At 43.6% G+C, this 116,166-nt stretch overlaps 5 protein-coding genes across 7 annotated transcripts; 3 read left to right on the top strand and 2 right to left on the bottom strand.

Annotated features, from left to right (window-relative positions):
* The first annotated feature begins 2,123 nt into the window (after positions 1-2,123).
* On the top strand, positions 2,124-5,198 carry slc7a6 (solute carrier family 7 member 6). Its single transcript, XM_070912312.1, has 9 exons — positions 2,124-2,613; positions 2,691-2,816; positions 3,032-3,176; positions 3,272-3,395; positions 3,481-3,584; positions 3,691-3,787; positions 4,134-4,283; positions 4,854-5,037; positions 5,131-5,198. Exons 1-9 carry the CDS (start codon positions 2,124-2,126, stop codon positions 5,196-5,198), a joined length of 1,488 nt encoding a protein of 495 aa, XP_070768413.1.
* Positions 5,199-6,275: 1,077 nt separating this feature from the next.
* On the bottom strand, positions 6,276-9,820 carry slc7a6os (solute carrier family 7 member 6 opposite strand). The gene is made up of 5 exons (XM_070912431.1): positions 9,632-9,820; positions 8,529-8,858; positions 7,910-8,116; positions 7,379-7,511; positions 6,276-7,217 (listed from the first exon to the last, which is right to left on the bottom strand). Exons 1-5 carry the CDS (start codon positions 9,818-9,820, stop codon positions 7,081-7,083), a joined length of 996 nt encoding a protein of 331 aa, XP_070768532.1. The 3' UTR covers positions 6,276-7,080.
* Positions 9,821-11,419: 1,599 nt separating this feature from the next.
* LOC139286058 (nuclear factor 7, ovary-like) lies at positions 11,420-13,045 on the top strand. 2 transcript variants are annotated; one of them, XM_070906844.1, is made up of 2 exons: positions 11,420-12,090; positions 12,217-13,045. In XM_070906844.1, exons 1-2 carry the CDS (start codon positions 11,420-11,422, stop codon positions 13,043-13,045), a joined length of 1,500 nt encoding a protein of 499 aa, XP_070762945.1. The 2 variants fall into 2 exon arrangements, with proteins under 2 accessions (XP_070762945.1, XP_070762862.1); XM_070906761.1 differs by having other exon boundaries at positions 11,420-13,045.
* A 1,685-nt stretch (positions 13,046-14,730) lies between these two features.
* On the bottom strand, positions 14,731-21,028 carry LOC139288837 (adhesion G-protein coupled receptor G1-like). The gene is made up of 12 exons (XM_070910273.1): positions 20,974-21,028; positions 20,576-20,630; positions 20,070-20,157; positions 19,670-19,798; positions 19,036-19,209; positions 18,893-18,947; positions 18,709-18,800; positions 18,322-18,440; positions 16,576-16,856; positions 15,661-15,751; positions 15,205-15,530; positions 14,731-15,109 (listed from the first exon to the last, which is right to left on the bottom strand). The coding sequence occupies exons 1-12, from the start codon at positions 21,026-21,028 to the stop codon at positions 14,994-14,996; spliced, it is 1,581 nt and encodes a 526-aa protein (XP_070766374.1). The 3' UTR covers positions 14,731-14,993.
* Positions 21,029-45,326: 24,298 nt separating this feature from the next.
* On the top strand, positions 45,327-67,737 carry LOC139284766 (matrix metalloproteinase-15-like). Of its 2 annotated transcripts, none has more exons than XM_070905178.1 (10): positions 45,327-45,446; positions 52,797-52,945; positions 53,421-53,543; positions 53,747-54,054; positions 57,433-57,594; positions 58,446-58,642; positions 61,614-61,752; positions 65,190-65,340; positions 66,415-66,533; positions 67,223-67,737. In XM_070905178.1, exons 1-10 carry the CDS (start codon positions 45,327-45,329, stop codon positions 67,735-67,737), a joined length of 1,983 nt encoding a protein of 660 aa, XP_070761279.1. The 2 variants fall into 2 exon arrangements, with proteins under 2 accessions (XP_070761279.1, XP_070761317.1); XM_070905216.1 differs by lacking the exon at positions 45,327-45,446 and adding an exon at positions 51,872-51,904.
* Positions 67,738-116,166: the final 48,429 nt, after the last annotated feature.

Here is a 116,166-nt window from a genome sequence, read left to right on the forward strand (position 1 = left end):
TGCAGCCACAGGTGATAATGATCTAGCGCTCTCAGACACAAACAACAGAGAAAACAGAGAAGAGCGGCAAATCCTCACATTAGAGAACCTGGAGCCACAGAATGTTATATAGGCACATGTTCTCGATAAACAGCTTTGATTGTCAACATCGCTGCTGATTTAAAGTTCTGTCAGTCGTTGCACCACTGCTGACCTCTTCTCAGCATTGGAAGATGATTCCCCTCTGCATTGTACTCAGCCCTCAGTGTTTGTCATTTAAGGCTATTTTGGCTGTCCTTTAAGCCTTTATTAGGAAAACGGAGAAAACCTGAGAGGGAGGGAGAGGAGGGGTGGCAAAGGTCCTGGGCCACATTCAAACCCAATGACATCACAATCCCATGAAAAAGCATCTTAGACCTTTGAGACCTTTTACAGCCCCCAGGCAGTGAACACGGCTGGCTGATCTTCTCTTTTCTTGTAAGCGCATTAAGGATTGTGTGATCCTAAAGAAGCACATGTCAAATTATTGTCACAACAACTGTGTTGAGTGCCGATGCTTCATGCATTTTCAGTATTTCTGGCTATAACGCTGGATGAAGTATCAGAAGCTTTACAGTACATCACACCTATGTTATGTCTTCTTTGGGGTTGTTAACTGAGTTGCATAATGCTTGACACATTTCACACACACACACACACACACACACACACACACACACGCACACATATGAATACTCACACCACCAGCGCCTTTAGCTTCTTGCTTGAATGAAGCACGAGCCGTGCTTTGACTCAGATAAAAAAAAAAAACCCAGCAGTGTCCTCCTGTGACACTGTTTGCCAGAATCCTGTGTGTGGGAAAGCGTCTGTTGCTGAGTAATGAGGTTACAAGTTAGCAGCAGAGGAGCTGTCTGAGTCATTGATTGGTCTGCTATCATCAGAAAAACAGGTGGTGGTGAGTTTGCGCATGAGGAACAGATGCCTAATGATTGAACCGAAGCGTGCGCCTCACATGCACACAGACACAACACACAAGCACCAGCCCATAGTGACAACTGGCCCTTTCACATAGTTATGTTATTGTCCTGTAAATTGTGCATTCCACACCTGCGTTACATACAGCACTACCTCTGTGTGATCATTCTCTGAAATGGTACCATCTTCACACCGATTTCACTATATTTGTCCCTTTATAACACAAGTTATAATGTGATTACCGGGCAAATGTGAAATTATAAGGGAGGAAACATTTGACTGACAAAACAACAGTCCAATGATGATGTTTTAAATATTTCCCTGGCATTCTGTCTCAATGTCTTGTTTTTGTCTGACAACTGTTGTGTTATGGCACTCCTTTTTAGTGATTTTTTGTGGACATACAGTCATTACATTTGTACCTAATGTCTATTAAAGGTCCCATATTGTAGAAAGTGAGCTCTCCATGTCTTGTTTGATTATAAAGCAGGTCTAGGTGCTGTATAAATACTGCGAAAGGATCAAAACGCTCAGTCCACAGAGAAATGCTACACAACCAGTGTTCAGAAACTGTGCCTTTAAACGAGCCGTCAGGAATTCTGTAAGGTTGTGATGTCACAACTATACAGTCACCGCCCTCAGCCACGCCCCCCAGCAGGTCATCTGCTCCAGGTACAGCAGTTTTTGGAGGTTGGAGGTTGTTTAGTTTCAGCAGAAGATGAATAAGGACTTTTTTGAACTGTCAATCATGCAAAGCCACTCTAGTGGAGTCGCAGAATAAAAAAATATAGAGCTTTTAATAATTCCATCAGCTTCCAAACTCACATGTTCACATTTTTAGCTGAATTATTTTTTTGTCATTTAGTTGATGTTGATGCATTTTCACATGAAATCACCGTAAAGAAAAGTCTCCCAGGCAATTATGTTGTGTTTCTCCTCTGCACTTAATGTTTCCACGTCCTGTTATCTGTTATCCACGCGCTCAAGTCATGACCTTTCTTTTACCGGTGTTCGATACATTAGAGATTAAATACCAGTCACAGGACACTCTCCTGACATATGAATCTGTCAGACAGGTTGTTCCAGAGGTTGCCAGAAAGGGACAAGGGCCTGTAGCGTCCACAGTCGGTCCACGGTTCCCGCTGGTCCAGCCCTGAGACGGCGGCGCCATGGCCGACCACGAAGAATCCAAGAAGGCGAACGGCAGCGCAGGCCACTCTCCCCACCTTTTGGAGCCACCCAAAGAGAGCATGCAGCTGAAGAAGGAGATCTCGCTGCTCAACGGGGTCAGCCTGATCGTGGGGAACATGATCGGCTCGGGCATCTTCGTCTCCCCCAAGGGTGTGCTGATCTACAGCGCCTCTTACGGGCTGTCGCTAGTCATCTGGGTCATCGGGGGCCTGTTCTCGGTGGTGGGCGCCCTCTGCTACGCTGAGCTGGGCACCACCATCACCAAATCGGGGGCGTCTTATGCGTACATCCTGGAGTCATTCGGCGGCTTCATCGCGTTCATTCGCCTGTGGACGTCTTTGCTGATCATTGAGCCCACCAGCCAGGCGGTCATCGCCATCACGTTCGCAAACTACCTGGTGCAGCCGCTCTTTCCAACATGTGAACCGCCATATGTAGGATCCAGGCTCATCGCTGCAGCGTGTATATGTGAGTACCTCTGATCTGCTCTGTTCCCACAGGAGTAGAGACACAAGAACATTTATGAAACCGTCCTCTCTCCCCAGGCTTACTGACGTTCATCAACTCCGCCTACGTAAAGTGGGGCACCCGCGTGCAGGACATCTTCACCTACGCCAAGGTGGCAGCCCTCATCGTCATCATCGTCACTGGCATCGTCAAGCTGTGCCAGGGTGAGTGGGGTCGCTACAGACATTGTTCTTCCTTGCCGCAACTGCTGAAGGTGGCACAGGCTCAAACTTCTGCCATGGCTGAAAACCAGTTGCCGAAACAGTACAGACTAGACTGATTTTAAGGAAAGGTTGAAATCCACCATCGACAGTGGAATGACAAGGACTGATCGGCTACAGTTGTGACCGCTCCTTTAACTGTCTTGTCTCTGTCTTAGGTTACACAACCAACTTTGAATCGTCCTTTCAGGGATCGTCCACAGATCCCGGTGACATTGCGCTGGCGCTCTACTCTGCCCTCTTCTCCTATTCCGGCTGGGACACCCTCAACTTCGTCACTGAGGAGATCAAAAACCCTGAAAGGTAACTAACATGTTCCCACTCCGGTAGAAACCATGAGCGTCAGAATGCTCGAGTCGGTAATGATTTATAATGATCCAGTGTTCCTGTTGTTCCAGGAACCTGCCTCTGGCCATCGCCGTCTCCATGCCCATTGTCACCATCATCTACATCCTCACCAATGTGGCCTACTATGCTGTTCTGGATGTTAGCGCTATACTGGCCAGTGATGCAGTGGCAGTGGTGGGTAGACTAAACTGTAAAGCGCTGACAAGATGGCGCGAGGTGAGAGTGCGTCCGCTAAAACCACTTTCTGTCTCCGGTTCAGACGTTCGCAGATCACACTCTCGGCGTGATGAGCTGGATCATCCCCATCGCTGTGGCTCTGTCGTGCTACGGAGGTCTCAACGCCTCAATTATAGCCGCATCCAGGTAGAACACACACACACACACACACACACACACACACGTTCACACAAAAGACCACACTTTGCATGGCGCCACGTTGTCCGTCTCAATTCGTGTCTGTTGTTACCAGGTTGTTCTTCGTGGGCTCCCGTGAGGGTCACCTTCCAGACGCTCTGTCCATGATCCACATACAGAGATTCACTCCGATCCCGGCTCTGATCTTCAATGTACGGAAATAGAACAATTACATGTCACTCATAGTGCAGGAAGTACAGGAAGCTTCCACTTAGCGGTAGTCACAGGGACCGTAAGGTGGAGCCCGTTCATTTACTTGCTTCCTTCATTGTATCAAAGCACTTAAACTACTTTTCTTATTGTATGCTAAACTTATTTTCCACTCTAAAGAAATAGAATAAGTTATGCTTTGGTGTTAATGGAAACTAAAATGATCACGACTATACTTCTTTATTTCGACCACTTATCCGCCTAAGATAAATTAAAAAATGTTGATCATTTAAGAGGTGAAAATTGACTGTTTTCATCCTGCCCTTTCCTCCTCCGTCCGCTGTCCAGTGTGTCATGTCTCTGATCTACCTGACAGTGGAGGACGTCTTCCAGCTCATCAACTACTACAGCTTCAGCTACTGGTTCTTCATGGGTCTGTCCATCGCCGGGCAGATCTACCTCCGCTGGAAGGAGCCTGACAGACCCAGACCTCTCAAGGTAAGGGCCAAATAAACAAATAACCCCATGCGTCCATCCGTTCCTTCGTTCCTTCGTCCCGTTAGCAGTGGCAGACTGTGATCAATAATCATTACATTGATTATGATGCTCTGGAATATGTACCATTAACAAAAGCATTTCCCATAGACGCTGTTTATTCCACAGCAGATCCTGGATCTTTGTTGATGTCAACTGTGTGTTTTGTTTTGTTTGTTTGTTGCTGAAGAAGATGGGAGTGTTAATTATATATTGTTTTTTTTTAAATAAATAAGTGTCCTGCTGCAAACCTCCATCCATTAATTCATTCATTTAATTCTTTTCAAAAACATTAAAAATCTAGATAAGCTGAAAGCTAAAATGTGATAAGCTAAAAATATAAAGAGAGAGGTAAATAGACAACAAGTTTAACGTCGTTATTAATCTTGCTACAGCAATACCGTGCATGCTGTATTTTATGTAATGCCGATAACTTTTAATGAATGAATTCCAGAACTTCCTGTTGTCAAAGATATTACCAAAGTGACCACCACTGGACTGACTGAATGTTCCTCCTGATCTCTCTCTCTGCAGTTTACTCTGTTGTACCCGGTGGTGTTCTGTCTCTGTGCGCTCTTCCTGGTGGCGGTTCCTCTCTACAGCGACACCGTCAACTCCCTGATTGGCATTGCCATTGCCCTGTCAGGGGTGCCTGTCTACTTCCTGGGTGTCCATCTGCCAGTGTCCAAACGACCGCCTGTCGTCACCAAGCTACTGGGTGAGTTCGCCACAAGGCGCCCTTGTCACTTTGTTACCTTACCCTCTCTTGACAACGTGGAGCGGCTAACGTGTCGCTGTCTTCTCACTGCAGGTTCTCTGACTCACGTCACCCAGTACACCTGCTACTGTGTGCTGACAGAGATGGACAAAAGCGAATAGCATCCAAAACGCTTCACAACTCGACCCAGCGGTCACCGGGGGACCAGAGAAGGGATTTGTGACTCTCTTATTGTATTTTCTCTACGTAGAAGCGCTCAGACCTCACTGACTCGTTTACAACACTTGAAAATGCTGCCACGTGATGCACACGTTCACTTGCAGATGTATCCCGGAATTCAAGGACGTTGAAAAGGACTTCAAGCGTAAAGATAGATACGGTTATACTGCATATTGTGGATATTGTTGATGTCATTTCTTCATCACACTTATTTAATGACCTCTGTTACAAAGGATTCGCCTGGTTGGCTCTACAGGTGATTGTATGTGTGCCTGTGAGATTTCACGTTGAACTGACAATGATGCAAGCCGGTTTTATTACACGGATTTAACCAATTTTAACTGAAAGATGTTGTGTGCAGTATGTGTGTGAATGTGCCTAATCTCCCCTGAGTATTAAAGTATCATAGTCACGTTCACTTCCTGTATGAAAAAAGGAGAAGACAAGGTTTTGTCTGCTGCTATCTGAAGATTTTGAGTCAGCATTGTCTTTGTGTACTTTTGGTGTCTCATTTTTTTTTTTTTTTTTTGCATTTTAACTCTTTTTGCTATATGTTGAAATACAACTTTTGAGTCTTTGTGAATGTTTTAAGATTTTCGGCTGAGGTGGGTTAACGGTCTAACATTGTATGAAGCTGTAGCCTTCCCCTGTTCTACATCGACAGCTGTTCAGACTCAGACAGAGTGAAGGAAATCTCATTTTGTAAAAATAAAATGACACACAAGTTGGACGTCTCTGCCAGTAGTCACTATCTAAATCCATGACTCCAACACGTTCCAAAGGGGACGGGATGATTTAGATACAACTTGATGTTGAAAAAAGTAAATGCAATATGTCGTTTGTATGACAAATCAAATGTGCACAGGATTGAAGATTCACGTTTTTCAAGAAAAATATCATCTTAAATGGCTCCTCTTGGTTTCAATCTAGCACTTCATCTTATGCCATGAATGAGATCATACTTTGGCATTGGTTTTTCTAACTAAACAGTAAACACGCAGAGATGTTTGAAGTTTATTTTGAAAGCTTTCTTTTTATACACATCTACATATTTACAAAAAGTTTAATTCAACAAGCATCCGAGAGAAACAATCTGAACTTCAAAAAAAAAGGGGGAATTTTCTGAACCAAACTCGCACACCCACAACAAACATGATGCACCACGCTTTTAACAATTTGCAAAAAAAAAAACCTTAACACGCAACAATTATACCTACACACGCTACCATGCACAAAATGCAAACACCCTATGCAAACTGCAACCACGCGCGGCCCAAGACGTCTCACTAACAGAAGTGTTAACAGCACAAAGCATACCAGGCATATAACACTAATATGCAACATTTCTAAACACACACACACACACACGCACACACATATCCACTTTGAACAAACACCCACACACAAATTCACTCCACCATAGTTTAAAAAAAAGAAAAGAAAAAGGAAAAAAAAAAAGACACTCTGGATCTGGAAATAATGCCATCATCATCTTCATCTGTGTAGTAGAGAGAGGGATGATCTCACCCTAAAAAGATCCCAATTTGAGCCATTACGGGTCAACAAATTGTGACTCAAGACACATTTTTTATACTTTCTGCACTGGTTTCTGGTGTTAAGAGCATGTCGTTCTGTAAAAATCTGATGAGTGCTACACATAAATAGCTACACTTTGAGATGGGATTTTCTTGAAGTATATATTTATATTTCATATATTATGTGCCATTCTTGTTTAGCTCCACTCTCACCTACACAGAGCTCTACGGTGTTATTTGTGAAAAGGCATTGGGAGGATCCACTGACGGGTGTGGGTTAAGGGACAGATCAATCAGAACCATATTTGTCTCCATCGTCGTCATCCTCAGCGTCACCTTCACCACGGAAGTCCAGCTCGTGCAGCACTTCGGTCTGGTAGCGCTGCCAGCTCCTCCGGCTGTATGAGTGCTCCTCCTCCCAGTAACCTGCATGTGTGAGACAGGCATTAGCCAATGAATGACCGGAAGGACCGTGATCAGCAATAACACTTTCAGTCAGCTCTCAATATGGCTGCCAATGGCAACGACCTAAATAAAATAAGAAAATGGACTTACGAATAAGATCTAAATACGACATCAATACGTACCGCCATAACGCTCCTCTCTGTCACTGTCTGCATCGCTGTCCTCATCGGGGTAGTCATTTCTCCAGTTACCTTCCTCGTTTTCATCGTCCTCGTCTTCATACACCTCCTCTTCATGAACCACGAGGTCAGGCACCTGGGAGAAACAACAACCCACTGATCTGAAAGCCTAATTTTGGTTGATTCATTATTGGTTTTAGTGTCCTCAAGAGAATTTGTTTATATTAACAATAAAGATTAAATAAAGTCAGCTGTATGACGTGTGGAGAAACAAGTTTATATATGGTAGTGATTGGCCTAAAGTAGCGTTTGATCCAGGGCCACTACTTTGAGTTAAGAAAGCAAATGTAAGCTAGACAGCAGGGGCGACATTTACAGCTAGTCCTGTAATATAGTCAAGACCAGCTGCGTGTCAGCTGACCCCGGCTGATCTATCCAAAATACAAAATTTACCCATGTCTACTCTCTACTTATTCATTCACTCACTCAGATTTCAGCACTCATTCATCTGTCCGTCCAACCATCCAAACACACCAGTTCTCCCTCGTCGGCATAGGCCCTGACAGACAGGATGTCCTGGATCCACCCCGGCGTGACCGTTTCCTGGTAGTACAGATCGTAGACGTAGGCGGCGTCCTGCTCCCGGTGCTCTTCCCCCAGTCTCTCTCCGGATATGCTCAGACGCTCCCGCAGCAGCTTGGTGTTGTTACACAGGATCACTGCTGGGTCTGAGGACAGCGTCTTTACAAGAAACAGAGCGGGAGAATAAATGAATCCCTACTGAGGATGTCCACGTTAGAGGTTAGAGGGCCAGGCATGAGTCAACAGTTTAACGCACTATACAATGAGAAGGTAAACAACTGAAGCATGTGCGAGCCTTACCTCCTTGACCTTGTACCTTGTATTCAAAACAGCATTTAGACAGTTAATTAATGAGCTATTAAGTATTTACTGTTTATTCTGTTGAAAGCCTTTCGTGACACAAGTAAAGAAAATGTTCAGCAAATGTACTGCGATTACCTCTAATTTAAGAGTGAGGCATAATGCATTACTGATAGAATCTATTTCAATACGCAGTATGGTAATTGATGCCATTGCAGACAAAACACTACTAATACTCAATTGTAACCATCTACAATAATGCTCAACTCACCTTGCCAGAAGACTTGCCCTGGTCCTCTTCATCCTCATGTATGAGATCAACCACCTGGATTTCTCCAAGACCCCAACATTTGTCCTGCCCTTTCCCAGCTTCCTCTACGCCCTCAGGAGCATCTGTCTGGGGGTTTTGCTGCTCAGCTGGACTTGACAGCCCGGTACGGTGGCTAGACAGTATTCTGTAGCGTTCCTCCCTCCGGGTGCTCCACTTTGTGCTCCGTAGGTCCCCAATGATCCGTTGGGAGCTGGCAGCGGAGGGGCGCAGTGCGTGGGTCGTGCGAGGCCGCGCCAAAGCCTGCCGAACCTGCGTCTGAACGGGAGCATCCTGGCGGGGACATGACAGACAAGAGAGTCTAATGGGACCCTTACACTGATATGAGAAGATATCCGGCGTTTATTCGAGACACCTGCAAGCTGAAGAAGATTAAGCACGCAGCAGACCACCCTTCACAACATCTCACCGCCCCAACGTCAACTTTCAAACCCAAATCCTCACTGCATCCCTGAAGTAAACACGCAAAATGTCACAGCCAAACACACACACGCGTTAACAGCACACGACTATTTATATAAAAAGGCAGAACAGTACAATCCGCTTGAAATAACGCTAAACCAAAAAAGTGAAAGTTGTATACTGTTACGTTATACCGGAATATGTTTACCAGCTAGCCTCATAACGTTATGACTGAGCTGTTTGGCATTGTGTGACTAAACTACTTAAATAACGTTAAAAGCTACGACGACTTAGATTATAGATGAAGTCAAATCATTTGCGAGGCCTGCAAACACGTCACAACTACGTTCAACATCAACAAAACGAGCTAACGATCGCACAGGCTAATGACATTTGGGGCTGATGTACGGCTAATGACTAGCCTGAGTGCTATGCTAACAACAACAGCGCAGAAAGCGCGTTGTTTTCCCAACGACTACCATTACTTAAAGTGGTTCATTTCAGCACGCGACCAGCCAGTCGACCGTATAAAATCGTTACGTTTGTACCGAGACGCAAACTTAACGTGTATATTTGCCGTTTCCCACCGTTAGCCTGCAGCGCTTGGTTAGCTAACACCGCGGCTGTACCAGCGGGCCTCTCACCTGTGTCGCCACAGTCGCCACGAGTTTGAAGACAGAGTTTTCCACCTCGGCTTCATTGGGCTCCGGTACCGGTTCGCCAGAGCTCTGGGACGTCTCTGGGCGGATACGTTTGCACGCCAGCAACAACGCATCTGCGGGGTCGGTCCCCCTTTTCCTCTTGACTCGCAGAATCGTCGTGTTCGGATCCATGTCGTCTCTCTCTGTCTGAGTTAGTCTGGTTTGTCTGGCAGATAGAGAGGAGGAAAACTGGAGAGCGCTCACTCCGCCTTTATTTCCGGGTACCAGAAACGTCACCGCGCTCGGGTTGTAGGGCGCGGAAATGTCAACAAATACTGTAGTTTCCTCTGATGAATTACTCGTCGTATTTCCTATCCTCTAACGTTATTTATTTAATGCGTTCCGTCAAAATATACTTTTCTAGCCCTCATATTCCCTTAATATAATATGTGCACGAAGCTCATTCTTTGGAGCGTGCCACATTAATAATACACGTTTAAGTAGTTAATTATAACCAATGAAATTGTTGCATGACACAGAAAAAATCTAAATTGTGACGAATTAAATGCACAATGAAATGCTGATATTGAAAAGCTAAAAACTTGTAGGCCTAATTGTTTGTTTTTTTTTCCCCCCTGTTTGTCCAGTTGTGTTTTTCTATCATATTCAATCTCACACCATTTGTCTAAGAAACAAAGAAACATTAGTATGTGTGGAATGATAAAAAAAAAAAAAGAAAAAGAAAATGCTCTTCGCAAAACAATATTTTAAGAGCATAACATTTAAATTAAGTGTATATTATTTTTTTTTTCTCTTTTTCTCTTGACACTAAACTGACAGTGCAGTGTAGCTGTTGGCTGCTGTGGTAATACTGGTTCATCATCTAGCAGAGAACTGTTAACATTGGACAATTGCATTCACGGTATTTTCTTTAAATACTTAATTTCAATGTTTCCTTCGTCATCTTCCAAAGAATTGTTTTACTTCAAAGTCCACTGCACATTTTTGTACTTTTCATACAAGTTAAATCAAATTAAGAAATAACCGAAACTGCAGTGACAGTATGACACATATGGAAATTATTAGCTCAAATTTTCGAACAACTTTCGAATCCATTTTGTGAACTTGTGTATCTTCGCTTGCATCTTCTGCTGAAACTCAGCCATCTCTCCTTCATATGTAATGTGGTTAACTGACATACACACATCAGGTCGGTCTTGCTGAGCAGCTCCGGCGTTCTTCTCCTGCTTTGTGCACATTGTGTGTATGCCAGGAGGGGCCAAAGTGACTGGTCACTCTAAAGGCAGAAGAAAACAAAAACAATTGGCTGCTTGCTCTGGGTGGGGGGGGGGGGGGGGGGGGTAGTCACACGACCGGTTTTAAATGTATGAGGAGGTGGAGCCACACTGAAAAGAGGAACCACACCACCCCACCCCAGTGTAGTTAGAGGTTTCCTAGAGTGACAGGCGGGCTGCAGTCAATGCAAGTCCTTTTTCTATGAGGAAAAAAACAGCTTAGTTCCTCTGGCACTTTTCAAGAATAGTGTATAACAGTCCTACCCATACAGAGGTGAGTCCACATTTTACTCTCTATAAATAACCAGCTTTACCATTTTTACATGCTGTATTTAGACAGACATAACCCTTGACAAATGGACATTTCTCAAAGACAATCATTCCAAATAACTTCAGCTAATATTGTAATAATCCAAGCGTTGTTTTATTTTCCCAAACGAATTCAGCACTGACGTTGCTCTTTCTCATCTTTACTGTTGGTCTCAGTGTGTTCAACATGTCAGCTGCCATCTGTCTGCTGTCTGAAGAGCACTTTCTGTGCTCCATCTGCCTGGATGTGTTCACCACCCCTGTCACCATACCGTGTGGACACAACTTCTGCAAAAGCTGCATCACTGAAAACTGGAGGATCAACAGAAAAGGCCAGTGCCCCGTGTGTAAAAAGCTTTTTGGCACAAGACCTGAGCTGCATGTCAATACTTTCATATCTGAACTGGCTGCTCAGTTCAGACAGTCAGCTGCAAAGAAAGCCTCGGAGGTCGCCAAACCTGGAGAGGTCCCCTGTGACGTCTGCACCGGGATCAAGCTGAAGGCCCGGAAGTCCTGCCTGGTGTGCCTGGCCTCGTACTGCGAGGCTCACCTGGAGCGACATTGGACAGTGTCAGGCCTGAAAACACATGAGCTCACTGAGCCTCTGGGTAACCTCGAAGACAGGATGTGTGCACAGCATAATGAACTCCTTGAGCTGTTCTGCAAGACTGACCAGATGTGCGTTTGTCAGTGTTGCACTGAGTCAGACCATAAGTCACATGACGTTGTTCCTCTGAAAGCAGAATGCGAAGGAAAGAAGAGTGAGCTGGGGAAGACCGAGGCAGAATTGCAGCGGATGATCCAGGAGAGACAGCTGAAGACGCAGGAGCTCAGGCAGTCAGCAAAGCTCCACAAAGAAGCTGCAGACAGAGAGGCAGCAGATGGCGTAGGGGTCTTCACTGCTCTGACACAGTGTGTTGAGACAGGCCTGACTGAGCTCACTGAACAGATCACAAAGGCGCAAGAGGCCACAGCGAAACGAGCCGAAGACTTCATCAAAGAGCTGGATCAGGAGATCGCCGAGCTGATGAGGAGAAACGCTGAGGTGAAGCAGCTCGCACGCTCTGATGATCACCTCCACTTCCTCCAAAGATTCTCATCCCTGAACGTCTCTCTACCCGGTATAGACTGGTCGAGGATCAGCCTCCGACCGCCGTCGTATGAGGGGACTGTGGCAAGAGCTGTCGCTCAGCTTAAGGGGACACTCGGCAAAGGGACGGAGAAGCTGCTCGGAGCTGAGCTGGAGAGGGTGCAGCGATATGCAGAGGATGTGGCCTTTGATCCCGATACAGCGCACCCTAAACTCATCCTGTCAGATGATGGGAGACAAGTAAATCACAGTGACGTAGAGAGGAGCCTCCCAGACAGTCCGGAGAGATTTTCATATTGTGTCATTGTCTTGGGAAAGCAGAGTTTCTCCTCTGGCAGATTCTACTACGAGGTCGAGGTCAAAGGGAAAACTAAATGGGATTTAGGAGTGGTCAGCGAGTCGGCCAACAGGAAAGGAAAAATCACATCAAGCCCGGAGGCTGGTTACTGGACTCTGCAGCTGAGGAACGGAAATGAGTACGTAGCCCTCACCGACCCGGATGTCGTCCTCTCTCTGAAGTCGCAGCCTCAGAAGGTGGGAGTGTTTGTGGATTATGAGGAGGGTCTGGTCTCCTTCTATAATGTTGATGCTGCAGATATTATTTACTCCTTCACCGGCTGCTCTTTCACAGAAAAACTCCACCCGTTCTTCAGTCCCTGTTTTAATGATGGTGGTTGCAACTCTGCTCCTCTCAGGATCTCTGTCGTCCATAAAACTGATTGAACCGGCCACTTTTTCCAGAAATGATTACTTGTCACCTGCGTCACCTAACCCTAACCCCCCCCCCCCGCCCTATCAGATAAACTCAGGTATACCCTCATCAACACCACCCATTATGTTCCAGGCGTGGTTAGCTAAACATATTGGATAAAATAGTCAGGTAAGGAGTGGTAATGCACTGTACATACTTCACAGTTTTTTTTACAAGTTCAAATTTCTAAAAGTTACAACTTTAAAACATGTTTTTTGTCATTTGAATAGGAGAAAATCTGTGTACTGTTATCCCGTATGTTATCCCAGGACAGACACAACAATACAATCAGAAATCTGGAAGTAGACATGAGACATTCATTTATTTTAACCTTGGTTTTTGGATGGTTCTTTTCATTATGGAATGTAGTTTTGTGGGGTTTTATTTATATATCTATGGTTTTATTTTGTGAGTATTTATTTCTCGTGTTTTGGTAATCAGTGTTGGTTGATTAGAATGTAATTTCCATGTTGTTACTGGATGAAGAAATTGAACCTTGGACCTTGGATAGCCAACAGATGGCACTCATCTGCCAATGTTACATCCAGTAGCACATACAACCTATGAATTGCATTTGTTTGGATTTCTTCTTTTTTTTTTAAGTTTCTACAAGATATGCCAGAGGTGGTTACATTTTCTTTCTTTTTTGTACATAAATACTATAAATACTTGTTATATACTTGTTTCTAAGGTATCTGGATCTGGTGGTTTTAGTGAAAGTGCAAGCAGAACAGGTTTAGCTGCAGTGCAAATCGGCATTTACAATACAAGAAAGCAAAAAATCTCAATATATCACTTAACAAAAAGACAAAAGCAAAAACACAGACAAACACTGACGTTTCACAAAACAGAGTGTCCACGCAACAAAGAACCAAAGCAGGATTTGTACCACAAAGCACTGGCCAAACAGGCAACAGTTCAAACTGACAGAAGGAATGGATGCATTACTGGGAACAGGCCCAGGACTCAAGGGAACGGCTGAGCCGGAGACTCTGTCATGTGACCTTTGACATTTGTCGTTGGAGATTCAAAGGAAACCGTCGCGTTTTCAACTTTGGTGAACTTTGACACGTGAATTTGCATCATTGACCAGCAACAGGCTATCTTAACTGTGCGAACCTTTCAGGAAACAGAGAGAGAACTTCTGAGCGAACAAACTAACAAGCCACATACGGTGTCCATTTTGTCACACTGCTTTCTGAAAGCGAGTGTTTCGGGCTTCAGGCCCACAGCAATGTTTCTGTGAGGGGTGTTTCTCAAACGCAACAAACACGTGTTAAGCCTTAAAAGCAAACCAGGGGGCAACCAAAATCCCCGGAAAGCACTGTGTCTGGGTTTATTTAACCCATAAGAACCCATGGTGACACCGGTGTAACACACACTTCAAAGGCCCCAGAATCTTCCTTATACAGCTTTGTGCTTGATCTTAACTCATTAAGTCACTGAGCGACATATACGTAACATCCTGGTGTGGCGGTCATGTCACAGTCATGTTACTGTGACAGGTCGGGACCTTTTCAAAATGGTGGTGGTGACATGTAAACACAAGTGAAGGAAGCAACTCATTTCAAAAAGCCTGTATTTTGATACTGAAGGTAAGTTAAAACCCATTTAACGATTCTAATGCTTTAATAGTGTCTCCTGTATACAGTCAACCATGTTTCTTGAACAAATTAATATAAAACAATAAAACAAGTAAATTTACCATAAACGCCCAATGTAACGTCACAGATCTTTGACAGTATAAAAAAAAAACCCTATCAGAAATGTCTTCAATGTGGCCCACTTGGTCTGTGGTGTATTCCCCATAATTGTCCTTTGAGGGGAAATGGGTCTGGGTTCTTATGGGTTAAAGAAGTTGCAAGTCCTGTAAACACCTAATATAGGCAGCGGATAACACGTTTGTTTTAGCGGTGAGTATCAGTTATTGAAGCTGGTGGTCATCATTTTCTGAGAGGAGGGGTCCCTGACTGAGGAGTTATTGTCAGATCGAGACTTGCAGGTCAAAGCCACGGACCACAGGAACATAAATACACCTGAGAAGAAGAAAAAAAGAAAGGCCGTGTGAATTCTTCCGGCAAATCATAAAAACACTGTGCGTACTTTATACGAAGATCACGCGCATACTGACCCTGCAGGGAGTTCAGTATCGTGAATACATAGATCCCAGGGAGGGAGATGTAGGTGGTGCTCGCAAACCCCCAAGATAAGCCCAGCACACAGCTGAGGCCCAGCACTGTGGCACAGTCCTTCCATAACTGGGTCCCTTTCTCTTTGTTCATCTTCTTCCAGCTGCTGGTGCTTTCACTGCCTCCACTACCTGCCCTTAGCCGCCAGAGCTTAAACACCACCAGCCCCAGCATGCAGGAATTACACAGTACCACCAGGCACGGGAAGGCCACAGTGGTGATGTAGCTGACTAAAAGCCTGTGTGGGAAATTGCTGCTCATCCAGCATCTGCAGGTTGTTAAGAAACAAAGCCAACATTTTAAAAGATTGATCAACATTTGATTTGGATCTGCTGAGAATTCAAACCTCCTGTGTGGCTGAATATTTCACATCACAACACTGAATCTTGGTTTCTTACATCTGTGCTGTGGAATTGTCCCTCTGTCCCAGGCTGTGTTTGCCATAAACGCCGGAAATCCCACAAACCACTGCAGTCAGTGTAGGAAGACCTGCACAAAGAACAAAAATAACCCCCCAAAAAAAACAATTTACTTCCAACCGACCCCGCATACACCTGCCTGCTGCTGTTAATGTTCACTAAAGCACCCAATCCATGGCTCCAACAGACACACTCCTTCCTCCTGTTGTAATGTAATGTCCTGCCCAGCTGTTTTGGGAAGTTGTTTGCTTCTTCATGAGGGAACCAGTGGGTTTGGGGCTGAGCGCCTCTGAGATGTGTAAATAAGCAACTGTTTGCTGACAGGTTTGCCACATCAACCCAAAAGGGAAAAATATGTGGGTTTACAGCTTGTTCCTGCTGCCCCCAAGTGGCCAAAAGGTCTATCTCCGCTTTAGAGCCCTTAAGACTTCAGGCGATATTGTGCTTTCGAGGTGCATATGCCCAAACAAATTTACAGCAAATAAAATCAACACAAACCAACTGACACACAATGAATGTAGGGCCTCCTGGTGCCTGCTTCGCCCAGTTGGTAATCCTGACTTCATCATGATACCCCTGCCCTTGAGCACATGCTTCAACATGAGATACAAATACTGGAACTAGTACTGCATCGCTAGTAGTAAAAAACTCCAGTGGGTACATGTAACTTGTTGATGTAGCTCTAGATGGGGGAAAAAAACTGAATATGGGACTATATATATCAATCAGACGGTTTAGTTCAAGCATTTCCATGGCTGTTAGCCACTAATGGTCTCACATTTAAAAATGAATTTCTAATAACATCATAAATAGTCTTTTTCCACAGGGGATTTTGATTTGGCTATTTCCCTGACGTATTAACTGTATATTGGAAGAGAGCAAATCCATACTCACCCCATCCCACCAAGCTGAGCTTGAGCAGGTATCTCCTGACGTAGATGTTGAAGACTCGGACTAGGAGGAGGTAGAGGTGGAACCCTTCCAGAGCCGTCCAGCTGAAGGCGGCCAGCAGGGACCAGTGCAAAAGGAGACCCAGACCCCGGCAAACCCAGCCCTCCTCGTTCTCATTCACCTGCCACACCCAGAAGCAGCACAGCAGGAAGCTGAGGTGGAGGCAGAGCAGCGCCCCCGTTAGTTGCATATGCACGCCGATGGCCTTCTCGGGACGCCGCCGTCTGAAAGAGAGACAGTATGCAGTATGTTGTGATCATTTTTGTATTGCCTGTTTAGCAGATACAGTGCTACATCTGGCCATCTATGACCTGAGTTCTTCAGGTATATTCACCTCAACACAGTCCTATGCACAAAACAACAGTTTTGATGTTACCTTAGCTTCTGATTTAGCATTTTCTTGGCTACTGTACCACAAGGACCTGAGACTTTTTGTCTTAATTCTGCTTTCTGGCATACAGCATTACTATATGATAACGAGGGGCTGCATCCTTACTTTATGCTCAACACGAACTAGTTTGCGTCACATGTCTTTTATCATGTAGTCACAGGAAATGCATCGTGCTAGTCAGTGAGATTAGCACCGACCGCTGTCATCAAACGTGCATCTACCGGTCATCTAATGTTCACTTTCAACATTCTTATAAACAGAAGATCAGTTTGAAATACTGCAGGGAGTAATGGAACAAGACGGATCGGAGCTTTTGGATGAAGAGCTGCAGGCGACACGCTGCACACCTCCAACTTCTCAGCAAGATAACCAACTCTTTTCACTGTGCCCTGCACCGCACTTGCTGTTAGGCCTATCACCAGTAACCACAGGCATCGCCAAGTCAACCAGGACGTTGAAATCTTAAGGATTTTTTTATTTTATTTGATGGCCTTGCCGCCCTGGCATTTGGCCTTGGTGCCCTCAAAAAAAGCCACCAACGGCCAAGTGGCATTGCCCCTAAAATGATGACATTCTAGGCCTGCTGCTGCGTAAAGAAAGCTGAAACATTCCTCTCGTGGGCTGCCTGTAAGAGAACATGTATTGGTGCCATGTATGGAGAGACAGCTCAACCGCTGAGCTTGTTTGACCCAAAACGTCTCCTGACAAACCTCGGTGACCTATAACACATGTTATCAGAACAACACATACCAACCATCAACGCTTTCTTCCATGCTCTATTACTAACTTGTCTTATATCAGTAGATGCACATGCAATCATGCCCTGACTGTAGGAATTTCAACTGCCACAAAGCCTCTACTTTTTTTGTGTGTGTGTGTGAGTGAGTGAGTTAGAGCTGCTGCTGAGTTGCTGCTGTGGTTTTTGTCAGTCTCACACGCATCAGACCAAATGCAATACATGAACCTTTTACCCACATGACTGTGGGGTGCCACCTTTGAACAAGAAAGATGTACCAGATTTACGACGTGAAACAGTGTGGTCAAAGTACCTCAGTAGGCCAAAAAACGCATACGTCTGTGGGTGGACTTCTACAGGAAGAAAGCCCTGTTGTTCTGTGAAATGAATCCATAAATAACACACACACACACACACACACACACTCCACGCATTGCTTCAGTCCCTTGTCAAAAAGGGACTGAGGATGTCATCTCTGTTAAACGCAACACGATAGATATTTTATGATATATGATTGATCACCTGAGACTCGTGGGTATAATTCTATTCAAGTCAAACTCACTGTAGACATATATAGATGATCAAGCTGAGAGCTGAGAAGAAGACGGAGAGAGCTGACCCGATGTAGGTGATATAGCTCAGGTTCACAGCGTTCCTCTTATCCACTGATAAGACGGGGTTCTGGAATAGAAAAGGATGCAATCAAAACGCAACTTCAGATGTGTTTTAAGTTCAGAAGTCAGATGGAAGCCTTTTCAGTAGACTCTACTCTGTAAGTGCAGCTGTTATTTATGCACATTTTCAATCTGTGCATAAAAAAAAGGCACTTTTGCTCTTGTGTTTTTGGTTTTGGAAAGGAAACACATCACCCTCCAAACTACTTCAATGCTGAGTATTGCTCTTAGTACAGCCCATGCACGCGATAACGCGTTATCTGTCATCATCTTACCACGAGCACGGCAAAGAAGCTCAGGTGGTTGCAGCTGCAAATGAATTCAGCTCCGTTGTCGCTGGTATCACAGCCGTCTGTGGCCCAACGACCTGAAAACACACACGAATATGACGGATGAACCTGAGCTCATCTTCTTTTTACTTAAGGGCAAAGATGCTGCAGGCCGGCATGTGTCGCCCACCTGTGCCATCCTCCTGCTCTGACTCCTGCCAAAACACACACGTCGCATCTTCCACCTGAAACACATTCCAAAAGCGCGTTCAAAATGAGAGGGAAGCCGGGGTGTTTACATCCAAGTGTAATGCTAAGCACAGGTGGCTTTACCTGTATGCTGTGTTTGAAGGTTAATTTGATGGGTTGTGAAAGGTTTCTGACAGGACTGTTCCCTGCCCTCACCGCCAGGACAAACTCACCCATAACAGAGCCTTGCCTGTGTCTAGGTCTGTCCTGGTCCGGTATGAGTGCTCTCCCCTTTCCTTTTCCCAGAGGAGGACTCAGCTGCAGACATGGACAGAGGTGATATGACATTAATGCTGGGGTGAGTCTAATCAGAGTAATCAGTGAAACGGCTCCCAAAGCGTGTTGAAGGACCGCATCAACACTGGCGACAGTATCAACCTGTCCTTGATTTTCATAGTACACAGTGGCTGACTGCGAGCATACAGAGCTCATGGAAATCAATGCAAATCAGCGTGAGGGGAAATCTTACTTTGTATAATGATGCCGAGGGAGCTAACTTAGAGTAGAAGCCGGTGTCAATGTTCAAACGCATTAAGGTCCTCGTCCTTCCTCTTGAATTGCAGCCACTTTTGCAGATTTCCCAAATAAAAAGAACGCCCTTAATTCACCTACTTGTCTTTACTTGCATGTCCACATTAATCAATAAGGCCAGTCAAGAAGGGATTACCTGGTCTCGCCTGGGAGGTCGCACATTTTAGTACCTTCCAGAGCTACTGACCTTGAAGAAGGTGCTGTTGATCACGGTGGCCACCAGAAGTACCTCCTCCTCGGACGCAGCGCCTCTGCTTCGTTGGAGAGCCGAGGATGGGATGTGAACCCTGTGCTGAGGAGTGGGACTCACTTCAGCCTAAAAACCACACAAGAAGACAACAGTTCACTCACCACACACCAAGGGAAATATTTATTTAATACGATAAATAACTAAAAAAACAATTGAAAAAAGAGGAAAGACAATACATCCCGACCTCAACTGTGTGTGTGTGTATGATGTTTTGCGAGTGCATTTCATACACATACACGTTCATACATAACACCTCCGGTTGTTTTACCTCGAAAGACCAATTGAGAACCGGATGAGACAAGGACTGCGAGCCAGTCAAACCAAAACATGGCCTCACCTCTTGAGACGAGTTCACCTTCCGATGAATGAAGCCGGGTGAAAAGCGGAGTCTGGGCCTGCACGATGCAATTCTGTCCTCATAACACCTACCAACACACATTTCACATACTTCAGCATTTCAGCGATCTAGACACAAGTTCTACAACATTACAACTACGCTATTATACCATTATAAGTACTAAATACTACTCAAGGTATTGATTTTAGGTGAACACGGCTAAGTTGTCTTTAGGTTATATGCAATAGCACTGCTGAGTGACAACCTTTGACATTATTGTACATTATGTTGTATTGCTGGTGAAGCCATTTCAAAACACTGTTGTATAAACAGAGAAATGCGCAGTCATGCGCTTTTGGTTCCTGAAAAGCAGAATCTGGAGATGAGAAAACTTCCTCCAGCAACAACACAGTAAGCTGCAATGACTTATTTGCTCGGCCATTGTTCACATGCTTATTTTGTCCCTGGGTCTCACACTCATGTCAAAGATCCACTGCGTGACTCACCTGGTCCAGGGGACATCACCTAGTTGACACTCACTGAAGACATCTTCACAGAAGTCTGTCAGAGACAGAGGGCGAAAGAGAGTCGGAGATAGCACAAGATAGGGATGGACACACTGTGTACCAGGCTGACAGTTCAAATTCTCACTCCAGAGAAACATGACAGGCAAGACTTTCTGTTGCGACTGTTTGGTCACCACTTACTCTGCGAGACTGTGGGATTTAGTGTTGCACGACTGGTTGGGTAAGAGTCCCTAACGTCGGGCAGCAGAGGACCATGAGTGACTTTATTTTTCTCTCTGCTTGATGATCCACGACCTTGATGTATCAACAGTCAAAATTACATTCACCTCACGAGCACACAACCGCAAACACACAATAAACAAATGTGAACAACTCACCGCCTGCTTGGGTCTGGGAAAAAAAACAGACGAGATAAAGGGTAATAATCCACATGGTGCCTCACTGTTGTTCAAACAGAAGATGTTACAACTTCCACTCACAGCATTTCTCTGCTTGTTGGACGTTTGCTTGATGAGGTGGGCTGGGGGAGTTTCACATCTACATACATTACAAGGTGGTGGCGGAGCAGGGGTGACGAGCTCATGCGAACAGGAAGTGATTCATATCAGATGAGCTTAAAATGGTACAAAATGATCCAATTCTTTTAAGCTGCTGATGTCCGTTTTTTTTTTTTTTAATTGGAAATCTCTGTGACAATCTCTGTGACATCTGCTCACGAGAGTAAGATGTCACACTGTGGATTTATATATAAATCCCCACCTCTTACAATGGGACATAGAAACAAATGATATGGATATTTGACCATGTCTAAATCTCCAACGTCACACAAAGGAGCCTAGAGAAAAAGAGGAAGTTTCCAAATGTTACCGTTTTCCGACAGACGCAAGAAAAAAAAAAAAAAATAGGAGAAATAGTCAAGTCACAATGGTCAACTGACACAGTTGGAAGCGAAACTCAGACATGCACAAACCACTGTTTTCAAAAGAAAAAAACGTTCTTTCCAATATCATCTGAATGATTCAAAGCTGTGCGTGTGATTTCAAGGATTGGTGGAGTAAACCACTTGCACTTGTTCTGTACTGATATATTCAGTAACTATAAAAACACAATACAGTAGGTTATTGAAAGAAACTGCTTTATTTCAATGACAGAATTGACTCAAACAAAAGAGTTATGTTTGTGTGAGGACAGTTTTAAAGTTACAGAGAGTTTACAGTTAAGGGAATTTCCAGGAGGGTCACATGGGTTTACATCCGGACTTCATCACTAATGGCAGGGGGGGGGGGGGTTCTAATTAGATTTGATTCCTGTCTTCACAGGGTTTGAAGTCATCCTGTCCTCTGTGTCTCTCTTCCTCTGCTTCTTGACTGACAGGCAGATCCACAGGAAGATAAAGAAACCTTGACAAAGAGACACACACAGATTATAAAAACACGAGTGGAGTCACAAAAGCTGATGAAACGGAACCTGAACAGACACGTTTGATAAAGACACTCTTGTTCATATGGACAGGTTAAAAACTTTTTCAACACGACTCAGAACTGACAGCTGACCTTGTGTGGAGTTGAGGATGCAGAAAAGGTAGAGGATGGGGTAGTTGACATATCCCGAGCCGAGGAAGGCCAGGCCCCAGGTGGTTCCCATCAGGCAGGTGATGCCTAACACAGTGAGGCCACTCCTGCAGGAATCACCGAACCTCTCTGGGTGTCTCCAAGTCTTTCCCCGGGCCTCTGCTCCGAGCTTTGAGTCGCTCCTGCACGCTTGTTTCCTCTTACAGATACCGGAGGCCACTGCCATCAATATGCCAGAGTTGAAGATGAATATGAGGGTGAAATACACCAGGTTCAAGGCGTAGAAAAAGGAATCATCTGTGATCCAGCAGCTGTGGGACAGGCAGGACACCCAAACGACTGTGAGAATATAGTTTAGAGGGTACATTCAGTCGGGTACAGTATATGAAAATAATAGAAACAAATATTACAACAGTTAAAAGTTACAATTCTTAAGATTTGCATGAAATCAAACCCTGTTTTTGATGCTATTTTACGGTTTATGAATTTACATCCCGCCACTCCCTTGCACGATTCAAATTGCCTTCACCCACACGGTTTTTCATTACTGTAAACCGCACTTGACGATTAAAACAAAAAAAATATAAGCATTGGATTCATATTGATAAAATGGATTATTTCTGTTGTCTTGCTTAAAACAGTCAGGATTTACTTACATGGCGTTACTTTGGTTAGTATCGGCCATGGTCATTTGTGTAACTCCGTAAAGCTGTTTGAAGTCCTTCAATCCCAAAGAGGCTGCCACGATTACACCAGGTATCCCTGACAATCACACACGTACCCAGGTGGAAGATGTTAATTCACGAGACAACCTGCTCCTGATGCACTTTTCATATACCAAGCATTCACAATATCAAGACATTTCTTGTGATGCTACAATGGAGTTTTAATGGCAGAAAACATACCGAAACATCGGTAGTAGACATCAGGTCAGTTTCTTTTATAACCCTGCACCAGTGTCCAACAATCATGTATGAAGAAAAGGCAGATACCCATGCTATCCACATACAATACAGATGCCACAGTCATGGTCTAGCCAGCCTCTGGTTCAGTAGCTTTCTGTGGACCAGAGGCTCAAACTGGTTTACACCACTTTACACCACGCCGGCATGCCGTAAATATGGTAGGAGCTCACCCCATCCGGCGAGAGACAGTTTGACCAGGTAGTGCGTGTAGTAGGTGTTGAACACCTTTATCAGCAGCAGATAGAGGTGGAGTGCCTCTATGGCCATCCAGGTGAAACAGCAGAGCAAGGAGTAATGCATGAGAGCCGCGACAAACACACACACCCAGTGCGGCCCCACCGTGGCCCCCCACTCGGTCATGAGGAAGGTGGAATTGAGCAGAAACAAGGCCCCGCTCAGAGACACATGGATGGAGATAGAGTAATCCATCCTGTGGTTTCTGAGGAGGAAGAAAGAAGGAGAACGAGATAAAAGGCTTTTGGATCGTCAGACAGGATTTGGTGGTGGCATTTCTTAAATGCGGAACTGCAGCATTGTGATCTAAGAAAGCGGAGTCCTCGTTGAATGCAACTCTTTTTTTCCACTTTAGCTTTTTTTTTTTTTTTTTTTTTTAAATCTTCTATTATCTTCTAAAATAGCTCAGAGAAAAAAGGAATACAGAAATCCCTAATGTGAAATAAACAAAAGCGTGTTCGTAGGATCCCAGCACTCATAGTAAGAAGCTAATTGAAAAAAACGATATACGATATATATATATATATATATATATACACACAGACACAGACACAGACACAGTATACATATTCTTTTATTTTCCCTTGTGTCTCTGCCTCTGTGTGTAGTTTCAATACATAGGTTTTCCTGCAGCAGCCCAGTATGATTGTTTCATTGAGTTGGATGTCAGTGCCACCAGCTGGTAGGATACCAGATATCACCAGATATCGAGTGCATAGGATGCGTGTATACCTACCGACTGAAGACATATATAACAAGGGACAAAGCAGTGAAGAAGGCAGACAGGCCGCAGCCCAAGTAACTGATGTACGACAGTATTTTCCAGTGGATTCCTGCGATTGGTTCTCTCATCTGCAGAAAAAAAATTATACTGTTGGCAATTTGTTAGCTTTCACCAAAATCTAGGTACAAGTGAGAGAGAGATGTCTTATACTGGAGTAATACTGTGCCAGTACTGACTAAAGATGACTATCCTCTGTTGTATTTTTTACTTCCTGTATGAATGGTGCTAAATGAGCAAAGGCTTGACGAACTGGTTAACGTATCATCAGAGACAAAACAGTCAAATCCAGTGTGTCATCTTACCAGCAGGACGGCAAAGGGCGTTGCGTGGTCACAGTTGCAAATGACATGGTGATGTTGGGTTCTGTTGTGAGTCTCGCATCCATCTGTTTTCCAGAGCCAGTCTGGGAATGTGAACATTACACAGCTTGGTTAGCTTGATCAGGTTTAACTCTGCTGGTCGTCTAAATAGTAAGATCAACTTAAAAGGCATATAAAACATTGCACTGTATACATTCTCACGTGAATCCTTTCCCACATCTAGCGCAACGCTGACACATGTTTTCATTAAAAACCTCCCGTCATTGCGTGCTCTCGTGCGTTTATGCACAATATATGTGTTATTTCACACATTTCACAGACGCAGCTATGATTGTTGTTATACAGACGTACACACGTGCACCAGACTACATCAAGTAAGAAAGCCCTTTGGCTGTAAAATGAATAATAGGTTAATATAGATCAATATAGACACTATGAGACTAAGCAGTATCAAAATGCTTTTAAACATGCAAACACGTGATACTTAGATGGACTATCACGAATGAATTACATAACTGACATACACCTACCGTGCTCATCAAAGTAGTGACACTGCAACCATGAGTCATTCTGTACAAATACAAAAATACAGAGCTCACATTGAAGTTAACAGTGGTACATGCTGCCCATTCAAAGAAGCTCAGCCAATAGATTAAAAGTAGGTTTAACAAAATACACAAAAAAAAAAAGAAAAAACCCAGTGGCACTCTACTGCGATCACAATGAATTCTTTTCATTCCCTTTAAAAGTGTTCAAAAGTGTTGGTGAATTAGAGCAGTTCAGTGTGATTATGCCACCAAAAGGACAATATATAGTGAATACGTGGCACTTTGGTTGACACGTTCTGATTCGGGGAGTTTGGCGGAGTCTACTTGGCGGACTTGTCTGTTCCCACTGAGGCGTGACAACATTTAAACCAAGTTACTTAAACACAAAAGGAATACGCATGTCGCACCAACACACTTACGTCCACATGTGTGTGTGTATCAGTCCTGAAGCTCATCCTGATTGACGTGCTCAGATCGCGAAGGCGGTGCTCTCCCAGGAGCTCGATCCTGATGACCGTTGATGAGATATCTTCCTGTTCAAACTGATGAGGAGACAGTTTCAGTGCGGTCATGAAAGGGAACACAGAGGGCTATAACGCAGTGTATATACGACGCCATGCATGACTACATTTTAAATGTAAAATACATTAAATAAGGATAAGTAGGGTAGTGGATAGGATGTACTTGGAACTGGCTGCGGCCCATGTAGCTGACCAAACCAACGATCCTCCTCTCCTGTGGGATGGCACGCAGGGCATTCACAGGCAGCCAAGTGTCAGGGACCAACGACTCGTTCTGAGGCAGCAGCTGACAGTGGGCATGAGAAGAAGATGATGGCAAGCTGTAGGGGAGTGTGTGGAACACATTCACCACCGAAATTCATCAGCGCCGTCTTCCTCACAGCTTGTGTACCTGTGGAGCTTCGATCTTGATCCTGGAGTTGTTTCCCGTCAGGTCAGCCTCGCCGATGGTGACCACGTTCAGAGACAGGACCTTCAGGCTGTAGGTCGTGGAGCCTCCGGTCTTGGGCTGGGAGGACGACGCCATGATGTTATGGATTATCTGTCTTTCCGCGCTGCAGAAAGACAACGGGAGTGAGTACATTCGGACACACGTATCTGTCAGCATGGCCTGCCAGTTTACAGAGAGGTTCGTCAGATTCAGTTCTTTTTATTGGCATATTTTCCTCACTCTGACAGCTGCCTAGGGGTTTTCATGCAGATCGCTGTCCAGTATCAACCTCTGATGCACCCAGTGTCACATCACATACAGGCCATAATATTCTCATGCCTAATATCTCTGATTTGTTTTAGGAGGCAATTTCTTTAGCATCTAACCTCATTACTATTCCCTCTTTATGTCTGTGACTGTCACAGTGGCTGCTTTCCATCCTGCTTAGTGTCCTTCCTCCCCTTCCTCGTCCCTCCGTCCTCCAGACCCCGATCCGGAAACTGATCAAGGTCCGCCATCATCGACGATGCTCCTATCCCTTAAATTGGGAGGTTTTATCCCTGTAATGTCATCGTGAGGCTGAGAAGGACTTCAGACTGATGAGGCCATAGATTTTATTTTGAACATTTGTGGCCTGTTTTGATTGCTCCCTGACATCCGTTCTGTTCTCGCAGATATTTGATAACATGCTTGTGTTCCTTCTGTCGGTCACATTCGGTGACGCCCCGACGTCCTCATCATATCAATCTATAATCAGTATTCGGGTGTCAGGTGTTTATCTTTCAAACTGTCGCTGTTAATCATTTCCACACATCTGACTGTTAGTTCTTTCTACACAAAGACACCTGTTTGTTTCTGTCCCACAAGCGCAGCTGTGTGTCTACCTCTCTCTCTCTTCTCTCTCTCCCTGGTTTCTCATCCTTGTCCCTTGTGTGCATGTTGTCCTCGCCTCTCTCCTAAATTTGTCATTCGTGATATTGGGCCATATAAGGAACATTGAAGGAGGTGAGAAATGGAAAGCACCCAGTATAGCATACTAATTGTTGGGAAAGTATTGTAAACGACAAGTCTTCTAATACCTCAACTGAAATGGCTTAATTTGTCATGTTTTTGTCAGCTTGCTCTTTTCATCCTCTGGGAACCATGAATGTCTCTACTGAATGCTGTGCCAATCCAACCAATTGTCATTGAGATACTTCAGTCTGGACCAAAGTGGCCATCATTGCCACCTGCAGCAGATCTGACAACTTACTTTATAAAGGATTTCTTGACTTCCTGGTTGCTGCTGAAGAGCTGTGCGCACGAATCCCTTATGTAGAAGAGTTTCATCATTTCCTTCTGGTCAGAGCTGTTGCTATCCAGTGAATTCATCAGGGGCAAGATGGCGGCGTCGCTGCACAAGTACACAGTGCAAGTTGTGTCTGAGAAGAGAGAGAGGATTCAGACTTCAGATGCAGACGTGTACCGTTGTTGGAGACAGAGCAGCTGGGGATGGATACCAACCAGCCTCAGCTGAGTCCACCTGAGAGACAGCGCACTTACATGGTTCCATGCTGTACACAACCTTGGCGGGAGAGCTCGTCACGTTGGCCTCCAGGCAAACAGACGAGCCACTGAACCACGTGGTGTTGCTGAACATGCACTGGAGGACGCAGGGCGATCCGTCGCCCGCCGCACATCTCACCTCGCCAGACCGCTCGTCGACGACGTGAGCACGCGCCATGCTGATGGCGATGTCGCCGTTTGAAATGTTGAGACAAACTGGCCGCAGAAACAGAGCAAGAAAGGTTTAGCAGATGTTACCATTGTCCGGAACAGTTTGAATTCCAAGCAGGAAAGCATATTTAAGCATTTTCAGATTTTTAGATTCAGATTTTTATTGACTCTGGACCATGACTGCATGGTGTGGAGCACAAACAACAGCACGCTGAATAAACACCTCATTTACTACCTTAGCCTATCAGACTGTTAACGTAAACACAGATGGGTGGTTTAAATAGTACTTCTGCAAGTTCTTATTATTCACTATACTTGCGTTCTTATATTTAGAATGCTACACACCCTCCAAATCCTCTCTAGGCTTGTTGATTTCCACATACAGATCACCCTGACATACTCTGGAGCGCACGACGCTCGGCTGCTTGGGGTCTAATGTAGGCCTGCTCGCTACAAACATTATAAATATTCTGATGATTCTCAGCTTCAGAGGAGTTTATGAAGCACAAGGAAGCAAAATGGCTAAGACTTTCGTCACTGTAGACCCGACAGTGTATGGTGACTGCATTGATGGGGGGGGGGAGTCGAAGAGATGCTGTGGTACCTTGGAACTTTAGACCACAGTCATTTGGCTTTCAGTATTTGTCATTGAACACAAGTTACTAGCTCTTCATTTTTTTTTTTTTCTAATTTCCTGTTTGAGCTCCACAGAACCAGCTAGGTTACCCACAGTGTGCTCTTTTACTGCTGTTTTGACTGACATAGGCTGGTTAGATCAGTCAGTCAGATTTTCATTTTCAGAAACAGTATATAAATAGCAAAGTAGCTAGAAATGAATAAATAACGAATCTATTTCCGCATATTTTGAATAGTTGCATTACCCTTTCTTTGGTGAACAAAACCTGAACTGATAAAACTGACGTCCGCACCTTGGTCAGCCAGCAGCTCGTGCAGCAGCAGTGGCAGCAGTAAGGGAACCATTGTACGTCCTCTGAATGTGTGACTGATGGAATGAATGAAAAGAAAGAAATAAAGCTACATTTTAGTGCAGATAGTGCCGCCGTAAGTCAGTTTACGTCCAAAAGAAAATACTTTTGTAAAGTCAGGCAGACAATAATAACAATGAAATGCTTGTTATTTCCCATTCTCTTTTCTTATTCTTTTTAGTCCAGTCCCGAATAACAAAGACAAATATGGGCTCAATCCTCCGAATGGTAACACGGCAGAAATGGATCTGAATCTAAAATTCAAAAACCAAAAACACCTAAAAAAGAAAAGTAGATAAATCTGACCGTTGTCCAAAAATCTTTCACACGGCTCATTTTAAAGGGAAACATTTGAAGTCCATCACGGAGATTTCTTCCAAATCTGCATCTATAAAACGTATTCAAATGTCAGACTCCTCTGGCAGATCAAATTCCTAAAAATGACTGAATGTCATCTTTGTACTTGGACAAGTAATTCTACAATACTATCATAGCAATACCCAATAAAGGATAACAAATACTTACATGAATACTCGGTGGGCATGGAGCAGTTCTCTTCTCACCTCTGAAGTGAGCGGGATGCACCAGACCAGTGAGCTGTGCTGGTTGAGTTATCTCATGATTGGAAGCTTCAAGTAAAACAATCAAACAGTGCTTGTGTTCCGATCTGCTGGAGGTTTTTCTTTTATGCAAACGTCTGGCTTTTTTTTTCTTTCTTTGTATCAGTGCAGCTAAATGAATGCAGGTGAGTCTGTTTCATCTCTATGTGCCGAGAAGTGACGTCACAGTCTAAACTCCACTGAGTTTAAACCAGGTCTGTCAACAGCAACACGATCTCATGAACAATAACCTCATGCTTTGGGAAATACACTGGAGACTGTAAAGTTTATTGTTTATAGAAAAACTGCACTACATTAAAACAATGCATGCTGATACACACACACACACACACATTCTCACCTCTGGATAACTCCAGTGGGAGTGGATGCATTTGCACATGCGTCATTGCCAGAATACATAGTTGACGCTCTCTCCCTTTCTCTCTCTAAGGAGTCTGCATGCTCTTCTCACGGAATGGGTAAAAGTAGAAGAATAGCTAGGCATAGAGCAGTGGTTCTCAACCTTTTTAACTTGTGATCCCTTAAAATGACGCAATGTCTGCTTGAGGAACCCCTCTTCACAGGTTGCATTTGTGTACTGGTCGTCACTAGTTGAACCAAAGAGTGGCTTTTTTTCTTTGTTTAACTGAATAATCATTCAAAGCAAAATTATCTAGTAATTCGCGAAGCAAAGATTACAGGAAAGCACGTGTTTCTCTGCCGCCCTATCTTCTCTATCATCTGGTGAACCCTCAGATTTGTCTTAAAACCCTTTGTTGAGGGTTTTTACTAAGCGCACTGTTGAGTGTTCCACCTATGTTGTGTCCGAGTCATGCCCTCACCCCCCTTTTTTTGTTTTCTGAGTGATACTTCAAACTCAGTTGAAAAGTTCAAACTAAGTTCAGCTTTAAGGACAGGAAGTACGTTAAACCCGCCTATTCTCCAAAAAGGGAACAGACGTCCTGTGACAGGTCAGCCTGTTCTTATACATTCTGCTAAACCGACGTCTAGGTGGCGTGAAGACCAGTTTAGGTTTATGCATCTGCCTGACACCCTACAAAGTGTGAAATCACACTCTTGCAAAGCAGGGAAGATGAGGTATTCGCAAAATGTGGTTTATGGTCATATGGTGTTTAGCGATATGTTTCTCAGAAAATAAACGTTTTGAACCCCTGACCCCTTGGAGGGGGGGAAAGGGTACAAAAAGGGAAGACAGAGGAGGTCGGGGGCGCGTGTGCGACTCTGACTGACTGCTTAGGTTTTTGCCTTGGTTGTTCGTGAGACTTTGTTACCAAATTGTTATATTTTCTTCCTTTTTGAACATTTTTGTATCCATTTATTCTTTTTGTTAAAACTCCAATAAAATCGGGTTGTACTTTGTACACTCTGACCAAAGTCCTGTGTTGCTCCTCTCTGAGATCATCTAGGTAGCCCCCCCTCAGGTAAGAAGACTCCTCTCCTTGAGATATGCTGACAGTAGATAATAATTTGGCTTTGATTGATGAATTCTAAGAAAGCTGCTATGTATATATTATGATGTTTAACATGGAAGGACATGTTAAATAGGTTCAACTCAGTTGTCTGATGTTTTGCTGCTGCTTTGGATTGTTTGGAGATTACTGTTAAAGTTTCTAAATAGTTGGGACACAGGGAGGGATTTCCTAAATTTATCTCTAAATTGTGAATTAGGGATTTGGGCATTTGAGGCGGCCCAGTGTGAAACCAGGCGAGTGTCTGCCACCCTTCCGTGTGGACCTCCCTCAGTATCGATCTTTTCCTTCAGGGTCTTACTGGGGTACCGCCAATCTTCAAACTCCTATCACACACGGATATTCCTGCTAATATCCGGTCGTTGGCACATAGTCAACTATATAGGCCTCATTGTTATGATATTCCGGGAACGTAACCAGGCTCCCTCAGCAGGCTAAGGAAGTCTTGCGTGTAGATTTTGGGAGTCCGTTCGAAAACCTAAAGATTAGGTCGTAGGACAGCCGTCACTCAATGTGATATCCGCGTTGGGTGGGGGTATCGGTTGTAACACCTAAGAACCTCTTCAGCACCAGGGTGTGCGATTCACATCAAAACTTAGAACAAAAAACAGCACTGAAACTGTGGGGTGCTCATATAAGTCACATTTAATATTAGAGTAACCTCTGACGAGCGTATTTGCTTCTCTGCTAAATCGTTCGTACATGGAAACGTCATGATTTAGGCAGAAATAATAATGGCAGACTTTACTGCATTTCTGTATAAATCACACACACGAAAGAAAAATGTCAGTTGCTGGTGTGTTGGGTTTAGCTTTGGCTGTTGGTGCTGCGTGTTTCACTACTCGTCTTGGGAGCCGAGTTTCCAGTCTTCCTCAGAGACATCACAAACCACAGGAAGACGAAGAAACCTGAGTCGAGGGAGAGAAAGAGACGAGATGAGTGTCAGAGGGAGTACAGGAGGATCACGCCAATTATGCAAATGCAACTGATAAACGATCTGGCTGCGTCAGGACACTGTTCAATATACAAATAGTCAGACTGATATACACTGTACATAAAAGCACGTGTGTTAATATTATGCACCATTTATTCTTGGCAATGTAAGTCTCTTACAATATTTTTTTCCCCTTCCATGCGGATGGATAAATTTGTGTTTCCATTACACATTCACAGTGGGAGATTCCCAAGTTGGCCTATGTGTAGTCTGGCATGGACAAAGCATTGCAGTTCCTGGTCTTAACCAAGTTAGATTGGGCACAAACATGTGTAGCAATGTAAAGGCTTGCTATGGTCAGCTTTCAGTAGTTACACACTTATTGTGCCCCATCCAGAATGTACTCTGGTCAAGCACCAACCTCTGGTCTGGGTCCGAAAAGTGAGTGCCATAAACCTTTCTAACGGCCTGCGGGGGGCGACTCCACTGATCTGATCTGTCAGATTGTAGTCTAGAGTCAATGGGAAAATGACCCAACTTCTCACTTGATTCATTACCTCAGTAGACATTTTCCTAATGAGTTTATGGTCTCAGTCACGGTGGCTACGTCCACTTCTTTCATACAGCCTATGACCCTGATACATTTCTCACCATTATAAGTGTCAAACCAAGAGAATCAACTTTGCTTCTACAACTGCCACAGCTGTCATTGAAATATGCAACCTTTCTGTCATATTCGCTGAAACATCACCACTGGATAGAGCTGAACATGTGGAAGCAGGCTGTGCAGACCTTGCAGTGAGTTCAGGATGCAGAAGAGGTAGAGGCCAGGAGTGGTCAGGTTGCCGAATGAGAAGAAGACCAGGCCCCAGGTAATGCCGAGCAGAGTGCTGACTCCCAGCAGGGTACAGATGTCTCGCTTGGCTCTGTCACAGTCACTCTGTCCACACTGACTTGCAAAAATATAGTGTAAAATGACACAGTAGCAGGTCATTGACAGAACAATAGTCAGAAACTACCAGTTAGAGACCATGAAATATTGTCTGGTAGCGTGAACAGCCAAAACTGCCACAGTTTAAAACTGTGGTCTCAGGAATCATACGTATTATGTCATTGCCATTTTGAGTGCTTTCTATGAGAGACTGTAGTTCACCGACGGTACGTGCAACTATCTTTTATCTTTTGCAACTGTAAAGATAAAGATTAAGGCCGGTGATGAAATGTATGAAAAGACCAAAACAACACTTGTCGGGAACATGTCACCCCAGTGCAAAAGTGAGGCTCAATGGTTTGTTGACAGCAAGAAATACATAGAATATCACCAGACTAGTCGTTTGAAGATCCTTCTTTTTAAAGACAAAAAGACTAGAACGCAGATGGACTCGAACCTCTTTGCTCTTGCGGAGACTCAAAAGGCGTTGGACTGTCACCCCTAACATGATCACGTTGAAGACGAACACCAAGCTGAACACTCCCACAGTGGTCATCATCTTCACTATGTCATTGCTTATGTAGCATCTACAAAGAGAGAGTGTACAGGTAAGGATTTAATTTCATACGCTGCAAAGTCAAATATGAAGTCTGTAATAACAATGTCAATGTAAGAATGTAGGTGACTAAAGATTCATCTATATGCAGTAAAAGTATCCCTGGAGCTAGTAGGGATTTAACCAATCAGATGCTTGATGACATGGGTTTTACTGTGAATGGGGTTTGTGCACCAAAACCAAAACAATACAACCCAATACACAGAAACCCTAATGCACTTGTTCATTATTAGATTACTAGATTGTACATGCTTGCGAATGTGTTCCTGCTTCTTCCTTACATTGCAGTGCTGGGGTTAGACAAGTCCAGAGGGACACGTCCATATGTGTCTCTGTCTATGAGGATCACCAGGGACACAATGACTGCAGGGACACCTGAAACACAACGATTTAGTAAGGGCTTGATTCTTTCAGGTAAGGCTTCAATCAATGCTGACAACGTGTAGTTTCCCTGGCCTTGGCCACTCTACTCACCCCATCCCACCAAGCTGAGTTTGAGCAAGTATCTCCTGACATAGATGTTGAAGACCTTTACTAAGAGAAGGTAGAGGTGGAATCCCTCCAGGGCCATCCAGCTGAAAGAGGCCAGCAGGGAATAGTGAAGAGAAAGGGCCATGTAAAGGCAAAGCCCAGCAGAGGACTGTGCTGCCACCGCCTGACTAGGGAGGAAGTGCAGGTTGAGGAGGATCAGGGCTATGGTGAGGCTGATGTGGACCTTCATGGAGACATCTGCTCTGACTTTTCTGTCAGACGGATGAGAATTGGTCCGTGGTGAGCGTTGAATTACATGCAGATTTATTGGTCACATCATGGTGGCAATGAAATTAGAGAGTGGAGGAGAGATTGAATGTAAGGAGGGATGAAGGACAATGAAAGATGAGAGGAGAGTCATCACCACTAGTCCACCAGGGAAGAATAAATAAAATCACCTATTTGTGATGAAGAGCAGAACAGTGACAACCAGGGCTAAAAGAGAAAGGCTACAGCCAATCAGAGTGATGTAAGTCAGAATCTTCTGGTCTGTAGGTGAGGGGGAAGCAGACACCTGTGGAGAAAGATCACATTTTACAGAGAGGTGTTGTCCCTTTACTTCGTTACTTTTATTTGATAGAGTAGATATACTTACTGGTGAAGCAGATTAGGACTCACATTTACAAAATATACAAGTATGACCAATTATGGTGCATAGTTATAAATGAAATTATGTGCATAGCATGTAGTTTGAATTAGCTCCACTCTGAAATACCTTATGTTAATTAACCACTATGTTAATGCATCAGTAATATTATAATTAAAAACCACCCTTGTACATAATGACTACTTCTACTTACAATATAAAATTTCAGGATATTTTGGAATTTTTTTAATTTTTCGTGTATATTGACATTGTGGTATTGCCATTCTTACCTAAAGTCACTATGTGTAGAATAAGACTATTTTTTAAACTTTTGTGCCATTTAGTGATAGCACTCAGCCTTTGTATATGGGACGCCCGCTCTACCAGGTGAGCTACCAGGGGGCCCATATCTACACCTATTTTTAAAAAAGATTTTATGCAACACAGTGGATTCATTGTGAGGCCCAGTTGTCGCTGTTGTGCTGTATGTATTTTATGGGTATCAAGTGAATTCATCTGCTCACCCTAGTAGTTTGCATTTAATATCAATTTAATAGGCAGTTTTTTTAACACAGAAGACTTTGTCATGAAAAGCACACGTGTAAGTAAAATGAACGATGGCTGAATTCCAATAAGCTGCTGTGTTTAAACGTCTGCCGTGACGAAAAAGGCCTATTGTAGGAAATTTGTACTGTGTTTTATGATATAAATATCAGATTTTATTTTTTTCCATGGATCACTACCGTAAACAAAGCATCACACATGTGAAAACAGTTTCAGATGCTCTTCTACTGAATGTGCAGCCTCAATAAACGGGTCACTTCGTCGTGACCGTCTCTCCATGGTTCTACTTTGCATGATGAAAAAGGGCCGGGCCTACCATGAGAACGCCGAAGTAGGTGAGGTGGTCACAGGAGCAGGTGATGTGACTCTGACCACGCTCCCACAGGGTCTGGCAGCCATTGCTGCTATATGCTGCCGAGTCAAATACACAGACAGACGGATCCATGACACTATTGATTTTGTCACATTTTAACTTATCATCAATCACCAATCCAACGTATCATCCTCAAAACCTATTGTTATTATTGTGACAGACGTGATGCCTTGATACTCACCCTTGGTTGAAAAATCTAGGAACACACACATGGGTTTTTGGGTCTCCTGTGACACAGCCATATACCAGGTTAACATCAGGTTTTATAATGCATATAATGCAAGGTTACAGAGGTTCGTGTTATGGTAAATGATCTGTGGAATAAAGTTGTAGTTACATTTATGCCCATAGTAAGATTCATTGTGATGTTGACACGCTCCTGTAGTCCCGAAATGTTCTTGCCTCGCACACTCAGGCCGACCAGTCTGCTCTCATATAACACATCGGAGGTCTAGAGTACGACATACAGTCAATCAATTATGCCAATGCCACATTATAAATAAATAAAAAGCCAATAAAAAAAAAACTCAACACCAAAGAGAGAGTGTCCCCAGAAATGCAATGTATAGTTGCTTTTAGTAGCTCTACTAGTTTAGTATCACTCCATTAAATTCAATCAATGAAATACAACAATGCAGGTCGTAGCATGAATGAACCTATACATGCCCTATTTATCTCACTCAGCTTGACACTGTTTGTCCTCCTGTGGTTGAAATGAGTAGCTGGTGGTCAGTTGGAGAAGAAACTATGTGGTCATTCCAAGATCTGTGAGCTTGAACATATTCATTCAGTTTCAAAAATGATCACGACAGGTACCAAGGCAGATTTGTGGCATTTCACGCAGTGTTCCCCTTTTTACCAACCCAGCCCAAACCTTGTTCACTTCCCCATGAGGCACACCCACTCCATTAACGAAATAATGCAGCCAGAAGAAAGAAGCTCATAACTGGCAACACAATTAATCCTGAAGGTGCAACAGGGTGAATTTGAAGTTAAAATGTGATGGCAAAACCGCAACGATTTGCATCATTTCCAAAAATGCTTTTAACGCAAATACACAAAGCGCAGTAAAGGACCACTCTGCTTCCAAAACTTCCCCTGCTCAAAACTGAAATAACATGACACCACTCGAATGTTACTGACAAAAGACAAGGACATGTTGACTGTGAATGACCTGCAGTCTCTGTTGACATGAATAAAATGGTTTCATAACTGAATGGAGTCATAACCAATGGGAAAAACTAAACGAGGCTGGGCCCATTAAAAAAAAACCAATAACATTTTTAGAAGATTCTTTTCTACAAAATTTGACATGAAAAAGTGTGGTCTCTGACCCCGTTTGTTTCAGGCCAGGTGAGCATGCAGAACACAATCGTGTTGTTTGATCCAGCATCCAGCTCTCTCGGCAGTCGGACGCTCACTTTGCTGTTGGTGACGGCCTTGTCTGTCATGGCCTATATCAGAGGCACAGAGCCAGAAACAGGAAGAGAAGCATTGCATTTAAATACCTGTAACAGAATAGCGCAACTCTCACAGCTACATTTGTATCGTACATCAACTGCTGAGAAAGAATTTTAATTTGCAAACAAGGCTGACTCGACACAGTGTAATGGTCAGTCAGGGGGGCCCAGTCGCTAACAATCTGGGGTCATGTTCTGCAGCTGACACTGGGCCCTGACCTTCCTGTGGAGGGGTCGAAGCAAAGAAGAGCTTTTTTTTATTTGGGTGATCTAGTAATTAACATAAAAAAAAACCACACTGCATAATATAATGTCATCCTTTTGGATGGGTAATGCAGACATACCCAACACAACAAAAAAGAATAATTGAAGAAGATTTCATGTAAGCAGCGTTGCCCTGCCAGCCTGGATTTTACTACAGACTCCTCATAGGCATGCAGGATGGATAAACATATAAATGCATGTACATATTAAACAAGACTAGTGGTCTACAAACATGCTAGCGGCTCATTGAGACTGCACTGCGATGCATTGAGGTAATGTTGTGTGTTCAGCATCTTAGTTTAGGGTGTTAGCGTGCTAACATTTGCAAATTTTGAAGGTATTTGCAGGACTAAATTTTGACCTGATGGTGGCACTAGAGGAAAAGTCAGGGGCTCACCAAAGTCATTAGCACACATCGTCAGGGAAGCATGAATGTTCGTACAAAATTCCATGGCAACCCGTTATTATTGAGATACTTCAGTCTGGACCAAAGTACCAATCATTGCAGACATTGCCATCCCTAGAGCCATGCTGCTAGTACATTAAAAATGCCATTGTGATTCTGACTATGACTTAGTCTCCAATTCAGATTAAATATAGCCATACCTCATCCTCACTAGCATAAATTTCAAGGCCTGTGAAGGGGCCTTTGGGTTTGTGCAGGACGGCCACCAAGCCTCTGACAGACATGGACGTAGTCTCATTCACCTCTGTTTCCTCTAGAAGTTGTTCTAGGCTCTCGATGGCTCTTGTGGAAAAGGACAACAAAATTTAAGGATATGTCATTCTGACATACAATTGTCTTCAATCATTAATTCTGGAGCACAGAATGCCTTGACTTTAACTCTGATTTCAACCTCAACCCTCTGCAAATTCTTCACATTGCTGTGGTTTATAGTCTCATATAAACATCAGGTGAGAGACTATACTAAGTACTATATACTAATAAGATGCTTACACAAGCATAAAAATCGAATAAATTCTTTGGTATAGAATTAAAATGTTTACTCGATAGTGTCTTGGTGGGTTCCATTTTTCAAAATGCTGTTTATGTCATCCATACAACATCTGGCATCTGAAATCACTGTAGGGTAAATCAATGATTTTATTGATATTCAAGATATACACACATAGTATATTTCAATAATAATAAAGCATCTCACCTGGTTTACTTGTCATGAACCTTTTACACTTTCGACCCTGATTTTGACACACATATGAACCTTGACGTTGACCATGACCTGAACCTGGATTTTCACCCTGATCTGATCCTTGATTTTTACCCTGATCTGAACCTTGATTTTTACCCTGACCTGATCCTTGATTTTTACCCTGATCTGAACCTTGATTTTTACCCTTACCTGAACCTTGATTTTTACCCTGACCTGAACCTTGAGTTTTACCCTGATCTGAACCTTGATTTTTACCCTGACCGGATCCTTGATTTTTACCATAACCTGAACCTGGATTTTCACCCTGACCTGATCCTTGATTTTTACCCTGACCTGAAGCTTGATTTTTATCCTGATCTGAACCTTGATTTTTACCCTTACCTGAACCTTGATTTTCACCCTGATCTGATCCTTGATTTTTACCATGACTTGAACCTTGATTTTTACCCTGACCTGAACCTTGATTTTCACCCTGATCTGATCCTTGATTTTTACCATGACCTGAACCTTGATTTTCACCCTGATCTGATCCTTGATTTTTACCCTGATCTGATCCTTGATTTTCACCCTGATCTGATCCTTGATTTTTACCATGACTTGAACCTTGATTTTTACCCTGATCTGATCCTTGATTTTTACCCTGATCTGAACCTTGATTTTTACCCTGACCTGATCCTTGATTTTTACCCTGATCTGAACCTTGATTTTTACCCTTACCTGAACCTTGATTTTTACCCTGACCTGAACCTTGAGTTTTACCCTGATCTGAACCTTGATTTTTACCCTGACCTGATCCTTGATTTTTACCATAACCTGAACCTGGATTTTCACCCTGACCTGAACCTTGATTTTTACCCTGATCTGAACCTTGATTTTTACCCTTACCTGAACCTTGATTTTCACCCTGATCTGATCCTTGATTTTTACCATGACCTGAACCTTGATTTTCACCCTGATCTGATCCTTGATTTTTACCCTGATCTGATCCTTGATTTTCACCCTGATCTGATCCTTGATTTTTACCATGACTTGAACCTTGATTTTTACCCTGATCTGATCCTTGATTTTTACTCTGATCTGAACCTTGATTTTTACCCTGACCTGATCCTTGATTTTTACCCTGATCTGAACCTTGATTTTTACCCTTACCTGAACCTTGATTTTTACCCTGACCTGAACCTTGAGTTTTACCCTGATCTGAACCTTGATTTTTACCCTGACTTGATCCTTGATTTTTACCATAACCTGAACCTGGATTTTCACCCTGACCTGAACCTTGATTTTTACCCTGATCTGAACCTTGATTTTTACCCTTACCTGAACCTTGATTTTCACCCTGATCTGATCCTTGATTTTTACCATGACTTGAACCTTGATTTTTACCCTGACCTGAACCTTGATTTTCACCCTGATCTGATCCTTGATTTTTACCATGACCTGAACCTTGATTTTCACCCTGATCTGATCCTTGATTTTTACCCTGATCTGATCCTTGATTTTCACCCTGATCTGATCCTTGATTTTTACCATGACTTGAACCTTGATTTTTACCCTGACCTGAACCTTGATTTTCACCCTGATCTGATCCTTGATTTTTACCCTGATCTGAACCTCGTTTTTGATCAGGTTTTTTACAGGTGACGTTATGAGACACCAAAGACAGGGCAAGCCAACAGAGGAGCAACCACTTCATCCTGTGAAGTGAAGAGGATTCATTTAAAACAAAAACCTGTCTGTGTTTGACATATGTAATGAAAAAATGAAGGTTATGTATATCAACCTTACACACACAGAGAACAGTACATACACGATCAACCAAACACATTTATTGATCTTAACTGGGATTACAACAGCAAGTATGTTTACACAACTTATTTCCATACACTTAAATAACCAAGCGTTTTTCCTCAGGCCTAATATCAGCATCAGTATAGTTAGCTAAATTAGGTGGTTCTGACCTAAAGAGGACCAGAAGATAGCCTACCTTTTCATGTTGCTGAGTCCCCTGTAGAAATGCATTTGTCTGAAAAGAAGAGAGAGTACAGCTGATGTGACAGCAACACAAAGGGAAGTTGCTTCATGGGAAGTTAAAAAAAAACAAAACATACAAACAACATTGTGAGATAAAAAGAGGAAGCAGTAACAGACAAAAGGCTAAACATTTGCATCTATTGTATCTATTGTATCTATTGCATCTCTTGCCTCTGCCACCACTGATTCTGCAGTGAGCGTGGGCTCACCTTATATAATTATACTGGACACTGCACATACATTCTGTACACACTAAATCATGGTTTTGTTCAGAAGTTAGTTTTAGTCCTGAACTTCATAGCAGTTAATTGGTCAATACATTGCACATCACTTGGTTTATGCCTGCATGTCACTACTCCCACCAACAGGGGGGAGTAGCACATCAAATATCAAGAGAAATTTGTATATGTTGTGATTTTTTCCCCCGCTGTTATTACAAGGATGAAAGTCAAAACCACAGGCTGGAGGAATAAGTAATTGCAAAAATGTATTACTGTAATTACTGTATTTGTATTCCACATGAAAACCTGTACATGTACATTAGCTCATTTCATTTTTTCCACACTATTAAGAATAGACACAAAATGCCTAAGTCCACTGTCTATGGAACCCCTCAATATTAAATGAATAAAGAAGACATCATGAAATGAATAATCGTATGAGTAAATTGTGTAAAATATATAAATGAACCAACTATTTTATTTGGATTTAATTTTCATTTTACTGTGGGGACATTTTATCTCATAATGCACTTTTCAAAAGTCTGTTTTTATTTCATGATGGCATTTTTCATGACAGCCGTGCTCTCACCACCCTCTCACCTTTGAGCCAATCACGTACCCCTTGCATCTCTTAAGCTCACAAGCTCAGCAACTGCTACCAAATTTAGCCAGTTAGCTCCTGTTAGCTAGAGCAACAACAATGCCTAATGTTATTCTGAATCAATCAACTGGGGGTTGCTGCTGCAAATAAACGCATTACACAGACACAGTAAAATTCTGTAGCTTTTAAGCCTCAGCTTAATAAAGTCGCTCATGCTATTTAGCTATATGGGCCACCTTGTGAGCTTATTTCTCAGCATCAAGGTGAGGCGTGTGTCTTTCTCACTGTCCACAGAGGCGTGTGTCTTTCTCACTGTCATGAAAAGTGACATTTTGAAAAGACAAATTATGAAATACAAAGTGGCGTGAAATTCAAGTGTTATTGGGAAAAATGCCATATGAAATAAACTCAAACTTTTTAAATTAAAATGTCTATTATGACATCTTAGTCCTATTAAACTCTGTAATTATCAACATAAGAAGGATGAAATAATATTTCATAATAATTACTTGGGTTTTAATAATTTCTTAAATTCTTACACATATTAGTTTCATTCATATATTTATATATACATATATATGTATTAATGTGATAATTTATTTCACATGTATTCACTTAAGCTGTCAGGCCCACTGACTTGAAGAAGAGGAAGAAGAAGTGATGGTGATGGGGTTTGGTGTTTGGAGCGGGTCATCATTAGAACCTGAGTTCAAGCCACCTGTTCAATTCTAAGACAGACCCATACGTGTTTATGGGCCCACCTGTAGCTTGTGACACTGTGCATGCATTCCATGCCTGTGTGTGTGTTACACATTATGCTTTATCCATCAGCACGTTTACTGGCTGGGCATGCAGGTGGCCTTCCTGCCAGGTGGCCAGCACAACAGCATAGAGACAGAATAGAATAGAGCAGAGCAGAGCAGAGCAGAACAGAACAGAATAGAATGTAATAGAATAGCATAGAACAGAACTAAATAGAATCAAATAGAACATAATATAATACAATAACTTAGAATGTAATAGAATAGAAAAGAACAAAATAGAATAGAATAGATAAAACAGAACAGAACAGACGGAATAGAACAGAGTTCAATTTAGACTATTTGAAAATTAATCAGGTATGATACTTAACCCAGTAAGGCTGTTCTTGACTGGTTGTTCTCTCTGAATCAATAATTACGTTTAAATTAGTTCTTTTTTTTTTGTTGGTAACACGCATTTCTCAAAGTTCACGTTTTCAAAACTCTTCACACAGTCAGCACAACAGTGAATAACTTTCCATTGCTTTGACACATGCATCCATGACCACATCATGTCTGATTCATACCTGTAACATATACTGTAAGGTGGCATAATCCATGCAGTAAAGAGGTGCCACTCTTTTGATTATAATGGAATCTTTGTTATGCCAAGGAAAAGGGGAGATGTTGTTGTTGTCAGGGTTTTACGAATTACGGAAAACAATGAAATACAGTTTGAAAAAGTCTGATCAGGACGGGGTCTGTTAGCAGGGGATTTCCCTGTGCTTGGTCGGTTGATGCCAAGACAGTTGAGATCACTGGGGTGGGAGGGCAGGGGTTGACTGATGTTAGCCTCTGGGGCTTGATCCTACCTGTGACAAACCATCATGGACTTCTCACCTGGATAAAAAAAAAAAAAAAGACACCAGTGAAGCAGGATGACTCACACAGAGCAGGTGTTCTTCCTCATCATGACGAACTGGAAAAACCTAGGTGACAAAACACACTCTCTGTTTGCACATAAATATTGCCTTTTTTAACTGTCAGCAAAAGTGGCTACACATTCTACAATAGGGAAGGGGAATTTCTAAGGTGTCAAAACTCTTACTTTTAGCTAAATGTTTGCCGATCTACTGCTGCTTTCTGCACCCTTTCTGCAATTGCTTAACTACAGTTCAAGCCTCGTTTTGTTTTCATTTGTACAAACTTACATCCAAAACACAAGCCGAGAAACATTAGAATGTACTACATGCACCGAGGCTAAAATATTGTGGAGAAGTGCTTTAGGGAGCTTTACCATCAACCATTGTGTGTATTCGGTAGACTATGGCGCCTCTTCCCCTGTAATGTCCTCAGGCCACGAAGATCAGTGAATGGTTTGAACACGCTGCCCTGCAATACCGAGCAACAGTAGGTGCATAAATGGTGAACTGCCAAAAAATTCAGCTCTTTAACTCTTTTTTTTCACTCCTCCATGAATGAAAAATTCCAAAATACATGAACTGCAGACCTAGATATTGATTATTTCGTAGCTGTCATGAGTATGGTAACCATTAACATACCCATTCAGCAAGTAGCTACTTCCTTTTGCCTCAGATCTTGTCCACTGATTACATAGACATGTCTCTCCACAGTCTCCATCACACAGAGAGGAAGCAAATGACAGGGCCTGCCTGAGGAACTGGGATCATTCTCTGCTGTCCTATTAACCCATCTGCAGTGATGACAGGTGCTTCCTTCTCACCTGGGCACATGTTGACGACCAAACGTGGCAAAGAATGGAACAGACATAGAATAGATGCTATTGCAAATAACCACGGTGTGTGCTGCTGTGTATTTGTGCACGTGTGAACTTACAGTAACAACAGTCGCATATTGGTTATTGAATTGTGAGTTACAATGTACATAATGGAGGTTTTAAATCTCATGTCTTATCAGTACTTTCCTGTTATATTCAGATTGTGTGTGTGTATGTGTGTGTGTGTGTGTGTGATGTGGTCTATCACCTTGCTGTGGTGGAGCTGTAAAACACTGGGGGGAGGGTCGCGCTTGCTGGCGTCTGCCACGGGCTCTTTCTCTGCTCCCTCCCCTCTTCCACCTACATCCGTCCCGTTGATGGGAGCATTGTAGTGGTCAGCTCTGTCAAGTCAGCCACAGAAAGACAAGACAATGCCGGATATACCTTGCCTTCAATATAAAAGACAAAAAGTAATCGCATCCGAGAACATTTCTTTTTAGATTATTTGTTATCTTTCAATTAAAAACAAAGACATGCAATTTGCAGTTATATCATCTATTGATACCTACGTCAAATGTTATCACACTGATCAAAAAAGCTAATATATCTGTTCCATGAGCTCCCATGAACATTTCAAAGTTTTTAACTTTTATTATTTGCTGTTACTAGGACAATATTTGAGAGGGGAAAGAAATGCGCGAATCAACTTTCTGTATTAGTTTAGCATAGATCCCTGTTCAGCCTACGTCTAGTCTTCATTTTCAGCACACCCAGAGCCGTCACAACTGACTACTTACCTTTTATTTTGAAAGTCATGACAGGGCCACCTCGTCCCCGCGGTGTCAAACTTGACGCTGGCATCTCCACGTTAAGGTGCCGAAACGCAGCGACCGGCGGACCACTGTCCGTCCTACCCCGGTAGGGAGACAACACAGACTCAGGACATGACTGATAGCGACTAGTCAAGTGCTTCCAAGAAGATTTTCTGTGGGTATTAGGGAAAACTGGACATAGAGGGCAAAGAAACCGTCAAATACCTTTTTGTTTTTTTTTTACAACGAGAGGTCGCGATATAGAACAGCCGTGTCCGCTTACAGATCCGACACTGCGGGACGCCACACTGCTGGAGGAGTCGGGCAAGTGCGGTGAACTTTGGGCTCATCATCCGGCTGTTGTTTTTGTAGTCTGCAACTTTCTCAGGCTGAATGTAACCGCACGTCATCGGAGGACGTCGTTGACCCGGCTGGATTTGAACCATGTTGGCAGTGAATGATTTACCGAAGCGTTTCTGCGGTGGACCCGCTTTGCTGATAGTGGGCATTGCCGGAGACGCGGCGCACTTTGAAGGTTACTAATTAGGCAACGACTTTGATGGTGATTCAATGAGACGCGCGCTCTCGTGGGTACGTCCCGCCGCAGAGAACAGGGCACCGCACACACCGTCAGCGGCGTTGGAACTGCAAAACTTCAAGGGGAAAGCCGTGTGGACTCACTCAGGAGTGAAGACAACTCACAGAGGTTTGTGAAGGGGTCCGCTTACCAACGCGGCTGCGACTGTAAATCCGGAATGGAGCTCTTCTACCAGAACACAAGTGCACTGTTGAAGACAGTTGCTAGGGAATAGTTTACTACCGTTTTTTTTTTTTTTTTAATTTTTATTGGGACTTTTACGGCATAAACTAACAACACACTGCGAGTGGAAAAAAAAAACAAACAAACTCGTCAAAGACATCGTATTACAACGTTGAAATCGAACCACCTACGACGAACGCCGACTGTCGACTTGCCCTCGCGCCACAGCACCATGGCCTCCACCTCGCGGAGCCGCTGCTTCTGGGTGTTCTGGAGACGGGCCGTCCTCGCGCTGTCCATGTGTGCGCTCGGGGCGCGTGGAGTGGAGGATGACGGCGCCTTCAACGCGGAGGTAAAAAAAACAACAACACACCAGCCCGCGAGCTTCCGCGAGACCAGAAGCAGTCGAGGTCGTAGACGACTTTATGACATGCGACTATTTAGCGCTGCACCCGTCGGAAATGACCAGAAAGGCTGTTACATCAGAAAGAATTCAAATAGCCATAAAACCATGCCATTCAAATGGTAAGAAATATACTGTGACGCTTCTTTATATACAGTTCTTTATATTTTAATGGTTCTTTTTTTGTGCTCGCCTCGTTTTAGTCAAGTGATATGAAGGCATGGCATTTACCTGTCAGACTCACCCAGCCAATCAGACTTGATGCAGGGCCATCCAGTGCACAGCAGCTGGTTACTAATAGTGAAAACAGTATTATTATTATTATTATACACTCTTATTTTCCCACGTGGATCATTTGGGTAGCAGAGTGCCTTGACTGGCGGGTTGTACAAAAATAAAACCCTACCCTCTGCAACGATGCTGTAGCAGGCACAACAGGAGCTTGTGTGAACTTAAATGCCTCTACATGGCAGTCACTTACATTGCAAGGGTCTCAAAAATCTTCTCGTACAGGTGTCAGACTTGTTTCTTTCAGTAATCGTCACAACACAGGGCAGAGTTAACCCATGACCCAGCTCAGTTCTCCGACAAGACATCCAGAGTGGTCTCTCCTCTCGGCCAGTTCTTTTTTTTTTTCATAATGCTCATGAAGTTCCTTTCTCTGACCTCTTATCCACCTTGGGCTACATTTTGTTTTTGTGTGTGTCATTAGACGCCAAAGTGTCAAGTTGGAAGTTGGAATTAGTGGTGGAGTGTGTGTTGTTTGACAGACAGAGAGAGAGACAGACTGACAGACGGAGAGGCCGTCCGGTCATTAGAGGTGAGCTTGCATTACCAAACTCAGTGACCAGGGGGTCTGGTTGTCAGTCTGGATTATTAGCATAGCTGTGGTCTGTGTGTGTGTGTGTGTGTGTGTGCATGCAGGTGTGTGCTAATGTGTCTTACTGAGACAAGCGTTGGAGGGTTTACGCAATGCAGTAGTAACAATTGCGTTAGCCATGTTTTCTAGTTAACATTTGGAATGCTCTGTTCAAGCGGAGGCTTGTATCTGTTTGCTGTAAGTACTTGAGGACTTGCAGAAGTCATGCTGTTGGTTTGTTGATGGGCCTGCTAATCTCCATGACCCGCCCACTAATCTTTATGATATGGGAGACCCTGGTGCTGATGGCTATACTGTGTCTTTGTGGCTGATGGATGCTTCTCTGGAAAAACATGTGTTTTCATTCACATGAGCCCTAACAGGGGTTACAGAATTTCTTTTCAAAAAATAGGCTGGAATTTCAGCGGTGAGGAGGCGGTAGAGCATATACTCTATGCTTTTTACTGCCTAAGATAAAGGACAGGTAAGGGAGGACATGATCAGCATAATCAACATATTCAGTTACACAACATGTAAAAATGATACCTTCTCTGGTTTGTTTCTAAGCCTATATCAGTGAAACAAACCCAGATGACTGTTGATTGTGTTGAAACTACATTATACACCTACACCGCAGTTTATTCACATACTGAAATATGTCACCTGGAGTTCAATCTGATCCTCACTCTTCAGGTGTAGTTCAGTCCATGTGTTTAGCGGTTCATCCGAGACCTCAACTCCTACTCTGTCTGGACAACAGGGATGAAGTGGGAGGGTAGAAGAAAGAAGGGAAAGAGAGGGATTGGGAGTGTGACAAGAAAAAAAAAAGAAGACATTTTCATTGAAAAAGGGAAACGTCACAACGGCCAAGAGAAATCTTTGGTGGAGTTATTTATCAAAGTGGGAAAGAGACAAAGACGGAGAGAGAAAGTTGACGGTGGCGGTCAGTCTCAGCTGTGCAGCATGTGATGGCTGAATGTGACAGCTGTTCTCTTAACAGGGACACACACACACACACACACACACACACACACACACACACACACACACACTGTGCACAGGCATGCTGGGCTTGGGACTCCGAGGCATCTTAGGAAGTACAATGGACCCTCTTGTCTGAAGAGAGAGAGCTGTGAGAGAAAACTTGTGAATAGGAAGAGAAAGGGGATGAGAGAGCACAGAAAGAAACATGAACATGATAAGACTTCTAGCAATTTCTAGCTAAAGCAGAGTAGCAGTAGTGAGGAGAGGGATAATCAGTGACTTATTGCAGCACATAACTACACCACTTCCTCAATCCGTATCCTCCTGGTATCCATGTAATCTGCAGCGTGCCGTCTCCTCACATTCCAACTGCTCCCCCCCCGCTCCCCTGTGATTGGCTATCACGATGTCCACAAAGACCCACGTTGCTACAGGCAGGGGAACTATCTCTGAGCGGTGTGTTAGGGTGATTGCTCATTTATTTATTTGTTTTTCGGGTGTGTCCTTCCATGCTGTATGCTGTCCATTGTGGATTCTTGTCCTGCATGCAGGAAAGGAGCCGTGTCTGTTTGCCTCTCTAACTCTAACGTGCACTTCATGAAATTTTCAAGTTGAACAAATTAAATTCCTCCTCCTTCTGTCTGTTTGTGTCTCTGTCTTTCTCACTACTGCATTTACTTACCCATCGTCTCGGTAGGACTTCGGGGGGTATGAGATGGCAGCAGACCAAGCCTCGGAATAAAAGCTCTGTTAGTATCTTGGCTGACATTGTGGTGGACACACACACACACACACACATACGCACACGCATACGCACACTCCTGGCAGGTTTTACAACTCCTTGTATATTGCTGGGTCTGGTTTTGGCAGGTAAGCTCAAGGACTCTTTGAAAGACCATTTAATAGACGAGGCCTAGCGTACTTGCACACCCACCCATACACATACACACACACACACACACACACACACACACGCACACAAGCACTCCCCTATTTCTCCTGTTGTCGAAGACTTGCTTGTACTGATAGGGAAGGGAAGGTGAGCGGCCAGACTGAAGTGCTGTTTTAGACGGTGGGGGTGAGGGGCGGCAGGGGTTCATACGCCGCCATACATCTTCCCAACAGCACCGCAGCTCTGCCCTTGTACCTGACTGCAGTCCGTAGTAAATAGTTGCTGGGAAGGGGCAGAGAAAGAGTGTGTAGGGACAACATCAGACGCCTGGATATACACAAAGACACACACCACAAAGACACAAACATCAACAAACGCAAAGGCATTTACCTTTTTTTTTTCCTGAAGTACTGTCAGGGATGCTGATCACAGAGGAGGGGGGAGGAAGTGGAGATTACACAGGACAATAGCTTGGGTTTTTTATAGTTTAGACTACTTTTATTGGAATTCTACTCCACTGTTTCTCCCACAGTGTCTTTTTGTGGTTGGATGAGCGTTAGTGGGTGCATTACAGCAAGTGCTTTGTTTTTATCTTCAGGCAACATGAAATATGAACAGCATTAGCCGACAGTCAATACTGCTCATTACTAATACGCTCTTGAAAGATTTTCTGTCTTTTGTCGACATGTTTTTTTGTCATTTAGGAAATTCAATTATTTTCTTCAATCCGTCTAGTGGAATCTAACCTAAACGAAATGAGCATTTTGCTTAAAAGATACCCCAAGAAATCATATTGTTTGACTGTTGCACATGCAGCTGTTGTGATGACACCAAACTCTTTCGTGTTATATTTGACACCGAACAATCGGCCATTTACTAACTGGTGTCTTCGTATTTATTGTGTTACAGCGAAAACATCTGTACTGAAGTTATTTGTGAATCCTGCCACCTCCCTCGTCTCAACTGTGTGTTTGTGTGTGTGTGTGTGTGTGTGTGCGTGTGTGAGAGAGACAGAGAGAAAGATTTAGATAGTCTTTCAGGAAGTGTATGTTTGTGTTTGAGTGTGTGTGTGTTTGTGTGTGTGTGTGTGTGTGTCAGCCTGTTTGAAGCTTCCTTATCCAAAGGCAGAGGTGGGTCAGGGTCATGTCCAGTTCAGCCTTCTCTACGTCTCCTCCTGCTCCTACACACATACCCAGTGAGCTGATACAACCAGCACATCCATTGCTAGAAAGACAAAGACGAGACAGAGAGGGAAAAATGGTAAAACAATATTCTGAGTTCTTTTACAGCTCTACAACTACAAAAGAAAATAATAAGAGAGGTGTAAATAACAGGCAATTAAGGTAAGATAACACTTTATTGATCCCCGAGGGGGGAAATTAAGTGTTACAGCCGCACAAGATGAAACTCTACAGCAAGCATAGGAATAAAAAAATATTAAAATGGGGAAAACTACCCTACCACAGGCTGAAGGATCTGCATCCAACAACGGAAGAGTCATTGGAGAAACTTCGGGGGTGGCAGGTTTCTGAGTTGTTGAGGAAGTTGGAGGTATACAGTGTGAAGAAGAATGGTGCCAGTGCTTTACAAATGTGTTTGGAGATGTGACACAGATGAAACAGGTTTTGAAGGTTTGAGCTCCTCAGGCCAAGCGCTCCAAAGCCTGAGGACTCAAACTCAAACACTTTAAGCTGCGCTTCCACTGCAGGAACCTTCCCCAGGGACTGGGAACCTTTGGAGGAACTCTGTGCGTTTCCACCACAGGGACCAGGGTCTAACTTAAGTTCCGGTACACTATTTTACAGCCAAAAAGTCCCCGCTCGGTGGGGAGCACTTTCCAAATGTACAGGAACTTTGGGGGTGGGGCTTGTAGTGCTGAATATTTCTGTTTCAGATGTTTTTATTGGTTTCGTCATCATCGCACATGACATCCAGATAAGCAAACAGACATAGCCCAAATAACTAAACATCCCAATATACATCCGTGAAGCGTACTACTTATCGATTATTAGCAGAAGAAATAGTCTTCACATCACAGAGCAACAAAACAAAATGCGAAATATCCCCATCCAGAAGTTCTGTAAATTTGGACATAAGGCATAACTGTAATAAGGTAGCTTCTGATGAGTAATATTGGAAATATTCGATGTAATTTTGTCTTCTACGCAATACCTTAAATTGCATTAAACAGTGTCGTGCATTAATCGAACATGTATGTATATATTTTAGACTCTTGTCCCAGATATCCTCTGATAGCTGTTCACCCAATTCTGCCTCCCACTGCAATGTACTGTACAGACAAGAAATTTATATTTTCACACCCAATGGAGTGTTTTAAACAGTCATCCAATCGCTGACTATTTCTGATTGGTGGAGTACTCGCAGCATTTTATTTCAGCCACCATTTTTTAACTTTAAGAGAAAGCAATCAGATCAAGCATAACAAAGCCGAGACTTGTTCACCTACTGTTACTTTTAACATTTGCTATTATTAATTTAGCTCACTGAATGAGCATACTGAACGACTTTGACTGTTTTACTGCCGTCAGAGGAGCTTAATGCACGTTTATGATATAAAACCTGAACCTTCATGGAAAAAGAAAAGGCCATACATGTAATGGGTGACAGTAGTCATCTACTACCTTAATTGATCACGATGAGATGCTGTCAGGATCCTGTCAGACTCAGCTCAGCAACTGACCGTGATTGATCGATCAAGCATTATGTGTTCACTTCACGATAAGCAGCACTGTAAGGACTGGTCTAGTGGTGGGGGAAGGACACATGCTGACAAATAATTGTTTTGGTTCAGCTGGCAATGTTGGAGGCAAAGTGCTTGGGTTGAACTTACATTGAGGTTTGAGATCACCAGCTGGGCTGGCATTTTTAATGTCAGTAGCTCTGTGCTGATAACAACACTGCTTCTCGTCAGTGGATGATTTCAAAGAGGGGGCACAGGTCCACGCCATTGCCATTTGGCCTTTTTATCACATCCAGTCTCATTGTGGTTGTGTAGTCAGTGCAGGGCACTCAGGCAGAGGGTTAACTGTGAAAATCAAGAAAGGTCTGAGGCCCTGTTTCACCTTTCATTAACATGCGTCTTGTGTGGACAGCTCCAAGTACGCCAGTTCACACCTGGTACCACAGAGTTTAAACAGATAGCTTTACTTGTTGCTAAAGTAACCGCTAACTGTAGCTGCCATTAGCTAATTAGCTCAGTTAGCTGCGCAGCAAAGGCTTTATTAAACCTCCTCCTCCCGGCGGTCCAAAGCCCCTGTGCTAACGGTGCTCTGAGCTCCCAGTCCGGGCAGAGTCGGATCTCAATGCATCCCCAATGCTTCCTGGGTGCATACACACATGTACTTGGAGCTGTCCACTTATGATTGAATCACCCGAGATGCATGTTAATGCCAAGTGTAAACAGGGCCTCAGAGACCCTTTTTAATTTGTTTTCCTTGGGCTGTTGGGACATTTTGTTTGTGTAGGACACACATACAGCAAATAAACCCTTTGTCTGGGCGGGGAGTTACCACCTCCACTAACCAATCTGGGGGGCAGTACATGATGTGACCAGAGCACTTCTATGGTATACATAGCATTTTATATTTATGATAAGATGTACTGTGTGCGAGTGAAAGAGGTGAGTTTGTTTTCATGGCTTTAAAGGAGTGGGTTAGTAAATACAGATTACCAAGCAGTGTTTTGCATTGTGAAAGATGGGCGTAAACCTGAGACCTGCACACACAGACGCTCACACAGCTACATGCATGAGCGCACATGCACACCCTTTTACATTCCCAGCACCACCATGGGGAGTGTGTCCATGTGTGGGCGTATCCAGTATCTCAGACTACCCAATGTGCAAGTGCTCGCCTGTGTATGAGCGTGTGTGTGCGTGTGATATTAGGTTTCTACATAACAGGTGGGCTTAGACTTTGCTTTATCTGTGATTGGGTCAAGTATCACGTTTTCTCCCTCAAGTCTGTCATTAACCCCCCTAGAATACAGTCAGATACAGACGGCCTCACAGTGTTCTCATTCAGGCCTGAAACGGACTTCTCCCTTTTATATACAAAGCACCGAATGCAACCCAATGCACAATAGAATACATTGTACAAAAATACTAATATATTTACTTTTCTTCAAAAACTAAAAACTGCTCTCTATTCTCAATTCTCTATGTAGGCTGTATCTGTCAATATCAAATAAACGTGAAATGGATGAGATTCCTCTCATTCAAGGTCAAATAACACCTGTGAGTACCAACGCAAATCTCTGTCATGGCATCATGTTACAGAAGCTGAAGCTGCGGAGGAGACAAACTCTCTCTAGCGCTTCAGGTCATGGCTCTCAGGTGTAAGCACCACAAATTGCTCATATGCTTATTTCCTTCTATGTCATAATTCACCTGCTGGTTATATAAATATGGTGTCTTGTTTCTGAGATTGTGTCATGTCTGTGTAGAGTAAGCTGCAGAGGATGAGAGGCTTATTGTGAACATTTGTCTACATAAATATATTTATGACACAGTTTCCTTTATGTTGCTCTTCCTGTGCGTCTCCAGTCATGGCTGAGGATGTACGGTTACCTGCCCCAGGCCAGCAGACAGATGTCAACCATGCGATCGACTCAGATCCTGTCCAATGCCATCAGCGACATGCAGCAGTTCTACAGCCTGGAGGTCACGGGACAGATGGACCCTCAAACCATCAGGTCAGCAGGGCTTAACTTTGATGTTTTTGTACATTTGGACTTACACACACACACACACACACACACACACACAATAACATGGACAAGCCCCCGAAAAACACCGTCTTGCAAACCATTTTGGGTCCCAAACTTTAGAGTTACTTTTAAGTTTTGCAAAGCCCCTGGAATGTTTTTTAAAAGATGATGTGACAAATATTGATTTTTAACCAGGACAGGATTAGCTGGTCAAATCCTCAGTCATTCTCCTCAGCTGCTTCAGAGGAACTGCTCGATAGCCTGGCTGCACTAGGCAGCTCTCAGGCAAACTTTAAATTAAACAACAAAAAAAGTACACAGACATCAAGAGGAGAAAGTAGGGGTTTTAACGTCCACATCTCCTTCATCTCCTCTCTTGGGTGCTCCTTCCTTTCAACACACACACACACACACACACACACATCTCTGGCCTGCTCCTGACTTCTTTCAACTCCTTCAGTGCCATGAAGAGACCCCGTTGCGGTGTGCCTGACAAGTTTGGAGGCCAGATCAAAACCAACGTGCGGCGGAAACGCTATGCCCTCACCGGACATAAATGGAACAAGAGCCACCTCACTTACAGGTACCAAAAAAAGACGTTCTGTTCGTAAAGAAAATCTAACCTGCCACAAATGCACAGTGCAGGCACAAAGTCGTTCTTTGTTTGCTACTGTAAAACATTATGTTGCTTAGGAATCCTCAAAGGGATATGTTTTACTTGAAACTCATATGGGACACAAGCCTTTGTAAGATCTTTTTTCCTCTTCCCCCCCTTTGTTCCCACAGTATCCAGAACTACACTCCCAAGATTGGAGAGTATAACTCATACGAGGCCATCCGACGGGCGTTTAAAGTCTGGGAGGGGGTGACCCCATTGACCTTTGACGAAATCCCCTACCAGGAGATCAAATATGGACGCCGCAAGGAGCCCGACATCATGATCTTCTTCGCTTCGGGTTTTCATGGAGACAGCTCTCCTTTTGATGGGGAGGGAGGCTTCCTAGCTCATGCCTACTTCCCTGGACCTGGAATGGGTGGGGACACACACTTTGACTCAGATGAACCGTGGACCATAGGAAACCAGAACGTACAAGGTAAATGGTTACTGTCAGTCTAATTTGTGATGTCTGTTGTATTGTGGAATTTACGGACAGTGGTAATTTCGCTTAGCGACAACCAAATGCCATAAAGAAAAGAAGAGAATGTTCCAAGCATGCTAATCTACAACGAACACCTTTCTAGGACTTAGAAACACAGTCTTATGTGGCTTCGGGTGGGTGGATGTTTTGCTGCACACGTTGAGTTGGTGTGTTAGTATGTTTATGTGTGTGCAGCCACACACACAGACAGCTTGCTGTGTTATGAAGCTTTTCCCTGAGTGGCCTGGATTTTGCAAGGGAGACATTGCATACCTTTTAGGTAGAAATGGAGGATTGAGGGGTTATTAGGTCCTTGATCATCTCTGCGAGTGTTCAGCTGATGAGCGGCATGCAGCACTATAGTCATGTTGTGTAGGTTGTAATGGATCTATATAATAGACAGCAAACAGCTGTCCCCATCGCTTTCCTCCACACCTAACTAGAGTCGGCATGGCTCAGCTAGCTACATCATCTGTCATTTGTCAGGCTTCGCTACTCCATTTACCTCTGTAGCTCAAAGTTCAAATCCTTATAGCTCTCAAATTTACCCCCAATTGTGTTGCTAAGAACTTGTTGATCCGTGCACCATGGTCTGTACAAGCTGCACTAATCACACACACACACACACTCACACACACACACACACACACACACACAATGTTTGTACTTTTGATGGCTTCACTAAACTCATTGCCTAAACCTCGTCCCTCAATCCTTGATGATTAACCTCCTCAAGATGAACCCTAAACCCAATTACAACTCTTAACACCAATGTCTAGCACTAAACGAATCATATGCAGGAGTGAAGTTTGAGATTTTTAAGAATCTGTAAGAGGTCTACAGGGTTCCTCTTCCTGCTGTGCACCCATTAACCCTGCTGACGAGAGAGGGATTTTTTTTTTGCCACAATGGGCTTTCCTGCCCCGTTATCTACATACACACAGCAGACGCAGACAGCTAAACTGTGTGTGTGTGTGTGTGTGTGTGTGTGTACATGTACGGCCGTGTGTGTGTGTGTGTGTGTGTGTATCTGTATCTGTGTCATCAGCTGTGTGTGGGATGTGTCGCAGGACAGATCACAGGGACGGTGGAATGCCACAGTAAGTGGGAGTGTGTTCCACTCGGGGAGATCTGTAGACTGGACCCTTTGTTGCACCACGGTACTTACACAGCTTAAAAGCAAAGTACAAACAAATTACAATCTTGTCCGACTTTAGTTAGACACATGTCCAATTAGTTGAACTTTTCACAGATGTAGCCTTCATTTAACTCCGGCATTTTTACTGCCTTCCAATTTCACAGTTGCTGAAACCTCTTTGTAAAAGGTTAATTTTGCATTTTTTTCAGCCAGCAAACTCATCAATTGGCTGTTGTACAAAACAATCATGCTGGTGCCGGCTTTTCAAATATAAAGATTTGCTGATTTTCTCTGTTTTATATAATTGGAAATTATATGAATCAGAGATGAATTGGAAAAAAAACCCCAAACCAGTTAGTTCCTGCCCTAATAGCGTATTTTTTTTCGGTACTGATGCAGAATAGGGATATTATAGAGGCATTCCTCCAGAATGGGCACGATTCACATGCCGGGGAAAACAAAAAGTAAAGGAGGTTGTACCTTAATCTCACATGAAGCAGTAGTATTGTATAAAGTAAGAAGTGAGACTTCAGGCCTCAGTTAGCATGTCGACGTGTCCTTGAGCACGAAGCAAAGGCAAAAACAGACTGTAGCTAAGGGATCAGTAATTACACATGAAAAATGACAGTAAATTGACAGTAAAAGCACATTTTTTTCCCTTTCCCTTTCCTCGACCTCACTGTCATTTGTCAGTGAATAACCATTCTATTGGGCTAAACATTTTTGGTGTAAACCTTGTGACGCACAATGTTATTAATCAGCCGATTTGGCACCGATGCTCGAACAAAAAAGCATCTTTTAGGCTGTATCCAAACAACTTACTGACATGCACACTCAAACACACCTCACGCAGATGAAACACTGTAGGCCAACAGCGGTAAAAGGTCAGAAGCTTTTGTGGGTCTTTGTGGTCTGGTGAGACTAATGTGAGTAAGTCACTGGCAAGCGGCAGAGCAGACTTGGAGAGCACATTCTGGTTGTCAGGGTGCTGCTTTCTTCCCTGGGAGTCCCCTTCACTGCTGATGAGCGAGGTGAGAGACGTGGTAAACAAGTGAACAAAGCCTCAGAGAGTTGGAATAAGACTTGAATGACAAACTATGTGTGTGTGTGTGTGTGTGTGTGTGTGTGTGTGTGTGTGTGTGCAGGGTAGTCAAAATTAGCAATAGATGCATCGGCTGAACTTTGCTAAGACTTTTGAAGTTTACTTTTGCTTTTCTCTGTCGAACTGAATGGTTGTCACAGTTACCTCACAAAGGCCTCTTTATCTGCGCTCAGTGCTCTCTCTCCCTCAGCTATCTCCAGCACTCTGCTGTTTTCTCTCCTTGAGTGTTAGCTGCAGCTTAGTATGCCATGAGGACATTCATGTGACTCTGAAATTATGGATTGTAGGGGAGATGAACTGTGTGTATCCTTGTGTGTGTGTGTGTGTGTGTGTTTGTGTGTTTAGCAAAGAGGAAATGAAGAGATGCGCAAGGACAGGCATCCAGAGCATCTCCCCCTTTCCCTTTGCATGCACAGCAGTGACATCACCAAGTCCCAATCCCCACAACAGCATGATCTCACAAATGAGCAGGGGCCATCAGGCCAGACAAAGTTCAAAGTTCACTGAGAGTAGGGCCGGGGCAACAAAGAGGTATTGACTGAGGGGAAGTACCCCAATGTGTGCTGGCTTCACTTCAGAGACAAACTTATAGAAATATGTTGATCAATTCTAAGTCTGGTTTTTCTTGGGTTTTACTTTTCTAAAGAAACTTGTAAGAAGTCTTTTGTGTAGAGAGGAAGTTGATGCAGTGGTCAGTGTGTCACAGCTGTGTTGCGGCCTTGTCAGTGTGGCAGTGGCCAGCATCCCTTGATTGGTTAGAAATGTTGGAAATTAGCGTGCCTGTCTGTGATTTTACTGTCAGATCTGTGGAGATTCTTATTGACATCATCACTTGGAGAGAACAAGCCATTCTTATACATTGACTGCATGAATTTATCAGGACTTTCTGCCCTCTGTGGCTCGCAGCTTACGCAGTTCTTTTGTGTTATGACACACATGTGTAGATGCAGAGGGACCCCTGCATTCTCTCTTGTCCCTTCTGTACAAACGCAAACAATCCCTTTCTAGCGATTAAGTATAAAAGATTCAGTGCGTATTATCTAACTTTCCCCCCTCCCCCGTCTTCTCGCTTTGCTTCATCACATCCATTCAGGTAATGACCTCTTCCTGGTGGCAGTCCACGAGCTGGGCCACGCTCTGGGTTTAGAGCACTCCAACAACCCACTGGCCATCATGGCTCCCTTTTACCAATGGATGGAGACGGACAATTTCCAGTTGCCTGATGATGACCGGCGGGGCATGCAGCAGATCTACGGTAGGATGTGTTTTGTATAGACTCTCCTGGTGTCCAGTGTATAGCCTAATCCTTACAGTGGGTTAAATCATTGATTCATTTTTAAGCATTTTTTGGCAAAGAACACAATTTTCTTTTCATTTTTATCCTAAAACCCAATCCCAATAGGTTGCCTGAATTGATCTGAATTGAATACTATGTTGCACCTTAAAATGAATGAATCAATGTTAAATATGAAGCTACAGCTGGGAGATCATTAGCTTAGCTTAGCATAAAGACTAGAAGCAGGGGGAAACTAGCTAGACTGGCCTCTAAAGCTCACCAATGCACACATTATATCTCGTTTGTTTCATCCGTACCAATACATAAAGTGAAAAACACGGCATGTTTTGCTTTACGGGCAGTTGTGTGCTGTTTCTAGGCTACCAGGCAACCAGAGGAGACTCAGAGATATAATGTGTTCATTAGTGAGTTTTAGAGGTGCTTCTAAGAAGATTTTCTTTACCTTTGCTTGCTGTTTTGTCATGCTGTATGCTAAGCTAAGCTTAGTATTTAGCATATTGTGTATGAGAGTACAGTGGTATCAATCTTCTCATCTAACTTTCGGCAATGAAGCGAATAAGCATATTTCCAGAAATGTTCTATTCCTTTGACGCTTTTCAAATGTTGTACCCTCAAAATAAGCAGTTTTGGCCATTAACTTTGATACTAACCACACCTTAAGTTTATACCCCTGTTTAATTTAATAGGTTTTTCCCATTCATTTGGATTAGGCAGTTTTAAGCTTTCTTCAGTCAGCCAGTCCCATGTTTTGTCATCACGAGTAATGTGTTAAAATAGGTTCAACCCGCCCTGTTCGTTTCTCCCTGAAGGTCAACCAGACGGCGGCCCCACCCAGGCCCTGCCCACTGTGACACCCCGTCGTCCGGAGCCCAGGCCACCTCAAACACCTCCTCGGCATCCTGACCGCCCCAGGACCACTGAAAGACCTGATCACTATGGACCCAATATCTGTGAAGGGAACTTTGACACGGTCGCTATGCTCCGAGGAGAGATGTTTGTTTTCAAGGTAAAAGGGTTGCGCTTTCATGGCAGTTTGCATTTAATGCATTTAAGTGAAACTATCGAACATTCAATCGAACTTCTTTCTTATTGCTATTGATGAAGTTTTATCTCCCAGGCCTACCTTCACAATAGTTTATTATATGTCCTTGCTTGGAGATTCAGTCGGCTTCCAGCAGAGGAGCTGCGCTGACAAGTTAACTATGTCAATAAATTAGTTCTTTTCTGTAGAATCAGTTTGAGACAAACGGCGTGTGCACTGCCAACAAGGGGTCTGTTTTCAATCAGGTCCTTGTGGATTGTAAACCAACAGGGCCAATGTTTTTTATGAGACTGTTAAAAGGGTGGGGTGTGGTCAGGTGTTTGCCTTAAAGAGCCTCTGGACCCACACAAAACATCCATACTAGCTGAAGCAGCAGAAAGCTATTAGCTGGGATTTTACCTTAGTAAAAATAAAAAAAAAATAGTAAAAACGTGTTTTTCGCCTATCGTGGAGGTAATGGTTAAGAAATGTATGTGGTCATTCTCAAAGTTGAATTCATTGAAATTTCAGCAGCAAATGGGACTCCATTTCTTCCTCTTAAGGATTGGCTCAGTGGCGCTCTATACATAGTGCAGCTCTACAAAGATAAGTAATGATGTGTTTCAGTGGGAGAGGTCAGAGGAGGTGTCCAGTGCTGGCAGCGTTGAACACTGAAGAGGTTTGCAGATATTAGACAGGGCTGGACAGAGAACACCCGTACTTCACTGTGAAGGAGCCTCTGCTTCACTTCCAGAAATGTCGTCATGATATGTGAAATGTTGACATTTAACAGAACCTCAGTGATTCAAACAGCTACAGATATCCAACAGTGTCAAACTATAACCAAATCTTCGATCCCAGTGAAATATAAAACTACTCTGAGCTGAGAAAATAGCTGGTTGGGTGGGCTTTTTCATTTTCATTATTATTGTCAGATAGTAGAATATGACAGAGCCCTGTCCCTCCAACCAAACACACACAGATCCATGAATATCTCCTATGTTGGACTGTTTCTGATGCTCGTTATAAGATTCGGCGTACAGCTGCTGCACATGGTCAAACAGTTATATCTGTGCTCTTGGGTTTCATCTCAGCCAGTAATGTCTTATGTTCTTGGGTTTCATTCACAGTCATGAAGCTCGTCTGGACAGCATTAATCAGCGTCCAAAATTAACTTTTTCCTTGCCTACCAGTGGTTCTTAAACTAATACGAATGACTTGATCAGAGTGAATGCCGACCAGCTAGCGCCGTGGCTCTATGGATGGACTTTTCCTCTAGTGCCACCAGCAGGTTTATATTTTGTTCTCTTAGAGAAAGAGTCTCAACAACTGTTGGATGGACTGCCTCATGGCTACCTGTGTGTTTAGGTCTAATAAGCAAATGTAAGCATGCTAACGCGCGAAACTAAGACGGTGAACAGCAAATGTACAGTGACATTAAAGTTGGCTTTTTAAACATCATGCAAAGAGGATAAAAACAAGACAAAGGCTGCAGCTTTGTGACTACTTTTTGTGTCATCTGTCACTTCTGGATAGTCCCATACATGCTGTCCCAGACGGAGTGAGTGAGAGAGCGTCTCAGAAAGGACAAAGATCGACAAGTGTCATACACACTTCAGATGTGTTATCAGCTAGCATTGATGTGTGCGTTTTATTATAATTTAGCGCTTGGCTTGGGACTCATTTCCGACCGCTCTGTTCATATTCAGATTGTCCTCCTGTCACTTTGGAAGTGACGCCTCCACTGTTCAGAAAGTGCTGTTATTAATGGTAGACATTGTTCTTCTGTGCATAGGCAAAATGACTTACTTTATGTACTGTGTGAGTGGGAGTAATGTGTAGCACGTCAGCACCACTCTCTCTTCTTCACAAGAGTCTTGTCCATTAGAAGAAGAAAGGGGCTGTCATTCGGGAGTGAAGTGTCTCCTTTCTTTTATTCACTTGTAGTGTTTCTTCACAGCAGAAGGCTGGGCCATAAGACAGCCAGCAGAGCACACTGAGCCTGAGGCTTTCAATATTGAAACCCCCACACTGAGATCTGGCCTGTTCTGCCGAGGACTAATATGGTCAATACAGTCTTAATCTGGTCAACGCGAGGAGCTGTCAGACCACACAAATCGAAGAGCTCGCAGTCTGTTCAGTTCCAACCCATCTCCATTCTGTTCCACTCCATACCGTGCCACGCCGTCCTTCCTGCCAGTGTGTCCTGCGTGAAGGACAAAACTAGGTGTGCTTGCCAGAGAGAAGCAGCACTGAGCGTTTTACTGTTACACTATCCAGGACAAGCAGGGCTACTGACTCACCACTAATGAATGAGTCTGAGGGCCTCTGGTGTAAATTTGTCTGCTGGCTCGTGTGCGCAGCATATACAGTAGATATGAGTGTTCACAAGCATAACTGTTTTTCTGTGCTTGGATGAAAACATGCTATTGATTCCCCTTGTTTTGTGCTGCTGACTTGACGATGAAATCAAACAGTTCTTTATAGAAGATCTTGTAGCAGGCTGTGGTCAACAGAGAGAGTGCAATAAGGGGACGTGATAAAGCCACCGGAGCGGAGACTGACTATTATTAGCCTGCTAGTGTTCCGCTGTTGTTAGTTTATTGTACGTTCTGGTCTAGTTATCCTGCAGAGCTCAGTTTGCTTGACATAATGACCGTCAAGCATTACGACAGTGCCATCTGACCTCAAAGGGACGAATAGTTTCAGTCGACTAATGAAAAGTGAATATCTTTCTTGCTGTGCGTGCTTCCCGTCCTGCATGTGCACTTAGTGTTCTTGTGCATAGGGATGTTTTGAAAGGGCAGAGGGATACAGTTAGAATGAGATGTGCAGCCATATGTTTTGAACCTATATGGGCGTTGGTTTGTGTTGGATCTATCTATTGGCTTCGAGTCTCAGCCAGGAATTTAGGGGCTCTTCAACTCAAAGGCACTTCTTGATTTTGTCCCCTCAGGGCCGTTGGTTCTGGCGGGTGCGTAAGAACAGGGTTCTGGATAACTACCCCATGCCCATCAGTCACTTCTGGAGGGGTCTGCCCGGAGACATAGATGCTGCCTATGAGAGACACGACGGCAGGTTCGTCTTCTTTAAAGGTAAGCAGCGATAGAACAGAGTTCCTTTATTGTCAATGCACAGTGTACAGCGAAATAGCTTAATTGACACACATGAACACATGCCCGCACACACACACACACACACGCACACACACACACACACACACATTTACGTGCACCTGCCCATACAAACAAGTTGTAAAAAGAAGTGGCATATCAGAAGCTACTCTTGTACATTGTATCGAATGCTATTGCACCTTATAAAGATATTATTGCACGTTATATACTGATATTCACAGATGTTATTACACATTTCCTCATTGTAAGGAAATACTATTCCACTTGTTAGTCCTGTGGTGTGGAGTGTTGTGATGACACGTCTCACAACTCTTCCATAAAGAAGAGAAGTGTGTACATTCTCAAAGTTGAAATCGTTGATTTTGTATTTCACAATTGTATAAATCATAAAATGCTTCTAAATTATAATGTGTTCTTGCAATATTTTTGAACGTGAGGAGACTTTTCACAAACGTGGTCATTCGTTTTGGGAAGATCATCAAACTGACGTCTTCATCCGTACCCCTTTTTCTCTTAGCGAGCAGCAATCTCCCCCACATCATCTACGTTTCTGGTTATTGTTGCTGTAAAAACAGGCCTGGACTTGTTCTTAATAATCTTCTTCTGGAAGTATTAGCTGTCACTTAGAGCATGACAGACTCCCAGTAGCCACGGTGGCCTTTGAGAATATGCCCAATTTTGAAATAAAGGGTACTAGCTGCCTTACAGCTTGCAGGAAAGTAACACAGAAACTTTGTGTCACAGCACTGCTGTGCTTAAGTAGCAACAATGACAAACGACAGCAGTGTTTGCATTCAGTTTCCAGTGAGGCAGCGCTGTTTACTCTGCCGTGCCAAAACAAAATCATAGTCGGATTCACAGGTATAACACAAGATCCAGCTTTTATCACGAGTCAGTCTGTCTTACATATGTAGCAGCATGTTAGCTCTCTAAGGTAACATAAATATTTTGTTTTCATCTATCTAGATAAGATGAAGAGTGCAGGGTTCGTATCACAAGCAGATGGAACATAAGTATACCCTTATACCCATAAGTAGACTCTCCTGCATAGAAAGCCATCCACCATATGGTTTCTTCTTTACAACCCAAATACAATTATAATGCTCCATGGCAATTTCAAACCATCATGTCGTAATGCTTTCATATTTCAACGGTAAAACAGATTCTGGACCTTTTTTCATCTTCTGTAGATAATGTTGAAGATATACATCCCCCCACCGCCGCAAGAAAGCAGCAGAACATAATGTATTCTACTTGCACAGTATAAATCTCTTTTAGCACAGGTCATTACTTATGCTGTGAGTCACTGAGAGCAGCTTGTCTTTTATAACGGTGGATAAAGTTGTTGAACGAAAAATAAAAAGGACTCAGTGTTTAAGGCAGCTCCTACTTTCAGAGCTACGGGCTTTGGGGCAGCTGCTGATGATGAGGAGGATGATGTCACCAGCAAGCCTCTCAGTGTGACACTTGGCTGAAAGCCATTAGCAAAGAAAGAGCCAGAGAAAGGAAGAGGAAGGAAAGAAAAAAGGAAAGAGGGAAGGAGGGGCAGACCTGAGAGCACAAACACAGCCGTGGGATGTCTGATCGACCAGTGGTGGTGGTCCTTTCTCAAGCTGCAGCTTTGTCTGTACTGGTGTTCTCGTGGACTTGAGAAACGTCATCAGTCATGGCCAAACTTTTGCGTCACTTTTAGGTAGACAAATATACCAGCTTACATTTCGCATGGAATCAGTGGTAATGGCAGTGGACAACAAAACCCACAACTATCACAGCGTACGTTCCCCTTTGGGCGGGGGGGGGGGGTTAATATCAGCACTCCCTGTTGTGCTGCCCCAAGTGTTTGCTTGTGGATAAGGCCAAAGTTTAGACGCCACTGTACATATCTTGCATTGACAACATAATCCATAATCATGTTGGCTGACTGAGCTATTTAATTTGGGGATTCTTAAATTGAGAATTTATTTTTTTCTGTGGGCCAAATAGCAAGGCAATCTAGCTCTAGCTAAAAGGCCTCTCCATATCCCCATATGACCATCTGGTCTACATCCATAGTCTCAGTAAGCTTCAATAAAAAATGAATAATTATATATAAAGGAAAGCAGTGGCAGTGTAGTGTCTGATACTGTCTTTTGTTTTGTTGTAAATATGCAGTACATAGCAGTGAGGATAACGTTGTTGTGAGGTGTAATTACCTGAGCCTTACGGATGGACTGAGCTGAAACTTGTACCAGTTGTAGATTGAGCGTACTGCATCCTTCTGTCCTTTGGACTCCCGAGTTCAACTTACCAGCTACCAAGAAAGCAAGTTCAAACTTGTGTTGTCAATGTATCGTCTCGGGGGAAATATATTTAAAAAGCATGAATGGATGGATTGAAGGTTTGACAGATTTTGGGCATATTGGATATCAAATATTGGGAATATTTAGATTGTGAAAGGTGTATTGGTCAGCATGGGAACCTCAGAGACTTTAACGAATTCTCAGCAAAAGATTAATCATCCACTTGTCTAACACAGCTGTTGTATTACCCAGAGGTTTCACAGCTGTTTTTATCCCAAACAAGCCCAACTGTAATCGAAGCCGCGCCGTTTATCCCTTCAGAAAAACAACAGTTACACAGCAGGAAAGAATCAAATCTTTAGGTCACTGAAGCACTCTGGCGTAGTTCTGGAAAGTCATGGAATAAGTCATGGGATTTTACATCAGGGCTGTGCACTGCAGGAACCCTGGGAAGCATTGCGTCAACCACTTGTTCTCTCCAGATGCTGAGTGTAGAGCAAAAGGCCAGAGGTGGGTGGGTGGATGGATGGGTGGATGAGTGGGGTGGTGGGGGGGTGGATGTGAGAAGAGGGAGGGAAAAGTGGATTGAAGCCAAGAAGAGAGATGTAACGGTGCCAGGAGGAACGGAGTCCCCCTCTCTGACACAGTGAAAACAATAAAACCTTCCCTTCAGCGAGAAATCTGCTTTAGCCTGACATGAGACAAGCCGCTCCTAATTGATAATTACAAGCTAAACCCAAACTCCTTAGTCATTGATGTCGGACTCGCGTCTGCTGCTTTTTTGATTGCTTGCCAACAAATCATTATTGCATTCACATAATTTACAAGTATGTGTAAATGCTGGTTTGGTTTCTCTGATTGTTCTTATTATTCTCTTTTTATACCTTTATACCATATTATTGAACATATTCTGTGCCAGCAAATGAAATGTATATGCATGAGCAGAATGTGTATGGGCACATGTGTTCTTTCATGTGTATGTACCCTTGTGTGTGTGTGTGTGTGTGTGTTGTTAACATTTTCCAGAGTCCATACGGGTTACGAGTGGGAGTGGAATGGCAATGTACCGATGTATGCACCACAAAGGATCATTAAGCAGTTTTTCTCCCCTCTTCTCAGGAAACAGATTCTGGCTTTTCAGGGAGGCTAACCTGGAACCGGGCTATCCACTGGAGCTGGTTGATTATGGTCGGGATATTCCCTATGACCGAATAGACACAGCCATCTGGTGGGAGCCATCCGGCTACACTTACATCTTTCAAGGAGACTGGTAACGTAGCCTACAACCTGTCAGCATCACAGCCATTCATCTGCTACTACTCAGTATATTAGTGTATTTTATATCAACATATCGATAGGTTGATGTGTTCTGAGAGTTATAACAGCCTTTTACAGGCTGAGCTTGAACTCAACCCGTGTCCTCCCATGAAACAACCGATAAAAAGCATTTGTATATTCTCAAATACGTGGTTGCACTATGTTAGCATGCCAACTAAAATAAGAGGGTGAACATGGTTAACATTATACCTGCTAAACGCCTGCATGATCAGTGTGAGCATGTCAGCTTGGTGAAGTTAGCGTTTAGCTCAAAGCACTACTGTACAGCTAAAGCACAGCCTCACCCAGCAGCCGGTGTGGCTGTAGACTCTTAGTCTTTGTATAACATGTACAGTTTATGGAGGGGCAAGCACAGGTGCAACAGTAGCCACCGTCTGGTTCCTATCTTTGCACCCATCTTTGCATGCTACGACAAAACACAGCTCAAGCTACTCCTGCAGTAACAAATTGGATTGGATCTGTCGTCGGTTTCTTTTCTTTTATTCTCGTGCTACCAAACAGAGGCAGAAAACAAGTTGACATGATGAAGTCAATGCAGTACCAAGGTTTTACGTCAGTCCACCTGGAGTTTTTTCGTTAACCCCTTTTCCATATATAGATTAAAATGAATGAGATCACATGAATCACTTATGTTGGAAATTCCCAGCATTGCCCTCTTAAGTATGAAGCTATACAAGAGGGATAGCAGCAGCTGTATTTGTACATTTGTCACCAAAGTTAGAGTTAACAATAGAAACAATAGAAATATGAACATGCTTTGTACTGCTGTAGAACAGAAATAACAAGCCTGTGCAATACAAATCGCTAAGCACAGCATGACTGACTTGCTTGTGGTTGACTAGTGCACTTACACTCACAGAAGAGATTTGCATGTTCTCTGGAAACCGTTCTGTTATACACACACCATGTAGGCCCACCATGTACTGTACTGTGTAAGAAGTCTGTTCTTTTCTTATTTAGACAGTTGATAAACAGTAACAACCATCTTCTCCGCTGATGTCTGCAGGTACTGGCGCTTTAATGAGCAGTCGCGCTTGGCTGACAGAGGCTACCCGAAACCAATCAGTGTCTGGGGATCGTCAGTGCCCTCTACCCCCAAGGGGGCCTTCCTCAGCGATGACGGAGGTGAGCTGAGACAAGAAGAGTGCTTTCTGTGTGTGTGCGGTGGGGGGGGGGGGTGAAAAAGGGAAAGGAGGGGCTGGGGCAGACAGAGACACTCCTGAAACAAAGAATCAGGGTGTGGTCATACAATCATCAGGAGAGAGAGGGGGTGGTGTATGTGTGTGTGTAAGTGAATTTGAACCTACATGTGAAGTGTTTATTGATCTGCTTGGTTGGAGTGAAAATAGAGAGGAGTGACCTAATCTCCAAGCAGAGTCGTCATTGAAGACGGCAGACATTTTTTTCAAACTAGTTATTTATTTATTATAAATAAACAATTAAAGTAAAAGTTTCAAGTTATTTAACAGCTACAGCCAGCAGTCGATTAGCTTGGCTTAGCATGAAGAGGACTATTTCTTGGCCTGGAGCAGTGACTTGCAGTCTTGTTGTCACTGTGAGGTTAGCAGGCAACATGCGGAGCCAGACTAGCTGTTTCCCCCCCTGTTTCCTGTCTTTATGCTAAGCTAGGCTAACCAGCTGCTAGTTCTAGCTACATATTGAACAGACAGATAATGAGAGTGGCATCAGTCTTCTCATCTAACTCTTGGCAAGAGAGCATAAGAAGCGTATTTCCCAAAATGTCAGCTATTCCTTTACTATTTGTCTTCAGATTGTTCTGTTGGCTGACATCTTCTTCTCCTTACCTTCTCCAGCGTACACCTTCTTCTACAAGGGTTCCAAGTACTGGAAGTTTGACAACCATCGCATGAAGAGTGAACCAGGCTACCCTAAGTCCATTCTGAGAGACTTCATGGGCTGCAGCGTGGACCTGGACCCAGACAGAGACACGGACACAGACTCAGGACGCAAACACCCAGACGTGAACCGCCCGCCGTTCAGCCCAGACGGAGGACGTGACGGCGACAAGGGCGTAGACCGGGATGGAACGGACCACGGCGGAACAGACAAAGACGCGGGCAAAGGGTCCGACAGCGACAAGGACGAAGACTACCGCGAGGGTCGCGAGGAAGACACCAACGAGGTGGACGTGGTGCTGAAGGTGGACGACAGCGAGGAACGGACCATGAACATCCTGATGGTAACCATCCCGCTGGTCCTGGTGCTGTGCATCCTGGGACTGATCTACGCCATCATCAACACGCTGCAGAGCAAAGGGGCGCCGCGGCTGCTGGTGCACTGCAAGCGCTCGCTGCAGGACTGGGTCTGACCCTTGACGTTAGGGGACACTGAACTTTGAACTTGAAATGGGCCCTTAGACACCACCCTCCTCTAATCCAACCCATCTGTCTCACGTCTCTGTGCTCAGTGGCTCCTGCAACTCTTAGTACATGTGGTAGTAGATCCAATACTGTACTGATGCACACACACACACACACACACACACACACACACACACACACACACACACACCCCTAACACCCTCCTGTCTCCCATGGTGCTCTACATTGCGTTGACTGTAGTCTATTTATATGAGAGAAGTTTGCACATTGTTTTTTTTTTTTTGTTTGTTTTTGTTTTGGTTCATTTTGTGTGACTGTGTGTTGGTATTATTATTATTTCTAAACCAGGAAGGCCGTTCTATTCTCTCTCCCGTCTCTGCACCCCCCCCCCCACCCACCCATACCCCCCCACCCATCCTCCTTCCCTTAATCTCAGTAGGAGCTTTTTCCTCTCCGATAACTTGCTATCTGCCTATGCTATCACAGTTGCCACAAACAAAAGAAATGCAAAGGGCTAGAAAAGACGGTTTGTAGACGGACAGGTAGGGTTCCTTCCTCCTCTCATCATCTTCTTCGTCATCTCGCTCTCCTGTCACGAGGAGGGAAGGTGAGTTAGAAAGAAACGGGGCAGATATTTGACTGTAGTTTACATTAACAGGTGCCTGCCTTGAGCCCAGAGATCATCCTCCCTTTGTTGTAAAGTTGGATCAGAGCTCAGTTCGTAAGTCGCACAGGCGCTGGTTTGGTTTTAAAGAATAATTCCAGTTTATTACGACTGAGATCTTATTTTTTAATGCTAACTTTAATAGTAATAATAACACTGTACTCATCGAGGTAGTTGCTGAGATCTGGGAAAGATTGTTTTTTCCTGCACGCTTTAAACAAACCCCCAGGTTAGCCAAACTTATTTGGAAGAGAAAGTGAAGGCAGACGGTTAAATTATTACCTGAACTGTGTAAACATAAATCAGTTTACAGACCAGCTTCCTGGTTCTACTTGCCGCAGTTGAGCAAACACAGCTTTCGTGTGTAATGAAAGATAACCTTACGTTTTGGGTGTGCTCACTTTGGGCTTACCTCCAAATAAAGTGGTTTAGATTATCTGTCTAACGGGGGGTGGTGGGGTGGGGGGGGGGCTCTGTTTAAAGGAATGTTCTGACAGTTTGAGAAATACGCCTTGCTTTTTTGTGGACAGTTAGATGACAGGATCTTAGCATAAAGACTGGAAGCAGGGGGAATCAGCTAGCCCGGCTCCACCACCTCTAAATGTTATTAATTAACACGTTAGACTTTGTTTGTATAAGCCGTAAAAAAAAATACAGTAAAAGCAAAACCTTTGAGGTGTCATTTTCCCTGATATCAGCATTTACTTTGATGAGTACAATGTTATCATAACAGATAGAAATGATGAGACCCAAATTGTAATAAATAGTAATTATCCTTTAAAATCAGACTACTACTGCCTTGTTTTCCTTCTTCTTGCTGTGCTCACATAGTTGGACGACCTGTCTACCTTCTTTCTTTCCCTTATTTGGAAACCATTTAAAGACCTCTTTGGCTGAAAGGGTAAACAGACTTTAAAGGGGGGACCTCTTCCCTTAACTTTCATTTATGTGGCTAATTCTCAGAGACCCCATCCCCCTTCCTGTCAACAAAAAGACCTTTTCTTTGTGCTACAAAGGAGACAGGCTAATGGTTCATTTAAAAAGTCAGCTCACTGTGAAATAACACAAGAGAGGGAGCATTCATTGCATCTGTGTGTGTGTGTGTGACATAAAACAAGGGAGAAACAAAGCAAAGCCACTTCAGAACAGGATGTAAGACCACAAATGCAGCACAGCAGTCGCAGGGTGCAGCTAATGTGCCGTGCAGTTTGTAATGGACTTTTTACTGCTAGTGGGTTTTTTTTTTTTTTTTTTTGTTGTTGAAAGGACAATTTAAGGAACTTCACTGATGACCTGTTGTAAATATAGTGTAGCTGTAAGCGCCGGGGTGGGCTCAGGCAGTGCAGGCTCATGTGAACACACACTAATCCTCTTCATTAAAAAAACAGCAGGTGTGTGCAAATGCTGTTAACCCCTGTGACCCTTAAACTAAACCTTGAACTCCCAGAACCAGAACACTCTCCTCTTCTTTTCATCTCGCAAGAACAGAGACGGGACGAAGGCGAGTGTGGGAACAGAAAAAAATGTCCGCGTGGTTTGCAAAGTGGTTGGTCACTACATTGTTAAAATAGTGCAAAACGAATGGTGCTGTCCTTTTAAAAGAAGACGAACAGTATTCATCAAGGACAAGATCATTTCTCTTAATGTGAATACAACTTCTAGAATTTCTTGGGTCAGGTGACATCACCCATATACTTGCGGAATGAGCAGCCCTATTTCAAGATATTCAAAAAGTGTAGTTTCTTTTCTTTCTTTTTTTTTTTTTTTAAATAAAACTAAGGCTTTGAGTCTAAAAACCAGGCTAAAATTAGAGAGAGTGGAGGACTTTAGACTGTGACTTCCAATATGAATGGGAGGAAGGCTTATCTGAGGTACCATTAACAAGTAAGCTGCCGGTCTGACCAGAGGGGGCTCAGCTCACCCGGCTCAGGTTACACAGATGTGAAAGGGGAGTGTGAGGAGAGACTGAATTTTCTGTAGCTGAGACAAGGGAAGTCGGGGGGGTGGGGGGGGCTGACCTCGTCTCAGCATGCAAAGTTTGGATCTCAGGAATAAGGAGGGGTGAGAAGAGGGGGGGGTGGACTTTGATGCTTCTATCCCACTGCCAACAGCTCTTGTGACCCAAATTCTTGCACTAGCTCAACAACAGTGCTCGCCAAAGAGGAAACTTTAGCTTACAATAGGTGACAGACCCTTTTCTTTCTTTCTTTTTTTTTTTTAGGAATGCAAGTGCTTTGCTTGTAGTTTTCGAATGTAACCCCCCTGACGTGTTTTAAGGCCTGCGCGTTGATTCCAGTTGTGCCTCACAAGCAGTGGCAGCTCCGCTTCACCTGTCTTTCTTCTGTGCCAGTCAGACGTTCCGTTTTGTTGACGGACGACGAAGACATGTAACACCGCCGTTGCGTTCGCTCCTTCGGCTAGGCGAAGACAGGTTGAGGTGAGACACAGGCGCAAAGGCGCCCGGGGTGAAGTTGTGCATGTGACACTTGTACTGAAAGGAGGAAAAGGAAGTGCATAATCAGGCCGTCACCAGAAGTCTGGAGATTGATCTGTGGCCAGTCGATGGCGGTTGCCAGGAAACGGTGTCCTGTGTCCATCGCTCACCTCCGCACCATCAGGATTGAGGGGGTGGGGGTGGGGGGGGCGAAGCTAATCAGCGTTAAAAGCACCCCCACCCCCCCTCTCTCCCCTCTCCCCTCTCCTGTCTTGCTCCTCCACTGGTCCTACAGGCACATCAATGAGCTGCTTAAACAGCCCAGTGTCTGGACCGGCTCAGAAAATGCCGACTCATTGCACTAGACACAACGTTGTGTTTTAGTTTTTTTTAAATCAACCCTCCTTTTCTCCTCTGCAACCTCCGCACAGAGGTCCCCGCAGGGAGTTAACCGCCTCAGAGCTGAGCGAGCCGCTTCAAAGTTGGAGAACAGTTTGGGGTGGATTGGGCAGTTCGAGGGACTCTCCGTAAGGTGACGCCTGTTCACCGAGCGGAATACGGAAAGGTTAGAGAGAGAAATCTGCCAAGGCTGATGGATGCGCGTTTGCGTTTGTTTGTGCCGAGGTGTTTCAGTTAATCAGCTCTGCTCTCCATAAGCGAGGCCTGTTTTCTGACTGTAAATCTCCCACCCTCTCTCTCTGTCTCTCCCTCCCTCCCTCCCTCCATCCCCACCCCTCCTCACGCTCAGCCCGGCCCTCTAAGCCCGAGGGGATCATAATAACAACAATGGCCTTCTCTCTCTCTCTCTCTCTCTCTCACTCTCTTTCTCCTCCCCCTATTTTCTCTCTCCCTAATACACACACACACACACACACACAAACACATTATTGTCTTCTCCAACCTCACCTTCCTCCCCTCCTTCCTGCTCCCCCACCCGCCCTGTAAGGAAACCAGTCCAGGCCAAGGTCCAGCCTCACACGGCAGAGCCTGTTTTTGAGATCCACCGCCTTGCTCAGCGACATTTAACACTGTAGAAGGCTTCGCTTAACAAACACTGTACCTGTCAGGTTTTGAGCTCGGTGAACGCCGACTAGGCAGCAGGATGTCACATTCAGATTTCAAGCCGCAAAGGCTGAGCTTCTTTTATGTTGACGCCTCGTTCGTTTTTTTTGAAGTGCAGGCCCTTGATGCAAAGTTTAGGTAAGGTTAGGACATCGCTGAGCTTGTCTGAGCTTTCATCTCTCTCAGGATGTTTCTGTAAACACTGCATGTCGAGCGCTCCTCATTCACAGCCCTGCTGTTTTGGTTCTGAGCGCAGGCTTTATACCTTTCTCTTTTTTTTTTTGTTTGACTTATTTGAATGAACATCTCTGTTAAAATCTCCACAATCATTGAGAAGGCAAGTATTCTCCTAGCTGTGTCTCCACTATGTGCACTTTTGATGTTTCAGCTTCCTGCGGTCACTTCCTAATAACCACAAAGCTTCTAAAAGTCATTGCATCAGCCCCTGTGAAAAAAAACAGATCAATAAAAAAAGAAAAAAGAATCTGTCCAATGTGACACACAGTAAGACTGTGATCTGTTTTTAGCTTCACTCGGGGTCAACTTCGTGGCTTGTGATGGCTCGAAAACCCAAAAGGATCGTGGGTTGTCAAGATGCTTTTCTCTTTTCCCAGAGTGCATCTCACCTCGCCCTTCGAGCCTGTCCACTCTGAAACCACTCGTTGCAAATCGCCACTCGGCCAACTCGCCTACCCGCCGCGGGATGAAACGTGAAAAAGACTTTCGGCGGAGCAGCTCCCACCGTGCCTCAGACGGGCCAAACTGAAAACTGTTTTCATCCGCTCACTGCAGCTTCAGTAGAGAGTAGATTTTGATGCATTCAGTCAATTCTGCACTGGCCATCGACAGTGGAGCTTGACATCTCACCCTAGGCCCTATTGAACTTCTCTCTTCAATACCACGGTTCACTGACTTTCTGAAAAAAAAAAAACCTTACCATAATCCCTGACTGGGATGAGGTGGAAGGAAATCAAAACAGATGATTATTATTTGTCTCTGATAATTTGTCTTATTTTGATTTTATTTTGTGCATTTTTCTTTTTGTTCTCTCAGAACTTGATATGACATTTTTTTTTTTTTGTTAATAACATTCCAATTAGTGTTTTTTGATTGGTTGTTAGTGGGTTTTATTCTGTAGAAAATGTAAGATTTTATACATTTGTGTTGTTGTGTGTTCACCTCTAGTTGAGTGTGTTAACAAGCCATGCTGGACATGTACACATTAAAAATTGCTCTGAAAATATTGAAAGTAGTGTTTGTCTGTTTTTTTTTGTAAGCTGTGTATACAGCGACTGGTGCAGTGCGTTGCTTTGCTGGACTATCTGAAGAGAAGAGAGAATCACATGCGTATACGGTGCACACACCCTCTACTCTCTTCCTGCGGTGAGGTCACTGTCCATAGGGCCTTGCTTCCTGTCTCACACGGGACGGGAGCAGCGGAGCGGCTTTATGGGCCGTGGGAGATGGGGAGAGAGGGGGTCTGGCTGGCTGCCAGGAAGCCACATGAGCAGGGAGGAAGTCAGCAAGAAGCAGCTTGTGGAGCCCGTAAGAAATCGACGAGGCAATGGTGTCATCACACTGAGAGGAAATCCATTGTTCACGGCACCACCGAGGCTTTTTTTTTTTTTTTTTTTTTTTGGTGATGGATGTTATCCAAACACCAAAATTACAGAACAGAGACCGACGGCAGACTTTTAATGAGATGTTTTTGTGACCGAAAATGAAATGACACCTACTCACATCCCGTCGCAGGCGTAATTGGCCAGAATTGACACCACCAAAATGTAGTCCTCACAATCAATTAATGGAGGAGCCAAGCTTTCAATAGAAAGACAGTTTCTGTCCGTCTGACACATCGGTCCAGAGTGAAATATCTCGCCTACTATGGGATGGATAGTTGGAATTCAGTACAGATAACAATGGTCCTATATTAAAGGATTTGAAGACATAAATAAAACACGTCACAAATAAATAACTTCATAAAAAGACTAAGAAGTTGCTTTAGTCAGTCTAAGTACATATGTTTACAGATCAGTATGCACTGGTGAGCATTTACTGCAGCAGCAAAGTGTATGTGGGACTGACTCAAAATAAGCTGTGGAATAAGTTATACGGTGATTTGATGACGCAGACAATACAACAATCATTTCATTGCTGGTTTTGGTGTTTTAATGGGATTTGTTGAATAAGAAGAACACAGGATGTGACTTCCCTCATTCTTCAACTCTGCCTTTGATGATTCTCTGAGCGGCTCGGTCGGATGTTCCACCTGTCCTAGTCTCATTACTCCACTGAAAACCTGTTTCGATTGTCTAATGTTGTCCGCCTGTTGGCCTGAAAGGTGGCTCTGAAAAGTCTGTAGCTCAAAAGCCACAGCTAGTGGCTACAAACAACAATAGATTCCAACAATAATGCAGACTCACGAATCAATGTCAATATTCTCAAACCACTCCTGCAGCGTAATCCACTTCTCCAAGTCCATCCGTGTGATCAGTAAGTCCCAAACACAATACAAGTCGAATGCAGGAATTTGACAAAAAAGCGGAGAAAAAGCCACAGTTCTTTGCTCCGCTTGTGGCCACAAACCCGAGAATAGCAAAGCTGTCTCTTCGATGAACGGTGCAGTTTGCCTGTTTGTTGGTAACAAGGTCATTTGGAACTAAAATCACATCTGATTTATGAAATGATCGCTCCATTCTCCCTGAAACGTCCAGATTTTTTGCTCAGTTTTATGGTCGTACTGTATCCCGTAATAGTGATAGAATTGGTACCCAGCAGTTAAAAGATAACTACAGCACGTTCTATGTTCTAAAATCCCAAATTGTTACCCCCTTATTCCACACCGTCATGTTCCCCAGTAGATGCTAAAATGCTCGAATGGCCGTTACCTGTCCTCAAGGGTTGCCACAGAGTTTAGCTTATCTGAGAAAAGTACTATTTGCACTGTGTTCTTAGAATAATTGGTAACTATCAACATCTAGAGTCAGGCCTGTTATAATAGTGGAGTAGGAAGGATGCACAAACAGTGCCCAAACTTTCCGACTGCATAATGACCTACTTTTAGATGCGCTGTCACCTATTAAGTTTACTTTTTAAAGTCGGACATACCTCTGCGCGCTTTGTAAACAAACAACTTTAATGGTGCGTGCTGTGTGTGTACACGGTGTTTGAGCATGTTGGCCTGCTTTGCGCTGTGTTTACATGCTTTTAATGCTTTCCTGCTCTGCGCGTGTGTGTGTGTGTGTGTGTATGTGTGTGTACATGAACACGGAGTCTGGCCAGGATCATTGCTTGTTAAATCTATCTGCTACAGTTATCACCAGGTACGCCCTGTGGAGCACCGTAATTACTTGCAGTCATCTCGTTTCTCTGGGTAGAAAATTAACTCAGTTTTAGCCCCACAACACACACACACACACACACACACACACACACACAGAGGAAGTCAGAGGAAATCACTAGCAGCTACAGCTAATGACTCAGCTCCAAATGTCTGAATGTGGTGAAGTTGAACCAGCTGAATACACCTGTTGGGCATCCTGAGTGCTGTATAGAAACAAGGCAGGGATTGAAATGTAAACGGCTGGGGTTTAATATAGATTTTACATTTAGTTTGTTATCATTCCAACGAAAATGACGAGGTCCAGAGAAACCAGGACGTTATGTCTAGTAAGAAGACTTTGATGCACATTTTGAAATATTGCATCAGAGAAGCTGTATGGAAACCGCAATATGTGAGAAAAAAAACGTCCTCGGTTGCACAAAAACACGACACTCGCTTGAGGTGGTTTTTTGCCTTTGTTGGAAAAGACTTGACGAGCTAAACGGGATATGAAAACGCCTCCCCCGAATAAGTTCTGACGTAGCAAACGTTTAACTCGCATGACTGATCAGCTGTTTTTCGCCAAGCCGTTCCACGTTCATTTGCGTTCTTCTCTGGACAGCGTGAGACATGGCCAATACTGGCTGACATGAAAGAACAACTCAAACTTGCCCGATAGAAAATGGTCCTGTAGACGGGTTAGATGTTTGCATCCTCTACTTCTTCTTCTGTTAACTGGCGGATTACGGCCATGTGTAAAGCAGTTGATGGAAACGCACCTTATTCGCATTTCTTTTTTTGTTGTTGCGACATTTCAGTTCTCAAAAAGGTTGCTTGACAATTCAATGGAAACACGGCTAGACACTGCTGTTGCATTTTTAGCCACGCTAGCGGTGTGGCTCTAGAGACGGCAACTTTCTTTACCCACAGCATGCATTAAAAAGCACTTTGGAGAAATGTAAAATAGATGTAGACAGGAGCAAATGTGCTAAAAACTCCAAAGGACTCCAATGTTCTTTTATTTGACTTTTCTTTAGGAGTAACATAATTTATATGGATTAGCTGATTAGATTAGATGAAACTTTAATGAGTGCCGGAGGTCTGAGGCAGCAGATAATGGGATGCAGCAAAGAAAAAATAAGAATACAGCAGATGAGCGTCCATTAATTCAATAAAACCATTTAAGCGCACTAATAGAAAAAACAGCATGAAACCATACTAAGACAAAGAGAATGTATGCCCCCCCTTCCCTCCTTCACTTTTATTGTTTCACGGTGACGTAATGTTGGAGTAACATCTGGAGCTGTAATAGAGCTCGGTAGGCTATTGTGTGTTTTGGTGCTAGCTTTGGCGCCGCAGCACAGGCCGTTGATATGCTGCTGCAGCGCAGGCTTACTGGTGTGATTGCCAGTGTGTTGGTCAGCGCCACGATGCTCCCGATGCTTGGAAAATGCCGGTGGGAGCCGGTGTGTTGGTCATAGCTACAGCATAGCAAAATACTTGTTATAATACTTTGTTATGTGGCATGAAACAAAAGGACAAACTAAGCGCAATCAAACCCAACAAAACCAAGTTGGGTGCCTGAAAGGGAGAGTGACAGCCATCTTGGAAGCAAACCAGGCCCCAAACAGGCGAGTTTTGGGTCCCTCAGTGACCCCCTCCCACGTCACTGAGGGTGCTATAGAGAGGTTTATGTCAAGCAGATTGACCATCATCTGGAATATGCCTCAAATCTTAAGGACAAATTTCACAGTTTCTTCAAGGTTGTACTTTTTTCCCCTGAATTTCCGGCAGATACAGTTTCTCTCTTTTCTTTGTTCAGCTGTGAGCTCTCCTTCTCTCTCCTTCTCTCTGGGAAAGACGGGCCGGACGGCGTTGTTCATCCATCAAGGGTCCTAGAGCAGGTCTCCACCACCAGCACACGAAACCCAGACATAAGCCGTCCTTATCTATCTTGCAGACCCGACTCTCCTGCTTTAATGTGGTGGAGCTTGAAAAGGTTTTTCTTTCGCCAGAAGTCAAAGCCAGTCCTTCAAAATGGCAGGCGAGAATATTACCACGACACACACCCGTGACAAACTTAAAAGTGTGAAATCACTTCCAAGGTTTTTACACCCAACACCGCTGATAATGGGGTTTATCACATCAAATAAATCATCTTACTGGGCTGGATGACCGATGTGTTCGAGCAATCAGACTTGGTCTTGGTGTTTCTATGTCATTCCTCAGATGAATTAAGGCCAATTGCCACTGTTTTATGTAATTACGGTAATTTAGCCAAAGGGAACTGAAACCTTTACCCAGCATGTACCTGTGTAAAATTCTAGATTAACCTGCTTGACCTCGCGTAGAGATGTCTCAGCCCACTCAGCTGCCCAGGAAGCCCAGCTGGAATCAAACGACGCCTGGATGTGCACGCAAATTCCACCTGGACACACAAACATGCAAAGAATACATGAATTAACGTGTACAGATGCGGGCGCACGAGTGCCTTAGAACACATGGACAGGTGGGTGTCGACAGAGCACATCATGTGGTAAATAATGGCTGATCCTTGGCGCTCGTCAAGTTTTTTTTTCATTATTAAAAAAAAACTACAAACGTCCACAAATCAGAGTGACAAATTGCGTTATCATCTCTGACTCAAATTGCCTCTGCCACATAATTAACTGCTCATTTGCTTCCCTTCCTAATACCAGACGCGTTTTACGAGCTGTCACCGTCGCACAAGGACAATGCTTACTCAACATTATGGTGTAAATAGCAAGAAATAACAGCCCGTGGATGTGTGGAGACATAAAATAGAAAAAAAAAGAAGAGATCTGTAAAGATTTTGTGAAAATCCGTCAAAACTGAAGACAGATACTGTACATGTGCGTGTGTTTGTGTGTCAGTGTCCAGTTGTCGGTCCGCCTCCTTTCCCTGGGAGAAAGCTCTGACCTCGTCTCCACAGCAGCTGAATGCAAAAGAGGAGCAGGCTCCCCTCACTTCCCACAACCCCTTGCGTTATGAACCCCTGACCCTCCACAGGCCCAGGAGAGACCAGACACGATAGCAGGAGACGAATTCTCAATATTAATCCACTCTCGTGTCTGTCAAGCTGCTGTGTTTTGGTGATGGGAAAAAAAATATTGCCCAATATACAATGAGGTCTTTTCGAACGTCTACTTTCATAATAATTACACGACTGTGCGATTAAACAGATTAGATTGGTTTTGGTGAAACTGTGAGGGGAAAATCTATTGCCTTTCGTTTCCATTATTATACCCTCACATCGCCGTCTCCCAGATGAGCCAGTTGTTCAGAACATCTTTCACCCTGTGGGGAACATTTGCAGCCTAAAACGACGAGCTGTCAAACCCTCCACATTCAGCTCACACATCCACAAGTCCACCGGGAGATCGCACAGCGGTAATGGGGAGGCTTACCTGGTCATCATCTTCTCCTGATTTTATATTACTGTCTCCAAACTCGTGTTACGCACTACATCAACTGTTCGCAGTGGTTGAGACTACAAAGAGAGCTCGGACGAGGCGGTGAGTTTTAATGCAAACCTGCTGCATCCGTGTGTGTTATTATGATATGTAGTTCCCCCACCTGTACAATAAAAAACCCCGTACGTGCGAGTGTGTGTGCGTGCATTAGAGTCTGGTTTCACGCTGATGTTTAAACCTATTATCATAACAACCGGCAAGAAAGCTCATAAAATTATGGGATGTAATAAAGTTAATGAGCAAAACATCACAAGGGACACATGGCGGGCGTATCTGTAGCTGTGTGTGTGTGTGTGTGTGTGTGTGTGTGTGTGTGCCTGAGTGTGTATATGTGACTGCCGTGAGAGAAAGCTATGAAGATGTACTCTGTGTCTTCACAATGCAACAGAGGAGTATTGATGCGCAGTATTGTGTACCACATTACAGTAATGTGATTACTTTTTCCCCAGTCACAAATTATAAGGGATTACAATTTGAAATGAAGTAAATGCAGAATGGGAGTTACTAATCCCAATAATGCTTAGATAATTCAACAGTTTGGTAGGTTGGGTTGTTTACATTCTTATATGTATTGTGAATATTAGTTTAAGCACACATAATGTACAAATAAGACTCAAGTGGGACCTTGTAGCAGCAACACTATCATCAAATAAACAGCAAATACAGTATTTGTACCCCATAACCCTCTGAATGGGTTATGGGAATGGGTTGCTTGATCTGGCTAAAGTTTGTTGCATTGAACTTTTGTCAGGCACAAAGTCACGGAACACAGCCCTGGAAGTGGCTGGTAAGAGATCAAGAGATGCACTTCAACTTAAGTGCACTCACGGTGTTTCTTTGTTTTTTTTTCTCTTTTCGTGACCAGAAGGAGAGTTCCGCTTCAGGGGGAAGGCAGGGCCCTTGCGCAATTTGCGGGTCCCTGCTCTATCTATATATATATATGATACACAAAAAAATTCAAAATAATAAAGGTCTTAAAAGTAGAATTTGTCACAGGGACCCTCTGTAAAACATGACCACAAGATTAGCTAATAACGCAGAACCCGCCTTAGTTAACACTGTGCTTTAACAGTGCAAATGTCCTAACCAATAATAGCGATACTGATGTGCAGTGAACCTAGGACTTTGGGGGCCCTTGGGTGTCCGTAATGTGATTACTCTTTCATTGGTTATAGTAATATAAGTGGTGGAGTTCAGTGAGTTACTGATAACATTTTCAAAGTAACTTGCTCAATGCCGATAGGACTGAAATGGCTGTTTGTATTTGCTACACAGCAAATACAAACAGCAGTTGGCCAACTTAAGGAACCATACTGTAATACATAGACACAAAAAACCCATCTTATCCACTACATCCGTTTGTGGTTACTTTTTAAAAAAAATGTCTGTAAATGCATGGATGCATTTGTTGTGAGGGTGTGTGTGATGAGGTGTGTTTACTGCAACAAGTTATTCAGCTCATATGGCAGAAAACACACTCACACTCACACACATACACACTCACAAAGCTACGCCGAGCATCTGGACACAAGATTAGTCAAACGCTCTCTACCCATGATTGGCTGCAGTCTAACAGCTGTTTGGGTGGCACACACACACACACACACACACACACACACACACAAACAAACTCACACACACCTGCAGACATACACTATGTAGGACAAAGTCCGCCTCAATCAGGACCAGGGACATCTGGAGGTGGCGAAGTCCAGCGAGAGGCAGCGTTAGCGCGCCACACAGCAGGAGGGGAGCCCCTGGTCCTGGAGAGGCTCTGGAGATGCCGTCATGTTTTCCAGGCAGCTGGAGCAGGAATGGTGAGGCAGGTCTACTACCTCGCAAAGCAGAAAACAAACAGATGCTAAATCCAGAATGGAATGAAAGACGCCTGAGTGCACGTGTGTGTCTGTGTGTGAGAACATGAGAAACTTTTATGCACCAGGTGGATTCTCAAGTCCCATTGCCCTAATTGGTCTTTAGGGGGGACAAAATCCTATTTACACTGGATATTTGGCAATAATGTATCTAAATCATTTATATCCCGACTTAACAAAAACATTAATGATCACTAATGACATTCGGGATAAGGACTCTTGATCGGGGGCACTTCAACGGGATAAATAGTTCCAGCTGGGTTGAAAAACACAAGACACGAGACAAGCACTACAGCTCCACATAAAAAAAAGGGATGATCTGCTTTTATTTAAAGGAATACTTAATTGTTTTGGGAAATACACTTGGTCACATAATTACCAAGAGTTAGATAAGAAGATCCATACCAGGAGGCATAGGTGTCGAGCCAGGAGGGCACATCTCAGACCACAATCTCTTAACCTAACCAAGCAGGTTTGGTGCCTAAACCCAACCAAGCTGCAACTGAAAACTGAAAATAAGTAAGTCTTTACTTATAAAGTAAGTCTAAAAGTAAGTCAAATTTGACTCTTGGTTTTATCCAGAACAAAAACCCCAATCTCCTGGGTGAAAGTCTTGTGTGTGACCCATTCATCCTTCACAACTTCCTCCCTGCATGGTCTTTGTTGCTATTTATACTACATCACCCGTCTTCCTAAAACTTTTCTGGCAGAAGGCCCTGAAGACTAACTTCTCCCGATACCGCCAGGAAGAGGGAGTTAACCTTAGCATAAGGACAAGAAGCAGCTAGCCTGGCTCTGTCCACAGTTCAAAAAGTTTGGAAAAAGCCAAATACGCCTTCCAGCACCTGTAAAGCTCACTAATTCACAAAATGTATCAAGTTTGTACACAAGCGCAAATGTAAAAACAACAATTTGTGGACTTCCGGAGAGCTGGGCCTGAGTGTTGTTTGCCACAAAATATTTAAAGTATGTAATTCCCAGTTAAAGACACATTGAAATAGGAAATACATTTTCTTTCCAAGTTCTAATCCTGTCTTTGAGTATCTTGATATATTATATTATAGTATCTATAATAAAATCCCTCTCCTCTCTAAGATTGTCGTGTTGATTAGTGAGCTTTTGAGGAGGTACCAAGCATCAACCTCCGGGTCTGAAAAGTGAAGCCAATGCGAAGTGCCTTAAACCTGCATTCTTTCCAATGGCCAGCAGGGGGCGACTCCACTGGTTGCAAAAAGAAGTCAGATTGTATAGAAGTCTATGAGAAAATGACCCTACTTCTGCCTTGATTTATTACCTCAGTAAACATTTTCCTAATGACTTTATTGTTTCAATCGCTAGTCTTCTTCAATACAGCGCGATGTTCATTTAGTAAATTATGGTCCCATTTGGAGTAAAATAGACGATACAGCAGGGCATGCTTTAGGGTGTGGCTAACTTGTGATCGACAAGTTGCTACCACGGCGACCTGTCAATCAGGATGGCGGCGTTCTGTTGTACTAAAACCATGGTGGCTACGTCCACTTCTGTTATACAGTCAGAGAGAATTAAGTGTATTTTCCAACCTTGGAGAGAGCCAGGCTAGTTGTTTCTCCTGCTTCTAGTCTCTCACAAACACGAGACTGGTGTCAAGCTTCTCACCTAACTCTCGGCAAGGACGCGAATAAGGTAATTCTCAAAACTTCTTTAAGAGACAGCGGTTGTGGGATAAAGCTCTGACTATCAAACTACCAAAACGTCTCCTCTGACTGAAGGTGCTACATTTAGTCATCTAGAGATGCATAAGAGAATGCATGAAACAGATGTACTGCACTTTCCGCATAAATAGATCCAAGTGCCGGCATCCTGTTTATAAGAAGCAGTGGGTTTCAGAGAATATGGTTCTATTTTTGAGAAACATGAGCAATACTGCATTCCACGACATTATTTGGACCACAGTCTCATTTGTTTATGGTGATTAAAACCAAGGTATCCGAAGTGAACTCGGAAAGTTCAATGCTACATGTAGCAAATTAAATAGTGCTGCGTTTTGCTTCTTTGGTCTCCTATGCAACAGTCAGACGGCACTCAACTGTCGTGCTGACAGGGATAATAACTCTCTCCAGCTTGGGCCTCGACGTCTCAGCTCCCATTCTCGTCTTTTTTTCATGGCAGAATCACTTCTCGACTCGCTTCATCTCCCTCCATCAGCTCTGCTCGTTCATCGCGCCGTCATAGGCGAGTCTGTTCTGTCTGCGTTTCAGCTCCTCCGTCAGATCCTGCCCGGGGGCCAGAAAGGATTCCTGTGATAGCATCCTCAAAGTTGAGATATATGCCTGCACACTGACACACATGAAAGAGAGGCTGTAAGTCAGCGAGAGAGAAAGAGAGAGCCAGAGAGAGAGAGAGAGAGAGAGAGCATCTGACTCAGAGAGACGTGAAGTGTCAGGTCCCTGTTGGCAGTTCACTTTCAATTTGCTTGATTTAAATTGTTAAATTCAAAACTGCAAATTACAACATAATGGGAAACTGGTCTCTTTTAGTAATGTTTTTATAGATTGGAAAATGAAAAAGAAGTATGTAAAAGCAGTCTAGTTTCTGAATTTCCATTTCCCGAATTTTAATTGAACTAAAAACATATTGAGCCAAACCCTGCTTAAGAGATGTCCCTCGCTGTTTTTGATGTCTGCAACTTCACTCGCTTTCTTCAGACAGCTGGTTATCAGTCTCCCCTCACCCCCTCCTTCCACTGGCCTAATAACTACTGTGCCCTCCTCTCATGTCTGCCTCAGAATAAAGGATTCTTGTGCAGAGCGGGTGCAGTCTGGCCTGACTCTCGCCTCTACGCGCATTCCAGCCTCCGTCTCATCTCAGCCCAGGGCAATGGCTTCAGTCTTGATGCACTCCTGGCTGGCTGAGTGGGCTGAGTAGGTGGGTGCTTGTCTATCTACAGTCTGCCTGCATGACAGGCTGATGGGGTTGATAACCAGCTACGTGTAGGTGTTACATGGAGTTCAGTTTTTTTTTTTGCTTGCTGAGTGTCTGACACTAGCTCCATTTCAATTGTGTGAGTTTTTACATGCATCCAACTCCAACCCAGAGGTCGGCATTCAGCAAAGGTGACGAATGGAAATAACCAACGCCTGTAGTGCTTGATGTCATAATATTCAGATTCTGACTTGAATCATTTGTCATTATTTCACAAAAATGTCATTATGTCTGGCTTCTATAAGTGTGTTGACTTATTTATTTACTCATTGAAATAGAGAGAGGTGAAGTGGATTACGCTGTTTAGAGAAGTCTCTGTAGTTTTAAGTGAAACCTCGTCAGCATCGGACCAATATAAATTCAAACTGACCGCAACTCCAGTCCACCTTTCAAAGCCAACAGGAGTTAATGTTTGATACTGAAAATTGATTTTTGGTTGGAGTGCTACTTTATTGTTTGAAATACCTGGGAATACAGGAAGTGATGGGTCTCATGTTGCCACTTTGATTGGGGGGGGGGGGGGAGAAATCTAAAAAGGAAAAAAACTTCACCAACAGGAAATCCCTCATCTGAATGGCAGACATCCGAATACTAATAAACTACAAACAGTACTGTAAAAGGAAGAGTCCCAAACCATGGAAGGAAGTGAAATTGTGCAACACGGATGATTGGTATGACCATTAGAAAAGTTGCAGATGTGTCAGGCTATTTCACAACTCTCAACGGCTTTTTGTCATTCATGTACAAGCAAAGCCACAATCAAACCACCCAAGTCAACTCAAATTTGTCCATTCAGGTCACACATGACTTTGTACATTCTGGATCAGAATGTACATGAGACCCGTCACTTGCTAACATGCTGGCTGGCTGGCTGGCTGTTTGACCTGCTGCGTGTCTGTCTGTCTGTCTGTCTGTCGGCAAAAACCAGGTAGTCAGAATACAAAAACACACTAGGAAACTCCCCCGGAACGCTTGCACAAAGGACAAAGTCGAACTGGCACAGAAGGACGGGAGAACGCAGGTTAAATACAAGCACAGGTGATTGACTAATGAGGACCAGGTGAAACTAATCAGGGCGGGGCAGGTGATCGCGAAGGCGGGAAGCACACAAGGGCCGGAAGTGAAGTGTCTGAAACGAGAGGAGAGGTGAGTACTACAAAATAAAACAGGAAACGTGCAACACAAAACATGAGCAAAATAAGACAAAACAGACGAGCGAACAGGGCGAGGCGTTACAGCTGGTTGAATGGCAGGCATTGTCTGTGACCTTTCCGAATTGCGTCCTTGGGATCACCAGGCCATGTCGCCAGCAGAGCTGGAGGACAGGGAATACCATATGATATGTATATTAAATGCCTGAGGCAGTCCAGCTGTAACGTTGACATGAACAAGTCTTTCCAGAAAACTATGAAAGAGCTTTGACAAAGAATGTAGCTGTGTGGGCATGTTTAAAACATTTGAATATGGAATCCGCTCTTTAATATTGATAGGTCCATTAGTTTACTGGTTTTCACACTGAGTGAGGACTGAATCCAGACTCGCTGTTACGTCTTCTTCGATTTCCTTGGCTTGTTATGCGTACAGTGAAGCGGCTGTACCCGTTGACCTCATGGAGAGCTTCATATGTCAAATTATCCCTTGAAGTTCCATCTAAAGAAGTAGTTATCCCTCTATTCTCCATTAATTACATGCAATTATATTTCCTCACAATTAGAAATGTATCCTGATAGCTAACTGTAGTAACAGTTTACTGGTATCTTTAGTTGTGGTGCAAAATGTAATTAGCCGATAGCTGATAGTGAAACATACCGAGGTCACGCCTTCATAACAGAGAGGGGTAAGATTGATATTTACAGCAGATTTGTAGTGTAGAAGTGAACTACAGACTGTAGTAATCAAAGTGCCAAAGTGCTTTTTGTCATTGACTAAAACTTTTTAACTGAAATGTCCTTTTCATACAAGCCCAGCATGTAAAGTGAGCTTTTTAAAAGCCAGAAATCTTGGCACCCTGGCAGTTAACTACTTGAGTCCTTGGTATTCAGCAACAACATCATGAACCTCTGCAGAAATACAATATTGTTATTATTTGGCAGAATGATACTCTTAAAATCATACTTCCCCTACAAAAAAAAAGAGATGCATGCCGGGTGTAAATGAGACACCGCTGCCACCCCAGTTATTCTCTGTTGCATGGAATGTGTTTGCATTGGTATTTGTATTGTGTTGTCATGTTATTTCATCTGGCTCAGGAATGCAGACAGATAGTAAGTTAGCAACCACCACTGTTTTGACCACTAACTTGCATCCTGGGGATGATGCGCTCACACACACACACACACACACACACACACAAAGACAGTAGGCAGCTTGGTAGATTTATAGGGCTATTTATCACGCCAGTCGGCCGTCTGTCTAGTCCTCATCTATTCTTGGCATGCAGCTGCGTGGGTGTGGATTAAACCTCTTCCTGGATGATGCCCACCACAAGTACATCTCACTTAATGAGAATAGATACCATTTAAATGTTACGCGGCTAGACCTGGCCGGAAATGTTTGGGGCCAAAGGTCATGTTCTGCATGGCGCAACCACTGCACATGCAGAAGCAGCCGGGGATAACTCATGGGAAATTGTCTTTCTTGGGTTTCCTGCTGAAAGAGGCATATCGCACTGTCTGGTTCATGACCTTTGTCATGTGTCATCTTCTCTACCTCTCTCCTGCTTTGTCTTCGGCGATCTAGTGCAGCGAAGCCACACGTGTGGCAGGTATGGCAATTCGCAATAGAAGCGACAATAGAAAATGTCCTGTTGTTTCAGAGCAACGTCTTCACAAACTCCCACCCAACCCCATAACAAGCGTAACCAGCACGAGAGACTTGTGGTTCATATAACTACATCAAAACAACATTAAGGCGAGTTAAGAATGTCAAAAATGAGCCTCAGGATGTAATGAAGTGAGACAAGAGGTGGGGGGTTGGGGCGGGTGTAGCCAAACAAGACTAAGTTACAGACCTCCTGTCTCATCGGGGGAATTACAATGAAGCCTATATCCCTCAGGACATGGGATATTCTGCACTGTAAACAATGGCTTGTGTTTGTGTGAATGTGTGCATGTCGGTATTGCTTTCAGCTCATGTGATGTTTTCCCTGCTGACTACAAGTTGCAGTCGTCTGCCTGTGACAGATATATGACTGTATGGAGCAGAAACTACTGGTACAACACGATGTCTCTGACTTCACTGTGAAACAAGGGGCTTGAAGTTTTTGAAAGGGGATCTTGCCAGCATGAAGAATCCTCTATATGAATAATTCTGTCTGATTCTCCCTGTGTCTCGGCGTAAAAGGTAACTTTCACTGACAAATACAAGACTTAGGCATGGAGTTCTGTAGCTTTTCCCAGTTTCAGAAGAGTAGCCATCGAGGCCAGTCTGACGCCATGCTGATTTAATGTGCATCTCCAGTAAGCGCTTTTAAGAAAGTTTGAAATACTTGTTCGGCTCAATTTGTTCATTTGTGACAATTCAGACATTTGGAGATAACAAGAGTTATTGGTTACCATAGTACCCATTGTTTTCATCGAAATGACTTGGGGGCGGCAGAACAAGCTGAAAACACAACTTCTGCCACATTATAAACTTATTAAGTTGTCGTGGCTGACATGTTAGCAAACACTTGCCTATATACACGTCCAACAGACACGGAGCAAACATCAGTATCCATTTGGAGTCACCTTCCTGTCAAACGTCCACTCTCCTTCTACATCTGTTTAAGTGTCCACACACTCCTTCTGCTCTTTAGCTGCTAAATGCTCCACGATGTTCACCAGCTAGTCGCTACCTTTGTCTGTTGGCTGTTTGGTGCTGGGCAGGTAAGGTACAGTGGGTTTATCAGCTGCACACAGTATATAAATCTTCCCTACCTTCAAGACCCATCAGCTTCATGTGAGATTGTTCTGTTTTCAGTCAGGTACTTTTATGGAGGAGCTTCTGCCAGTGGCCAATGTGTTCTTCCGTGCAACTGGATGCTTCGTAAAGCTTTTTGAATTAGGCAGATGGTTACGGGTTACGTCCACATGGCTGCTTTAAGCAGATGCTCCACGGGCTGCATCAGGAAGGGAAGCCACATAACCAGCGAGGACCATTTGATCCGAGCACCTTCTGTGGTTACAGACAACCAGCTGCTGAACACTTCGTTCTGTGGTCCAAACCCATCTGGCCACCTTTTAAAAGCACTCATAACCCCATTATACAGCCTCTGTGAATACCACCTTGTGACCACACACGCACACACACACACACACACACACACACACACTCAGAGAGCTCAACCTCCCTCCCATTTCCCAATTCTTTTCTAACTCCACTGTTCTGTCACCAAGCGTTCCTTTTCTCTATAATGTTATATGGAGTTACTGTATATTATTTGTTTTTAGACACATTCATTTTGTGGATTTTCGACCAATTTTTTTGCCCCACGTCTCTGCGGGTTTTCTATGAGCAAATTTCAAAAGAAGCTTAAACATGATGCATGATGAGTCATTATATACAAGGGATATGAAACAAATCAAATCAACTTAAAGGGAACTCGCCCCTCGCTGGATTTACCTTATTTTCGTCCTTTTTGTAATAGGTCTATTGAACTGTATTTGATTGTTTATGATTGGACTCCAAACACTCCAAAAAAAAATATTTTTTTTACTATTGTCTTATTTGTAACCCATGCTGATTGTGTTGAAGCCCAAGACAATTTTCCACATCGTGGACAATAAAGTTTCGAACCTAACCAACCAATAAATGCTGCGTTGCTCCATATCTGCTGGATGTGTAGGCCAATGTGTTTGCCATACTGACTTTTCAAGGTGATAAAAAGTGATAAAAAAGAAAAGAGCTATTAATGCAGGCCATGTACACCCGTGACAAACCTACATGGGTGAATTTAATTATTGTGGTTGTTAAGAGCCCATATCAGTATTGTGTGGGCTTATACTGACTGTGCTTAATTGTCATTTCCCTGACTCTCCTGTTAGCTTTGTATGACCTGTTGAAGTGGAAAAATGTACACCTTTGTCATTGCTCTTAGTACATGGAGTCTGGTTACTTTATATAATTCCAGCGTAGCTTGGATTTGTATTTCATTTGCTTGTTTTGAGTTCAAGGGTTCATTTTTTAAATCTTGTTTTGGTCATGAGGCTGTCAATGAGGATTTTCCATCACAATTTTTACGGATGAAATCAAACCTCGTCCTGTCTTTCTCTCCCTCTTTGTGACTGATAGTACCGGTGAGTCACATAGTTGGTGTTCATAAGGACGTAGACATATTGATCCCACAGATCAATGGCCAATCAATTTGTTTAAACCCGTGAATCAGAAAACAGACTCATTTCTGAGACACTGGATCGTGTCTCGGTCTCTGCGTCTCTCTTTCACCCTGTTTTTCCACTCAGACCACTGCAGACATGCCGCTCATGCATGCACGACTGCCTGTTAGAGTAACCTCTCCATTAGGAGGCTTGTGTGTGAGAGAGAAAGAAAAAGTGAGCTAGCCAAGTCATGAGGTCAGCCAATCCACTGCCCCCTCTCCCCTGGCAAAGAGGCATGGTGGGAGGGGAGCCAGAATATCGTCCTTCATGGTAAACGGATAGATGTTTGTGCCTTGATCCTTGCTGCGCCTTTTCCGTGATTTGTGAGGAAACTGGCAGCTTTATCTAGACCCATTTCCATCACAGACTCTCCCCAAACAATATCAATTTGCATTATTTTGTATCTCTAATACAGTACATACCGTATGTGGATCTGCTCTGTGAAAGTATTGTAAAGTTGTCAGTCAAGGACTTGCACACTACCATAATTTGTTTTAAATGGCGCCATCCATCTTTTCGTAAAAGTAGACGTCACTTTTGTACAAATGGTCATTTTGTCATTTTGGAATGAAACTCCTTAATTATTCAGAGACCAATTAGTCAAACCACATAGCCCGGAGCAAATGCAGTTGTTTAAAGTGAGCTGGGCTGATCCACAGGGGATAGAGGTGGAGTGGATGTGAATCTACCGCGCCATGTTTCCTGCACACGCACAGGATCGCACAAAGGAGTTTGCGTTAAAACCAAATCTCAGCTGTTTTACGTCAGGGGGAAAAACTGAATGATTCCCAGTTGAAAAGCCAGAGCGTGAATGTGAGCTGTATTATCAAAGGTTAACCCATTATTTTGAAATGTCAGCATGCGGCATGTGATCGGTGGTAAGGTGAGGGGGTGGAAGTCGGTCACAGCAGCCTCTTCATGAAAAGTGTCACCACCAAAATTTGAATTTTTTAAGGGCAGTACAAATCAACGCCAATGGAATTATAAGCCTTAATAAATAAAATGTAAAAACTGTGAGTTATCCAATGATTTCATGATGTATTGGCTCATATTTCATGTGTGCATGTACTGTATCACTCATGTGTCGATGCATTGTTTATTTCACAATGTGTTGTCTTTATTTAGTTCTTTAATATCGACCATTTCCTCAGTCTGTATAGTCCCGCTGCGTCTTCGCTCCAATCTAGACAAAGTGCCAGACAGAGTTCATTATGGAGATCCCAAAAGGAACATTGGTGGGATCATATCATCCAATCACACTAATCAGGAAATGAGTCAGCGTTACCAAGGAGACCGGTTGCCAGGGTCACTAAAGGCAAGGGCACGGGGGGACTGCTCTGACGCACGCGCATACACAAGCGCGCGCACACACACACACACACACACACACACACACACACACACACACACACAGTAAGAAATCAGTAACAAGAGACCAAAAACGTTGTTTCTGCGCACTGTAGTAGTACTAATGGCAGTAGTAGGAAATACAGTATGTTATGCTTTATACTAATTCTAGCGACATGTCTGCAGTGTTCTGTGTGAAACAGGCTAAAAGAGAGATGCGAGTCTAGCTCTATACACAAGACTGGTGTAGTGACACCTGCTGGTAGATTTGATTCAATTAGCTAGCAAAACGACTGCTTCAACATATAATACAACAGCGAGAGTAAATCCTCTATTACACTGTGCAAGTTCCGGCAGTCCCAGACCATACATGTATATATATATATATATATATATATATATATATATATATATATATATATATATATATATAAAATTGTTCCTAATTGTTCCCAATTTTACTTACCTTCAACTTGAAGGTGAACTTTTAGTCTGACATTATATATATATATATATATATATACATATATATATATGTATGTATATATATGTATGGACGACATGCATTTTTTTTGCCAAAGATGGTTTCTGTCATTTTGGGTCGTTCTTATCACACCAATCAAGTGTTAACTTTTCGGCTAAGTTTGGTTTGAATTAGTTATTTGATGCTGCTATAAAAAGGGGGTCGCATCCGGGAGAGTTTGGCTTCATTTTTGTACACTGGGAGGAAGTGGGGACGCGTCGGCCATCTTTATATATACGGTCTATGTTCCATACGAGCAACGTGAAAAGATCATGGTAAAGTTGGGTCATCAATAAAAAAAAATGAACCCATGTTTCCAAACATGCCACCAGAATACACAATGAAATGACAGAATAAGTCAGCAACAAGTGCTGGTTGAATGGTTTTTATAATCTTTCTTGATGTACATATAAATGAGGCGACAAACTAAAGGAAAAACCGTCATAAAGTGTGTGAATACTCTGTAGCTTCTGAAAGCAACACCAACAACAAAACTTAAACAGGATGAATCATAGAAGCTATGTTTCCTCACATTTTTCCAAACGCATAACAATAAGTCAAAATGGTCAGTGACAGCGTGACACGATCACAGTGTGACATGATCACGATGTGACGCCAGTGGCTGATTGTTAATAGCTGGAATCGTTCTGGATGTTGCTGTTCGAGCACGTTGCATTTTTCAGTGTTTCCAAAAACACAAGTGAAGCGTAACTGCCCGTCTCACTTCGTCCAACCCCACGCTCTTCCTTTGATCCCTTGTTCATCCATCCATCTCAATCTCCATCTCAAGAGTAGGTCGGTGTTCCCATAATTACCGCCCCCTACTCTATCTCTCTCACACACACACACACACACACACACAAATTAGACAATAAACACACGTTTTTTTACATTTCATTTCATTCTTTCACGTCTCTCTCATCCCCATTTATGCAAAACGCAGGGCTTCATCAGATTGAGTCTGCCTCCCCGGCTCGACTGTGGTGATTCTCTTGTGTTTCAGAGGATTACCACGCAAGTCGGATAATTGCGTCTTGCTATTCGTCCTACACACAGGGACACTGCGCCATGGGTGGCAGACTGAGCGCAGTTCATTCAAAGGTCAACAAGTAAACAGGCGTATCTTGTGTCATACAGTCCTGCTGCCTGCTCTGCGTCTGGGTGTGTCTGTCACTGTACTCTGGACTCTGGACTCTGTGTGTGTGTGTGTGTGTGTGTGGCCATGAAAAGCCGAGCTTCACATTAAGCCATAGTCATTGTTAGTGACCTTACTGTTTAATTCAATAGCTGTTTAAGGGATCGCTGCCATAATTCAAGAGACCATCAGGTTCAGAGGAGGAAGACCTGCTGGAGATGTACAGAGTTCACTTATCAGCTGCAGCTATTGGTAAACATATAATACATACAGTATCTTTTAATCTTAGCATTCCCTTCATCCGTTTGATCCTAATCTACCCTCTTATACTGTGCTACACTGTTCTACCATGTTTCTTGTTTCCTTTATTATCATTTCCGTAAATTGCCATTTATTTTCATTGTATTCTTGTATTATCGTTGTACTGTTGTATTTTATTGTATGGTTAAGCACCTTATATTGCAATTTTGCACGACAGGCGTTTAAATAAAGCTTGATTTGATTTGATTTGAAATCAAGGCACACCGTGACAATTTAGCCAAAGGTTCTTTAACAGTAAAATGCCATTTTCATACAAATAAATGTCCATTTGCATACTCTATCTGTGACATACATTCATGTACATTGAGTTGCCAATCTATTGACTACAGCGGAACAATTAATAAATGCACTGGTTGTCAGCCTTTTTGGCTTGCAACCCTTTATGAACAACCAATAGCCAGTTGTGACCCCTTGTCACAGGTTTGACGTCTTTTTAGTGACGTCGATTTGAGAAATTTGACTCAACTCTGTGGTCATTTTGTGACAAATATGTATGAATGTCTGCCTCAAAAATGAATACTGTACAACCGAATCAACACCTGCCTGACATGTTGTTGGAACGATTAGGTGGTGGGAAGCCGGATAGGGTTCTTTACCCATGTTGCCGCACTTCCTGCTGAAAATCAGAGCAAAACCATGTCAGTTAGCGCTATCGACAGGCCGTCTTGGATTCATCACAACAGGAAGTGGAATATGTATTGAACTCCAGGGATCCCTGGATGTATAAATCACTAGCCTCATTGATTTATTTATTGATTACTTTTACTTTAATGCTAATCGCCTTTGGCACTTCAGTAGGTATAATAACCAGCCTTGCTTGACTGTTTTTTCATTGCTGTGTATTTATTGCTGTCATTACTAATGGGTACTGCAATTGGCATATTTGGAGAGGTATTTTAGTAAGGACTATAGAAGCATAGTGCACTCACCACCGTGACCATTCTTTACCCGCAGATAGCCACGAGGGCAAAGAACAAAACCATGATGGATTGGAGGGTGAAGAGGCTCAAGGAGAAAATGAGGTTAAGAGGAGTAGAGGAAAGGGGCGAAGGGGGAAACAGTGGCTTATTATCTGACCGCCGTGGTTCCAGACCAGCGGCTCTCAAAGCGGACGTCCTCAAGCAAACATGAGTAATGGTTCCAGTTGATGATCCAGATTAGGCAATGTGCTATGTGTGACGATGACCTCTGTCCCTGTCTGGATTCTGCTTTTGGCCATCATTTTCATCACCTTCCCTGTATTTCAGTGCAAATAACAACGGTCATCTGTCTGTATGCAGACACTCCCCCCCCCCCGTATCAGTCGAATCTGGGTCTGGGCCGGATGTGTTTCTAAATGAGTCCATGACATTAAAATATTTGGGGTCAGTACAGGTTCAGAAATAGATGAGATGAATTTAACAGCGCAGCATGAAAACATGCAAACATAGTGCGAAACATATCACTGAGAGACAGAGTATCTCCAACCACCACAAATGATCTGGTTTTTGTGTTTTGCTGCATTTAAAAGGGGCACACACACCCATTTTGCAGCAGTTTACTCATCACAAGGAGTATTATTCAGCCTGCATAATGTCTATGGTGGTTCTGGAGGAACAAAATCCCCCTGACTGAGCTTGAAATTTCACATTTTTTGCAGAAAGCCTGCTTTTATAAACTGGCGGCATGGAGTTTGAGACATGTAGGTCGGGTCAGGGAAAGTCTAAAGAAAAATGTGACTTGCATGGCATGATGATGGACAGCAGTGACTGTGGCCACAAGTGGGAATCAAGGGATAATAGCAGATGTCTCGACTATTGCACCGTCCTGTATGCTGCTGTAAGAATGCAAATTTCCCCGCTGAGAGATGAATAAAGGATTATCTCATGTCATCTTATCTTTGATGCTAAAATGTAGCATAACAGTAGAGAAGAGCTGTAAAGTCAATGGTCTGACTCTGTAGTGTCAGTTATACAGCTATCTATCTAGTTTGCTAACATTAGCTAACATTAGCCATCATAAACTACCGGTCATACCAGACCAAGTAAGGCTGTAGCAACAAAACTGAATGAATTGAACAAGGGTGTTTTTTTTTTTTAATATTTATAAAAGCAAGAATATGTTATTTCATTACAAGTTACATAGTCTCTCTTTAACCCATAAAATGGACTAAAAGTCAGGATACCTCGACGTCTGCTGCTTTGATTTGAACCATCTTCACAGTTTTTTTTTTTTTTTTTTACAATTGGTAAACTCTTCACTTTACCCTCTTCATGCAGTCAGCACTTCACATGTACACTAAACTGTGGATCACGTTTCATTGCTTTGACGCAAAATGCATTCAATGACCACATCTTTCAAAATCCATGAACTGCTGTCTCACTCAAACTCAGCCACCACCGAAAAATCCCATTTTGCATGTTTACATACTATTATAAAACTGTCATTTTCAAAGCCTCACACAAATTACTGTAAATTATAGTGCAATTTGCTACAGCTACAGAGTAAAAACACCTAAATGGGACGTACAACACTGAGCGCCTGTTTTCATTCCTATCAAAGACTCGTGCCAGGTGACGAAAGGTGAGGCAGAATCCAGAACATTTTCTACTTGTACATGTGGCGTCTCACCATCTCTTCCAGTCACAGAGTGGTTTACAGCCCATCCCAGGGTGGTGTCACTTTTCCGTCCACCTTACTCTACATTCCTCCACCCCCAGAGAGGAAATATTTTCCTCATGGAGGTGGAAAGTTCATGACCACCAGCCACATGATCAGATGTCCCTCTTGGATGCAATGAATGCGGGATGTCATGGACACATCTGCAGAAGGTTGCCAGGGATGGACCGGACATGCAAAGAGATTCTTTCCCAGGAGTGTTGCAAGAGAGGACATAAGGTGCGTTGTGGATGAGAACTTGTAGTCATATATTGTGTGATTAGTGACAAAGGGTTACTGTTGGGAGACAAATGTTGTCAAAGTTCTGGTACACGAGTTGATCCTGAGATGTGTATGAAGTGTTTTGGTTGCATTTTAGGTGTTTGGTGCATGTCGGTAAAGAGAACTGAGAACCAATTGTAAAAAAAAAAAAGCTGAAATCTGTCTCTTCTGAGTCCCACAACTTCATGAAAGTACAATACCAAATTGTTGGAATATCCCTTTAAGGCCCCCGACTGACCAAATTGTTCCCATGATAATGATGCTTGTGTACAAAAGACTGTACATATTTGTATATTTGCATGATGGGCCTTTAGTCGCATTTCGGCAAGCGTGTTGACACGTCTTTCTGTCACACTTGTAACAGTTGTAGTCAGCTGCTGTTCAAAGCACAGAACTGTATGCTGAGTCAGATCCTTAAAAAGCTATTTTTTTCTTTACAGCGCTGAGTAATAAAAGCCTTTTCTATGATGTTTTACCGGCCTTCACTCCAGCTAAATGATTCAGCTGGCAGAGATTCCCACGCGCATATTAACTCGCCATCAGCTATTCTGATGGAGGGGTCACAGGTCATACCAATTCATCATAGCCAGGTGGAGCCGAGTGCATGATGGAGCAAACACACACACACACACATGCGCAGACACACAAAGTGGCAGCTCTTTAATGTCAGGCCTGCTCGCTCAGTAAGGAAACTGAATAGAAAATGCCAGCTCATAATAACGTGTGACCCATGAGTTCATGCTGAGGTAGATGCTATCATAGCTTATATAACAGCTGAACCTGGCTTTCATGTTATCACAGTAAGTACGTTTTTTTTTTTCTTCTTTTCTTATTTGTTTGCTCATTCAACATTGATTTCATTTCTTCCTTCCTCCCCTTTTCCCTTGTCGAGACCCAGATATTCCAACGGGAAGTCGTTGTCTTATCTGGTTTACTTCTGTTAAGTGAAGTTCTGGGTGGAGAAATATTTGTATAAAAGTCATTTTCCTTTACGCAGCTACAGATGGTTTGGTCGGAAGATGGAGAGAAGTGGTGGAAGTGTGGGAGGCGGGGGGGGGGGGGGGGGGGGGGGGGGTGGAGCAGAGGAGAAGAGGAAGAGATTCAGGTGACATCACCTCCTTCCTCTGAAAGTTTCGAGCGTGTACAATTGTTGTCTTCATTTGTATGTGTGTCTTGAGGATGGGCCGTGGTGAGACAGAACAAGGCATAACAATAGCTAGTCACCACCCTGACCTTCATTTCTCACACCTTAATGATGTCAATTACTGGGAAATAATCAAACCACAACCACCCCACCACAATCTCCAGTAAATATCTGCTCCCATGAAACCAAGTTTACCAGGAAACGTGAACCAAATGGCTTGTGACCAACTTTTTTTCTTTTTTCTCGGCCTTCCGAACAGCAGATACAACAAAAAAAAAGAAGACAGAATCATTAAATTTAATCTGTGAAGAACCCGTCCTCCGAGTGTTTTCCTGTTTTGCTAATTTAAATACGTTGGGCAAATGTCACTCACAGGAAAAGTTCAACATTTAAGGAAACACGCAATTTTTTTTACGCTTTAGAGATGCTCGATGGATTTTTATTTGACCTGTTTTCCCCCTGCTTCCAGTCTGTGTGCAAAGCTAAGCTAACCAGTATCTCACTGCTGGCTGAAATATCGCTTGCTTTGAGGAAAACATGCTCACAAATACAAGACAACCAAACTCCAGATGGACATCAGTCCATTCTAACGAAGCTAGATCTTGGCAACACACCAAAATGAATACAAACACACAAATGCATGAACAAAAAGGTTCTGCACACTGCACTGACCATTGGCACACATGCTAGCAGCCATCTGTGTGCTTTATCAAACTGCATATTGGACATAATGACTTCCAGTGTAGGTGCTTTGGTGTCTAGATGCACGCTCACTCAAGTGTTTACATCTCATGTCAAGAAATCTTGATTAAGCTCATCATCAGTGCAAAGGTTGACTTGAAACATGTTTAAATGATAACTGAACTGCGCATTTTAAATTTCGCTTTCACTGGATTGTTGCCGTCTCGTGTTCCTGCCGTTTTTCGCTTGCTCAGCTAATCCAGATGGTACAGGCCGTAGCCAATGCTATTTTGAAGTGTGTTCTGGGGCAAGAGGAAAAATAGAGGGCGAGCGGCCACTTTTATGTGAAGCAGATATCCCTGACCTGTGCCAGACAGTGGAATGAAGAGGCATCCATCAGACAGACAGTTTGGTCAGTCAAACACATCAGCTTCAGAGACCCGGCACAGATAAACTCATCATATTCACTTGGCGGTCCTTGGCCTTCAACCCCACAGACAGTGGATGGCGGAGTTGCAGACAGATATCGTTGTCATGTTAGAACTACATAACTACAAACATCTGCCCTCCGTGTTGGTAATAAAAACCCTCTCAAAGCGTTTTGGAGAAGCTCATAAATGTCTGCCGAGCGAGTTCAACGTGAGGCTGTTTATCTCAGCTCCTGAAAAGCTCTATAGATACATGATTTCTACCCAACAGCTGTAGTTCGAGGCAAACATGCATCCACACACGTGACACAGACCCTTGTACAAAAGACAGACACAAGTCTTGTGTTTTGAAGTCTGATACACATCTCTCAGAAGACTGTATGTGTCTTAGCAGATAACAAACAGCAGACAATTCAAACCCTGTTAGTTGCATGGATGTGATGTTGTTGACCTGGAGCCTGTTTCTATTAGTCTGCGTGTGTGTGTGTGTGTGTGTGTGTGTGTGTGTGTGTGTGTGTGTGGCCATTGCATGTTAAAGTGTCGTGTATTCATTTTAGGAATCAGGATCCAGTGACCCATGTCTCGTTCTGTCTGCGACCATAGACTGTATAAAAGATGTGGACGTAGCCTTTGCTTTTTGGAACCAGAAGTGACCATATTTGGATGAGAGGGTGGAGCTGGGGGTCTGAGAACCCGAGGACAATATGCACGTCCACCTATACCGGCAACCTGACTGCACCTGGCTCCTGACTTCTTTTTGCAACCAGTGGAGCTTCCCCTTGCTGGCCTTTAGAACTTCCGCATTGGCTTCACTGCTTGTCTTAATACAGAGACTGGGAACAGGGGAAGAAGAATCTAGCCTGGCTCTGTCAAATGGTAACAAAACCCACCTACTATCACCACTGAAGCTCACTAATTAACACGTTATAACCTTTTTTGTTTGTTTAATCCATACAAAAACCAAAAGAAACAAAGGATTATGCCAAAGGGATGTAACGTGAATGACTTCTAATAATGTTTGACAGTTATTTCAGTTTGAGGGGAGGTACTGGATAGTGGCTGTGATAATCATCACAAATACTTTCCAGAGCTCAGTGGCTCCTCTAAATGATTCCTCTTGTCAGGCTGAAAAAGCTACAGAAACAACATTTGCACTCTCATGTGACTCTGAAGCAGCCTGTGTCGGTCGGTTAAATAAAGAATCAATTTCCAAGAAAATGTCAGGGAGGTGCACGACACTGATAGGCAACAAAAGAAATGGACATCTGATATGTAATAAAAGGCCATAATCAGCCTGAAGTGAGACATGTAGGAATAAAGCCAACATGGCTTCATCTTTTCATAAAGCCGCCTGCTGTTTCTGTGTTTGTTTCAATCAAGAAACTGGCATCTGTAAAACAGTCCCCATTGATGTTCTATGCCACTTCTTCTGTCCCGATTCCCACTGTAAAGTCACTCTGGGCCCAACTGGCCATGACCACATAAAACCTATACGTCCCTCCTCCCACATGACCCCAGCTGTGTTTACTGTCTGCTACTGTATTTGATTCCCAGGACCTAGAGACAGGAGATCCTGGGAGAAACAACACAAACACACGTCGCACTGTGGATGGATGGATGGATGGATGACTGGAGGCCAGGACAGAGAAGGCCAATCGATCGGTACAGCAGTAATGATAATAAAGTCTTTGTGCTCACAGTTGAGGAACAGCTTGTTCTCCCTCTGGGCAAAATGTTTTAAAGCCAATATCTTTATCAAAAGCAAATCTGTGAGTCAGTTTTAAAGTTAAAGTTAAAATCTGTTGAAGAGCACAAAGGAAAAGAGAGTGTTAAGATAAATAAATTGTGTTTTATCTTGATCACTTAATATCGTTACTGCATGTCAACCGGACGTTTCTAAAGCTGCTACCCTGACTGGTGTTGTTTTCCTGTCTCACAACTGGAAACCATTCCTCGTTTGTGGAGCAACAAATAAAAATGGATGACACAACACAGCTAATAAGCTATGACAACTTCTTCCATTTCGAACGCCCTGTTTGCTTAAAGGTCAGCACCGACAAGAAGGCTCGCTAATGGTTGATGGTGCGATTTCACATGTCACCGCTCACCAAAGTTGAACTCAATGTGAAAATTAAAGGCTGATGTATTTTCCCCTCCTGAGTGAATCCACTGATTGCGGCAATTCCATTAGAATGGATTGATTTTGCAGTGATATTTATGTATATATATATATATATATATATGCTGGTGTGGCCGAGCCTTAAAGCTAAAACTACTATATGGCATGGTGAAACGGGTTTCTGAAGTACATTATCCTGCTGAACCTCCTGTAGGGCCGCTGTTTGACAGATTATCTGGTACTTTGAATATAATAACAGGGAAAGCAATCAAGAACAGATGACAAGACGCAAGGTTGAAAAAGATGAAGGGTCTAAAACAACAAAGAAAGGACACTTCAGGAAAAAGGGGGGAACAAAGAGAACGCGTTTATTATTGAGACTGATGGCACACATTAACCAATCACAGAGGTTTTAACGAATGAGGAAAGCGGTGAGGTCACTACCTGTAACTACTTCAGCTTAGGGATTTGATCTCTGTGGTCGAGTGATTTAGAGGTGAGGGGCTGTTCCCCGAAACCATGTGCGTGTGTGTGTGTGTTTGCGCACGTGCCAGCAAGTGTGTGTGTGCTTATATATGAGGTCATGTGTTTTTAAGGGGGCATTACTTTAACGACGAACCATTTAACAGAAATATATAAAAAAAAAATCTTCTTTGAACGTCTAACTGCACAACATGTAATTACATGCAACCAAACTGCGCTGTAAAAGTCTTTAAATGAACATATATTAAGTCAAATATGTCGTGAGCGATGCTGTTTGAGTGCTCAGCAGAACAGAGAAACCTTATCGCTGCCAGGAGTGCATTATGAGGGATGTCTGCGCATAGAGACCAAGTGTCACCTTGGACAATTAAAGAGGTATGTTTCCTTACTCAGCCATATACACACACACACACACACACACACACACACACACACACACACACAAACACAATAGGACATAGCAGACGCCACCAGTACATTAGTTTGTCTGCACCCAAGGCAGTCATTATTAGAATAGTTGCTGTTGATGCAGACCTTCATTTAAACCTGGCTAATGGCTCACTGTCGCCTGCACACACCCACACACACACACACACACACACACACACACAGATAATTATACATTCCAGGGACACATTGTCTCAGGATGTAGGGTCTCCATGCCAGTCTGTCTCCATGTATCCATCTCTCCTCTCTCATCTCACTACATCCCTTGTTAAGTTTCAGAGACGTTACTTCTGCACATCTGGGGTGGACACCCCTGGATGTACACATACTTGTACTACTTTCCGATGACAGGCCCTGATCCATTGCCTGATCCCTAACCCGACCCTTACATTGACCTTTACGTGACCTACGGAATGAACTGTTGTTTTTCTTACTGTTCCCTCTGACATTTGGTGGCAGATCTTAAGCATACGTAGGCTGCGTACGCATCTTTAACTCCAACATGAAGCAGGGGATGCTGCATGGAACGGGAGACACGGAGACCAACAAAACACACAACAAACAGGCTGCAAACGTTCATTAACACTAGGGCTGGGCCTGACAGTACGCATATTTGACTATTCATTGCTTTATTGAACTGCCAGATGTTCGAATGGGGTTCAGTGGGACAGCATGAAAGTGAGGACTGCTCACTCTCCAGCTACTAGAGACAAAGTAAGCAATGTGGACCTGTGGAAAAAAACAGGCCAGGATCCCACTGACTTGCATATTCAAAGGAGAAAGTGGAGTTTGGATTGAACACACCCTCAGAAAACCTGCCACAAACGTCAGCCGGACAAGCCCCGAGGTCGCCCCGGGAACAGCTGGAGAAGAGGTCTGGGAGAGGACTGGGGAGATCTCGAAAAGAACCGCCAACACCCGAGCGAGGTGGAGGACATTTGTCTATGACCTATGCTCCCTAGAGGAGCAAAGGGCTTAAGTAAGTATACATAGGCTGTGTCTGGAATTGTTCACTGTTGAGAATATAATCCGCTACATTGTGTGTTCACCCTTTTTCAGTGTTGTCCAAATGTCTAGTGAGAATGTTTATACCCTATATAGTGGACTCAAATAATCCCCCAATGCATCAGTCACTAGCTGAGCACTACTACCAGGATTTCGGACAGTTTAGCATAAAGACTGGAAGCACAGTGAAAGAGCTGGTGTGGCTCTGTCCAAAGGTAAAACAGAACCCACCTACCAGCACCTCTAAAGCTCACTAATTAACACGCTGTGTCTTGTTGTGGTTTCACAGTGAGCCCACGTGCTGTAGCTATTTCTTGCCGAACAACAGCCAGGCGTGACGCTCCCTTTGTGTACAAATGATCCAAATGAGAATGTAACATGTTAATTTGTGCTCTTTATGCTAAGCTAGGCTAACCGCCTGCTGACTCGAGCTTAATGATTACTGAGCAGACATGAGAGTGGCACCGATTGAGCATATTTCCCGACATGTCGAATTATTCCTTTTTCTCCCAGCTAGTCGGATCTAATCCCAGTCTAATATCCATCCCAGACCCAAACCCTGGAGTAGGCCTACGGTAGGAGTAAGAACCAACAAATGGTCCACGTTGTGTTGTTTTACTGACATCTGCGCTTCAGAATGACAGCCACACACACACACACACCGGCCGTCCCTCACGCTCTGCGCTGCATTTTGTCATCGGGCAGCATTAAAGGCCCCCATGTCTGTTGTTGATGGACCAATTTCATTTTAAACATCCCCAACAATTGACAAATTACGCTCATTACACACACACACACGATTCCAAATGTACCAAACATGTGCGCACACACACACACACACACACACACACACACATGCATACTGTAGATACACATCAATTTCCCACCCTGCTTCTCTGTATTTACGAGGGCTTGTCCTTTTTCCTGTCCGCTTCCAGATCATAACTCCACCCCCTCCACCCCCCCCCCCCCCCGCACCGCACCACTCACTGCCTGCAGAGCTTCCACAAATGAGATAAGAGCACTAATGTGATTGGGGGGGAGAGAGAGAGAGAGACAGAGAGAGACAGAGAGAGAGAGTTTCTAATTTAATAGAAACTCCATCAGGCTAATGGAACTGTGGACTGACCGCCCAGCCTCCTACACACACACACACACACACACACACACACACACACACACACATACAGTCATTTACTCCTCACTGTATTGTACCTTGTGAGCGTGGGAACCTATTAGCATTCACCACAATACGTTGGGCCACGGAGTTAAATGAATGCGCCAGAAGGAGGGGACACAGGAGGTTGAATGAGGAGGATAAACCGATGCGTGCGATAGGTGGACTGGCGGAGAAGAAGATTGAAATGATACTTTTAGATGGATGGTCAAAGAAAAACAAAAACCAACCCCCCCCCCCCCAACAGAGCCCAAAGCGAGGAGGACAGACGGCTGATGTCACGGTCACTCGGTGCAGACAGTTCACCAATTATGGCCGTGCAGGTTTTTGGTAGTTTGTCGAGGCTGGGACAATGTGAATGGAGACTGAGGAGGTGGAGTCAGGTTGGCGGGGGGGGGGGGGTGTAGAAATAAATGAGTGTGTACTTCTTCTCCAGCTATCTCATACACACAAACACTACTGATTCTCATTCACCTACAGGCCTGTCATTCAGCTGATATATTTCCACTTACCCTCTCAAGTGCGGAAATTTGGACTTGTGACAAAAAGTACAAAGAGGACGTGTCCTTGAGCTACGCGGTGCTCGCTTGTTCTCTCTCTCTTTTCTTCCTTTACTTCCTTTCAGCCGCAGCACTTCTTCTCCACCACCAGTCAAAATCAGTCTTCTCATCTGACACCCTCGTTCGAAGACGCAGCTATATTTTGTTCCGCACATGCTCCCATGTCTCCGCTGACAAATGGGGTGTCATCACATTTCCTCTGGTTTGTGACCCTGATGAGACAAATGATCAAAGTTTGAGGGGTCTTTCTGATGGCTACATACTGTTTATACAAAAGGAAATCAGCGACCTCTAATGAGAGACTCGACAATCCAGATGATTAGATGAAGTTAGAAGAATGTAAAAAGCTACGTGGGGTATGGGAGTAGAGGGAAGGGATGGGGAATATGACTGATACTCAGTGTACTGTTATGTTTGTATGTTTACCCTCTGGTGCTGATTATTGCACACTCTTCGGAAATAAAAAGATATTGAAAAAAAGGACTAGTTCCACGTTGGGAAATGTGCTTATACGCTTTCTTGCCAAGAGTTAGATGAGATGATTGACACCACTAACAATACCACTAACAAACAGTGGTATCAATCTTTTCTAAATCTAGATCTCGGCATGGAACCGGATAATCGTATCTCCCAGAATGTCGAACTATTCCTTTGGAGGTAAAGGAATGGCAGGGCTGTTGAATACGGACTTGGACACTTAAATCACAAAACTGTGGACTCCTTATGAACTCAAGTCTCAAGTTTTGATCTGGTAAAATCCCAGAACAATAAAAAAAGAAATGAATAAGAGCAGCAGGCCTTGAATAGCCACCCTGCTTGAAATTTTATTTGGGTGTCATTTATGCAAAACCCACAGTGGATGCAAGTGGGCGTTTTTAAAACTAAGCAACATGCAGCTGGACAGAATTCGGTGATGCAAGGATCCAAGATCCAAGAAGGCACAGGTTTCCCCCAATGTATCCTCCGCTGCTCCGAAGTTGATTTAGCTGCTCGACCTTCTGCATTAATGAACAACAATTTGCATTTCAGTGAGGTTATGTCTCTGCCAGTACCGATTCTAGGGAGGAAAATTCATCTCCACTCCCACTGAAAACCAGACAAGACGCTGTGACAAAATAGCTGAGGCAAAAAAAGCAGGCCAGCGCATCGACACTTAACACTGACAAAAGGTATGGTAACGTTAATGTAACATTATTAAGAGCTACGGATGTGGAGGTAACTTTACTATCATTGCTTTTATTGGTAGGAATTAGTGCAGGATTAACACAGGCTGTCAACCATTTAGATCGTCCTCCAGGCGTTCACCAAAGGAACAGCGTTTTAGCTGCTTGTCTCGAGCTAAACCCGGACATAGCGTTTTAGTGAACAAGTGAGTAAACACAGCTTTTGCGGTCTCTGCAGCGGTGGAGGACAGACTGCGGCGGTGTTGTCGCGTGAGCAAGTGACAGCGAGTGAGCGACCACGTTCAAACGGCCAGAGACAGCTGAGGATGGGGAGTCTGTCACCACAGAGCAGGGTGAACTATTACAGTCTAGTTTCACCAAACAACTGAGCACTATTGTCATCAAGAGACTAAAACTAAATCAATACCGCCAAGTGCCAAAATTGCCACTGTACATATGCCTGTTGTAATTAAACAGGCAAACATTGTTCCTGATAGTACACCTTACCGGTGCAAGTACATCTTACCAGCGCTCTGGCATTTAAAAGAAATCACTGATTGGCCTAAAGAGGGTGATAATTAAAGGTCAGCATTTTTATCCTAAATAGCGTGATCAAATCTCTATTCAAACACATTTTTGCCGCTCTTGATTGGCCTTATAGGGTGGCTGCAAAAGGTCATGATTGTGATTTTGACGATACTGAATGCATAAACATGCCTTTAATGTTGGTGTCCTTTAAACAGTACAGCCTGTGCTCGAACCAACGCAAATTGCTGCCAAAGCAGTACTGGCGCACTGACGCTGTGGGTGCAGAACGTCATCTGGGTGGACTCAGACATCCTCAGTCCTGCTAAGTAATACAATTAAGCTGACGTAGGCAAGCCAGGAAGGAAGGAGGACTGTCTCTGTCTGCTGTCTCTCTCGTCGTCTTTTTTTCTCCTCGTCACTGTGGATCGTGGACTGACAAGGCGGTCGCACTCAAAGGAAGGAGAGGCACGGCTTTGATCGCCAGACTGATCACTGAACATCGTTTGTAACGAGATTCCCGCATATCGGATCATTAAAGGCTCCACGCTGCGTGTTAAACAGGTTTTTGCATGTGCGTTGCGACGCTGATGAATTACACATTCCATCTCCTCTTAACAGCCAGGATTTATAAAGGGCTTCACACACACACACACATATGCAGACAGACACACCGACTCCCACTGACAACCACTCTAGTAGTAACACTAATATGTCACTGTGACTCTGGGATCAAATTTTATTGCTCTTAATCTGGACAGATCTCTCTTCCCTCTCCACTAAACCTTCTTACTGGATTTCAGGCTTGTATATACAACATAAAGAATAACATCCAGCATCCTACCAGACTCCCATCACCTTGGGATGTATCAGCTGGTGTACAGGATTAGACAGCAGAAGGGACATAATAAATATTGTTAATTTCATGAACAGAACATGTTTTGCTGGCTTAGAGATGCTAAGGCTGGTTCTCCTATGTGCACGTCTGTGAGGGTTTATGTCTCGTTCACCTTCAGATGGCGTGAAATTAGGTGATATTAGAAAAGCTGTCAGCTAAGGGTGGTGATATTCTTTATTTGTCTTGTCGTGAAAAAAACCCCCAACAATTTATATTATAAACATCTTAAAAAAAAAGCTAAATGTATCCATTCTAGCCAGATGTTGAAAAGGTGTAAATGCATCTGTCTCTCAAAGATGCAGATACGTAATCTGAACTCCTCACAAGTGGAACTACGTCACACAGCGCTCTGCGGGGTCTGCGGTGATCCGGCTGATCACCGTCAGCCTCTGGCCACACCACCAGTGATGAGCCAAGAAGCAATATTAAGTGTTTATTCATATCAGCAACCACGCGTCTACATTATTCACCTAATAAGACATTAATATTGTACAGAGTACCGTCTAGACCTGAAAAGAGCGCTGACATAACCCCTGTTAGGATTTGGCACGATATAAATAAAAGTGAATTGAACTGACAACTGAATACAGTAACAATATGTGCATACTTGTAAATCTGTCATTGATCAACGTAGAGAGTCTCTTAGCCAATAGGAACTCTAGTATTATAAATATTGAATTACATGCTGCTACGACTTGATCTTATCTTCATGCATCTTTTTCCTGTCAAACACACACTCACCAATGCATGTCCACCCTCCCACCACTCACACGCACACACAGACTCCACCCACAGCTCATTTCCAGTAAGAGCAGGTTCAGCTAACCGACTAACCCGTCAATGTATGTGTGTGTGTGTGTGTGTGTGTGTGTGTGTGTGTGTGTTGTACTACGACAGTGTGAATGGGGAGGTGTGTGGATGGAGCTGTATAGGTAGTGGGTGAGGAAATGTGTGCCAAGGTACTGGCACACAGGAAGACGTGCACGCACAAACACACACAAACGCACGCACGCACACACACACACACACACACACACACACACACACACACACACACACAGGAAGGCCTGTGGACGAGCTGGGAACATAAATGGCAGACAGGCCTCAGAATGGACTCAGATGGGCACTGTGCCAGCTGGCTGACACTGAAACTGGTGTGTGTGTGTGTGTGTGTGTGTGTGTGTGTGTGTGTGTGTGTATTTAAGTGTGTATGTGTGAGTAGGACATAAAGACTGAAAGACGTTTTAAGAGTGTCAAGACAATCACCGCACACTGTCTATACTATAATATGTGTTCACTTTCTATTGTCTTAACCTTCACCTGCAACATTTCCTGAATGGCAGCGTCTGGATGTGGATATTAACTGCGAGGCCTCATTCAGCTATTCATGGCAGCAGCTGTTTTGGCATTAGCCACATAAATCCAGTGACATTCCCTCCCGTCTAAAAACAGCTCGCCCACAAAGCCCAGCCACTAGATCACTGTGGCAGCCGCTGATGGGAATCAGCAGCGAAGGCCCGTTTAGCCTGGCAGGATGACAGAGGAGACAGAAGTATGTTCATACACATACAAACATACATACTGTACATACATGCGTATAGTACCCCCCCCCCGGAAGTTTTTATGGTTTATTGTTTTACAATATTGAATCAAAGTATATGAACAGAAAAAAAAGATCCTTTAACGTCAAAGTGATGTGAATTCTTTACAAAGATAAAATACGAAATAATTACTTGTCAGCATAACTTGTCAGGGGGGTTCAGTTGATGGTAGTACAAATACACTTTCGGTGTGTCAGTGTCGCGGCAAAACCTCAACCACGAAGACGAAGGAACACTCCAAACAGGTGACTGAAAAGTACAAGCCAGCAGATGGACACAAGAACATTTCCGAGTCACTGAACATCCCTTGGGAGTCCAGTTAAACCAATTAAAGAACCATTAACCATTAAAGAAATGGAAAGAAGTATGACAGCTGTCCTCAAAAAACTGAGCGAAGGAGCAAGAAGAGGACCAGTGAGCGAGGCCGCCGAGACGCTGGCCGCGACCACTCTGAAGGAGAAAGACTGGCGTGCGCGTGTGCATGCGGTGCAGCCGACTGTGCAGCAGTCGGCTGGGTGCTTGCAGCCTTATGGGAGAGTGGCAAAGAGAAAGTCAACTTGAAGAAGCTTCTAAGGGGCTAATGAGAAACATTTTTTTTTTTTGCTGCAGACAAACCATGAAGCCGAAGCTACACAGGAACGTGCGGCCGAGTCAGAGCCCACATCTAGATGCAATTGAGAATTTGTGGCTGTCCACTCACTCACGATCCCCATGCAGTTCTATCTACTGCAACTACTGACTTGGTGGGGGTGAATACTTTGATCAGTGTCTAAAACAGCTTCTTCTTTAATTCCATGTTGTATGACAATAAAACATGAAAACGACCAAGGGGGGGGGGGGGGTGAATACTTTTTTTTTATAGGCACTGTATAAAGCCACGTGGACAGAAAAATATTATTATTGAAAAAGCAACTTGCTAAGCAGCAATACATAAAAATATAAACATGGCTTCATTTCTTACTGCCTCTCCATCTGTTATCATCCTCTACCTGTACTGAACAAACATATGCCACCAAAAGCACACACACACACACACACACACACATACACGCACACACACACACACACACACACACTGTACATCCTGCACAATTACACAGGAATACATGCATGCAGCTGTGCACAAAGTGGGTCAGATAACACTTCTTGAACCACAAAAGAAGTAGGGAAGGGAGTCAATGGCACTTCTTGTGGAGATCAAAATAAATAAACACAAACACACGCACACAAATATATATATATATTTTTTTTATTCTCAGCATTTGACAGAGGAATATTTTAGCTTTGCAGTGCCACTGGCCAGACAGGAAGTAGGAAGTGGAGAAAGGAAGCGCAGAGTGGCTGATGACAATAACTTCTACATCCTACTGCTCTGCACAGGACAGCGAGGTCAGACTCTGGTGGAAATCCAGCTATCCACAGCCACTGCTGGTCTGAAAGATTTAGAGACTAATGTTATAACATGTAAAGACTAGTCGCAATACAATGCTCAGAGGAATGAACTCAGCAGAAAATAGGCCGATTTTACATGTCGTGCAAAAACACCCTTGATTCAGCCAATTCAGCTCATTTCCAGGCTGAGGAAAAAATGTATACACAATGTGTCTTTCCCTCAGGTATTAACATGCAGACAGCAGCTGCACATTGTAATTAGACAGAGGTGTAAACATATACATTGAATTTGCCTCTTAATGCACCAAAGATGACCTGAATATTTGATCACCTTTCACAGCCTCTGGAAGATGTCAGAGATGAATTTGACCACATTAAACACAAAATGTCTCTAAACTCCACCATCTTACTGCAGAAATGGAAATGAGTCTATCGGGCACCAGACAGCTCAGATAGTGATCAGTGTAAAAAAGGTTATTGTGGATGGGAGGCTCTGTTGGTTCAAAGCGTCGGTATAGAACAAGGTATGTGGTCAACCGCAGCCAGATTGTCATTCATTTCGTCATGTTTTGGTTTTTTTTTGATGAGAAGCTAAATGATTATCCAAGGCCAGTTTGACCAATACATCCATGAGTATGACGGCTTGTTAGATGACTCTGAGACAGGATTGTAGAACTCAGGATCATTGTATCTTTCGTTGTGAAGATGATGAGGTAGAAGGAACACTGTGCAAACCTGGATGATGTATCGTGTGTTGCAGCAAAGGTTGAGCCCGGTTCTACCCCTTTACTGGTGTCCTCCTTGTTGCCGCCCCACTGCATCAACACAGTGGTTTCATTAATATGAACATTTCCTGTGAACAAACATGAACATCAAAATCTTGTGGGAAGCTTGACATGCAATGTACCGCACATTCATGATCCCTAGAGAATGAACCCTTTTCATGTTGGGCCCTCCAGGTGCTTGATGTGACTGCCCACCTCAGGCCAAAATGTACCCTTGACCCACACTTTGTTCAATGGCAAGGTGTCTCAAAAACTGATAAAAGATTTCCATTAAATTAGTTGTCAATATTTATGGTCCCAAGGGGATGAAGCCTAATGTTTTTGGTTATTCCTGAGGAGAAATTCCCGCTTTCAAACAGGTTATCAGTGAGATCGCAATGAAAGTAACTCACGCACATTCATGTTCCAGGGGGTCGGTTACGGGAGGCCTTTCCTTAAATGCGACCCCCAGACAAAGTTTGCATTTTTAATCCCACTAGTACTGGTACGCTTTTTTGTCACCTTTGGCCTTTCGTCCTGCTGGAGAGCGGATAAATCTGAAAATGCTGGCCCAGTGTGGACAGACACCTTTACGAAAATGATCAGAGAACAGTAGCCTGGGGGCATGTTATATTTACATGTCATCAGCATTTGTAGATTTAGCTGGCTCAGTGTGGATGTAGTCAAAGATCAGCAACTGGTCTCTAGGGGCCACTAAGTGAAGCTAGACCTCTCTCCAGTCTTATTTCCTCTGAATGTTTACCATCCTCGCTGGTCTGCGGTGTTTTAAGCTAGGAAGCAGTACCAAAACGAATGGAGTTGCAAAACAAATTCTCTCGAGAGCATGCTGCTCCCTGCTGTTAAGGAGGCATTTTGGACTTCCTGTTGGTTGTGATTTCCTGCCAGTGTAAATACCAACACTGCAATTTCATCATCATTGCATCATCTTGCTTTGCTCGGTTGGATATTCACTTTGTGGCAGAAAAACAGGGTGTTTGGGGGGTTTTTTTTGCAGAAAGAAATGCGTAGAGCACACCACTCCTTAGACCACAGGTCATCCTTGAGGAGGAATTGGAGTAGCAGTGACGTGATCGTGAATGAGTGGCGGTGGTGACAGAATCTGTGGGGGGGAACCATGACACCAGTACAGGAGGAATCATGGAGCGTGGCACTGCGACAGTCGGGTCAAGGTCAAATTTAAGGGTGTGGACAACATGTGTTTCGAACAGTCAGTGAAGGGATGGGGTGACATATAGACAGACAGAGTTCGGGATCAGGCCAGGGGAGAGCTGCAGGGTGTGGATGGGAATGGACTCTCTGTGTGTGGAGAGCCTAGCGTGAATTCACAGTCCCTACAGAACTGCATTCATCACTGTATAAGTACGTCCCATGGCTGGACTGTTCATAAAATGCAACATGTGTTAGCCCTTTATTTCTGGCTCGGGTTCTGGCAGAGTTTCTCTGGCTCTGTATCAGCGCTGGAGCTGACACGCAAAGGTCAAAGCTAATAATGTGGCGAGGAAGAGCTGGGCTCAGCAATAAGATGGCTAGTAGAGTAGACTGAGTATGGGGAGCCGCGTGGTTAACGACTGAAACAAAGCAAGAAAACGCCGCTTGACTGCCAACAAAACGCAAGATGGAACAGTCGAGGCACACGTGTGACCTCTGGTTCTATTCAGATAATAGAAAAGACGACGGATTGGTTTGCCGTCATCACGTGAAATCTATACCGTGCAGCATTTTAATGGTGTGTGATTGTGGCAAGTGTGACTGAAGGTAATGGAAGAGTGATTGCCCACTGTGATTTATTAAACAGAACGCTATTAGGGGCTGTGTGAGGCGCTGCCGCCGCTTCAATTATCATTAGGTCCAGTTCAGACCAGTCAGCTAATTGGTAAGGGAAAAGTGCAATGCTCATTCAGCATCTCTTTACGGGCTCACATACTGTAACTGTGGATCGGATGAGAGAGGTTTCCATTGCATTTGGACTTTTACTCGTCTTATTTACTCACAGGTTACAGGTCAGGGACAGTTGCAGAGCAGCAGCTTTCAGGGAAATTCACTTCAGGAGGAAAGTGTGTCTGGAGTTGCCCAAACAACTACGCTATCCAGCTTCCATAGAAATGGTTTGTTAGTTTTGGTGGGATTCCTCATTTATTCCACTTGACACTCCTCACTCCAAACTGATAAGCAATTTAAGAGGCTGAAGTATGTTTGTGTGATGACTCTGCCGAAAAAAAAGAATGTCTTGCTGATGTGAGGCCTTTCTGAGTTAAGCTGGAATTATGCCTCCGCAAGGTACATGCAAACATCTCTGCAAATCATCACAGAGAAGGTTGTTTTCTTCTTAGGTCTGAAGAAGCGTCCACTCCAGCAGCCCCAGCCAAATTTGGTTACGTTAGTTGTAACATGAAAAAATACTGAAAACATTCTGCAAAAAAAAAAAAGTATGTAATGCTAAGCAGCTAAACAGGGTGTAGGACGAAATAACCAGCTCATGCTAGATTAATTCGCTTGCGAGCTATAGCTGATAAAATATGCCAGTCACGGTTATAAATCGACGATTGCCAGCTAGAAATGAGAAGCTGCTTTGAAATCAAGAGCCCATTGTTTACACACGACAACGGTTTTTTAAGTGTTAAATCGGCCACCGTTAACATTTTAAAACTGCGCCGTGCAAGAATGGAAACAATTTGTTTTTAGTTTTGTATTTCAGCGATTGGCTGAAAGCATGCTGTGATGCGGAAGGAGATCTTTCCGACTCTGCTTAAAATAGCGAGTAGGCTAGAGAATCTTGAATAGCGGCTGTCATTGTCATTGAATGCCATGCGGGCTAATATCCCAAATTGTGGAGTAGGGCGAGGCCTGGTGAGGCTGGGAAAATCTGGTCCAGAGGCTCTGCCCAGTTTGGCAGCTTCATCTCTGGAGTTCTGGGGCCAGCTAATATCCCTTACCCTACTCACTGCCCTCTGGACAACTGGCTGTCACCCGGGCAATTCTTCCATACACACACCCTCACATCACACCCACAAGCGCATGTCTTCCATTCTCCAAAGCAACCAGACATGTCAAGCAAATCTCCTTCTGGAAATTACCCACTTCTTGTGTATGTGCTATATAATGCTCCAGATCGTGTTCATGAGTATCATGCTCATGTTTGTACAGTCCATGGTGTGTGTATCTGTGAGCTCCATGGAAGCAAATTACTCATTCTGTCCTCCGGTTGTGTTTTCGGGAGTGAACTTCAATGCTGCTGTTCTCTCAGCGTCATTTATAATCCGGTAAACAGTGTAAGTGTAACCACAGCAGCTCCCCTACAGCTCTGTCAAGCTCAATTTGGCTGAGCGTTAGCGGTGCAGGATTCAAGCCGTTCTCAAGTAAGAGTCTGACTATCAACACGGGAGAAGGTCCACAGGAGAGGTAGAAAGAAGTCAGGCCCTTGACTCCTACACTCCAAACATGTAAAATATGGGCAATTTGGTGCCTTAGCCCCTGCTGGTGTGGTTGCTGATGTGTGAAGAGAGTGCCTCCACGCCTCACAAGCCTTAATATGAGATGTAGCATCTACAACCAATCATTTTTACCACATCAGCTATGGATTTAACGGCGTGGCCTGGGAATCCTTTTTAATCCCTCTAATTCTTTCTCTGCTCCTAATCCTTTTTTTAATTCAACTCTCTATGTGACTTACAAGGAGTCAGGCCTAAAATGTGGGCCGTAGGATTCTGTCAGCTTATTTTGGTGGACCCCTTTTCTCAATTTAAGACCTGTTTCAATACGTCTGAAAGAGCACAATAGAGGCGGATTTTTTTTAGAGTTTAGGTGGGACGTGTTTGTCTGGTTTCAAGCTAAAGACAGATGATTTTGGTCTGGAGCCATAAAGTTCAAGTTGCCGCTAAGTTGAGGCGGAGCAGATATCTGCTGAAATGGCTTTGTGAGTCAGAGCTTCGGTCAGTCACAAATCTTTGAGGTTGCCTTTGCCCTATTAAAGCCTATCAGTGTTAACCACATGCCCTGACCTTTGGCGTCAAACTAGTGGGGCTCTTTTTGTTTAGTCTGATGGTCAGTCTGGCTGTCTCATCAGTCCATTAGCTAACAGGACAGACCAGGCTTGAGGTCAGGGATCAGAGAAGAAAAAGAAGTAAGGAAGGCCGATCCGTGGAAGAATAAAGGATATAAACAAAAAAAGACTGTCTGTCAGACAGATGTACAATGAGGAGAAGCAGGGATGTTAGGCTGTTGAAGTAGGAAGTGGAAGAAAACAAGACTACAGCCATGCAGGTGCCTGCGATACCAACATGGAAAAGGTTGTGTTCTGGTTCGCGCACATAATGTAGAAACATTACTTGTAGGAACATCTCACTGTAAACTGCAAATCCCCAAAGCTGAAGAAATGAAAGAAAGACGCTTGCAATAAATGTAACCATCAAACCCAAGCACAAGGAAATCAACATTATGATGGCTAGAATTGCTCCTTTGCTACCAACCACAAGCAGCCAGCCTATCTAACCTCACCCACCGCAATGTGATTATTAGGCCTACCGTGGCAAAGAGTGCTCTTTAGAGGTCTGCTGTACTTTATGGTACATGTGAATCGTCAGTGCCCGCAGTTTGCTGACAAATCATGTACTTTCCTCCCTCTGAGGTGCCCCTTTCCTCCCGGCTTACGACTCTCACCCACAAGTCTCTTACCACCCAAACTTCCAATAAAAACTAATTTGGCCTCTCGGGAAATCAAGCCAACTTTGGCTGAGGAGTGGCACCAACTCCAAGTATCCCATTGTGCTTTCTGCACATTGCATTCTACTACTCCCCTTCTGTCTCTCACTCTCTCTTTCCCACTCATCCTCTCTGCCTCTCACTCACTCAACCTCCCCACTTTGCCACGGCTATTTCTCTCTCCCTGACCCCCACCTGCCCCTCATTGCAGATGAATGTGCAGCTGCAAAAAGGGGCTTCCACAATATGGTTATTGTGTACACTGGACATTTACATGAATGAATGGGTGCATGATTCCCACTCACAAACTCAAAAGTCTAGCTTTTAGCCTCGTCACAAAAAGATCTCCCCTTTCCTCAGATATTCCGTCTCTTTCACAGAGAGCTGTTTGTCAACTCGGTTATGAGCGAGCCCGGCCATCACGCAGTGGAGCCCCTTCAATCTCACGCAACACTTCCTCTCCTTCAGGGATAATTTGAGAATCAATTAACCTGAAAAAAGAATGAACAGTGATTTAGTTTCATGTAATGCAATGTAATGAATCCGGTGCATATTGCATTAGCTTTGAACAAAGGCAAGGGGAATCAATGAGTCTTCCATTATCATAGCTGATTTACATCCATAACTTTCATCATTACACTGATAGGAGACCTACTAATGGTGGCGTCCAGGGAGCAGGCTGGTGCTTGCGTGGCATAAAAGGCCTCCAGGTTGGATGGATTACTAAAACACTTGAGAACGAGCTGTCAAATCATGAATGGCAGCGTCTTCACCTACTATGATCCACCTAAAAGCTATTGTTTTCCCTCAAAGTCAGTGCGTCCAGTTGAAAAGCCTGATATTTTTAATGGAGGAAACAGACCTTGTCTGCATTTTGTCCAGAAAAACAGAGGTGTACGTCCCCGTGTCACTGGCCCTATCACATACAGATGTGACCTCTAGTGGGCAGTCCTTGTATTTCAATTATATGGATTTGTTTTGCATCCACTGCGATTTTGTGCATGACTATTCTAACCAAATGATGGCAATAACACAGTGTTTCTACATATAAAATAGTGAGTGCATTAAGAGAATGCAGTGGTCTGGGTTTGGATTGGCTGGATGACAAAAACCTTTTGGGACAAGGCTTTGACTGGAAAGTGAGGGGAGTGAGGGGGGATTTGTTTTCTGTTTGAAGTGGGGTGAGGATACATGACTGCATGTGTGATCTCACTTGTGAGTGATTGTGTGGAATTTATGCTTTTAGGTAAACCCACTCCAGATATGGAGATACGTATACAAATATGACTCTCTGCATCTTTATCTGACCACTGGGATTAGCTGTGATCTGCTGCCCCCCAGTGTCAAACATTAAAAGTTACACCAAAAGGTATATTGGCGTGAGCTTGTGTTACCTTTCAACACAATTATATAACCATTGATACTGTTGTATTGGCTCCTTTGACCTTCACAATCACAAATATATCTAGGCTTTTAAAAGGTCATAGGGGCAGATGCATTCAGGATCTCTGTCTTTAAGTATTTCACTGACACATAGTAAAATCTCAAATTCCACCATTTGATCACTGACGGACAGATGCACTGTAGGTAGATAGAAATAATAGTCAGGACAGAAATCAAAGTTTATTTTGCTACTTTATCTATGAGAAAGGCAGTGCTGGCATGAGGAAATATAGACAAAACAAATATGATGGTTGGACATAACAAAAAAAACTCAACATGTTGGTTTAACTAAAAGCAAATACAACGCTTCGACTAACTTGTAATTGTTGTTCCAGAATGCTTTACAGGCTTAGTGAACATCAGAGAGACCTGAAAGTGCTTTTTGTTGCTGTTAAAGTGTGGGAATTTCTCCAGCTCTTATACTCATTTATCTAACCTAACCCAAGTCTTG

The sequence above is a fragment of the Enoplosus armatus genome, chromosome 1 (genome assembly GCF_043641665.1).
Source record: "Enoplosus armatus isolate fEnoArm2 chromosome 1, fEnoArm2.hap1, whole genome shotgun sequence".
Classification (NCBI taxonomy): domain Eukaryota; kingdom Metazoa; phylum Chordata; class Actinopteri; order Centrarchiformes; family Enoplosidae; genus Enoplosus; species Enoplosus armatus.

Excerpts from the sequence above, each read along its gene's own strand:
- LOC139286058 (XM_070906761.1), top strand. The coding sequence starts at position 11,420 with ATGTCAGCTGCCATCTGTCTGCTGTCTGAAGAGCACTTTCTGTGCTCC.
- slc7a6 (XM_070912312.1), top strand. The coding sequence starts at position 2,124 with ATGGCCGACCACGAAGAATCCAAGAAGGCGAACGGCAGCGCAGGCCAC. Across the intron at positions 2,614-2,690 it reads CATCGCTGCAGCGTGTATAT|GCTTACTGACGTTCATCAAC; the intron begins GTGAGTACCTCT and ends CTCTCTCCCCAG. Across the intron at positions 4,284-4,853 it reads ACAGACCCAGACCTCTCAAG|TTTACTCTGTTGTACCCGGT; the intron begins GTAAGGGCCAAA and ends CTCTCTCTGCAG.
- slc7a6os (XM_070912431.1), bottom strand. The coding sequence starts at position 9,820 with ATGGATCCGAACACGACGATTCTGCGAGTCAAGAGGAAAAGGGGGACC. Across the intron at positions 8,859-9,631 it reads TGGCGACTGTGGCGACACAG|GATGCTCCCGTTCAGACGCA; the intron begins GTGAGAGGCCCG and ends TGTCCCCGCCAG. Across the intron at positions 7,218-7,378 it reads CAGAGAGGAGCGTTATGGCG|GTTACTGGGAGGAGGAGCAC; the intron begins GTACGTATTGAT and ends TCACACATGCAG.
- LOC139284766 (XM_070905178.1), top strand. The coding sequence starts at position 45,327 with ATGGCCTCCACCTCGCGGAGCCGCTGCTTCTGGGTGTTCTGGAGACGG. Across the intron at positions 54,055-57,432 it reads AGGAAACCAGAACGTACAAG|GTAATGACCTCTTCCTGGTG; the intron begins GTAAATGGTTAC and ends ACATCCATTCAG. Across the intron at positions 61,753-65,189 it reads CAGGTTCGTCTTCTTTAAAG|GAAACAGATTCTGGCTTTTC; the intron begins GTAAGCAGCGAT and ends CCCTCTTCTCAG.
- LOC139288837 (XM_070910273.1), bottom strand. The coding sequence starts at position 21,028 with ATGTGGATTATTACCCTTTATCTCGTCTGTTTTTTTTCCCAGACCCAA. Across the intron at positions 20,631-20,973 it reads TTCCCAGACCCAAGCAGGCG|ACTTCTGTGAAGATGTCTTC; the intron begins GTGAGTTGTTCA and ends TGTCTCTGACAG. Across the intron at positions 18,441-18,708 it reads GCTTCTTTGCCGTGCTCGTG|AACCCCGTCTTATCAGTGGA; the intron begins GTAAGATGATGA and ends TTTCTATTCCAG.